The sequence below is a fragment of the Acanthochromis polyacanthus genome, chromosome 9 (genome assembly GCF_021347895.1).
Source record: "Acanthochromis polyacanthus isolate Apoly-LR-REF ecotype Palm Island chromosome 9, KAUST_Apoly_ChrSc, whole genome shotgun sequence".
In the NCBI taxonomy this organism is placed as follows: Eukaryota; Metazoa; Chordata; class Actinopteri; family Pomacentridae; genus Acanthochromis; species Acanthochromis polyacanthus.
The window spans coordinates 31,753,188-31,868,550 of NC_067121.1; the positions used below are offsets into that span (position 1 = coordinate 31,753,188).

The 115,363-nt window shown below is 40.9% G+C and overlaps 1 protein-coding gene across 3 annotated transcripts; it reads left to right on the forward strand.

The window, feature by feature from the left end:
- The first annotated feature begins 8,889 nt into the window (after positions 1-8,889).
- Positions 8,890-112,211, forward strand: LOC110950754 (low-density lipoprotein receptor-related protein 8-like). Of its 3 annotated transcripts, none has more exons than XM_022193514.2 (18): positions 8,890-9,082; positions 9,663-9,779; positions 41,385-41,507; positions 55,877-56,005; positions 70,675-71,064; positions 74,967-75,089; positions 77,095-77,217; positions 81,197-81,316; positions 81,819-81,944; positions 88,060-88,231; positions 91,010-91,237; positions 93,814-93,932; positions 94,629-94,768; positions 100,667-100,808; positions 101,549-101,701; positions 104,164-104,448; positions 105,270-105,338; positions 109,698-112,211. In XM_022193514.2, exons 1-18 carry the CDS (start codon positions 9,016-9,018, stop codon positions 110,036-110,038), a joined length of 2,967 nt encoding a protein of 988 aa, XP_022049206.1. In that variant the 5' UTR covers positions 8,890-9,015; the 3' UTR covers positions 110,039-112,211. The 3 variants fall into 3 exon arrangements, with proteins under 3 accessions (XP_022049206.1, XP_022049205.1, XP_022049207.1); XM_022193513.2 differs by having other exon boundaries at positions 8,891-9,082; positions 104,161-104,448; XM_022193515.2 differs by having other exon boundaries at positions 8,891-9,082; positions 104,161-104,448; positions 109,716-112,211.
- The last annotated feature ends 3,152 nt before the right edge of the window (positions 112,212-115,363 follow it).

A 115,363-nucleotide genomic window follows, 5' to 3' on the forward strand; every position in this document is an offset into this window, starting at 1 on the left:
TTTGAAGCTCCACTGATGTCATTAAATCACGGTACATGCTAAACATATCTAAAAGGTTTGATTTTGTATTTGTTGTTAACCAAAGAGTGAGCCATGGGAAGACAGAACAGGTCAAAATAAACAAATGAGAGAATGAATGGATGAATGCACATTTGTAACTCTAAAGGAAACATGACTTTCATTGTTCAAACTGCACCCTTGAGGGCATTGTTTATTACAGTGACGGGAATTTGTATTGAATTTTGAAGTAAATATCACCAGTCTGTCCCCGGTCAATATGATTCATCCACAAGCTGCCCTTTAATCCCATACAGTCATTAGAACAAAGCCATGAGGCAGGACATATCGATTTACGATAATTGCTCTTATTATTGATCACAGATGTAGATTTGATGCTCCGTCAAGTAGACATATTGCTGGTTGCTACTAGCAGTGCTCTTCCTTTTTTTTCTTTTTTTCTTTTTACTAATTCACAAGATACAGTTTGTATTTATCACTAAAAATACTGAAGAAAAAAAAGCTGCTGAAATTAGTCGGACATTAAGCAAAAATGCAAACATATTTTTAGCATTCATGGTGACAGGTTATTGTGTGTTTGGCATCTCTGTGAACAGCTGGTGGATGTTTATGTGTTTGTTAGCCTGGTGATGGAGGAGCCTGTCATTTGCCTGCTATTCTGGGAGTGACTCCAGAATGCAACAGGGAAAAAAAAAAAAAAAAGAACTGGATGTAGAAAACTGATGGACAAATGGATGAACAGATGTGTGAACAAATTACATATTGTAAATTCCTGAGCGTAAAATATACAGTGTGATGTTTTGTCAAATAATTGTAGCCTCTCTCACTGTTGCTTTAGCGAAGGAGGCTACAATTCTGGCATGATATGGGTTTATATATTGGTATCTGTGCATATTTTTGCTTTCAGTACCACTGTACAATCATGAAGTGTCCAAAAATAAGGACTATTCATAGAAATGATACCTTAAAATAGGCAGAAAACAGAAAAAAAAAACAGTTGAAAGATGGCAGTAAACAGCTATAAATATTGCCACATTGACAATAAAATATTGTAGGTATCTTTTATATTTCCTACTTTTGATTTATTTTCAGTTTCATAAATACAACTTGTACCACCTCTACAGCACGGATACGCTAATTGTGTGTGTTTCTTTGGAAAATGTGTGACGATGTTGTGGACATAGATGAACCTGCAGAGGGCAGCAGCCTCCAGGTTTGGACAGAAGCCTGCAGGGTGCCTGAGGGCAATAATGTATGGATACCAAACTGTACATGGGTTTGAATGTAGCAAGACACCAAGTACTGAGATTAATTATGAAATGATCATCCAAGGAAAAAAAATCTTGAGTTTAGGCAACCTGATAGTCGAGTGGTGAGGGTGCATACAAAATCAGTGCAAATGCTGTAAAAAGACGTTAAAAATGTCTCTCTAGGTGTTACTAAATGTAGTAGCATGACATCTAATCATACTTAAAATATTAAAAGTCAAAGCACTACATTTGCAAAAACTGCCCCCCGTGAATGTTCCACTATTATATTTTAAATTCCTGGCTTACTAATACATCCATATGACATTTTGTTTTGTCGTTTAATTGCTTAAACTGCAGCTTTTCCTCCAAATTTATAAAATGCATTTCTTTCTCACACTAAAATTTAGGAAGCAGCAAACAACTGATTAGCAGTTATATCCACAGATTTCCCAAAAAACAAGTAATGATACAGATAAAGCAAAGTCAGCATGTCCTCATGTAATGACTGACTCTGCAATATTGAGATCAGGGCTCTGTCGGGGTCACGCCATCTGCTGCAGGATTCCTTGTTCTTCTAGATGCTGAAAATACTTCTTTATGACTCTGGTTGTGTGTTAGAGGTTGAATGCTGCAGAACAAATGAGAGAGCAATCAGAGGTCTCCATAGCGGTGTTGTATAATGGATGGCAATAGTGCAAAAATAGTTTAAAGCATGTTTCATTCTGTGCATTTACTCCTGCAGATTTAGTGGAAGCTGTACTTTCTGTGTGGAGGAGGGATGAATTTCTAACAGCTTTAAAAAATGCTCACTGTTAGTGGAGTGGATAAGAGTAAGGGGTCTGTGTTAGGAGTGTTGGCCCTCGCAAACCTGCATCAGTATGCGATTGCTAGGCAGTTGTTGTCCAAGCTCTTCTTTTGTAAATGCTTTCTCATCCATATCCGACACTGTGGCAGCTGATTCCACTGACAGGTGCAACATCAGCCAGAGTGGATGAACTAATCTCGCAGTTGCAGACCACTGGGTTAGACAAACAGGGCCATCGCTGTCCCAGTTTCCCTTTAAAAGACCGGTGAAAGAAAACAAGGGACAGTGTGATTCTCTCATCTCTCTACAGCAGCTATTGAGGTGTTCTTGAGCAAGGTACTCAAATCTAATTGCTTCAGTGCTCAGAGGCCATCAGCCAATGCCTCGACTGTAACTGAACCGTGAAGCCTGTCAATGCCAGCTCCTGCAGCCGAGTGGATGTAGAGCAGAAAAAAACACGGCATGCACGCTCAGCAAATGCTCCCCGAAAGGTTAATTAAATACGAAAACTGGCCAGAATCACACTATTTCCTGAGATGCCGTTCACACGAGGAAGTGCGGATTCCTTAATGCTGTGACTGTATGGGAGGATGATGGGAGCCTCTCCTGAATGTTAAACTGATGTGGTACATCATCCCGACAGGCTGCTGTGAGAATTAAAAGGAAAGCGCTGCCAGTTCTGTCAACCGGTAACACACCAGGCGGAAACAGAAAAACTCTACCAATTCTGACATTTTCGAGGCTCCATACAAGATGCATCAAATTATGGTCTCTGAGATAGCAGTAAGAGCACCGATAATTCTGTAGACGGTCTGTCAGAGCACCAGAGTGACGAGTGACGTTAAATTTCAGACAATATTGGCCCTCAGAGGATAAATCTGTGAAATGTAGATTATCAGTTGACATTTCATCTGGTGCCTCCAGGAGGTCAAAGCAGTCAATTATCCAATAGCAAATCTTAACAGCTTCTTATCGCGGAAATTGATTTTGACTAGGATTTGATGGTTCCCAGATGACAAAAGCTAATGACTTTGTTGATCCTGTTTACTTTCCTCTCGTGTCAGGTGCAGGATGACATGCTGTTTCAAGTGACACTTTAACAACTGTTGGATGAACGACCTGTACAAGTGGTAGAGATGTTAAACTTCCACTTTGGATGAAAACAGTGGATGGAAGAAAAAGTAAGAAATAGTGATTCCTGCATTTTAAATTCAGATTTCCTCTCCATTCATTGATTTAGCACCTAAAAGCTCATCTATGCGAATCAAAATTATATAAATAGAAGTTTTTTTTCTGCTGAAAATAATCACAGCCTGCCTTAGAATGGTTTAAATGTAACTTGACACAATTGCTTCCTCTAAAACGTGCAGATCTATGAAGCCTCCACCACTTTCTCCATCCACTGGCTTGAGTACACCAGCTCACCTGAAAGCTAAATTCGCTGATGACATGTTTTCTAGCATATTATATCAAAAAACATTAAATGGACATACTAGCAAGGTAACAAAACTTGATTTTCACTGTTGAGTTTTGTGTTAAGCCAGCCTCGCATGCTAAACTAAGACCTCGAACACAGCAAACTTTCAGCGCTAAAAAGTTGCTTGTTAGCATAGAGTTTGAAGTTCTTTCTAGAGAAATAGAGATGCCATATGGTGAAGCAGCAAACCCATATTTCTCAATGTTAAAAGCAGCGGCCTGAATGTGATAGCACATGCTGCATTTATGTTTTTATTCAGTATATATGGGCGCGCTTTCTTCACAGTTCCTGAATGTCTTTATAGGATCAAGGTTTTAAACCTATGTAGATGGTAATTTTTTTGTCCTTCTTGTAAATACTACATGCGGTAGTGGCTTGTGCAGCAGCAGCATAAAAGGGGAAGGTCCTGGTTTTGTGAGACGTACAACACACAGAATGATGAAGAAGCAAGAATAGTGCTCAGAGTGCTGAGACCAGAGTATGAAAACCAGCGTGGGATGTGCTAAGATATGCAAAGTCTGCTCTCGAGTATTCGCATATTAGTGCTGATTGACAATCTCTCACTCTCCCTCAGATATGCCCTGACTCCTGCTTAATCCTCGGTGTGCTAAAAGCATTTTCATTTAGCCATGACTCACTCCTCACAGCAAATTGACTGTAAACTCAATTTAGTTGCTGCTTTCTCTGATCGGGTGAGAATCAGATTTGCAGCTAAACCACCAGTACGTTTCCTGCCCCACATCGATATCTATTGCTTTAATTTTTGCTTGAACCAGGCACTTTGGAATGAATGATAAGACACGCTCGACTATATGTGTTGTAATTATTACCTATAAAAGTGCAAACCTGCAGTGTGCTGGCTGTTTCTTTCAGTAGCTGGTTTGTGCATAATGAGTCTATATTGGATGACAGGGATCACGCACCCTAAGAAGATTGGAATTAAAAGCTTTATCTTTTGAAGAAACGTGGGATTTTTCTACAAAATTGGGGCGGTATGTTTGCTGAAATGCTGAAATGTTTTCCTGTTTGACTGGACACCGTGGTCACAGTTCAGGTCAGGCATCAGTTCATACTGCAAACACACTTATTTTCAGACTCTTCTCATAACACGTCTGAACACCTGTTCAACAAGTGCCGTGCTATTTCCTTTCGTTCTGCTCTCGCTGCCTCGTTCTTGCTGGATGGTTGCTGTGCAACCATGACAACAGGTCCCGAAAAGCAAGATTTTCTCCTCAGTGCCATGACTTCTGTTGACTGTGAATGCAAGTGTTCAAATACAGCATGTGTGTGCCAGGGACTCTTGGTGTATTTACCACATATTGAGGGTAGGGGGGATTAAGTTATCCTTCAGCTTATCTCCATTTAAAATGACTGATTATGCTGTCAGCAATGGTCGTGGCCTAGATTTGAAAGACAGCCTTGTTTGCTCTGGCTGGGAGCCACTAGACCTTGTAAATACTGTCCTGCTGATGCACTTTTATCTGCAGACGAGTATTACCTCATTGTGTTTAGAAAGAGTAATAACGCTGCAGTTTGGTTAATGAAAGAGGTACAGGGGGCCTTTTCCTGTTGCTGCTGCTGCCTTTGAGAAACTATATAGCCTGCAGTTCACCTCAGTGTTCGCATAATTTGCATATAGATGAGACTCATATCGCATTATTGCTTAGGGGGAGTATTAAAAGTGGGGTTGTTGAACAGAATACAGTACTGTATAAGACTCCTGCAGATGTTTAAACAGGTGGGTCCAGAACAGTGTTTTCTGTCTGTCTGGATCCACACTGTCACACATCTTACACCTCCCTGTGTTGTCCATTAGCTTGTTTGTTTCTTTCTATTGTCTACATGTGAAAGATTTAACAATGTGTTACATTTGTGGATCCAGCGCTGCATCCCAGTGAAAGTCCGTGAGCTGGTCACATTTTGAAGAATTTCCAAATTACCCCAGAAACGGGTCCAGAAACACCACAGTGGTACAAAATTGCTTGACCTCCTGATCCCCTCCTATCTGCTCCTGCTGGTCCCCAACACTGAGCCACGATTACCTGTCCGTCATGCTCTAAAATTGATTTCACTGGCTCAGCGGGTGCGACATGAACAACTCCCGTATTACTCACTCTCTCTTTGACTCACTCGCACACTCCCTTGATCAGTAGCAGTAGAACACTCAAAAAGCATCTGTGCTGTCTAGATAAACACATTGCACAGATGACATATACTGCACATGATGCATCAACATTTCTAACTCATTTCACTCAAACTGACATTTCAACCCGTCTGTCATTTTCCCTACTGTCAGCTGCATCTTTGGCCAGCAGCTTCATCAGAAGACAGCCACAATATTTTGATGGACTTCTTGATAAAAGGGGATGAAGGTGAAACACAATTGCACCTTTGCAATGGTATCTTACTGGATGTAATATAAATAAGCCTTTTCCATATAGTGACTATCATTTACTCTCCGCAGGCAACTACAAATCATCTGTTGTCAAGCTAACTGCAGTCACACACTGCACTGTTGGCTAGTTGGGGTTTGTTTTAAAATTTACCACCTGGTCATAATCAGCCAGCATTTACTGTAGGTATATATGTGATATTTATGACCAGTTGTAAAGTAATAATACTGATGTGTTCCTACTTGATTGAGAGTTCCTTTTTGACTCTCAAATGCAGCCTTTTTAAATTTTTGATCTGAATTTTTCTTTTCTTTTTTGTTCATTTTATGTTTCAAGAATTCTAAATAAAATGAAAAAAAAATCTAAATTCATATGGTGTAAAGTAACTCAGTGAAGTTACACAAATTCTGTACTTAAGAACAATTCTACATTTTAATGCTATGCTACTGTAGTATCTGACCAGATGTGCTGTTAGACATGTGATTCTCATGACTTGAGACAAGTGATGTTGGTGTTGCTAGGCATGTGCTATATGTCAGAATGGAGTGTATCTTCTTGTTGAAAGAACTCAGTGTTGTATTAGTAGTTCCTGTGTTTAGGGAATTATCCTATGGATTTCGCCACAGGGTTTAACAATGAGGTCCTTGTAATTTTGGTCTTCTAATACAAATCACATGTTGTGACAATGGTTCCACTTGTTTAAAACATATAAAAGTGACCTCCGTTTGCTGTTCGGGGAGATTCATTTGGCCGGATCCTCCCAGACAGTCTCTCTGTCTGATCAATGCTGTTCCTCCTTATAATAAACTTATTATTAAGCAAGTTAGTGTCACAGACTTTTCTCCTTCACCTGCACATCACGGACAACAGAGAGAAACCACGACACTACTTTCTGCTTCGACTTACTGTTTTTTATTTTTTTCATATTATTTTTCAGCTGAGCTTTAAAAATAACTTTATAAACCTACCGTGATATAATGAATGATATATAATGCAGTAAATTGCTATGTTAAAAATGAAACCATCCACCATTTAATGAGCAAAATCATCTCTGTTTAATTTGTGCTTAAATGTTACGTAATAATGATCCAATGGTACAACATCTAAAAGAAGAATCATGATAGAACCCAGTTTGATGTGCAATGAATACTTTTATGCTTTAAGTACGTGCTGATAATACTTCCATCCTTACTTACATAAGGTTTGGAATGCAGGACTTTTGCTTAGCAATATTTTAAAACTTGTGATATTGTTACTTTTACTCAAGTAAAAGATCTGAGCACTTCTTCCACACTGTAAAAAAAAAGTGAATAGAATGTCAAAACATAGAAAATACTGTTGAATCCATTAGTGTAGATGTTGTTGCAGATGTTTCTTTTTTGTTATTCATGGGCGTTGTGGCATTATGACAAATCTATGTCGAAAAAAGTAGCTGCAGAACCCAAAATCATCTGTGCAAGCTTTAGTCGGTAAGTATAACATTCTTGTTACAGTTGTGTCACTGCCACGATCTGGAAGAAAACACAAGCTGTAAGAGATAACTGGACAAGATGATCAAGAGTTAACCAAGAATCACCAGAAAGCAGGTTAGCAGTGAATTATAAGCTGCTGGAACACGGGGGTCGGTGTCCACAGTCAATGGGTTTTTACAATGCCAAAGGCTGAGAGGCTGCCATGCTAGAAGAAAGCATCTTTCTTCAGAAATAGCACCTTAAGGCTCCGCTGAGGTTTGCTGCTGATCACATGGACAAAGAAAATGCCTTCTAGAGGAATGTTGTGTGGTTCAGTGACACAAAAGGGAATCTATTTGGCCATAGTGACCAGAAACATGTTCAGAGTCGAGAAGGTGAGGGCTTTAACCCCAAGAACACTAATACTTTTAAGCATGGTGGTGGTAGTATCATGCTCTGGGGCTGTTTGGTGAAAGGGAACGGGAGCTTTGCACAATGTAAATAGAGCAATTAAGATTACCTCCACATTCTTCAGGAAAACCTAAAATCATCAGCCAGAAGGTTTGATCTGAGATGCAGTTGGGTGATTCAACAAGACAATGATCCCAAAGACACATCAGAAGTGTTAAAGAAATGATTAAATCAGACTACTTAAGCTTTAAAATGGACTTTAACCACACCAGGAACCTGTGGACTGCACTGAAGAAACAAATGTCTGTCAGAATGTCAACAGATTTGCACCAAACTGCACCATTTCTGTCAGGAGGAGTGTTCAAAGATACAACCAAAGGCTTGCCAGTAGCTTGTTGATGGCTACCAAAAGTGCCTAATTGAGGTGAAAATGGCCAAATAATGTAATATTGTGTATGTATATTTTTGAACCAGCAGATTTGTGTCATATCTCCAGAAGATTTATGCTTCATCTATGAAAGAACCAAAAAGCATGACTGCATTTCTGTCATACAAAAATGCAAAACCTACATTCTGCAAAGCAATTCCAAGCACCAGTTTCCACCACTTAATTGATGGTTGCAAAGTGAAAAACATAAACATAAATCTTTCAAATCACAAATGTCATTTTGATGCATTGGGTTGACATAGTAATGTTGGTAATTACACCAAAATCACATTGTGAGCAACCTAAACGAACATTTTTTTTTTTTTGCATTAACTGAATTAAAACTAAACTCAGGTTGTAGTAATTTAGCTGAACAAATCATTATTTGTCATTTTTATCCACTTTGAGTTTCAACATCAGGACAAATCTTTAAACAGACTTGTGTTGATGCTACCAATTGTTTGATTAATGTTAAATACAACTGACTCTAAAGGAAATATTAGTTCCCTTATTAACTCAAGATGGTTCATTGTTTTTGAAATGATTCCACTGGAAATTGGTATGATGCTTTTGTGGAATTCTATTCTATTCTACTCTACTCTATTCTATTCTATTCTATCCTACTCCCCGCCCCCGCTCTGTCGTCAGGCCGCGGGCAGCCAGTGGTTCTCGGGGAGGAGGATCCACGGTGGAGAGGCAGCAGCGGCGTCGCAGCGTTACAACAAGAGCGGCTTTCGGGCTTTGTTTTGTGGATGTGAATGAGCTCCATCACCTCCTCCAGCAATGTGGACGGATATAAGGACACTGCTACTTTTACATTTGTTCGTCCTCAGGCTTCACGTCTCGGAAGGTTGGTAGTATGTTTTTTTAATGATAGTAAAATAGAATTGGAACGTGTCCTGTTCGGCGCGTGTGTGCGTAAAATGCCAAGAGATCAGAGAAAAAAATGCTACTTTTATTTATTAGTAGTACATAAGAGTGGGATTTATTTCATTGTGCATGTGTGGGGGTTTGTTTTCTGGAAGGGATGGGGGGGAAAGCCTGTGCGCGTCTGTCATGTGTTCCCCGGCTGTGAGCGTCCATACTGCATCAGAGGTAGTAGCCGTAGTAGATCCACCGACTCAATCTTTGTCTTTTTCCACGGAGCAGAGTCCCACACATGCACACACAGAGGGCCTTCATCTGCCTCCGACTGTTAAATATCCCCGCAAAGTAGATCAGTGACTGAATGGAAAACACAAAACGATGACGCGCCCTGCATGCGCCTCAGCCAATTGACCTGAATGGAGGCTGAATATCAATTAGGCATTCATTTGCAAATGACAGTTGAACTACTAGCGCGTACTACTACTGAAATCCGTGTTGTTGCTCATCCATCTGGACTCTGATCTCCCCTTTCTTCTTCTTCTTCTTCCTCCTCCTCCTCGCAGCCACCGATGAGTGCGAGGATGGACAGTTTCAGTGCAACAACAAAAGGTGTATTCCCACCATCTGGAGGTGCGACGACGATGACGACTGCTCAGACAACAGCGATGAAGAGAACTGTCGTAAGTGTTGAAATCAGAGGAGAAAAAGCTGCGGATTAATGCGAATATCACATGTTAGAACAATGGAGCCAAATCCTTCATCAGAAAGTCAAAATAAATCCAGCCAGAGCAGTTTACAGTGATGAAATCTGCACTAAAGTACAAAAATATCCAAGTGCATTTCTGATCATCAATAGCCCAGTTGCTCCAAAAGTTTTGTTTTTTTTTAAATCATTGATCTCATCTGGCAAGTGCTTCCATCCGCTTTTCATTAGAGGTTAATACTCTGCTCAGGACTGGGATGTGTATTGAACCTTCTATCTTAATGAGCTGTATTTTCTCATCATGTTAAGACTTATGGAGCAGAAAATGCAGCCACGTCTCCTCTTTGTCCCCCTCATAATTTTCTATAGTCCCCCCCCATGTTCCATTAGCTTTTTATCTTTTTTTCCCCTCACTCATTGTTCAGAGCTGACTCTGGTTTGTAGAGAGACATAGAAGCTTACAGAGTAAAATCACGTTTTTAGTGAGGATGTATGCGTGTGCCTCAGGCCCAGAGAGAGAGAGAGAGAGAGAGAGAGAGAGAGTTGCAGGTGATTTCATCCCTTCTGCTTCTATATATAGAAAGCTCAACAAGCATGTTTTTTTCCCTTCTCCCCCCTAAAATGAGGGTTGATTGAGTGGAACCATTTTCCAATCATCACCAAATAAAAAGCTGTCCAGGTGAGAGACAGGCTGCCCGGTGCGTCGGTCCAGTGCACACCGGCTCCCTGACAGTTATCTTGGATGTGTTGTTCTGTGCGGAAATAATAGAATTCCAGTTTTTCCCTTTTTGACAGCGAGCCAGTGGCCTATATTTTCAAAGAATGCTCGCGCTGAAACCAGTGAAGTTGTGCCAAAGCTGAAGCTCTGCACCGTTTGCCGTGCAGCTATGTTCTTTTGTCTCTTGTCTGGGTTAATTGTGGCTCGGGAGGAATTCCTGCACCTCCCCACGCATGCAAACACACTCTATTTCTCCTCGTACCTGCCTCTGCTTTCCAAACTCCCACGCAGACTTGTTGTATACGACCTCTTTGCGGTTCATGTGCTGCTGGTTCGGAGGTGTTGCCATTTGTTGTCCTGTCTGTGAGGCCAGCAGGACATGTCCGCGGGCATGCGAACCAAAAGCAGGTCATTTGGAGCATCTTTTCTCCTAAAACATTCATGTGTCACTGCTTCACACACACACATTCACAAAACCCTGATGTTTGGAGGGAATCATTACTCTGTCAAGCTTTATTTCCTCTGTATTTCTTTCATGAATCAAACAGGAAACTGTTAGTGAGGTTTTATTACCCCCTGTGTGTTTTCCATCAGGCTGAGCTTCTGACACGTTTAGGGTTTGAGTGAAAACTCTCCTCCTGAAAGCCTTTTAAGCCAAAGCTACTGTCAAGCCACCATCTGATGATTATGACAGTCAAGAATCACTTGCCATTATATTAGAGAGTGACCTTCGTTCTGTGCCCATTTCCTTTTCCTTTGCGTGGCTTTGCTCTCTCTGCGTGGGCAGCCGTTTACAGAGGTCGGTTTATGTGAGCAGAGAGCGATCAGTTTCTGCACTGAGGATATCAGTTGTGGAACTTTGGCTCCGGCTTGCGCTATTTTTAATTAACGTGTTGCTATTGAAGGCAGTTTTCTCCTGTAAGCTCTTTCTCTATCTGAAGAGGGCTAAAAGACAGAATACAGCCAGTGTAGTGCAGCGAGGTGTTAACCTGTACGACAAACACTGCAGAGAGTGGCGAGGATTTAGCTTGTACATACAGCAAATCCTTTGCAGAAATGACACAGTTAGTTTCTTGTTGACTATGAAGTGGTCATGGTTGCATTTTTTTAAATTAAGTTTCTGAATGGCTGAGTGGAATCTCTTGCGCTCTCACTATATTATTTTACCACACAATGCCGAGCCACAGAATCCTGTGACAGAATGTGTGCAACAGACCATGGTTATGAAATATGCTGACAGGAATAAAACCTTTGCTGCAGCTCCTTATTTGTCATGCCGGTGTTGCTGCTGGTGAGCAGGTGTTAAACTCTTAAAACACAGATATTTCTCAGACCAGCATCCCCTGATCCTTCCCCACCCTGTTTGCATTAACCCCCATCCCCCACTGGTCCACCACCCCCCTATCAGACTACCGCTCCCATCTCTGCATCCACCCCACCATCCCCCATCCTCCAAAACTCAATTCCCCGCTGACCAGTCCCTCGCTGCATGCACCCATACATTCATACATGCATAATTGCACTCATAAGTATGCGTAGACGCAAGCGTGGGCCAGACTCGTGACAGCGTAAACCCATACATACATGCACAGAATCTATATCCATAAACTCTCTGTTTTTGCGACAGAGAAGCAGAAGCGACAGGAACCTGAGAGAAACTCTATATTTTTGTTTGCCGGTTGCGTAACTTTTCTGCTGAGGAAGAGCCGCAAATCCACCTTGGCTCTCGAGCTGACAGCAGAGGGAGGCAACAAAAGCTATCCTGCCTTGGAATATCTCAAAGTCAGATTTGTGCCAGCTCTGACATGGAGCCGTCGTTTAATCCTCTCCCTGATTATAGCGCCGTATCACCCAGTTTCCATCAAACTGTGTTGCCTTCAAAGTCCAGAGTGTCCGCTTGACTTTCTTCTCATCCTTGGATGTGATAATGATCTATTTCATCTGCGTTCATGAATTTAACATTTATACCTGCAGGGAGGTGTTTCACATCGCCACGTTAAGCTCAAAGTCTTCTTTTGTTTTGCTCTGTGATGCCGAGTCAGCACAAACCGAGCGCCTCCTCTCTTTGTGTTCCTTTACCCAAAAAATCCCCTCAACTCCTTCATACGCGAACTCACTTTGGGGACCGCTCCTCCGCATCTCCTGCAGTCATTTCTTTTATTTCTGTATTCCAAAAGCCTGTCACTGGATGCAGCCTCCCCCTGCTGCAGGGTTGACACCAAAGGTCTGCCAACACACAAAGATTTAGAAGTAGCAAGAAAGTATCCCAGCGGACTTGATTGATGCTTATTTTAAAGTTCCTCTGGACATTGATTAAACGCCTAAAAACTCATCTTTGTATATCAGAGTTACTTTTCTGGAAGTTTTCCCAAGAAAATAATCCCTTCCTGCATTAAAATGACTGAGATTTAACTCTACACTGTTGCTTCCTCTAAAAATTGAGTGCAGATCTGTGAAGTTCCTTTTAGCTCCCTGCAGCTGAAGCACACCAGCTCACCTATGACTTTGTGGAAACACTGTAAATTGTGGAACAAAATCACAAGTTGTTCAGTCGCATGTTTGAACAGGAAACCGATTCTGTAGAAGGATAATGACACAGAAGGCCCATCCTGCAAGCTAACATGATTGGTTCCTTAAGGTTTGTTCCATATGAAGCCTTGAAAGTCTGAATTTGCCTCTTTCAGACACTCATAAGGACGCTGCAGTTTCCAGGTGTAAATGCTCACCCATGGGGCTGGCTGTTTATTTTATGTGTGATGTCTTCTCGCATATAAAAACACTATATGGACATGCTATCTAGGCTGCCTGGATGGAGTCTTTAATGCTTTATTCAACAATGCTGAGACCTTAAATGGTTTTTACTGAGCTCACATTTTGAACACGCTGTTTAATTCTAGTGTGAATCCACTGTGCAATAAGTTGTCGTCTCTAAAACAAGGTCAGGAATTTTAAGTGTTCTCCACCTCCTTGCGCAGGTTCTACATTATTTGTGTAATCTGCTATTAGCTATGATAGTATGAATCTGTATAATCTATAGGGCTGCTCGCTGATACCTTAAGAAGGCTGCTGAAAGGCACCAGTGCCTCTTTCATCAATTCACAAGTGTCACAATGGCTCACGGGATTTAACTGCGAAATCCTGCCATTTTTGTCCCACTTTCAAATGCTTCAAGTACTTCTTTGGATTTAAACAACGTAGCTATTCAGTGTAATTCATCTGTTGCCTGTCCTCTGCCTTTATTTCTTTCTTTTTTTTTTTTTACAACCCTCTCCTGATTCAAGCAGAAAAACGGTTTGTTGTCACAAATCTCCTCCAGATCTCTTAATGCTCACTTACAGTCATGTCTTGTGTGACCTGCAGCTCTGCTTGAACATACCAGTTTGGAGCGGATTTATACCCTGCAATATCTCCGGTTCTCCTTTCTGCTCTTGCACAGCGGACACCCACGAAAAAATACGCAGAATCCTGAGTCCAGACTCGCTCAGCCTTGTGACTCTGTTTCTGTTGGCACAGATGGGCGGCTGGAGCAGACACATTTCCAGTCAGCTCCACTTTTTGAGTACTGCTGGCTCTGTTTTCAACACTCTGCCAAGTTGTTTTTCTCCTAGCTGTGTGGACACCACCCACCTAGACCGGCTGACAACAATATTTCATAAAGTCATGCCTGCTGATTTAAACAGGAGGATGCAATTTTTTTCTCTCCACCTGCTGAGACCTGCTTATAAATGCAGAAAAATAATACCATAATGCAGCATGCTGTGTGTCAGAGGTTTTGTGGGGGAAAAGGAAGAAATGTGCCTTTGAGTTTTCCTGTCTGTCTTGTTTGACAGCAGAGATGCTGTTGTCGGGTTGTTGATGATCTGGAACAACGAAGATAAGTTTGGATTAAAAGGAGTCAAGTTGACGTGATAGAAAGCGGGGAAGGAAATAATTTTGACCTGCAGGGTGAGTCACGGAGGTTGTTTGTGCTCCTATCAAATTCTCTGCTTAATCTCCACGGCTGTTGACAACTGTACACAGCATGGAAAGGATTACGCCTTTATCTCTCCACGCAATGAGGCATGTTTTCCAGTGGGTCTGTGGTCAATTTATGTTCTGTTCACTCACTTGCAGCTCACAGTCGCGATGGAGTATTAATTAGCGTAGCAAATTTTAATAGCTTTGATTAGGCAAACTTCATATTGCACACATTGAGGAATTTTTAAAGCTTCTACAATAATTGGGTAAACACAACTGACTTCTACCATATTATCTGCTCCTTTCATCTTTTCTCATTTGAGCAAAGAAACTGTGAATCAGTTTGTAATGAGAACATCAAGGAGATGTAAAAGTCAAACAATAATTTGAGTTCTCTCCGCGGTGGAAGGAAAAAAAAACTGCACCGATGCTATTGTGCACATTTTTAAAGAGGATAACAGGTGTAGAAGCAGCTTTTAACTCTGTGTGAGCTCTTTCTTTTCTCTGGTGTCTGTGAAGATGCACCAACAACATTCATGATGTTACTGACTGGAGCTAGTAGCAGTGCTTTAGTCTTTAAACTTTGATACGAGACGCTGATTCCAGGCGTTGGTTGGTTTGTTCTTTAAAATAATAATTCGGTATTCTTATATTTGTGTTCCACTGGGATAGCGGAGCTTGATACGGTTCAGTTACAAGGCACTTAGCATACCAAGGTGTCAAAAATCATATTAGAGAAACCTAACAAATCAAAGGGTTCACTTTGACAGCTCTTTGGTTACAGTGGGAAGAAATAATTTGCTTTTAACAGAAATCTCTGGTAGAATCAGGCTTAGGGAGGTGGACATCTGCTTCAACTGATTGGGATGAGAGTGAAAGAGAGAAATGACAGCAGAGAGAAATCAAACAACACCTAACAGACTAAACATTAGAAACAGAAACTTGAAGCTCTACAGCCAGAGGACAAAACACAGACTACAGAAGAAGACACAACATTCGTGACATGCTACAGTGACATAAAAAGATATGGAGAGCGTAAGAAGCTCAGTGCATCATGGGAGTCCTCCAGAAGACTAAACTATTTGCAGCATAACTAAGGAATGGTTCAGGGTCACCTGCACCAGGAGTAACTATCATTTGACAAAAAGAAAGCCTAATCTTGAAAGAATGCTAACTAGATTTAACTCAAACTAAAACGGGCTAGCATGGCTTGCTAATTGTAGCAGTCACTCCCACTAGATGTTAATTTTTGATCCTTTGTTGCTTCTTACTACTGAAGAGGACAGACGCTACTAGTGTCAGGAGTCTGTATTTGGTCTTTGAGTGATATGGATCCAGATGTGGTGATTGCCAAATGACTAGGTTGTTGAAACTGACCTAAAAATCGAGTTGAATAAGCGATGCATGATAATATTTGCACATTATTAGCATCACAATTAATTACTTTAAAATTCAATATCTGCATCCAGTTTGAAAATATCATAAAAATAAAGATTGCTTGTTTTACCTGTAAGTTGAGTAAGTTTTATAATTTTGCCTAGTGAATGTGCACATTAGAAAAGCACTGATTTTTATGTCTTCATCTGTGAGTAGACAAGGACAACTGGAGAAGGACCAATGTGGGGAATGAAACCAAGTAATCACATAAATTAAAACAAATACCAAGGACATCCAGCATTCTGATTTCTTGGCAGAAATGCTAAACATTTAAATCAGTCTGCAGTCTGACAGCAAGACACTGACTAGACATTTCCTCCCAGGGTGCTCTAACCGATCTGTCCATTTTCTGGCATGAGGTGCAGAAAACTTTGCTGATTTAGCCTTATCCACATGTGTGTGTGACTGTTTGTTTGCTCGCTGGTCTTACTGGCACAGTGCCCTGTGTCTGCATGTCTCAAAGCCTGCTTGCCCTAAGTGATCATTAAGAAGTCTGCAGCTCCAATTGAGCTATTATCTCAGATTAGTGCGTGCTGCTACACAAAGTTGCAGCGAGAGAGAGAGAGAGGATGAGACAGAGACAGAAAGAGAGAGAGAGAGGGGATTACTGTGGGGGTATAAAACATCACTCAGCCTCTTGCCCTCGACTGCCATGTGTTTATCCCCCACTCCACTTGACTTTTTAAAGCTCAGCACCTAAAAGCAACCAAAAAAAATAGTTCGCATCATTTTTTAAAGATTACACCTTCCAGAAATCTCCGCTCATTTTAGAGGATAAAAAGCAGATATTTCTCTGGGGGTGCTCTCAGCGGTGTGTCTTGCCTCATGAATACTGTTTCAGTTTAGCTGAACCATTGAAATACTGCAGAAGTATTGAAACAACAGTGGAAGCTATAGTCAGTGTGGCAATGACTTTCAGACAGAATAATCTGAATTTTATGATTTCAACACTGTTTTCTGGATTCATACTTTGATTGTTTTGGAATCTGTGACGACAATAATGTTTTCATCCCTCTCTCCAGTCATTGATTAAACCCCTAAAACTAATCTGAGTGTCAAAAAACATATTTAGAACGTTTTTTTTCATGAATATGACCAGTTATTGACTTAAAATGACTTGGATGTGACTCCACACTGTTGCTTTCTTTAGAATGCGCATATATGTGAAGTCGCTTCCCCTCTCTCCATCACTCTCTGCAGCTCGAGCACACCAGTTCCCCTATGACTCACTTGGGCACCGCACAATGACAGCTTGTAATATTGGACTAATTGAGCCATACATGTTGATTCTGTAGACTGATTCTGAAGAATAGTGATCCAGAAAGCCCCCACTACAAGCTGACGGGATTGTTTTAATTTAGGTTGAAGCATAAAACCCCAGAAGCCTGAATCCATGTTGCCGAGACAGAAATTTCACTAATGATGTGTCTTCTAGCATACAAAAAAATTCACCGCATGGACACATTAACAAGGTAAAACAAGTTGATTTTCACCGGATGGGCTCTTTTAAATGCAAGGTTTTGTGCCACGTGTCTCATGCTTAAGTGGATCAGTCGTATTTTCTTTACGTGCCCTTACCTTGCATATTTAGAGCTTTCTAGATTAATTGATGCTGCAAACACGGTGCTTAAAGCGCTGTAGTAAATGTCAAGTGAGAAATAGAGGTTAAAGACATCGAGGTGGGGGTGGACAGTTGGGACGCACTGTGTGCATCTAATGTTTTTTGCTTTTTTACTCATGAGCTAGTTTTAGAGACCACCATTCAGTTAACCTGAAAATGTAACAGATGAATTCATGCTGCTGCATATTGCTGTAGTTTTTGTTGACGTGATTCAGCAGCGGTGGAGAGATGAACCCATGCTGACCTGAAAATCGATCAGACGCCTGCTGGATGTTTGAGAGCATCTGCCTTCAGTATGAACCCAGGCCTCGGGGCCACAGGCATCCAGGCAGACAGCGGCTTTCATCCAGAGTCACTGTCAGAGTTAAAAAAGAAAAACTCAAATAAGCAGACCCACGAGGGAGGATGTTGGCACACATTGCAAGAACTGTGGCCCTGCGCAACTTGTGACTCATTTTGGTGAAAAATGCCACTTCATGTGACTCTACAGGCGTGCGTATGAATCTTTGCCGACACCTCCAGGGGGATGCTGGGCTCGGCTGAACAAGGCTGCAAGTCTCACTTTATTTTGATATATCTGTTTGTGGATGAGCACACACACTCATCACACAACTACAGAGGACGTTATGCGTCTCTGAAGTCAAGCCAGAGTAACAGAGAGCGGCGGCGACATGCGTGGCAGTGAATTGGAACGATGATGCAAATGGGTGTGACGCAGCGACCAAAGCCCTCGGCCTCTTTGGCTTTATCGATGATTCAGTGTGGCTGCATGAATTATAGGCGTCTCCTCTGCTCACACTGGTGACTTTCACCTCCTCTTGCCCAGCTACGTAGTGACTCATTCCATGGCCACCACCACAGTGTTAAAGCTTTGTGTGCAGGTTGTCACAGCCTGGAAATCATTCCACCTGCCGACATGTCTCCACCTTCAGTTCACCCGTCAGACGATTGTTCCTGGTAAGAAATCAACTGTGGCCAATAACTTAGTTTCACAGAGGTGTAAAGACACAGGGATCAAACAATGGTTCACCTCGTAACAGGCGAGTGTCCCGTCAAAGAGTCGAGCATTACAAAATTTGATGCTGCTTATTCATACCACGGTCAAAATCTCTCATCAGGTAAAGAGATGATTTGAAGACTTTCAAAGCAGCTTTAAGGGAACTTGAAGGGTAAAACTGTGAGTTAAAGGTCCCATATGGTGAAGCTCTGTTTTATTTAGTGGTTGTTAGAAACTTGGAGTTGTTCTCCAAGATCTTTAGACATTTACTTCTACCATTAAGCCAATAAGAATTCGACTCAGGTGCTACGTAGCATCTAACTAACCAATAGTTGTCCAGCTTAAACTATGATTGACAGCTTTGCACTGTCAATCACAGATGCAGTGTTTCCTTCCTGAAGTGGGCGGGAACAGCAGCAGCTCATTGGTTTTTCAGAACAAAACAGCATTTCAAAAATAACCCTGAAACCAGGAGTTGTGCAGTAATGGCCAAATGACCCATCTTTGCAATATTTTGAGCTGAAAAAGTGAAAGGACACTGTGCGGACATGTGAGACTTTGATTAATTTGCTCTTCAGAGGCACGGTACTAAGGGTTTAACTCAGTGATGTTTTGTAATTTCGTGTTATTTATTATTCTTCATTTAGTGATGCAAGAACTGCTTCCTTTTCTTGGCTGATGATTTTCTTGAGCAAGTAGTCAGTCATTTAGTTTGTAAAATGTCTCAGAGCTCTCATTTTGACAAAATAAAAGCCTAAAACCCAATGACATTTGATTTCCAACAGCCTGAAGAAGTGGAATTCGCTTCCCTTCCCCTCTCAGCGAATGATTTGTGATTAAATTTCAGCACAAATGCAGAATTTATGAGATAAATCTGAGTCAAATGGGCATTTAATGGTGTCAAATATTGCATTACACCTGAACAATGATGGCAAATACGAATCGGCCTTAAGCTAATTTGCTCAACAGGAGAGTTTTAAGCATGAGACGCCTTGAACACAGCCAGTCTGACAATATCAAATGGTTTCCCTACAAAACCAGACTTCCAATTAGCAGAAGGATGCCTTTACATGAGCTAATCGGCCGACTAGACTGCAGAATCATGATGACCCAGCGTAGATCTGTACAAAGGAAATGTGGCACTTTTTTAGTGGAGGAATGTAACATAGCAGCCTCTGACACAGTTTAGCAGGCGTGTGCAGAGAACAGCTTTTCTGCCGACTCATCTGAAGGCCTTTATTTGGCATCAGAGTGTTTTTTTTTTTTTTCACTTTCGCTCATGTAAAATCTGGGTTTTAAAACAGCAGCCCCAATTAGATTTTTTTTAGTTTTCTTTGAAATGCGCTGTCATATGTTGATGTTAGCGTACAAAATGGGTTGTGTTTGAACCACATGGAGTAAAAACGCTCTTAGCTGTCTTCTGTGAAAGTTTATTCCTGCTTAGTTCTGTTATGATTTAAATACGTGAATGTGCAGAAGCCCCCATCGACAAATGTTGTTGCTTGATTTTAAAGTTGAAATGACACCACTTTTACCATTGTTTTCATGTGTAATCACAGTGTCATGTGGAGCTTTTAATGCATGAAACAAAGCAGAACTCATGTCAGAAAAGGTCGGCCGTGCTACTTTTAATTTAGAAAGCTTATATTTAAATCATAGACTATAAGAATTTAATGCTTCTTCAAGATTCACACTGCCCGTGTGCGTTAACACCAAAGTTGTGCCTGAGTATTTCAGCCGAGGTTTTCTTGGAAGTGGCAGGAAATATAAGTAAATGTGGAAATGTGAGCTGGCAGATGGTTTGCCAGAGTTGTGCCCTACCTCGTGTGCTTTGGGGAGGCATATTGTGATCAAAGCTCAGCAGCTAAGCTCTGCCTGGAGATGGATGCGTTTTAAATGCATAGCCACCGGCCACCGACGTGCACACACAAACATGTAGACGCACACACTAAAAGACGCTCACTCCACGAACTCTGCTCTGTTTTATTGGTTTGTGCGTGTCTTATTGTGCATGGAAAATGATGTAATCCCTTGTGACACGGATCACCACAGATAGAGGAGCATGAGTGATGGTGAGAGGAGAAAAATAAGAGGAGAAAGAGAGGAAGGAGTGTAGCGGCGAGCAACAGAGGAGGATGTTGTTGCTGAGCTGAGTGGGAGGTGGGGGCAGGGAGGAAGAGTGCTGCAGTGTCATTGATTTTGGAGCGGTTGTTTCGCTGTGTTATTGTTGTGATGCAGATGAGATAAAGTGGAAATGATAAGACCGACAGCCAATTAGGAATCACCTGGAGTCTCTCCTTCGCAAAGGTCAAAGTTGAGGATCTGGCGAGCGCAATCATTTCATAGTGTTTGCTCTACAGTGTCACCATGAGAGTAGTGGAGAAAGATGCAGGATAAAGAGCCACAGACAGAGCAGCAAATTCACAAAAGTAAACAAGATAAACAACAGGAAAGCTCATTTTCGGGCCAAGGTACAGAACTGAAACCAGTGGCATCCCGTTTGGTTTGAGTGACAACAAGCAGAGCGTCTTTATGGAGGCTTCATGTCACGGCAGAACATCTGCTCGTCCTACCAGACAGGCTGCTGAGAACACCTGGCACACACACAGCTCTCCTGCTCTACTAACAATGCTGTTTGAAGCACATTTTCTGGGTCTAACTGACAATCAATGAGAGGCAAAGCAGGCTACCATTAAAAATAAAAAAAAGTATTGAGCCAAAATAAATGTTTTAAAGGAAAGAAAATAGTTTGTCAAAACAACCAGTTATACAACTTAATAGCATACAGCTGCATGCACACAAAAACCATAATTTGAAGCTTCAAAGGGCACAGAATTCTTCCAATGTATTGCAATTTATACATTTATTGCTTTAATTCACTTCCAACATTAAGGGGAGACTACAGGTGAATAGGGTCCATTTTTTTTATACCATCCACACAACTTCTTCGGCTAATTAACAATAAGACAAGATTTTTTTTTGCACTACAAGTTTTCTGAAATGTTATGTTTAAATATGCAAATAAGGTGTTCAATATTGCAACATGCGCTACTTTACTTTCGTTTCCACAACAGAGGTCTGAGAGTAGGATAAAGCCAGCATCATTTTTAAAAAATATTTTATAGACACATTAGAACAAAACTTTTTAAAGAAGATTTTGGGTATTTCTTTGATTCACTTCAGAAGTCAGAAAATGCTGTCAGCAGCCTGAAAAAAGGTCAATTTCTGCAGTTTTTTAGGAACGGTTCTTGCGTAAAGCAGTTTATGAATGATATATGAACTAACTCCTTTGTAAAAATCTTCAGAATATAGAGGGGCAAAAAATGAAAAATTTAGTGTTTTTGAACGTGTCAGTGCATCTTTTTTTTTTCTCCGAGTAAAAGAAGAAACTCTTTTTGGGGAACTGCTTTTAGAGATAAAGATATGTGTTATAAAGTTTCACCACACATTTATTGGACACTGTTGTTTTTGGGCAAATATCAACATGGAACTTTCCAAGTTGATTATCTACACCAAGGCAATATATATATCTTTATATATATTTTTTACATTACCAGTTAAATGTTAAGATAAGATAAGATAGACTTTATTAATCTCACAAAGGAGAAATTTAACATTACAGGGCTCTTAGAAACAAAAAACAGAGGAGTGCAAAAGTCACGAAATGTTGAAATATCTCATTAAATGTCTGTTAATTTCCATACATGTCTTATAGACGGAGTGTGGTAAAATGTAAAGCTAGATGTGTCAGGAGTGGTGCACTGTCAAAAGCAACAATATTGGTAGTTTAAAAGTGAAGAAAATGTAAAACCTCTTCTTCAAATAAGGCCAGTGTGTGTGATTTTTCCCACCAGGCAGAAATTCCATATCATGTGTTTTGCGCCACGTGACTGGTTAATGAATATTAAATGCAACACCTGTTCTCATTGCATCCTACAAAACTGATGAAGGCTCTCTGATTTGACTCGTGCTGGATTAATAAAGGCTTTTTATGTTTTAAATCAGGGAACCAATACTGACGACTTTCATTAATAAAAAAATGGGAAAGTCATTGTTTGTTTTTTTTTGTATATTATGGGTGTCTTCTTTTTCGTAGTTCTAATCTTTCCCATTTTGTTTCATTTCAATATTGCATTTAATGAATTGTATTTAATTTTTTTCCTTTTTTTGAATTGCACCATCATTGATGCTATGGCAATATTGTTAACTTAATTTTCTCCCAAATAAAGCAGCTTGATTTGTGAACTTTGAATTGTCTGAACATGGAAGACATGAAAGCAAATTTCAAAATTGCATTGAAAGACTGTTTTTTTTTGTTTGTTTGTTTTTTTGATGTTGATTTTAAACTCCTAAACGTTCTCTAAAATTTTATTTTTACTGATAGTGATCTACAAAGTTAAATGCCAAGAACTGTTACTTCTTTGTTTCCACATAGCAGAAATCTCCCTTTTACATGCAGGTACAGTACCGTGGCCTACTTTGAATCTCAACATCACATGTATTATTACAGGGTAGAAATGGGAGCAAAAAAAATGCCCCAGAAAAACTTTCATTAAATTGTCTCATGCAACATGAAGCTGCTGTTGCATTTTAAAGCTGAAACTTGTTTTACATTGGAGTGCATTGGAGAGATTGTCTCGTCCTTGATGCTAATTTGCAAGCGTGTTTTATGCTGGGGGCTTGTAAAAGTGGCTTTGTGGACTCAGAAGCTGTGCTAACTGTTTCAAGTGGCGTTGAAGACTCTTAAATACAGAAAGCACTGCCGGTGTTACACTGTCAAATCCATGTCACATGAATTTTAGAGTTAATGCCAGCGTGGTTGCTTGATTAGTCAACCGAGTACGGCGTGAAATCAGTTTTGTGTTGTGACCTTTTGGTCTTCAGGATTGTAGCCGCTGTAATATTTCTCAGCCCATTAAAGCTCAAGTAAGATTTTTATGAAAACGGCTAATGAATCACTTCACGTGTCTCCCATTACTTTAAATGAGGCCAACTGAAATGCTACATCTCCAGCGTGTAACAAATGTAGCGTGCTTTTAATGGAGCCATCTGAGCTCCACATGCATGAAAAAAACTGTAGTGAAGAGCATCGCTGCTGTGTCACCTTCAGCTTCCACAAAAACACTCACTTGAAAATGCTGTGTATGATGGTGTATGCAGAGTGGTGGATATATTGTCCTCCACTGCGAAATAGAGAAAGATCAGTGGTAGGAGACGGAGCTGCATGTTTTGACAGTGATGTGAGATAGTCGGATTCAAATATTAATTATTTACTCAGATTATTTTCAACTCCAAGTCATTTTCTATGCTTCATAGGAACCATCCAGACATCACACACCCTCCTGATCCTCAGGGCTTCATTCCTTTTGATATAATGTATTTAATTTAAAGCATCGCACGGCTTATACAATGTGCCCACCCCTGTACAGAAGCTGCATTGTGCTACTTTAATGTTGTGCTACTAGCATTCAGCAGCTCTGGTGGTTGCGAGGGAAGCCTTTAGTCACAGTCGGTGTAATCTGTTTCAGTGGTGGGTGGCTACTGGGTTCTTTGATCGGACAGCGGGCATTTGCTGAGCCCACACTTAAGAATATCGGCCCGCACAGAGCCCATCAATAGCCGTCTGCTACTTTGTTCCTCCTGTCTTGACTCCTGTGTGCTGTTTGTGTGCGAGAAGATGAAGAAAAAGTAGCAAAGTTTGAAGCTGTTAATGGGAAGAAGCAAAAGACCTACTCGCAGAAGTGGGCGAACGTGCATGTGAGCGTGCACTTTGTTTGCATGTGGCCGTCACATTCTGTTTAAACAGCAGCTCAGGCTGAAATCTGAATGTGTCTTAATTACGTTTTCTTGTTGCTAGGGGGAGATTTTCTAGAACAAGAAATTTGACCTCGGGCAGTATTACAGTTATGTTAATTTTTGCCTGCAGTGGGAAATGTAAAATCTGCTCTCGGTGTCGTGTCACAGCGATTTGAATGCCTTAGTCTTCAGGCCAGTGAGGGGCTCTCTCTGAAAATTTGGTCTGCAGCTGGTATTGTACTCCTTGCTATTGGAATCAAGTCTTTGCAAGGAGAAAAGGGAAGAAAGGACTGAAGGAGGAAAAAAAGGAGTGCTATGTGGCTCTTTCACTGTGCGGGGTAAAAGGCTAATCTTCCAATTCCCATTGCAGCCCCTCAGTTAGTAGACAGACGCTGTAATCCAGGGTGGCACACATTTCCATATACAGGAGTGACTGCACTGTAGGCTCTCCTAATGCATTTGGCTGCCATGATTGAGAGTGGCAAGGCACTTTTTAACATTTATCCTTAAATCCAAACCTATTGTACACTCAGGATGCGTAATAGTAAACTACTTGGAAGTAATGAGAGCAGACATATGCCTTTCTGAAGGCTTTTAAAGCTTAGAAACAGGAATGTAATGACATACATTGGACACAAGCACTTTGATGCATTAATTTATAAAGAGAGTCTTTTCAGAGACTCAGACGGCCATAACAAACAGCTTTTGACCCCATTTACATTGATGTCTTGTATGTAAAATCCAGACAATGAGATTTCTTTTAGCCTTACTTTTACTGTATGGAGCCTGCCTGACCACAGGTCCACTCAGTCCAACAGATCGTGGAAACGGACACACACAAAGCGGAATGAACAAATACGAGTGCAGAGTCACAACAGATAAAGTAAAGTACTCGAGCTGACTCCAACCAGTTGTAGTCATTCAGTGTATTTTATATTGTAGATGAGTGGTTGTGACTGGATTATTTATTGGTTTTCTTTCCCCTTTGTGGTTGTAAATGAAAGTGAGGGTAGGGTGGGAGGGTGCTTTATGGCTTTTTGTTATTTTTTTCTTCAGTTTTTAAGGAATGTTTTTATCATGTCTTGTTTTTGCACAGCCTCGTGAAATAGCCGCTTTGCATTGGCCTGCCCATTAGTATGACACATAAATGTGACACGTGACAACAGCAATCCTTCAGCCTTGAGGTGTGACCAGCATGCTGGAGATATTGGTGGTCTTATGACATTTTCCAGTTCTGAGACCTTTAAAGCAGAAACGGCCTTGGCATGAGATCTGACTACTTAACAGCTTAAGGACTAAAAGCACCAGCAAAAGCATACATTAGCAGTTCATTAACATAAAGAGCTAAGCCAGCTAGCTAACCATTATCTCAAAAAGAACACAAACACATTTGACTTGCATTAACAGACTGCTGGTGAGGCTAGTTTTGCTCGGATCATTCTATCATTGCACTAATGAGGGATTTGATTTACCCTGTACTTTACAGCCCCTGTCTGGCCTTTCATTAAACCCTGAAAACCTGAATTGACATATTTTTTTAATTTTTTTTCGTGAAAACAATCCTTTCTCTTTTAAAGTGGCATGGATGTAACCCTATAAGTTGGCTTCCCTTAGAATGTGCAGACCTTTGAAGTCCTTGCCTCTCTCTCCATTCTCTCCTCCACCAATCACTGAAGCACAAACATACCAGATCACCCACAACTTTGCTCAAACACTGAAAAACTTCTCTACTCTCTTTATCTAATAGCAGGTTGTAACATTGTAATAATTCAGCCACATATGTTGGAACTGGAAACCATTTCTGAAGAACAATATTGATACAGAAGTTCCCGCCCTGCAAGTTGACAGGATTGGTTCTTTCAATTTGTTGCACACGAAACCCCGGAAGTTCTTTGAGACCGTCATCGTTACACTATAGTTTCATTGTGGTGGTGCTTTGTCTGACTGTTGATTTCACTTATGTGTCCTCTAGCATATAAAAACACCAAATGGACATGTTATTAAGGTAAAAAAAACAAACCCTGATGTTCACCGGAGGGGGTCTTTAACGGCACATTACACCTTCTGTATGACGACGTTGAAATAACTGGAGCTGCTCTTATCACAGCGGGGTTTCTGTTAGTAGCTATTTCCACAGTTCACTGACTGACCTAGTTATACCTGGAAAATTACATATGAATGGTGGAGAGTCGGAAGGATTTCGCACCTTCTCAATGTCTGGCTAGAAGTGTCTCATTCTCGCCATGGTAGGGGTCTGTCTATAGGGATGGCACTGCTGTCAGGTCCATCTTCTGGTTGGATGCATCGCCATAAACGTCCATGCTCCAGAAGGACGAATCCTAATGACTTTTTTTCTTGCACCAACAAAAGCTTGACATTTGATATTGTTTTACTGGAATCTTTCGACAACTCATGGATGAATTGCCAAGAAATGTACTAATTATCAATGTTAGTATTGTCACTGTGAGCGAGTTATCATGCTGATCTTAGTATTTGATTTAATGTACCAGTGTGCCTAATTACAGCCTCACAGAGCTGGTTATAAAGTGCTCCAATCCCAGACTCTCTTTCAGAATGATCGACCCACCAGCTTGTACATTGTGGCGGACTTTATGGATCGTGTCAGTCAGGTTTTAACGGTGAGTGATGGCGCTTGGACCGGCAGTTATAATTACTTTTGACAGATGGGTAATGATTATTAAGAGCAGTGTCTCCCGTGTTTCAGCTGCATTGAAACTGAGACGAGATTGTTCAAGTAAAGGGGGGGAATCGCTTTGGGATTCTGTTCATTAATTCACATTTATGCCTTTGCTCCTTCATTTCTTATTTCTCACGTCACTTTAAAAGAGCGTTAAAATTGTTTTAAGGCTGGATAGCGGTGAAATGTAGAGAAAAATGTGTGTTCACCTGCTAAAATGCTGTAAACTCACAGTACTAATATTCTCTCCCGAGGTCTCCTGTGTACTTCTGGAAGGTTCTCTTCATTTGTAAGCTAACCTTGTTGTCCAGGCTTCGATTTAAGATTTACTTTTCAACCTCACAACCGAGCGTTTGTGATTTTTAAAGATGCTGACTTCCAAGATTGGAGATTTGGGCTCGACTTTGGCGGAAATTGAAACGCTATCCTTTTCTTCTCAGAGATACCTTTGAATATCTTTCATGTGAACCCCCTGCTGTGCCATTAGTAGCTGACAGCGAAAGAGTTTTTGCTGTACACCTGCAAGGTTAAGGTGTTGCGAGTGTGAAGCAAAGCATCGCCGAGGAAGATTTTGTGTGCGCAGCTGAGCTTTTCCGAATCGGTAAAGGTTAAAAACAGAAAATCTGATCAATGCAATCTGCTAGGAAAAGGTCTGGAGAGACTGCTGTGATTGTGGTGAGAAATATCAGACCTCATGACTCAATAACACGGCAAACAGAGCCAGAGGTTGCAACCTCTTCAAAATATTACGAGGATCTTGGTTCGAACTCCGGAGTGCAGACTGTGTCGTTTCAGGCGATGAGGAAGGAGCATCTGGCTGCTGTGTTGATTTGGAGTCATTTCCAACGAAGCGTGCAGGAGAGGCTCTGGAGGGAAGAGCAATGGTGAAGGTGTCAGCTGTTTGGATGAGGGACCCGTCCTCAAAGAGTGCATCTCCGTGTTTTCTCGACCACAGAGGCCTTATTACCAAAAACACTGGGGCAGGTGACAGACTGCACCAGCTTGTCTGTGATCATTTGGAAGCTGTCCAACTCTAGATGTGTGCTTCATTATATTTCTTTGACAATTTATCATGATCTGTGAAGTTTGCTTTCATAAGGCCTTTAATTCGTCTTGCAAAGATCAGTGATTTTGTGTGGGAACTGTCAGAGAATCGGCTCTTTATCAAAATTAAGCCTTCTACCTTTTATCTCACCACAAGAGCCCCATCTGTCTGCCTTATAGGATTATGTTTATTTAGAAGTTTTCTGCTTTTCTGCTCTTTTTCTGATAAAAGTAGGATTTGGGGGTTTCATTCAGTAACTCCAGCTGTGCAGAAGTGTATATGAACTGACCCTTGCCATGGATTTAGAAGCAGCAGGAGGGGCTAGTTCCTGTAAACACCTGCTGTTTAAACCTTGAACGCTTCCGCCGCTGTCTGCCGTAATTAGATTTTTTTGCCAGATAGTTTTATTTGACTCCAAGCACAGGTGTCTCAATGGAATGCACATTAATTGTGTGGGTCATTGTCATAGCTTTCTTGCAGGAAAATACAGTAATGCTGTGCTAGTTCAGGCAGGACATACAAGTCTCAGGAAAATCACGTTCCACACATGGAATAATGCAGTTTGTCTGAGCTTTACCCTGCAGTTCCTACCTGATGCTCTGCTGCAGACTGTTGCTTTTCATTCCCTCCATCACATCCTGTGTGGTGTCTGCCGGCGTTTCTCCTGCAGCGATGTCTTCTATGTTTCACTGCTGTGGCTGCTGGGCTCTGCTCTGACACTCCTGGGGTTTGATTGTGCTCCCCGCTGAATCATTAGCTGGCTTCTGGAATTCCTGCAGAGAATGTCCCAGAGAGCAGAGCCTGCACCGCCGTGGAGCTGGCAGAACCGTTTGTACAACAATTGTTTTAACTCCATAATTAGATGCAAAATTCCTGGCTGAATCTAGGTTAAGCTTTCCAGTAGAAGTGGTAGTTGCACAGCACTGGGTGACATTACAGCTGGGTTGCATCACTGCCGCCGCTGCTTTAGAAACACTAAATGTGAGCTGAAGAGGAGGTACAGTACATTCTGAAAAGGACTGTGTGTTGTCTGAAAATCCTGCTGTTGTCTGTCTTCACCTCCTTTATGTTCAGGTCTTGTATAGTCATAAGTTTTGTGTAAGTGGGTTATATTGGTTGCATGTTTACAAGCATGCTCTTTGTCGATGACCCTGATGTCGCTCACTGTTACGAATATCTTTCTACACACTGGCAGTTCAGGTTAACAAAAATATCAAAGTTAAATCAGTTTAGTGCGAATCACATGGAATTTCTCTGTGCTAGCTTTATGATTGGAGTCGGTGATTCTATCCAGTGCACTTTTTGTTATATTTAGTGTTCATACACTGAAAATACAGTACTTTCTCATAATTAAAATAATCTTTCTTGCTTAGCCTTACATTTCTAGCTTTACCTTTTTCTTTTTTGACTTTTTATTGTTTTAAAGAAGTCTATTTACATGTGTAAAGCAAATTAAACTTCATATATTAATTTCCTTTCTTAATAAATCAGAATTATTGTCATTTACAGTTACAGGTTTTTAATGTTTTGCATTTGACATGCAAATTACCACCTGTACAATATGGTGGATATGTTGTACTTTTTACTCCACTACTTGTGTCTGGCAGCTTTAGTTACCAGCTGCTCTTGGGATTACAGTTTTTCATACCCTTCCTGTCCTGTGAATATCACACATTTCCAAATTGGGTCATTTTCAGTGTTTGTGGTAAACTGGATTAGATTTTCCCATTTGGACATATAGGGAAGTTCACCTACTTCTTAGGCTACATAAAATGGAAATTGTCTCAAAGCTGAAAATGAGATTTTTTTTCTGAGCTCATAAAAAGTTGACTTTGTGTGGTTTTCCAGAGGTCAGCAGCACTATAAACATGTAAGATGTGATGCATTTCTGGAGATCAAATTACCAACAGTGTATAGAATAGTTAAAGTTAGCTCAGCCTTAAACAACCAGAGTAGTTAAATGCATCATGCACATTATTGCAACAGTAATGTTTATCCATAAATAATGGCAAGACATTGACAAAGAATATTTTAAAGCACAGTGAGTAATAAAGTCAGTTGTACTTATATACTTAAGTGCTTTTATTGTAGTATAGGACTTGAATACACCTTCCACTACTGACCGTTATCACTATATGTATTCCGTGCTGTGCCTGCACCATGTTTTCAGTAGAATTCCCTGTGTGCAGAAGCTTGATGGCACATTCAAAACCTGCGATCTGGAAATGATGGTATGGAAAAATCTGCTCCGACTGTAATGAAATTTTCCCAGCCGTTCATCTCCCCTCTTCACTCTTGACCAAACTTAATTTAAAGAGCGTTCGGCATGCCCGACCCCACATTACGCTGAGCCCTCTGTAGATTTGGCCTTCACTGTAGTTTGTGTAACCGTACACCGTGCTGCTGTGAAGTTGCCATGTTATAGGCTAAAAATGTTGACATATGGCTTTAGATAAACCATATTTTGCTGCTCTAAATCAGGAAACGCAGGAAGAAGTGAGCGGAGCAGAAGGTCAGCCACATGGAGAAGGAATCATGTGGAGAGAAACGAAGGCCGTGTGTGTATATAAAGCTGTGTGGTAAAGCTGATATTGAGAACAGTGGCAAGCTTTTCGCATATATACGTGTGTGATATGTCAGCAGCTTTTGATTTCAATGCTCTGCAGGAGGTTGTACTGTATTCTGAACATGAGTATCTCTGTGCTTGCCCTCATGCATGGTCCATATGAACCTGCAGAGCAACAAGAAGTCAACTGACATTTGCATAAAAATAGCTTGAACACGATAAATCAAGGTTTGTCCTGGATGTGTTGCTCTCGAACAGATGCTGGTACACTACCACCTGCAACTCCTTCTCTCTGATACTGCTCTGTCATACTTCAAGGCAAATCTATTGGGGTTTAGCTGAGCTGAACTTAAATGTTTTCAGTATAAATCACTTGCGGGCTTCCTTAAAGGAAACGAGGAGCTTTGTAAGCCGATGCTGTCTGGCCTCTTGCTTGGTCAGGAGGCGTTTGTGCCAATGTGACCTGACAGGGAACGAAAAAAATATGTCTTGTAAGAGGCTCGGGGCTATAATTAGCGCAGTATGTGTCTTTGACGAGTACACAAGGTCAGTGGAAATGCTGGGCGGTGAACAGCAGCCGGTAGCCTCCCCTCCTGCATGTCTTGTGATGCAGGTCTGATCAGGGGCTTTATGAGTATCAGAAATTACAGTGGTAATGGTAGTCTTTATCCTGATTGTTTCTCGCAATCAGAAAGGCTTTTTTTTTTCAATTTTGTTTTTACAAAGCATTTTCACCTGCTATCGCAATTGTCAAAGATGATTTCAGTGTTGCTGGTAAATTCTGACGTCGCTTTTCAGTTCATTTTCAGAATATGTTCTTTAATGAAAATGCTTTGCTGTAATTGTCAGTGCTACTAAGCCAACAATTGGAACAAGCTGTTGCCTAGTAACAGCCAGAGAAGCCCTTATGTGTCTGTATGTATATCTTCTTGTAATTTGTTCAAGGTCTCTTCTGTCAATTAAATCCTGAACTGTTCGCTTCTTTAGATTATCATACACCTCCGTGGTTCATTTTCTCCTGCTTTCCATTTCTTCGCACGTATAAAGAAAACCCATCAGATTTGTAGCTGCTGTTTTAACAGTTTATGTGGGAAAAAGGTGTATCAGATTATATATTAAAAAATAAAGCAAATCTTTCAGCCAATCAAACCCTGTGAAAGTAATTTTTATATTTACTCTGATCTGCGACACCATTAAAATCAAGATTGATTGTCTTGTTATAACAACACCTGTTAAGGGGTGTGATATATTAGGCTGCAAGTGAACAGTGAGTTTTGGAAGCAGGAAAATAGTTAAGGATGAGGAGCGGCGCCACTTTGAAAAGCAAGAAAATTGTGACAGCTGATTGTCTGAGGCAGTGTGTTTCCGAAGTAGCAGGATTTGTTGGGTGCTGGGTCGGGGTGCCCTTGTTGTTGGGTTACTTTGACACGTTCCACCTACCTGAACATTGTGAAGACAAGATCAACTTTATTAATCTCAGAAGAACCATTTACACCAGTCGCTAGAACAGGGCTCTCTTTCTGCAAGGTAATACTCCCTTCAACATCCCAAAAACATATTTAGAGCTTGATTGAGGAACACGACGAAGAGTTCATTGTGTTGGCTTTGGTCTCCAAAGTCCCCAGATCTAAGTTTGCAGTCCACACGTGCACCTCAGGGGAGGGTAAGCAATCCAATTTCAGAACTTTAACATTTCATTTGCTCCATTTGCAGAATAGGGCACAATATACAGCACAGAGAGATTTAATCTGTAGGTCCCACCGCTCTGTGGCTCTGTGTGTCTAGATCAATACTCTATCAGCAGCAGTTGAGTTAGAGCTCAGTCCAGTGGGGTTTTCTGCCTTCCTGTTGGTTCCAGTTTGTCACTGCTAACACCACAGGGCTGACTGACAGCAGACGATGCATACAGCGACTTACTCTGGTGATAGATAAGGACAGATAGAGGAATCAGCAGGAGAAATCATTTACTGCTCCCAGGGCTCTTTTTAATTCAACTGCACTGAGTTTTCTCTGCATGAAGATATACAATGTCATGGTTATATTAAATACCTTAATTAAAAGTAAAAAGTTTCTGCATGTGCATCTTCCTCTCTGGGGGAAGCCTCGACACTTTAAATTAGCCTAATCAAATTCTATAATCACTTTCAAAAAGAATTTAAAAACAGCATTGTTGATGTCACGCTGTATTTTGTATGCTGACATGATATCCCATTAATTTAGAAAAGGTTTAGTCATTTGCATGCTGGTTTAAGCCAACAGGATACATAATGTTTCCTGCTTCAACAACACTCCCCTACTTCACTCTGAGCTAATGAGGCCATTTGTCTTCTGATACTCAGGAGAATGTGCTTATCACTGCATTACCTATTAAGCAACTCGTGGCCTCCAAATTGAAAGAGCTGTCATTAATATCCTTCACGGTTTAAAAAAAAAACTTCTTCAAGGGGCTGGCACTGATGCGGTGTTTTTATGTGTGTGAATGTCAGCTGACCGGAGGCTGTGAGCGGCTCAGCTCTTCAGCATCACTGAATGATTGAGTGAGCTCAGTGCTTGACAGGGTGCATTCATGTGTTCATCCAGTAACCCCACACTTGCATAGAGACGCATTCACACAAAGCTTGCTTTTTGAAGCTTCAGAACTGATATTTTGCACCAATGTGTAAAACATTTTGAGTATTTGTGTTGACACTGCAAATGGTCTATATTCCTCCTTATGCCTCATTATGAAAAACAGCTCATCTGCTCTTATTAGAGGACATAAATGCCAGCGTCAAAATATTTTATGTTAACATTGATACGGTTGTCGACTTTTATTGTGTTAAATCTTTTATCCAGCTTCATCATCATTAGAAAATATTCATTCATTTTCTGAATTTTAGCCCTTTAAATGCCACTTTGCTACATAATGCCTCCACATTGTAAATTATTTAAAAAGTTGCCTAAAAATGTGACTTCTTGGTTGATTAATTACTTCAATTACATCTTATGAATTATGTACAACTAGATGAGTTTAAACTTAAGAACCAGATTTAGTCACCTTTTAATATATTTAATTGAATAAAATGTTTAATCACATGTAAGTAGTTAGACACAGAATTCATTTCCTTTAATATTCTTGCAATTTAAATAGCGTGTCTTCTGTTAACTTAGTGAATTTGCAGCAAGAGTCATTTTGAAGCACAGCATGTACGAAACTGCACCAAATGACAGTGAAAGAAACAATAGATCTTCACGACTAGGGACTGAATTCAACACCAGCCTTTGCCAGTTTCATCATTCTGTCCATTATTATGACAAGAAACAACCATGTCTTGTTTTTAAATGTCATCACGTCTGGTCTTTTCAAAAAAGAGGAAGTCTTTAGGGAGTTTTAACTCAAACTGCTCAACCTGGGAAGTCTAATAATAGACAAGTTTTTATTTTCTCATTACCTTCATTTAATGAGTTGAGTGAACTCTCAGCTCTTTATGCATTTAGCTCATTATTTCAAGTAGGGATTCTAATGATTTGTCAATAATTGATCAACTGATGTGAAACATTTAACAGAATAAAAATGTATTAAGCAATAAGGCAGGTGATGAAGGAGCTGCATGTCAGAGAAGGTATTGTGTGCTAGCTGTAGTGCCTTGTTGCACCACCAGGTGGAGATACTGTTAAGAGATGGAGGACTTGAATTTTTTTGCGCTCTGTTTACTACTGCAGTGCTTTAAGAAAGCAGTTGTTCACACTACAGATATTCTGTGTTGGCAAGCAGAGAGCATTGTAGGAGTTTACTAGCAAGGGGCCACCATGACAGACTTCTGTGGTGGTTAATCGTTTCCGGCAAAAGCTCACAAACTCTATTTGTAGCTTTGTTTTATTTATATTTTTTTAGCTGGGTGACCAAGGACACAAAATCACTGTTATGGGAAATGCCATTATCTGCTGATAAATAATAGCTCTATAAACATATAGAACTGTGTCCACTGTACTGCATTTGCTCTAACAGTTAATTGATTATTGATCTGTAATTCTGCCTACAATCGGTTGCATCACTTCTTTCAAGTCAGAGTGACTAACGTTATACAGATTCATGTCTGTGTTGGAAAGTCATCCTAAAATAAAAATAGGACATTTTTAGTGGCATTAAACACAAATGAACCTGAGATGTATTTATATTCAGTAAATTATAAAAGATGAATTGAGTTGTCTACATTTCTGTATGATGTTTTAATTAAAAGAATAACCACAGAAAAAGTTTTCTTATAATTGTCTGTCTTGGATGTGTCAGTGATGAGCGACAGCATTGATTTTGATGCATGTTCGATTTTCTTTAGAGTACCAAATTGTCCCCAGTGAGGATTATCAGTTTAGAATATGAGGTACTGAAAATCAACTAAACCAATATTTACAGAAAACTAAATATTTTTAGTCTTTCAAGCAGCTGTGTGATGCTATACTGAGGCACAGTGGTGCTTTTGGCTGAATACTGATGTTAAAATGACAACGCAAACGCGCCGATGTTTAGCCGGTATAATGTTCACCGTCTCAGTTTGGCTTTAAGGCTTGCTAACATTTGCCTCAGCTGCACTTTGTGTTTAGTACAAAGTGCACTGGGGCTGGTGGGAATGCTGTTAGTTTTGCAGGTAAGAGCTGTGAAGTGAGAATAGGTTTTTTTGGGCTCCTCTGGTTTCTGAGATCATTTCATGTCGGGGGAAAAAACAGTTCCAGTACAAAGTTGTGGACCGACTGGCAGATCAACCATGTCATTGCTATCTCTTGGGCCACGCTGCTATCTTGACTAAAAATGTTTAAAGCTGGTTAGACGCTCCTCAAGGCAGGATACGGCAGATTTCACTGCAATTTTTACACTTTCTTGCTGCTCAGGAAAATCATTTATCAGTCACATCAGCCATAACCAGCTTCCCTGTATCTGATTTTCATATAAACCAAACGCAAACAGCAAACCCAGACTTCATGTATGTGTGCCGAGCACATCCAGATGAATGGTGCTTAAGAAAGATGAAAAGGAGTAGAAGCGGGGAGATGTTGACAACATAGACCCCAGAGGAGAAGGCTCCAGGTGGGGTTGTTGGAGCATAGAGCTCCTTCCAACTGTACCTCCTCACGGAGCCACAACCTGGCTGGATGATCTCCCCTCTGCAGACGCTCATTCTGTCTGTGTCACTTCCCATTTGTAATGCTTACGATAGGTGACTAACACAACGCAGAATTGCTATTGTATTTGATTTTTTTCTGTCTCTCTGTAAAAGTCTGTTGTTGAGCAGTCCGGGCACAGTGTGTATAACCGTGTGTGTAGATGGTACACTGTAAAAAATTAACATTTATTTTTAGTGTTTTTTCACAGATTTTCGCTGTCACGTTGAATTGCAGTTAGTAACCAGTAAAATCACAGAAAAAAAACCCTATCAATTTACATCCATCCATCCATTCTCTATACACCGCTTTATCCTCACTAGGGTCGTGGGGGGTGCTGGAGCCTATCCCATCTGACTTGGGCGAATGCAGGGGACACCCTGGACAGGTCACCAGTCTGTCGCAGGGCTACATCAATTTACATGTTGACTGTAAAAAATCAGCCCAAAATTGTAAACGGCAAAAATCAATATTTTTCTGATAATTTGTTAATTTACAGTATGTCACTGTAAAATCACTCTTTCTACTCTAAGTCAGCAAAAAGGAAAAGATATTTTCTGTTAGTTGACAGAATATGAATATTAAGGATTAAAAAATGGTAAATCCTTTTTATTTTCCTGATTTTGTTTTGTTAAATTACATCTAGAAAAACACTTAAAATATTCATTCACATGTTGACTGTTAAACAAAAACGTCAATAATGTCTACATTAATAATCTATTAAAAAGTATAACTTTACCTGTAAAAAACACAAGTGGATAACTGTCCACATTAAAAAAATCCATATTTTTATGAATGGTAATGTGTTCTTTTGCAACATTTGACTGTAATATTAGATGCTCTACTATATTCAAAAAAGCAAAAAATATAATTCTATTGCTGTATGTATATTTATGGCTGTAAATTGAAAAATCATTTTTAACTTATTTTTTACAGATTTTCTCTGTGACATATTTAAACCACAGAAAAAATATTTTAGATAGATACTAATCCTGAGGGAAATTCAAGTTTGTTTAAAACAAACCAAAATTGTACACAATGTTGATATCAAATATCTGCATTTTTTAAATAGAGGAATTTGTGTGTGAAGATAAAAGTACAATTTTACGGTCTTTAAATCCACTGAAAATATAAATGTTATACATATTTGCAATTATTATTTTCTTAAATTTATGTAACATTACATTGTTCCACAATTTTTTTTAATGTATTTTCTGTGGTGCTTGCTCCCAGATTTGCGCTGTTTTTTTTAAGTGATTTTTTTCTTACAGTGCACGTCTCAGTGATTTACACTCAGTAAGTGCTCCCTGAGCTACCTACTGTACAGTAATATTGCCGTTTTTTATTCAGTATCACGCTTTCCATTAAGATTCCATAAAGCATTATTACTGTGGATGTCACTCCTCATCTTTCTTGGTATTACTCACGTCTGTTAATTCCTGCCTTTCCGTCTATCGGCACGCCTTCTTCTGATTCTCTTCTCTCTTTCCCCTTCAGCCCACCCTCACGCTCACCCCACCACCCCCGCGCCCATGAGCCTAACATTTTAAAACGTCTCCTAATTAAAACAGAAAGTCGTTCCAAGCAGATGGCATGAGCTGGCCTGGGTAATTATTGCCAAGTGAACCATGGCCCCTGTAGACCTTGACTGAAATGAGTAGCGAGCTCGGCCGGATCGGCTGAGAACTGAAGCTCCGTTTCTCAGAGAGAAAACTGCACGACGTGGGCACGTTTGACCTGCAGGGGCCGAGCACCGGATCAGCATGAGATTTTCAAAGACTTTGTCATGCGATCAAATAAAGTCTTAAGCACAGTCTTAACCGGCGTACTGCAACGCCTTCGGTTTCTCAGTTCTGCCCTCATCTCGCTTTTTGTTCACCTCATGGGAGTCGGATTAATTAACACATTATTAATACCCGAGCATGGATTTGGATGTGTATGAGTGAAAGGTTTGTTTGGGAAGTTAAAATGTTCTTCTCGGTCCTGAATATGAATTTTAATGTGCTGTACCTTCTTCAAGGATTTGGAGGGAAGATCTTATGAATCTAATTATTCTGTTGCAGGAGGTGTGATGCCTTTAAAGCTCGTATTACGCCTCTGGGTCTCTCTATGTGCTGCTCTCGCTGTCTTATGCTGCCAAAATATGGAAGTGATATGCATGTGTGTTGCAGGAAGCACAGAGTTCGCATTTTTTTTAAACGAAGTGAACACACAATAATGAGTTTATGCACTTGAGGGAGGTGCTGGTTAAAAGGATGTCACAATCCCCATTTGCCACGTAATCATCTGCCTTCACCTTTAACAAAAGCCCACATTCCTGCTCTCTAATGAGGACACAAGTGGCTGTTAAGCTCCACTCCGGTAAACCCATACGCTTGATTGAAGAAAAATAACCATCAAGCGTGTTTGTTATTATTTTTTTGAGGTGGTAAAGCTAAACGGAGGCCAGGGGCTTAGACAAATAGAGCAAAAAAAGAGAGAGCGACCTACGATTGCGAAACAAAGGGAGGAGAAGGGGAGTCGTGGTGAACAGGGACTGTTTGTCTCAGCAGTGTAATGAGGTCACTTCATAACGTCTTGCAGGAAACGAGAGAAAGAATGTTAATTTACAATATTTTTCGAAGCAAAACAAAGGTTGGCAATGAACACAATTGCAGCTGCTGTGTGCTTTCTGTATGAATGACCTCATTACACACTTTATAATTTCTTTGGATAATGAAAGCAAGCCAAGATGAACCGTTATTGGTTTGACATTGGGACTGATATTCGAGAACGAATGCAGTTAAATACGATTTAGAATGAGAGGGTAGGAGGCACTGGTTGATGTTTCATGGAAAGACCCACCATGTTATACATCTCACCTTATAAATAATCCATAATTAATAACCATTTATCAGTCGCTTCTCTCTGTACTTGTACTCTGGCTGTATCACACATGAATTTAGTCATAAATAATAAATGCATCAACAGAAGTTTCTGGAAAACGTCCATATTGGCGACAAGATTTGGCCGAAGCGAACACTCTAATATTTGCAAGCTTCTGCTGCAAGCAGCCCAGTGGTGCTGGCAGAAATCCACATCTCAAATCAATCAAGAGCACACCCATTTGCCTTTGTTTATTTCAAGCAGTGGTAACTCTTCAACACAAAAGCAAGTGTGCATTTCAGTGCCAACACAAAGGAATGCCATCTGTCACAAGAAGGAGTCTCCAATGGGAGTTTTGAACCGTTAGTACCCACCATCATGCTGACCAGTTAGTAAGAAATTACAGACATATGTTCAGGAGAAAAGTTCAGTCTTAACTCTACATTGTAACTAGTTTATACTTATGGTGATAGTAGCAGTGTTTTTGTTTTTGGTTAAAGAGCAGCTGAGGCCTGTTTCATAAAGCAGGTTTAACAAACTCTGAATTTAAACCAGAGTTGAGTTAACCCTGATAAAGCATGTGCACAAGGGGATAAAAAACCTGCATCACTGCAACACTGATTATGTGATTCACCAGGGGAACAGGAGAAACAAGGGCTCGAGGCATCAGATTTTGTCCCAGTGGAGTTAAAAATAGTCATGAATGCGTATGTAAAATATCAGTCCATATCCTGCTTTATACAGACGGCATAACAGGATCAGCAGCGGAAGAATGTGAACGCTCTAGAAAAATAGCTAATTAAGTCATTGCATGAGTATTTGTTTAAAAAATATAAAAGATTTACCTCCCTTGTCATATTTGGAAAAATTTGCAAGTCATGCTAGGCCACTTGGCTTCCACGTGTCTGATGATGTGCATCTAATATCCAGTAATTAGCTGCAGTAGCTGAAATGTGAAGCATCTTTCATTTGGAAGGCAAAGGCTACTATTTACCTGCATGTTAATGGTGTGGAAATAAAACAGATAATCTCCCTCATTTCCTGAAGGAGCTGTGATTGGAACACAAGTGCCATCAATGCAGCCGGTCACACCTGGGAACCTGATAATATATCTCATTACCTCATTAGTGCTTCCAGTCTCAATGCTTCAGAATTGATCAATTAATTATATGTTCGACATGCAATTAAGTGAAGTTCTTCTGTGATGAGTCTAGGAGGTCTTTGACTTTGGAGTAAATGTTTCATTCGTAATATTTCTGACAACACAGCAGATGATTGGCTTATAAATATGTTCAGCGTCTCCAGTATTGTATAGAAAAGTCTTTTCAGTGAAAAAGTGAAGTTTAGCACCAAGAAGTTGTCGTGAGGTGAGAGAACGTCCACAATATGATGCGCTGAGAATATTGTTCAGATAAATGATCGACTGTGCAAGAAAACAATCATGCTCAAACAGAAAAACACCAGAGAATTACATAGCATCCAAGTAGTGTCTGATAACTCCCTGTTGATGGAGGACGTCTGACATTTCCTCCAGTCTGCAGGAGGGGAAACTCGGCCTCAGTTGGAGAAAACCTGTCGGCACGCTACGATTTCTTCAGCTTTGCGTCAACTTATTGTGAGCTTTTATTAAAAATCCTTCTCAAACAGAGTCCTGATTTCATTTTGTCCTTTTGTTGAAATCATCCTCACATCTGTAGGAGTGAAATTCGGACATCAGGAAGAACTCTTTTCGCCAAATGAAGACGTCCCTGATCTTTAATGCCTTTAAAAACGAGGCCAAGAAAAGAAGTTGTACAAGCACAGCGAAGAAAAACTCTTGAAAAATCACTGATGCTGTCTCCCCTTACAGCCCCACAGCTAAGATTAAGCTCCCTGCACATCTCTAAACGCTATATCTAATTTGAAGCATCAGAGCCAAGATGGGGGCCAGCTTAGGAACAGTTGTGGCTGTATAACAACACCAGAGAGCTCGGCTGAGGGCTTTAAGCCGGTGATTTATTCGACTGTACAGCAGGTCCTGCCGGAGTAACGGGCTGAGGAAATTGAATGGCTCCGAGTTCTGCTGGTGTCTGGTTCTCGGAGCTGCCTGGCTGCTACAGGTGGATTCTTTTTTAGTGTGTATGTCTGGCTTTAAGCGCAGAAGAATGTTGAGATTTTTTGGGAAAGGCAGCTGCGATGAGCTCTGGGCTGTTGGTGAAAGTTTTCTTCTAATTGCTCGAGCAGGCATTTTTTTTCTTGACATGTTTTTGACTTTCCAATTCTCAGCACGCTTGACATGTTTATCAGCCCGTGGCCTCGCAGGCTTGTAACTTTCTGCAGTAAACACGTTTGGGAGGTAAAAGGTTTAACCTCGCTGAGCTCGCGGTGTTCTGCAATCAGCACCCATTTCACCGCTCTGTGATGGAAAACCTGAAGCAGAGATTAGACAGGTTTTTTTGTTTTTTTTTGGAGATCAGCAGATGTAAGAAGAGGGAGGCAGATTGGGGGAGAAAGGGGGAGGACAGCACAATGAATTAGAGTCAAGAAAGTAGAGAACGTGGGATAATTAGTGAAGGGTATCATGAAAGAGAGTGAGCACTTGAGAAGGCTGCAGAGGAATAAACGGAGAACTGATCTCTGATGATTGCAGGGATTCAGATAGTGTGGGCAGTTTATGACGGAGATGAATCTCTCATGCAGAATGACCGGTTTTTAACTTCCTGTCTTCACTCTGTTCCTCTCTGTCTGTGCTTCTCTCTCTGAGCAGCCAGGAAAACATGCGCTCCTGCAGAGTTTGCCTGTTTAAATGGACAGTGTGTCCCGGGACGCTGGCGATGCGACGGAGAACCAGAGTGTCCGGACGGCTCTGACGAAGCAGAGGAGACCTGCAGTAAGTGGAACTACTGAAAGAGACACTTTATGTCAGATTGAGCCTTATTTTTATAGTGGCAGCCATTGTTACTTGCTACTTGCATTATTACCCCAAAGTAATCTACACGATAATTGTGGGACTGTCACGGTAGGGAACATTTTGCATCCAGAGGTATTTGCGAAGGGCAGTGACTGATTGGACCAGAAAGGCTGCATAGGGCAGTGCTGCACGTGTTTTGCATGTCATCCCATATGCAGCAGAACTGTGTTTTGTTTTGTTTTTTGTTGTTTTTACTTTGTCTATAAAACTGAACAACGTATTGACTTACTGAGACATTTTCATGTCCTAAGGTTAATTTTTCCTTATCCCTTACCAGCATTTCCAGTTCTGAGTAACTTTACAGACAAATGTTGTCTGCACAGTCTTAAAGGAAAATGAACTTGACAGCTGTTAAGTCACATTTACAACACAGCTACCATGCATGGAGTATTGAAGTACAGCTTTCTTCTTCTTATCTTTGAAAACAAAGGCTGTATACATCTTGAAGTCAAACTGATCAGCCAAAGATTCCCTTTTCTTCCGAAGTTGAGCACGAAGTTGCTTTCTTGTTTGATTTCTTGGTGAAGTTGGGTCACCCATGGTTAGATTTTGATGGTAGTGTCTTCTCCTCTTATGCGGTATATTTTGACTACACTTTCTACTTCTGTATTTATGTGCTGTATAATAAGCTTTAAATATGTTGAAAAAATGTCATGTTTCAACCCAATCCTTGATGTTTTCCTAAACCTAACCACATAGTTTTGGTGCCTAAGCTTAAAAAAAACGATGAATAAAAATGAAACTTGAAAAATAAATGAATAAAGTCTGTCCTCCTTATGTGGACTTTTTGACTCTTTGCAAGTGGAGACCATTCCTAGTGTGTCACACTCGAAAACTCGAACACTTGAAAATGAAATTGAAAATGCAGTTTAGTTGTTTACGGATAGCTTTTTTTTTTTTTTACAAATTGGCTTATGTAAGTGGATGCTTTAAATTGCTAGAAGCTAAAAAAAATTATCTAAAGCACATTACTCAGAGGTAGCAACCAAAACTGAACATGCACAGTGCCAATTATTACCTCCGCCAAGGAGGTTATGTGACACCCGGCATTTGTGTGTCTGTCTGTCTGTCTGTCTGTCTGTTAGCAAGATAACTCAAAAACGCCTGGGCAGATTCACATGAAAGTTGGAGGGGATGTAGACTATGGTAAGAGGAAGAGCTGATTTAATTTTGGTGGCAGTCCAGAAAGGATCCTGGATTCTGGATCACTTTGAATTTTTTAGTATTTTAGTATGTGGTCCAAAATATGACAAAAACATCACAGGTTAGTATGTCGTCCAACAAATTGGAATAAGTTGTCCAGATAGCTCAACTGGTTAAGAAGGTGATTCGTAAACAGAACTGTGTCAGAGACGCAGGTTCGATTCCAGCTCATGATCCTTTACTGCATGGGTTTCCTGTTTTCCTCTCTATCCTTGGCGGAGGTCTGCACTCTCTGAGTGCTTTTCTAGTATTTCCTCTTTGCTTCTAGTATTTCCTCTTTGCTATAGATAAGTATAAGCGATGAGGAATGAAGAAGTCAGTGCACAACTTCCCACTTAAATATTATTAATCTTTTGTATTTTTTTCCAGGCAATTTTAGCTTCAACATGCATGACTGAGTGTTTTGGACTTTTTTAAAGTTGCGTCAACTGCGAAAATCACGAACAAAACCACAAAAATAAGAACCAGATCATGTGGAAATGGTATTTCTCTTTAGAGGTTTGCCTGAAAAATGTTGTTTTTTTTAGTCTGAAGTATCTAAAATGCCTCTGCTGACAAAAGACAAAAACAAAGAATCTCTGGCTGGGTAATTAGCATTTTTTGAGCTGCATTCGGACACACTGTCACACTCTCATGTCAGTCGTTTTCGACAAGGTTTAATTTGACTCTCCTAGAACCTGTATTCAGGTTGCTAATTCCCCTTGTTATCTCGGCTCCTGTGGCAGTTCAGCCGTCTCGCTTGCCTCCACTTGCCCACGCACTTCAATACTCAATGCTGTCTGATAGCGAGAGCAAGAAAGGCCTCGATTATCTCTCTGCCAAGCTGCTGGAGACGAATATCGCTGGCTGGCTCACTTTTACCCGGTGCCAGTCTCACCCTCCCACGCATGGGCCTGAAGGGGGTGAGGTGAGTCCCCTACAGAACCGAGCAGCGCCTCAAGTGTGGGAGGCTTCAACCAGTTATTAATTGTTTTCTTTTTTTATGCTAATTTTCTTTAACTCCCCTGGCTGCCTGAGTCTCTCTTGGGGTTCCACATATCAGATGGAGCTCAAAGCACCGCACTGGTAAATAATAATGTCTTAAGGAGAAGCAGAAAGTATCCACCCACCCGAGTGTAGCTCAGTATGCCTCAGTACTGGATACCATGAAACACACAGGGCCTCTTTTTCAGTTTTTAAATGTGGCAGAGAGCAGTGGGGTGGTATGGGTCTGAGGCTAGCTCCTGAAACGTGAGCATAATTTTCAAATTTTTATCTAAACAGTTCATTTATCATCAGAAGAATCTTGAATATATTAAACTGACTCTGGTGACCCATGAATATGTGACATTTTTAAAATTTTTGATAACATGTCAATCAGCTTAATTACTGTCGGAGAAGGTGTTTATGAACAGTTTTGGTTGTTTCCCATCAGATTTCTGTTTTTATATCTCCAAATCGATGATGTTTTGTCCGTCCTTATGTCTGTCTGTCCATTCCATTCTTGTGAACGTGATATCTCAGCAATGTCACGAAGTAATTTCTTCAGTTTGGGACCAACATTCACTTGGACTCGAGGATGAATTCATTATATTTTGGTGGACAAAGGTCACAAAAGTTATTTTGGACATAACTCTAGAATTATCATGCTAATTATGACAAAAATTTATATCATAAAGTGCTGAAGTGATGTCATTTTATATCTGGAAGGTCAACTTCACTGTGACGGAATATTTTGCAAAAACACATTTCTGTCTAATATTCAACACTAAACTCAGGAGCAGAAGGGAAGACTGTGACCATATTTCACATGTGGTGAATATTGGATGTCCACCTTGAAGCTGTGCTGATTGTAGCTCTTCTGAAAGATGTGTGTGAACCATCCACAGGGTAGAATCTGCAGCAACATTTACAGTTTGTGTAAAGACAACAAGTTTCTCACTGGAGATTATTCACTGGAATCGCACATTAGACTTCTGATAACTTGCATTTCATCATAAATCTCTTGACTAAAGACGGTGCATTATATGAGTTTGGACAGACTTGCATGTAAACTTCAATTTATCTGGTTGGTGGAGGAATAATTGTGGTTTTGTCTGTTGGTTAGTTTGAAGTTGATGGAGCTTAGTTGGGAGTAATGTTTGGCGAACGTTGAATCAGAATCTGAAGATGATGGTTTATTTATTAACTGTCAAAAAAAAACCCGTATGTAACCGCAGTCGTACAAACGTGCTCAAGAAGGTTAATCTCTTAATTAATAATATATAAAGACAAGATCCGTGAATATTTAACATTGTGACAAGAGATTTGAGGGCAAGTTTCCAAAAGTTTTTTACAGTTTGGGCTGTTCTCCCATTCATTAAAGTTTGATTGTTTGAGGTCAACTCCAACAGCTGATGAATGGCTTTTGGGTTTGCCAAAAGCAGGATTACAAGTCCTGATGATGTCTCACAAATTCATTATTTTACTAAATAAAAATATTAAAAAGTCTGACTCATGATGAACCACATTCGTTATATTCATTATTCTTTTATGAATAATGAAGCATTTGTGCTTCATTATTTACGAGAGCTTTGAGGAATGACTGTGATATGAATGCTTTGTCGCTGTGTTGGGATGTAACAGAGCAGGTTGGTGTTGTTTGATGATGATGATGATGATAATGATATTGTGATTGAGAGCGCGACTTTGATTCCACCCACCGCCGCCACGCTTTGCATCTTTAAACCCTCCTTTAAAGTTATTGTGGGAGGGCATTAAGATGCATCCAGCCAAACGGGAAATGAATCAAGAAAAAGCCGAATGAATCTTTCAGAGGACATTCATTCTAGTTTTGTTGCGTTTTATTGGCGGTGGATGTGTGGGTCGCTTCGATGAATAATGCAGCAGCCGAGCAAAGCTTCTAATGCCACTCGCAGAAAAGTTGAGCAAGAGGAGGGGAACATAAAGGGACCTCTGAAGGATAACAAGTTTATATTGGAAATCCAATTAAAGATAAATGAAGGAAGGATTCATCCCTTGGCTGCAGAATAAAGAGATGGAGATCTGGGTTGAGAAGAACGCCATTTATATGGAAATCCCTTATGCATTCACATGATGTTGCAATGTGACAAAAAAACATCTAAACACCCGCTGTGAAAAATGTTTCTTTCTCAGACTTTCTCTTCTAGAAGTAAAGAGCTACTCCAGGAGGCTACAGGTAGTCTTTACCCAGCAGCCCATGCAGCTCCTGATTATGCTTTTAGATGAGGAGTGTCAGATCGAGGCTGTGTCCTGAACAGAAGGATTGCTAATGAGATCCACTTCATCACAGCTGTCTTTCTGTTTGAGTGAATCCAGCTGTGCCATAATGAATCTGAAGAGAAAAGAGAGAGAAGAAAGACTCGAGGATGGACAATGTACAAATAATGTCTGCCGCATCTTAAACTACTGTAAAGCGACCCGCTCTGGAGTGGATCACTAATGATCCATCTCATTACCGTCGTCTGTTCCAGCCACTTGCTGTTATCACACAGCTATAATAAGAACTATGTATTCGTCAGCAAAACCTCTTGATGTACTTCATGTTTTTTAATTCGAGTGAAGGTGCAAAAAACAACAAACTGTGACGTTCTAGTTCAGCATTTCCATTCTCAAATGCCAGCATGTTGCTAAACAGCCCCAATCCTGCCAGCATTTTACTGTGAAACCAAAAGCTTCACATTTACCAGTTACTGAAGTGCTGTCTTTACAATGCACAGAAGATTTTCACAGGCTGCATCCGATGTTTAGCGTGACAGAGATATAAAACTTGCAATTATGTAAAGAGCAGAGACCAGTGACAGCATTACTGTTTTACACAAGCTAATTACATATAGCACAGCACACACCTTCATGCATCACGCTCTGGTTATTCTCCAGCCTGATGAGCAGCGACGTTCCCTCACATGCAGAAAACCTTGTTCTTGTTCCTCATTCAGATCCCCCTCCCAGCTCTCCTGTACTTTGTCTATTTCGGTTTCACATGTGCACAAACATACAGCGCACACACACACGGACACACACACGGCTAAGACATTTCCGAGTCCGTGCAGCAGACATCTGTGCCACAATCATTCTGGCTCACTGAGTGGATTCCCAATTACACGCTGGAGTAGCGTTACACTGCTGCATTAAGAATTCAAATTCGGGCCACACAGAGTGAGTTACTCGCGAGCGCTGAAAAATGAATGACTCTTTGGAGAAACATGTGAAGTGCCAGCGCTCATAGTTTTTGGATTAGATTAATGTGTAATCAAGGAGGAACTGGGCCACTGCAGCCAGCTGTGCAGCAGCTCCTCTGCTCCTTCTCCAACGCTGGGACACTTCCACATGCTCCTACTTGCCCCAGTCACTTTTAAGGAGTTGACAAGAGGAGAGGAGTGTTGGCTACTCGACGCTTTTCTGGCAAAATTGCTGAGTTCAGCTCCGTTCTGCGTGTCAGTTTGTCTCCTTTGCTTTTCAAATTCATTTCTAGGAGTTGACAGGCGTGAGGAGACTTCACAATGACTCCTCTTCCTTGAAAAATCTTTCATTATGTGAGGACACAACCTCACACTGGCGCACGTTTGAGAAATACGGTCGATTCAAACAGATGGAACTTTTTTTCCAACTCACTGCGCTGTGTCCTTAATTTGGTCTTCTAAGTGTTATGTAACTTCTAGTGGATTGTAGACATTTCGCTGAAGGAGGTTGTGTGGAAAACTTCCCTCTATAAACCTCTTTGTAGATATCGAGCGTCAAACCCTGCTGAGCCTTTCTGCAGGAGTCAATACTAAAGCCTTCCTTTTATATTGACTTTATAACGGAGAAGATTTTCTTTGTAGGATGTTTACATGGCACATATTGGATGCCACAGTTTACTTCTCTCTGTGTTAAATCCTTTGGATTTCCCTTTATGTGGAGATGTGGATTGTTATTTATAATGAAAGAATTATTTGCAGGTTAGTTTACTGCAGGGTGTTTGTTAAATCTGGGCTAGGCAGTAAGTTTTTGGTGTCACTGGGCAAAAACTCCATATAACCTTATGACATATAATTCAAGTGGTATGAGGTGTATCTCGACTTTTGCACATTTTACTGGCTCTGTTGTCTGTCGTTTGAAAATCTAGATCATTACAGGACAGTTTGGTCAATCATTTTTCAGATGAAGGACATTCCTATTGGTCGTTTAGTGCAGATTTGTCTGCACATCCCTTCAGATGGAGGAAAACTTGAGTCAGTGGTGGAAAACCCAGCAGGAAAAGTTGCTTTTCTGCTGCGCTACACTGCAAAGCAACCAACAAAGAGAACCTAAAAAGCAGCCTGACAATAAGTGAGTCAATATCAGTGTGAAGTGGAGTTACATTCTGAAAGTACTGCATCCTGTGCTCCCTGTTTTCCACCTGGATATGTGAGCTGCTACTTCAATTTCCTTTAATATCTAAATTTGTCATAGTGGTTGGTGAGGTTGTGTAGGTGGATTTACAATGAAAGCTGGTGATTGATGTTGCTAAAAGCTTAGCCTTCTTTAACAATTTACCCATGATGTACATGTTTGTAATTAAGTTTTTGTTACTTACAGGTATGAAGTGTGTGCATTTGCCTGCACTTAAGACAGAGAGGAGAGAGGTCAGAGGAAGCAGGAGGGCTGTGGTTTGAAATTCTGGTGCACATTTCTCCCTACCCCAGCTTTAGCATTGTCTTAGTACTACTAATAAGAGACAAACACCTAAATGAGCTACATCAGACTCTCATGCATAGTATACTGTTGAGCCTTCTGTCTAATTTTTAATTCTGTGACTAAAAGGCAGGTTTACATTCTTTTCCAAGTTGCTGTGTTCCACAATGTTGGAATTTTGAGGCTCATATTATAATTATCTGTATTGCACAGACCTTAGAGTTCATAAGAGGGAACAGGTGCGCTCACCTGTGCAAAGTTTTAGTGCTGTCTCATGAAAGCAACTGGTGTTTGCTTCCACAAACAAATCCAGGGTTCTGACACATTACAGCATGAAACCTGGCAATTGTTTTGCTGTTCCGTTAGTTGAACACAAGATTCAGAAAAAGGATTAAGGCATTTTGTTTCCTTTTTGTCCTTGGACACCAGCACTATTACAGGCAAAGATTTGACATAGATTTATTGGGCTAACGGATTTGTCACGGTTAGCCATGACAAAGATATGAGGAATATTTTGAGTCTTAAACAGCATTACTGCATCCAGCAAATACCATCGTCATTTTTCTACTGTTTCCTCATTTTATTATTGATTCTAAAATCATGAATAAATGCCCATTTCAGTTTTTTTAAAACGCAAAGTTCCTGTTTTTTTTGTTTGTAGTCCAAGGATATTTAGATCCAGTCTTCACATTTTGCAGTGAGGCAAAGTTTGGCATTGCATGAAAAGTTACGTCAGAAGTCAAAATAGTTGCAGATCTATTTTGATTAATGTCGATTGCAGCCTCAGATGACGGTAAAATCTACAGTGACGTCATTAGAAAGAAGTCAGAAGTCATAACTTCATAAGAACTATAAAGAAAATGGGCATGGTAGCTAACAGCAAGGAAATCCTACATTTAAATCCAGTAATTTTGCTATTCCAGACCAAGCTTGCTGCTTTGGTTTGGTTGGTTGAATTAATGTCTCTATGTGGTAGCCCTGTGATGGACTGCAAACTTGTTCTGCTGGGATTTGATACCAAAATACATGAAAAAAACATTTAAAATGAGCAAAACATTAGCGTCAGCTGATGAAGTAGCACTCGGTTAGCTCCTGCACCGCGCTTGCATTAAACAGAAGTACATGTCACAGTACATTATTTGCTAATGCACTTTGCTGAAAATAACAATTTCCCATCTTGTAGTCTGCGAGCAGGAATCGTGTTCTCGGCTGTAGCAGATCTATAATTCAAAGCGGGGGGACATGACCACGCTAACCCAGCTTAATGAAGCAGTGAATCTGAGAATGACTCATGTTATCAGAGCGTTTTGTGCCTTTTTAGGTGGAATTGAGGGGCGCTGAGTTATCTCCTTCACCATTAGAATTCTAACATTGATAGGCGCAGGTGCATAGACCCAAACCGGTGCGCAAACATAGCATTTCAGCTCTGACGGTTTTGAGTGGAAAGCCAGGGTTACTCAGAAATAGAATTTCGAAAAAGCGAATATGTACCCTTCAGGTTTTGAATGAGGTGTTTAATTGGAACATGTCACCAAGAGGGGACCAGCTCTGTGGAGAAATGTCACAAAAAGCTCAGCACTCAAGCGTGAATCTGCCAACAGCTGTCACCAACTGGTTGTAGGATGAATCATTGCTGTAGCATATCTATTATCAGTGTAAAGAAGCAAAACAGACATTATACAGCCTCCACGTTATTGCTTCCATGGCCTGCTGTGGTGTCATTTTACATTTGTTATAAAGCTCCAGTTTATTATATCAAATCATTTGAGCACATTTTTCAGCTCCGTGGTGCTGATTGGGCTTCACTTTATCACCGTATCGTACCACATGCCCACTGACAGCTGACAAATTGAGGAGTTTCCACACTTTGTCATTGAAAGCCAAGTTTAAGGTGAAAGGCTGTCAGCAAAAACAAGGTCAGCTGCGATGATCAAATGAAAAGTAAAAGCTATTACACCGCTGCACCGTTGAGGTGAGCACTGCCTCGGCTCTTGTAAAAAGTGATGAATTCTAAACAGATCTCTCGTCAAAGTGCCACAGTCCTGATGAATCCTCATTTTTCACCCTAATGGTAAACAACAGCCTGGGAGTCGGTTTGTCTGCGAGCGATTGGCTTCTATTAAGATTCCTCCTCTTCAAGCAAAAAACCATTAGATATGTCTTTATAAAATCTGAAGCGTCACTAATCAGTCGCTGTCACGGTGAGCACTGAGGTCCCACTACTTTGACGTCGGCTTTCTTTGTTTGGATTTGGGCGTAACACGAGCTGGCTTCATTAAAGAGTCATCAGTTAAACGGACGGGACAGCTCACCCGACGCTCGCTGGATTCATATTCTGCTCTTGACTGAGCTCTGCCTGTCTTTCCTCCTTCATCTCCTTCCACTTGGTATGGACGGCTTTGATTTAGCTTTAGGATAAGAATCTGAAAGGTCATGCGGCAGTTTGTCTCTCCATCCCTTCCCCCCTTTGATACAGTGTCTCGCTCTATGTGCGTCTCCCTTCTTCTTATGGATTCCTTTTTGCTGTTCCTCCACCACCCCTTTTCCTTTCATTTTCTCTGCCCGTGTCTTGTTTTCTGTCAGGTTCTGCATAGACCTTGAATTCATTCCGACAGCATGTTATTTCCTCTTCCAAAGATTACACCTACTCACTGCTTTCATCTTTTTCATGTTTTTTGTGTTTCCTGACTGACCAGACAGTCTGTCTTTTGGTTTTTTTTTTTTTTTTAGACATTACTCGGCTGTAATCACTCATCTTAGTTTGTCATTTCTTCAGATTTAAACGCTTTCACCCATCGGTTCCTGACAGAAAGACACAGCGAAGACATAATTGTCTCTGTTGCCTGCATGAAAAATTCAGCACTGACTCATGAAACATCAAAGACTGTCACACATCTTGGTTTGCTAGTTTTTTTTTTTTGCTTTGGTGAAACGCTCTCTAAACGTGTGTGCACCAGAGCTGGCAGGTGTTAGAGGCCAACTGCATGATTATTGCAGCCATCCTGCTGTTTTCTTCTCTTCACCAGTGTAACCACCGCATATTTTAGTTTGATGCACCTGTCAAGACTGTTGATTGACAAAGGAAGCTTGTGTTCATTCACTTCACATTGTAGTTTGTTCAGAAGTGCGCTACAGTTGCAGGTAAATGTCACTACCCAGCCAGTGTAAGACAAGGTTTTCTGAGATTGTTCGCCGCTGTAGAAACAGCCTCTGAGCACTGCAGTTTTTTTTTTTTCCTGTGGGGTCAGGGCCTGGCTGCATCAGCCTTTCCTCACTACTTATCCTCCCCAGGCACCAGCTGCCTCTCCAGCCTCCTCTCCTCTTCTGTCACCCCTCTAATGCTGCAGGGACTGTCGCTTAACAGGGCAGGAATGAAAGGCTAAAATTATGCCTTCATTCAAAGCTAGAATCTAATGAAGGCTACTTGTGGGTGGTTAGCATGTCTATGTGCCAGGCTGATATATCCCTTAGTATTAATTTGTCATGCATGTCAGTGTTAGTCGATAAGTAACAAGGAAACGCGGTACAGAAATTACAAAATAAGGGCATCACTCCACCCTTCCTCTCCGCTCCCTTTGCTGGCTCCTTATGCAGCTCACTCTTAATTCAATCTGTGCTTGTACAGGGCCTCTAAGCTATGACTAATGACCAGCCTGACATTCAAAGAGTGTTGCAGTTGTGCATCTTGATCAGTCCATTGTGTTTTAGCCTCACAGTGGTGGAATGAAAGCCACCACTAACTGCTCTGTTCCACACTGATGTCAGGACGGCGACAGTCACCGCCCACCTTTTTTGCTGCAGGCTGGAAAATCCACCTTTTTAGTCTGCAGCTCAACACCTTGCAATAACACTTTCACTTGAATTCCTGGGCAAAAGCTGTTCCACTTTTGATGATATATTGCTGTTGTTTCTTTCAAATGTGACTGTACTGTTGGAAGCTGCTGCAACACGAGCCGCAAGCGTAGCGTAATGCATCCTTAACTGTATGTTTTCCGCTCTGTCTCCTGCTTCAACTATTGCAAAATATCACAAAAGAACATCTTAGAAAAGGAAATGCCAAGATATGTTTTAGATAATTTCGCGGTAGTGTCATTATTGCATAGTTGGTCCACCAATTTCAACTTTAACGTGTCCTCTGTCTCGAATGAATGAGCTTAAGGGATCCTTAAAGAGTTTTCTTTCTGCTGTGAAAATGCGTTTCTCATTCTGTTTTATGAATATTTTGAGCTACAACAATGACACAAGAAATTAAATTCGATTTTTAGAGTATTGGCATTGGTATTTGGAGCAAAAATCTGTTAAATGTAAATTAGCATTGTTTTTCTTACTTGAAAGAAGTTTTTTTTTATCATATTAACATAAACAGCTGTGTTGCACTTTATGCTTATTACATAAATGATAATGGTACTGATACCATAAAACATTAATTTATACTGTAGTTAATTAAAACCAGACTGTAAAAATTTACATAAACACCATTTAGACCAAGGAGAGAAGCATCACAAATTAAATCCTCTGTGATTTAAAGATACGCTATAACTGTAATGGAAAATATACGGCGCCTCATTTAATAATTAAAATCATCTGCGCAGTGGATTTGCATGAGATGAAACAGAATTCAATTCAAACATAAATACAGTGTTTTAGCTAACGCGCTTCCCGTATGAACAGATGTACTTTATTTGGAAAGATGGCTTGGCAGACTCCCTTCCTGTCGGGTCCAATTACCCACAGTGCAATTTACACCTAACATTGATAGTGACAGCATCAGAGATTCTGCTATAACCTCATAAATGATTTTCATTATGCAGCTTGTTCTCACTCACCACACTACAAATGGTCCCGTTACGGCATTGTTTTTCATCTGTAACAATGCTGTCGTGGTTAGCAGATAACGCTGCTGAATACTAATCGAGATCTGTAGCTGTAAAGGAAATAAATATTCCCGCGGTATTGTAATGTTTTAATGCTGCTAAAAAGTGCTGAGATTGTAGTCTGTCTTATTTTTAAAAGATAGAAATAACAATTCGATGAAAAAATGTTTTCACACAGAGACTTGGATACAAAATCAGGACGTGATTTAAAGGCATTAGAGGAGATTTAATTTCCTACGACTTTGAACGTAGCATGCGCATGCGCACATACAACCTCTCCCTCACCCCCCTCTAGCCTCCCCCCTCTTAACATTTACGAAGAAACGCCCCCCTCCAGAAACTTGCGTAGCACTCGTGAAGTTGTCTTTTACGGCTGGGTCCCCCTGGATCTTTATCTGCCATTATGTAAAAAAGATGAGCAAAACAAGTCGCCAGCTAACTACGAAGCTATACCAAAGCAACACATACAGAAAACACGTAAGTCCAAGGCGTACGTAATCTACGTAAGTAGGCCTGAGCCGGAAGATTTTTGATTGACAGGAAAGGGAGCAAACCAAACGCCTCGGTCCGAGTGCATTGATTGGCTGATGTTTTTCAGGTCCTGCCATGTCCACAGTTATTTTTTTTTAATTTTTTATTCTTTTAGAGACCATACATACAAGTCCACTAAAGGTCAGTATATTCATTTTATGAGAATCAGACAAATTAAACAAAAAAAACATCCTCCATAATGCCTTTAATGTGTGAAAGGTGGTTAAGGTGGCTAAGGTGGCTAAGGCCAGTAGTTGACTATAATTATCTGAAAATAATGGATAAACAGTGGAGATAACCAGCTAATTTGCATAAATAATTTAAATATGTTGGAAACTGCAGGCTGTTTTAGGACATCTCGGACTTTTCTACATTTTTAAGGCTGCAAAGAAACACCCATGTTAAAAAGTACATACTCCAGGGTAAATACATCTGAGTGGCTCTGTTTGCTGTGTGCTGATTGGTTTAACTCGGAGACCATTTGTCTGCCCTCTCAATGCCATCATGCAGTAGCAGTCTTCTCCTCTCAAGCACCGCCATCAATACTGTAAAATTCACACTATAGGCTAACGTAACGACCCTCCATTGTTGTATTTCTTCCATGGCCATCGAGCTGAAGTTACGTTCAGTTACTGCTATTTGTCATGAAGCTGTTAGATTCTATACCACACTGGAAACAGAAAGTCTGAAAGGGCCGATCACGGGGCCATTCCTGTAAACCTGGCACCTATACTTAGCCGAGCTGAACACCTAGCAGTTTATGGACATTTTATTGCTCCCGCTACACTTTTACCCACTGTGGGATCATTTTTCACTGTAATATAAAATCCTTCACCTCTGTGGAATCAGTACAACTCTATCTAGAGACAAAGAGCACTCAAAAAAGTCATTTGGGCAATGGAACAAAGCTAAAATGCCATACATCATGCACATGCTAGATAGATGTAGAAAGATATTTCAACATGCTGAATGTATCTTCCAACAACTTGCTTGCTCCTCTATACTCTTTGTTCCGTTTGTTTTGTTGATCTGCTCTTTTGTAGTTCATCTGAATAGTCACTGAATTTTGTCGGTGATGGCTGAGTCAAGCACTTTTTTGTGGATTTTGTGCACACGTTTTAAATGAAACGCGTAGAATAAAGTGATTTAAATGAAATATCACAATTTTAAGCTTAGATTTATTTTATTTCTCAACAGAACTTCAGGTACTACATGATGAGTTCAAGGACTGTTGAAAAGGGAAGTTGAAAATCCAGTGATGCTTTATGGCTTTATAGGTGGTTTTTTTTTTGGAAAGCTAACAGCCTCTTTTAAGCCGGCGTTGTTGGGGTTTTTTTTGCGGTTCAAAGTATAGAATTAATGAATAAACGGCTTCTGTCACAAGTGATAGCAGTACAATTACAAACTTGACCAAAATAGCAAAAATCACAAGAAACATTATTGTGATAATATCCTTGTTGAAGTCATTTATGCTCTTAATTTGGATCATTTTAAATCTCTCATCAACACATGCTTAGTAGATGAATTTGTATTTGATTTCATCTGACCCACTTGTCAAAAAGGTTGTAAACTGTTGATCCCAAAGACAATGAAACGGTCACGGAGATAAACGATGCAGGTTGACCTCTTGAATTCATTCTGGAAGCCTTTAGGCTGCGCTGTAAGCAAAGATGTATAATTACCAACATGGTTCATATTAAAGGCACTGTAATCTGGATCAAACCGTCCCTGTGCCAACTGTAGCAGATTGGCAGGAAAAGGAAGCAGGGGCCCGGGTTGTTCTTTTGCTTTACAGCCAACTGGGCATTTGCCGTATTTCATGATCTTTCTGCACGTCTCTGTAGAGGCGGCCCAGACACTAAAATCAATTGGCCAGAATGGTGGAGCTTTGGATGAGTTTTAACGGCATCGTGGGGACGATAGAAATCAAGTCCAGCAGTGTCTTGTAGTTGTTTTTGTTTCTGCCTTTATTGGACCATAAAGCCGCTGTGGTAATCTCCCTATCGCTTTTATCTCTGCCCACAGGCAAACAGACGTGCCCTCCAGAGAAATTCGACTGTGGGGGATCCACCAACAAGTGTGTCTCGTTGTCATGGAGATGCGACGGGGAGAAAGATTGCGAGAACGGGGCGGACGAGGAGGACTGCGCCTCTGGTGAGTTTGTCAGCTGTCAGTTCTCGCGGCGTAATGAAATAAACACGACGGCCGGGCGTTTCTCCGTTTTAGTGCTGATTGCATTTCAAGAGGGCTTTTTAACATGAATGGATGGATGTGCAGAAGTGAATGACTTCACCATGCACACAATCAGCAGAATACAGAGAACTCAGATCACTCCTTTTTTTGTATTTTATAAGATTTTATCCTTTCTGATCTCATTTATCATCCACAGGCTTAAGACATTAAAGCACAGTAGGGAACACTCTATATAATTACATGGAGTTGAAGTGACTTTTCATTTTAAGCCGGCTGCACTGAACAACAAAGTCCCTTTTGATGTGGAATGATTTTTTTGGTGTGAAACATCAGATATTTGGAGCTTTGTGATGAGGTTTTGGAAGTTTCTGTCATTAGATTTGCAGCCTTTAGTGTTTCTACTGCAACCCTCCTCAGAACCATCAAAAATGACATCACCTCACACTCAGCCAATCAGAGGAACTGGAATAAGTGGCTGCCCCCACCCCTGCAGGGACTATCCTTGCCCTACTTCCGAAGAGCCATGAAGAATCGGCTTCTTCTTCTTCTCTCTCTTTCTCTCTCTCCCTTGCCTCTTCACGTCAAGAAAAATTGATTGAGGCAACTGAGCTGCAGGGGGTGTTGAGTTCAGACTTTGAAGATTGTGCAAAATGGCACGTGACAGTAAATACGCAGAGGGAGAAGGGGGGAAAAAAGAAAAAGCCATCTTCTTATTATCCTGTATTAATGATGCTACTTTTTTCCCCCCAGATTCTGCTCCACCTCAGTTGTTTGTGTGGGTGTTGAGGTTGTGTCTGACTGGCATCCATGTTTATTTGTAAGAGGGAAGGCAAAATGAATTGGGCATAAAATTACATATACATCAGAGAAATTGTGTTCTTGAATATATGGAGCTTTTACCTGATTGAAGTGCTTTTAATTTGTCCAGCAGTGATCAACCACCAAATGGCCTGTAAATGACTCCCAGCCTTGAAGTGGCCCCACACACTTACGCCAGAGCAAGCAGTAGTGATTCCATCGACTTTAGATCTAATGCCTTCTTAGCTTCGATGGCTTTTCACTGCACTGTCCATTGAGACCCAGTCTAGCCTGGGCTAATCCTTCTTTCATTCTAATGTCTGTATTGATGCGGCAGTCTTAAGCCTCTCAGCAGCGACACGAGGGCAGGCAGCAGGCCGCCCACCCAGGCGTCGGCCGAAATCCCCCTGGAGGTAAACGCCGCTCAGCGTGACCAGTTGAGAGCGGTGGACTCCAACACCAGCGGAGTTCTGAGCTAGATAGCATCGCAAATTAGGCCCATTAAGTGCTGCTCAGGCCAGTTTATCCAGAGATTGATTGGGCCCAATGCCAATCTGAGAGATGATGTCTAAATCAAGGGCAAGAGGCTTTTAAATGTTACCTCACCGCAGATCAGATCTGAGGATACCAGCCATCGATTCTTCAGTGTTAAGTCCGTGGCTCTGCTCCACTTTGGGCAATTTTGCAGTATGTGATTAATAGCAACACTAATTCAGAAAGTAGTTTGATGTTCATTCAGCTCGGGGGGATAAAGTGAGCCGAATCCATTCATCTTTGAAAGCAGAGGTTTGAATTGCATCAAGTTTTCTGACTTTGACAGTAAATAATGTGTAATCTTCTCTTCAATTCTATTTAAATGTCTCCATTGAGACTTTATTTATTCTTCCACCAGTGCTCCAAGGTCAGGCTTCCTCTCGGAGTTTCCTCTGCAAATTTCAGAATCACTAGTTTTGTTTTTTCATCAGCACCGCTGTATCCTGTTAATAGAGCGCTACTACATACAACCACCCACTCATGCTGCAACTCAGAGACTTATAAACAAACACAAAGTTTATTCTGAAGCTGGAATACAGACAGTAAACAGCACAGGAGCTGCTTGATGGGGCAATGAGTGAATGGGATACATAGCCAGTAATAGGAAAGTTTCAAATGAAAGATCACAAATTAAGTATTTAATTATGAAGAGTCAGTATAGAGCTATTTTACATGTTATTTAAATATTTCAATGTATTAGCCCCAAGTATTGCTATTATTTGGTTACATCCTCAGCTTACAACCTGCACTTCTATGACATGTAAGTCTTCATCTATCACGCAGCTTCTGCTATTAAAACTACGCAAGTTTGAGTTCTGTTTTGATGTAGTGCAGGCTTCCGAAAAATGAGGCCTATTTTCATAGAATAAATGAAAAGATGATGACAGACGAGGCATATGAGGAGAAGGAAGAAAACGGGGAATAAAAAAGTGCAAATGATTTAAGATTTTTTTTTTTTTTTTTTTACAAAGATGGAGGAAAAGAGACTTACATTCACAACCAACCAACCAAGGCGTCAGCTGATAGAGAGACATGAGAGGTACAAAGAAATGAGTGCAGTCGACAGCAGTGGTCTATTTGATTGAGTTTTGCTCATATCGCATCCAAACCAAAAACAGGAATCTGTTGTAGAGTGAGTGGCAGTCCATTGAAGAACTTGAATTATACAAAATATGATTGTTTTGCTGTTTAAGGGGTGTTAATGTGTATATTAGTTGGGGTTGTAAACACAGCAGTGAAGTGTCCTATTGAAGCTGTTCACTTATTTGTGAAGTTTAAGCTAATTCATTTGATTTTTAATGAGGAAACTTCTTTCAGTTTGGCCTGGGGTAAAGCAAGGTTTACGACCGCAGCCGTAATTTTACTGTAGCGGTAATTAGGCTTTCAGATGCCCAAACTGTGCCAAAATTAGAACTATGCATAGATGAAATGTGTACGCTGACTCTTAAAGAGCCCATTTCAAGCATATTTACAGGCTTTTAGTTTTGCTTGTGGGGGGTCTACTGAAATATGCATGCTTGTAATGTTACAAAACCTTTTTCTCATTCTGTACATTACTGCAGTATTGCTTATCATTTTCTGTCTCTTTTAGGACCCTCTCCTACAAAGACCTGTCTGCTCTGATTGGTCTGCTGCTCTGATTAAACTTGGCTGCATACCATAACCCAATATCTATGAGGACAAGTAGAGAGCAGAAGCAGCTTTATTGAGGAAATAGTGACCAAACTATCCATAAGGCAGGTGTTGTGCAGATGTGTTGCATATTTATATAAATAAGTGACAGAACAAGAGCCTGAACGTTGAATGATGCATTTCAGACGGGTAAGGAGCAGCATTTTCTCCCCTTCTAAGTTTCAAGAGCTTTTACGTGCACAAAAAGCAGCTATCTTACACACTAAAGAGAAGACAATATGGGCTCTTTAAGTGCCGCTGACTGAAGGCTTTAGATCTTTAGCATGAAGTGAAGCTGGGGAGACGTTGTGGAAATTACCAATTGGTCTGAGAATGACTCAGTGTCTCTGCTCACTGCGTGTTCGTTGTTGGCAAGGAGGCAACCAGAGAATCGACTTCAAAGCGGCATTAAGTCTGCTGTATGCACAGGTTTACATGAGTGAATGAAGACTTGTGAAATGAAGAAGCAGCACTTGTACAAGATAGAGAATAAAGCTTTTAATTAACAGCGTATGTTTCAGTTGCATTTTAATCCTGCAAATGTAGTTCCAAATCACCTTTGGTTACAGCTGTAGTATTCCAAAATATGAAAGCATCCAAACTTGAAGGGGCTCACCAAGTGCTAACAGGAAACTAAAAGGCTACTACAGCATCCAGTAAAACTTTTGCAGTAGAATCAGCTTAGTTCATACAAAATGTCTCAGTGGCTCCATCACCTTTTCTGGTAGAACAGCTCCAGACATGCTGTTTAGACAGTCTCATCACTAAAAAGCCTTTTACTGAAGGTCGGGATCTACATTGTCTCTTTTGTGTAACTTTATATAACTGATGTTGGCCAGTTTCTATAACTTTCTGAAAAACACCATCTGATATTCAGACCCGCTTAAAGAAAGAAGCCAACATTGATCTAGAACAGAACTTATTTTTCAATTCTTAATGCAGATTTTCTCACACTTTTACTGTGAGCAACTGAGTACAAAGTCATAATGTCTTCTAAAAAAATATGTAGTTATTGAAATATTCAAAAGACTGAATTTAAGTTTTCTGTGACCTTTTCACCCCACTTCTCTGTGTAGCTGTTCCAAGCATCTATTATCATGTTTGTCTTCTGGTGTCAATGAACAGTTCACATAACCGGACCTTTAGCCTCTCACAGTTGCACAGTAAAGTAAACTAAGACATGCACCTAACTTAGTTTCTATTTGCACTTGGTTGCTATTAAATTATTGAGTTGACATGGACTGACAGGTGAATCATTTATTGGACACTGTTGGTGACCCTCCATCCTGCAGGCCTGTCAGTATCCACTGAGGGAAAATCAAAGCAATGTTTATTCCAGTGATTGACGTGAAGTTATGTTCCACTTCACTGAGCCCTGTGGCTTTATTTACGCTCCCCGATTGTCAGAAATGTCCGCCTAGTAATAGGTGGTTGTTGGCACCGTATACCATAAAGAGCTGTATCTCATAATAAATAATGACGGATGGCTTAGAAAAGATAGGACGTGTCTGAGGTGTCCCGAACTACAGCGTGATGAGAGAAATAGCTGCTGTCAAACAGAGTGTCAAGTTTTACTCGGTTTAAGATTTAAACTCACTTTTACTTTCTGGGTGTCACCAGTCAGCCGCCACATTAAAACCAGCTGCTCCATAATGTGTCAGACTGCTTTGAATCATCAAAGCGGTTCTGAAGTTTTGGAGCATCTGATTTGTTGATTTTCATCCACTGTTTAAGTTGCAAACATTGTTTTGATTAGGTGTGTTGACGTAATAATGCTCGTATTTGCATCAATTTAACATTGTGTGTAATTTAAACTGGCTTGATAACTTCATTTTTCTAGCCTAGCCGCACCAGACAACCCACGGCAACGGATTTAATTCTCTGCCAGGGTGGGTCTAGTTACCCTCCAGAAGGCTGGATTCTCCTAAAACTGGCCGGACCAATCACCATGAAGTGTAGAGTCAGAAGGCGGGCGTAACTAGGTGACGACAGAGGCGCGACGATTCTGACAGAAACAACCAGCGCACAATAAACAGTTATCTTTCGACTCGGCTTTGGCCACAGCCCTTAAAGATTTGAAGCTAAAATTCAACTTGAAAGATAAACAAAGGACGGCACTGAAGTGTTTCATTGAGAAGAAAGACGTATTTGGACTTATGCCGACGGGATATGGCAAATCCTTAATATACCAGTTGGCTCCGCTGGTTGGGAAGCTAATGGGACTTAGCCACAATCTGCCGGCGCTCTAGGAACTCCGTCAGCCTATTTGTTGCACTGATTGGTTGTATACCTACCCAATTGCTGCAGAGTGATTTGAAAGACAACCTTTTAGCCCGCCTTCCTCCCTGTTGAGCGGCCCTAGACCCTTGTGCCTTCAGAAACATGGGTCTAGCGCGGCTAGGCTATCATTTTTCACTACATTTATGTCATTATTTCAAATGCTTAAAAACATAACTCGTGTTTGTACCAACAATTATTAAGCAAAGGGTGATAAAAACCTACCACTGATTGCAAATGAGAGGCTAAATCCTCTAATGCAGCATAGTTTCTTGCTTGAACATTATTTCCTTAGACGATGTCAGAACTCGGAGACTAATGAAGACTGTCTGATTTTGTTGATCTACAATTTCATTTAGCTGACACTTTTATCCAAAGCGACCTACATCTGAGAGTTGTTGCTGTTGTTGAACCCAAGCATTTGTTTTTAGAGTGTAAATGCTCAAACCAGCCTAAAAAGATGACCAACAGGGACAACATTTGGTTGAACATTCATTGAACCATCAGATTTAAAAATGAGCATCCTTTTTCTTGCCGTTTATTTTTCTTGTCTATTTTATTTTTATGCTGTCGTGAGCAATCTCATGCTTCATCCTGCTTACAGTGAGCAACACACTTTGCACTTCCTCTTCTATTTGCTCAACTTGGTGTGCAAAATTTGCACACCCAAAACTGACAGAGCTGGAACCTTCTCAGTTAGCTCCAGCGCTCTCTGCTATTAGTGGGAATTCATAGCCGGCTGCAGACTGCAAAAAGTAAATCTTGCAGAGGCATCCTGCTAATTGAGTCATCCACATGCTGAATTATGTATTAAGTAGAATCTAGCCCTCACCAGAGAAAGCTTTCCCTGATCAACATTACATTAAGCAGCGGCTCCAGAGAGGCTCTACAAGAAAGTTGAACTGTGTCCTCAACCCTCAGCGATGTGGAGATTAATGTGCACTTACTCACAGGGCATTTTCTTTTGAGCACATGTGTCTACTGGGATCTCCCACGAGGCACAGTCTGGATTGAGCATTTGTGTGTGTTTGCTGTTGCACTTAATGTCAAGTTAAGTTGACTGTCTGCTGCGTGCATACGATATTTCAGCGAGGGTGTATTTTTGCTTCTTTGCTTTATTCATATTTAACACTGTTGGGTAGTTACGAGACAAACAATTACGTCCTGCATTCCTCCCACCTGTCTCGGTGTCCCTGTGATGAAACTGAACTGGCACGTACCAGAGATAAATGTTTACAAAAGGCCATTTTACAGGTCTAAAGTGCTTTCACTGACAAAAATTTCTCCCTAATTTCATTCTGCTAATCAAATTCTAGACAGGTTTTCTATTCAGCTAAATGTGGGGTGTTTTGTCTCATCTCGGCTCTCGTTCTGTGTCTGCTTTGTCCTCACCTCTTGGCCCTCGGTTAGCTCACCTTTTCAGGCAGTAATGATATCAGGGACTCCTGGTTGTTAGTGTAGATGAGAGAGTTGTCACATCTGTGTTACGACTGTGTTTGCTCTGTAAATTGTGTGGCATCAGTGAGAGGGCAGCCACTTAGCCGTTTCCCCCGGTGAGGTGCTGTGGCCTGTCTGAACCGACCGGCAGTGTGAGTCTGTTTTACCTCCATAGAGTTGCCTTTGCTGGATGTTGTGCTAGTGTGTGCGTTGGCGTGTGTTTGGATGACCTTGCTGCAGTGGACCTCAGTTGGCTGAGCAGAGCAGACAGGTCTGAACTGTCCCTTAGGTTTAAATTTATGAATAGCTATGAGACTCGCCGAGGCGATGCTAAGCTGCACCGACAGCGTCTGACATGCTCAGAGGTATTTGTACACGGACAAATAAAAAATTTGTTTTTGTATGCTTATAAACAACCTGGATGTCTTTTTTCCCCCTCTTTTTCCTCTTTCCCTCTTCCCACACTAAAATAATTTCTCTACCTTTCACACTTGATTGTGTCCTCCTTCATGCATTCAGGCTCTTCACAGAAACACACTCATCAGCTGTAATGCTAATGTGAGCACAGCGACCAGTCATCTCTTGCCTCTGCATCCTGGCCACTGGTTGCCGCGGGCAACAATCTCCCATCATCAAAGCTGCCACAAAAAGTGGGTTACGCTGCCAGCCTCTGACTACCGCAGTGGGAGTCATAGCAAAGGTTCTGCACTAAAGGAGTTTAAAAAGAAAGGTGTAGCATGTGGCAAGATTTTATTGTTCACGCTGTTGTATACTTTCTATGTATTTATGTTAAATGCAGTATAGGTAGAAAAGGACTATAGGACTCTTTCATTATAGATAATTAAATTAAATTTTGAAATAAAATGAAGGAACTGAAAATTCTATTCTATCAGCAGTTTAAGCCCAAATTGCTTATTATAACTGATTAAACAACAGTCAGAAATTCTGTTTACAGCACTGCTGTAATGTCTTTACTACACTATTTGAGTGTAATAATGCTGTGAAAAACTTTAAAATATACCTATTATTAAAAATTATAGCTGGCTATAGGGGTCTTTCCTCTAACAGAACAGCAAATAATATTCCTAAAACAGCAGCCCCTGGGGCTTATTCAATTGTCATTAGAATGGCATTTTTATATAATTCAATTGTAAAAACCCAAATCATAATCTGTCTAAAAACACAAGTTTTGTGTGGATATTATCTAAAGTTTTATAAACGGAATAGAAGTTTTTTTCCTGTAATTTCATAAGAGGAAAAATCTGTGAAATAATATTAACAATTTGAAATTGTGTGGTCAAAACATGTTGACTAATGTTAAATTTTTACAGCGTGATTTGCTGTAGCTCCTCTACATTCCAAGAAGTGTAAAATCTACAGATATTTACGGTTTGCAGAGGATAATTATTACTGATTTGAACATCCTCTGACTTTTCATCAAGTGTCTGTGTGAGCCAGATTTTAAAATATATATATCTCTCTTTAATTTTGCAGTGAAATCTCACAGCTATGGAATTGGTTGTCAAACCATTAGGTACCTGCAATCATGTCTCCCAGAGCCTAAACTCCAATTAATTTGGTCATCCCTTTTTCTTTCCATATAATCCCATCAGCAGGTCAACACTTCACTTCAGTTTATCTTTGTTTTAAGACCAAATCCTCGGACCACTGAAGACATTCCACTCAGCTGTACTGTGTGTTTAGTGCTTCTTGGCAAATACTACCCGGCAGTCAAACTACTTAAAGATGGTGAATGCAGTAAATATTAACATCATCCTGCTGACGTAAGTGTTTGCTTTAGAGGACATTTTACCTGCTGCAGCTGCTCTGTGGCTGCATTTTAACGATGAAGGCTTAATTTAAAAAGCTTGTTCATTTCTAGCAAATACCCTCCTTCATGCAAAAGTAATTTCCCCGCCTCTGTTCGAGCAGCTGTACCAAGTTGTGTAAATAAATAGATAATAAATATGACTAAAAAACCCACGGGGTGAAATTCTGGGTCCCTCTGTGACTTATTTATCACTTCAAACCCAGTGAATCGTAAAACATTATCGGCAGCTGGTCTGTGTGCTCCAAGTTGCTCAAAAGTCTTGAAATTCATTTACTCAGTTCTCCCACTGGAGAACAAAGTCTCTCTGTAACCAGGCCACTCATGTACGTTACTAATGGGCTTCCCCATGTGTAATAATGCATATGTTGATTGAATCTCCTGAATTATTTAGTGCCAAATTAGTATAGAGTGTGGGTAGCAGGGACAGTAGTTACGGAACTCTTCAGTCAGATGCAGCTTGTCTAATATTAATGAATGTAAACCCTTTCGCTGAACTCCATCCACAACACTTGTTTTCATTTCAGCTGCTTTCCCCTTGCCTCTCTGGCAATCACGATGGTACCAGTGAATTAATTAAACACTGATGTTTACACAGGGAAAAAACAGCGATTGTAACATATGGTGTAATTACACAGGATAGTAAATAGAAGACTATCTTGCATCTGGTGTTTACGAGCTAAGATATATTCACCCAGTTATCCTTGACATACGGTGCTCATGATGTTCAATATTTCACACTCTACACTGTAAAAGATCAACCTTTTTCTGCTTTTTTTTAAAAAACACTTTGCTGTTATTTTACAGATTTTATTTCCTGTTTTGTTAAATTAGAGATAACTAGTAAAATCACAGAAAAAATGTTTACTGTAAAGCAAACAAACAAAAAACAAAACGGGTCAAAAGAGTAAAAAATGTCACATAAAAAAAATCTGTATTTTTATGAATAGAAATGAATTCTTTTACAATGTCTAATCATAAATAACATGGTTTAATTGGATTTAAATCAGCAAAAAATGTTACAGATATTTGTTATTATTGTGTTTTAACCATTATTATTACTGTTTTGACAGATTTTGAATTTTGCAACTTTCCGCTTTATAACTATTTTATCCTTTTTTGCATATTTTTTAAACAGTGTTCTATGATATTGCATTTGCCTTTTTTTTCTGGTATAACCCTGTGAGATGCAAATATAGAAAAAAAATGTTAAAACTAAAAAATATAAATAATAATAATCATGTATGTAAACCCAAATATAAAAGAAAATGAGCATAAATAAATTATATATATAAATGCTCACATATTTAATAGAAAGTAATATTTAAAAAAGTAGCACTGATGTATTTTGCCAACAGCGGGTTTTATGGAGTTAAACTAAGTTTGATTCTATTTGCTTGTAGTGTTTAGCAGCCCACAGACTATTAGTAGGTTAAATAGTAGTTAAATGCTGATTCCTTTTATATCTATTCGGTAACATTCCAACCGGTTCATTCTGTAGCTATTTAAATTCAGACCCCTGCTCTGATCTAAGTATCAGTAGTAGTTAGAAGTGATGTCTAAGGTTGATACTGCGGGTCAGTGACGATATGCTGCAGCTTCACAATTTGCTGATTCTGTGTAAAATGTTGCATCTTCTCCTGTAACCGTCCGTCGTAACAGCCAAAGGCAGCGGTGTTGAAGCCCATCTCCCTGTGGTTCGTGTAAATATCAAATTCTTCTTCTCCCCATGCCGGCCTCTGTGCAGCTACGGGCTCACAGCGGGAAGCCCAGCTCTCCTCACAGGCTTTAAGCTAGACATGACTAGATGGAGAAAAAGCTGGAACAGGAAGGGGCAGAGAGAAAAGGATTTATAAAGGCCTTGATGTTAGCTTTGTAAAAAAAAAGGAGAAGCACAGAAGAAACCATTATCTCCTGCACAGAAATAGTTATATTTGTGGAACAATAAAAAAGTAATTTCGAGGCATAAGGTAAAAATTTGGTCAAGACCAGGCTGACTTTTTGAGTAACTTACAACAAAACATGATGCCATAGCAACGGGGAATTTAAATCTGCTCTTACTGCTCTTTTATTGTAGCACGTGATAAAATAGTCCCAAGTAGACTTAGCTAAAGTTTATTTGCCTATTAATTCTAACATTATTCCTATAATTTAAATTGTGAAGCTCCAGCACCTGAGACAATTTGTCGTATCATTTATGCATGAATATAATAGTTGCTTATCTTCTAGTAGCACAAAGTTAGCCATCCCTGCTAACACCTAACTAGTCTAGTAGAGCAGAGTAGCAAGGCCTCTTTTAAATCACATCTTTACGGATGTATTTAATGTGACAGTGAAGGTCTTTTTATGCCTTAAACTGCATTTAACTTAACATTTTTGCAAATAAAAAAAAGACAGGTGACAGATTCATTACAACAAAAATAAATGAACACTTGAACCCTATAATGAGGAGATCTGGTGGTTCTGTGATTCTGTGGTTGGACTTTTGCTGTCATGATTAGGCTGCAACTGTCCGCTTAGAGAACAGAGTCACTGAAAATCAATACAAAGTTGCTCTGTGTGATCACAATCTTGTCATTAACAAACATTTTAATCCTGATGAGTGCTCTTCTCCAGGATGGCAATGCTCCTGTCCATAGGGGGTCACCGAATGGTTCAATGATGTGGATCACACGCTGTGGTCTTCAGCAACAACATCACATGAACACCTTTGGGAGATTTTTGGCTGACACACAAAATGATGAATATTTTTGGTAAAGAATGGTGGCGACCCCTTATACAAGGGCTAAAGTCCCCAACGCAGCGGTCATGGGTTTGAATCCAGTCCATGGCCATTTACTGCATGTAGTTCCCCAACTCTTCTACCCATGTTTCCTGTCTCTCTCTCCACTGTCTTCTATGATAAAGGCCAAAAATACAACATTAATAAAACGAATGTTGGTTTTTCCTACAGCAGATTTCCAGAAATGTGGAGAATCAGGGAAGATAGGAGCTCTTCTGGTTCTCATGGTGGCTGAACACTTTATCATGAGACTTCATGCTGGTTTTTCCTTTAATTTGTCACAGGTCTGTTTCTGTCACACAAATGACATCTTTACAGTGCAGAGCATCATTTTAGATTCACTCTTCTGCGCTATATATGTAGATCAGCTACAGCATGAAGACCTAGCATTGTGTAGATCCTTTTTGTGTCACCAGGACAGCTCCGGCACCAGAACATTAGCAGTGTATCCTTTGGTCTTCTGGGTCTTATGGGTTGTTTGGTGGGACCTCTGTGGATCAGGTTTATTTCAGATCTAGGCAGACTGTATTTGTTCTGGATGTTCGATTAGATTAGGATTTGGGGAGTTTGTTTTGGGCATTTTTTCATGTTTCTCAATCTGTTTCTGTGCAGTTTTTACAGTGTGGTTGGGTACATTGTCCTGTTTGTAGAGTGCTGTTGCCATGTCAAGGTGTTCTTGTTCTGCAACAACGTTCAGATGTGTGGTATATGTCAAAGTAATACACTTTTATATCCACATCATTGCCAGGACTTAAGGCTTCCCAGCAGAACATTACACTGTAATTCTCTCCCTCTCTCTGTGGTTTTTCTGTTGTGGCATTCATAGTTAATATGCACAGCTTTCAGGCTTTGTTGAGTAGAATAGCATATTGTAGTAATGTGACCTTTTGACTTTACAGCAATGAGGGAATGCCCTGACTCTGTTATTTTGACGTTTAACTGACCATTTTTATAACATCACACACAGAGCCTCAAGGCTTTGGAAAGAGGTTATATGAAACGAAAGACTTTCTTCTACAGCAGTCTGACAATGATCAACCGCTAATGCATTTCTAATTGGATCACATGGCAGTCTAGTCATGTTTGTTATATTAATCACTGACTGGTCAGAATGTGTTGGTATTTGTGTTTTATGATGTGCATAACAATAAGACATCCTGAGAATACATAATTTCTTCATCTAAGGCACAGTGCTGAGTGTAGACCGTTTTGTTTACTGACACTAACACTCAGATTCAATCTTCTTTTTTATGACATAAGCTTATTATTGTGCAACAGGCTAGCTATTCTAAATTATTTTAGCATTAAAACCTACATTGCAGTAGTTGAGTGAAAATAATTCCAAACCAAAAGAGTGGAAATCTGATGTAGTGTTTCTTTATGTAAGACAGATCTCTTGCTTTCTTCTTGTTGCTGACAGAAAGAAGAGACTCAGAGCACACACACCAGGAAGAGAACGATGTTTTGAAAAAGTACCATGATAGAGATCCATCACAGGGAGCAGAAGGATGGCAAAGGGAACTCTATTATCTTTCGCTCTGTAGTAGAGAAGGCCTCTCATCATCTTCTCTGAGATAACTACGTCTCCAGCTCTCCTTTTGTCTCCGTTACCACTATTGACTTCTAGCCTATCTGAGAAACTCTATTTCTGTCTCTGAGCTCGTCTGTTTGAAATTAATTTGAGCAAATAAGCCTCTGGTTTTTCTTCCCTTCATCTACCTACAGCTGGAGTCAGTCCTGAAACTTTTATTCTGTTCACAGTGAACAAAAATGGAACCTCTGATGTACAATTTTCTGTCTCTGAAATTGTTAAATTCAGTTTGGATTTAGGGGCTGCACAGTGCTGTTGTGGTTAGCACTTTCGTCTTGCAGCAAGAAGATCCCCAGTTCAAATCCCGGCCTGGGATCTTTCTGCATGGAGTTTGCATGTTCTCCCTGTGCATGCGTGGGTTTCCTCCGGGTACTCCGGCTTCCTCCCACAGTCCAAAAATATGCTGAGGTTAATTGATAACTCTAAATTGTCTGTAGGTGTGAATGTGAGTGTGATTGTTTGTCTGTATATGTAGCCCTGAAACAGACTGGTGACCTGTCCAGGGTGTCCCCTGCCTTCGCCCGAGTCAGCTGAGATAGGCTCCAGCACCCCCCGCGACCCTGGTGAGGATAAAGCGGTGTATAGAGAATGGATGGATAGAGTTTGGATTTATTTTGGGTTGTGACAATACAACTGCTCACTTTAAAGCAAATGTTATGTAAATATCCCCAGTGAGGGATCATTAAAGTTTAGCCTATCTTATCTTAAAACATATTCGTTAAATGTCACTTTTTTAGCAGTTTTTTTAAACTTAATATATATACACATTCATGAACAACAGTTTACATCCACTTATAAAGACCATGTATATCATGTCACTAATGAGTTTCCAGTGATTCCTATATCTCTCAATTTTCTATGATGGAATGGTTGGCGCACATGTGTCTTTGTCACAAAAAATACTCTTGGATTTTGGTTCCTTCATAAATGTAATGAAGGTCCTCTGGCAAAATGACAATCTTCTGGGTTAAAAATATACATACAGCCATGCTAACATTTGATTTCGTGTTCCTTGGTCATTTTCACCTCAGTTGTTCGGCATTTGTTTGCCGTCTACAAGCTTCTGGCAAACTTCTGGTTGTATCTTTGACCGTTCCTCTTGACAGATTTGGTGCAGTCAAACTAAATTAGGTTACTTTCTGACACTGCCTTGTTTCTTTAGCACTGTCCACAGGTTCTCAGTGGGGTTTAAGCAGGACTTTAAGAAAGCCAGACTACAACCTCAATTTCATCTTGATTCAGTCATTTATTTACTGCTTGTGATGGGTGTTTGGGGTCATTGTCTTGTTGGAACACCCAGTTGCATCCAAGACCAAACCTTCGGGCTGATGATTTTTGGTTTTCTTGAAGAATGTGGGGGTAATCTCCCTTCTTCTGTGTTCCATTTACTTTGTGTAACGTATCAGTTCAACTGACAGCAAAACAACCCAAGAGCATAATACTGCCGCCTCCATGCTTGATGGTAGGTCTCACTTTCTCTGGTCCAAACAGAGCTTTTCCACCGATGGTCTTTTCTTTGTCAATGTGATCAGCAACAGAGTTAAGGTGTCGTTTCTGAAGAAAAGGCCTTTTTCTTCAATAGCAGCCTCTCAGCCCACGATGTAAAACATGCTTGACTGAGTTTCCTGCTTTATTGTGAAGGCAGATCAAGCAGTCCCCGCTTTGTCCTTGAAACTTATGTCTGACTTTCGTTCTCTCTGCTTGTCCTCTAGATGCCAAAGCCTGCCCCAGTGGAGAGTTCATGTGTGCCAACCGCAAGTGCTTAGCCACCGTCTACGTGTGTGACGGTGATGATGACTGTGGAGACGGCAGCGATGAGCTCAAATGTTCATCCCCTCTAACCTGTGGACCAAACCACCTCCGCTGCAACACCTCCGAGTGTGTGCCGCTCATGTGGAGCTGCGACGGAGACCCCGACTGCTCCGACAGTTCGGACGAGGGGCCTGAACGCTGTGGCGGTGATGGGGTCCCGTACCTGCTTAACCGCCGAGCCAACTGCACCGCGGGGGAGTTTCGCTGTGCCAACGGGGAGTGTGTGCGGCTGACGTGGAAGTGCGACGGAGATCCAGACTGCAAGGACAAGTCTGATGAGTCTGACTGCCGTGAGTTTCTTTTTCTGTCTCTATTCATTGCATCTCTTTGTCTGTCTTCCCATTATATACTGTACTCCCCCATGCAGTTTTTTTTTTCTCTTTATAATGGCAGAGCAGCCTATATAGGTTCTCTGTTTTTTTTTATTAACTATTTCTAGTCAATAGACTGTCGTCTTCAGCTTATATGATTACAACAACAAAATGCCCCATCTGTAAGACCTTCTGCACATATGGGTTATTTAACAGAGTTTTCATACAATAGAGTATTCTAAATAATATGTAACCATGGTCGATGAGTTTATAGTGTTCTAGGTTCATTCAACTTATTGAACGGTTGGATGAAGAATTCATGGTCAGTGTTTTACCTGCAGTGACTGGTGCAGGCTTGAGTACCTGCACAGACTCTACAGAATGTGCAGCTGTAGACAGGGACATTAGCTGAACATATTTTAGTTACCTAAAACAAGCCCAGCTAAAAAAAAATCAATATCAATGTAAGCATAGACAGCAAAGACGGTCTTCTACAAAGTGAAACTGCACACGTCATCTCCGTTAATGTCTCCAAAGCCTCCAGACTCTGAACTACTAACTTTTACTCGTAGAACCAGAGTTTATGCCCAAACTAATTTGTTAAAAGTCTCACAATGACATGAGCAAACTAACTAATAGGCAGCAGTAAACCAGCCTATGTTGTGTGAGTTAAAATTTTTGTTTTTGCAAATGGGATGTGGTTCCTTTGAAGAGACCAATATATTAGCTTCATTTTCCTGTCAGCACAGTAAAGCAGTAAAAAGGAAAAAAAAACCCTTCTCAATATAGTTTTCACACAAACTGTTATTGAATTTTTTAGGTGGGAGTTTTTTAGGTCGCTTAAGTGTGTGTTACTGCTGATCCCATTCACAGTAATTCACTGTTTAGCTGATATTTCTGTCTGTGCTTCCAAACTGGGGGCGTTCTGACCGTGGTCTACTCTAAGTACCGAAAGTGGATGAGGACCTGATGCGTTCTCATTTAAAAATGAAATGCTTTTAAGCAGGTCGGTTTGCATACAAACATGTTCTCTATTATTGATGCTCTCTGTTGTCCCTGCAATGCATAAAGAAACATCATCAAACTGCAGAAAGTGGTAAAGCATTTTGAAAAGGCCCTGTTTAAATACAAAATAAATGCAGGATTTAGAACTTCGAAAGAACAAACATTTATGTTTTTCTTTATGAAGTCGAATTGTCTTCCAAAAGTATAGTTTGATTGAGTTCCTGCGGAGCCCTCTTTTGCTGATACAGTAGTAAAGTACATAGTTTTGTTGCATACTAAAAGCAAAGCTTGACAGTACACCACACAGTAAATCCGTTCGTAAGTGTAATGACACAACATGTCTCCAGTTTCTGGACATGTCTTGTTCCTGTCACATTTTTACTCACTGTAGGCTTAATATTCACTGCAATGTAAAGTCCTGCATCTCTATTAAAATGGCACAGCCATGACTAGAAATAGAGAGAACTCAAAAATAGAACAGATATATAGTTCTTTGATTATTTGTTTTACAAAAAGTTTTTAAAAATTTCGAAAAATACTGAAATCAGCCAAAGTGTCCACAGGTGTTACCAATAATTAATCCACACACTGTATTTTGCTGCTTGCATTTTCATTTTTTTTTTCATACATTGGTTTATTTGCTTTGTGTAAACACTGCCTGCAGTTCAGCCCAGTTTCACTAAAAAGTCCCTGGATCTTTGTCAGGTGGCAGTTAGTGACAGCTGAGTTACAAATAACTTCACAGTTGAGCTGAGGAAGGCAGAATTTTTAGTTTTTAACTGAATCTGATTAGATCAAATTGTTTATTTTTGGGAAATTTTAGGATGGAACACATAGAATAAAGGGATTTTGTTGATATACATGTGTATATCCCCTTTTTAAGCTTTGCTTTGGTAAAATCTTGTGACAAAACCATACATCTCAGATGAGTACCTAGAAACAGTTGTAAAGTGGAAAATCTCACAATTCCTTTTGTTTTTACAGTTTCCTCCTACAAGATATGGTGTGATTTTGGCATATATTATCAACATGTCTTTCACACCCACCACTGTCACTGGGGCGTCAATTAAACTAACTCAATACACACTTTGTCAACATTTTTTATTCAATTAATATCTTCTCATAGTTTGCTGTGTGTATTTGTGCACAATTCTAGTTCTGTAAATGGAAAACAAGCAAACTGCTTGGACTGATCCACTAAACTTTAACTCTAACTATAGCTACTCTTCCACTGTGTCTGGTGCACATTCAGGCTTGTGCACGGGAGACCGTACACAAGCAGGACAGTAAAGCTAAAAAGCTAAATATCAACAGCCTTTCCCCAGTATCAGACTCCTCCTCATAGAACTGTGGTTACATTTAAATTTCTCTTTCCTTGCAGCTGCATGTTAAAGTCTCATGTTTGTTCACTCCCAGAGGTCATGTTATGTTTGCACTGGGGTTGAATTTATATTCTTTGAGTCTGCAGCACCGTGAATATTTCAATCAGCAGGATGCAGTTTTCCACTTTCTATTACACCTGTTGTGCAGCTTCAGACAAATCAACTTATTCATAAGTAACTACACTCGAGGTCAGCTTTAGTTTGCATTGTTGTAGCACAGACGGTATGTGAAGGTATCTGTTTTGAAACCGAAAATCTCAACAAAATATTTCCTTCTGAGGTGTTACTTTGTCATTTAGCACATTTCCTCTCTCCTGGGAGATGGAATAGTGTTTTTTTCTTTTTTCCGTAAATATGTCGAGTAAAAAATGTGTTTCTCCAGATAAACACCGCGTGGAGATGGGGCCTTGTGATAAAACAGCTTTTCCCATTAGCTGGTCATGGATGGGGGAGCCCTGAAGCTCTTGTCTCTCTAAAACAGAGTGTGAAGCCCAGATAGTCCCACTATTCATTATCAAGATGTACACAGCACACATCAAACACACCTCTCGCAGTGTGTGGTGTCATATAAGCAGCACTTACAGGAGATTGATGTTTTGTTAGTCAGCTGGATCCCTGCATTAAGGTGGAGGGCTGCAGGCAGTTAAGGGCACAACCTCATCTTTGTCCACAAGTTACCATACTTCTTATGTCTCCTCTGCCTCCAATGCCTTTGTTAAATGTCTATATGGGGATTGCTTTGCCATAAAAATTGAATTTTCTGCCGAGTCTTCAGCTGAAGACAAATGCTGCTGCTGTTATTCTTTAATAGGTTTTAGAATCTGCTTTTTGCTGTGTCTTCTTATGAACATACAACCCGTCCGTGTATTTGTATGCAGCTTATTGGCCAATCAGATCTCCAGATTGATCTCTAAGATACACAGAAGCACCGTACAGAGAATAAATGTATGTGAACGCATGTGTGTGTTCAGGCTACAGTCTCCATTACATTCCCTCTGTCGCGCTCGTCTTGTGATAACACTAAATCATGCCCCCCTCAGTCATATATATTGCTTTTTAGTGTGGTTTAGAGGGGAGTTATATGAGCATACTGGGTGGTGTTGATGAAAAGCTTGTCTGTGCCTGGGATATTAATGAAATTTGCTGTGGCTTTCATGCAGCCTCCATCTTTGTGTTACTATATTGAAAGTCATTCATCACACGCCCTCAGGTTGACTGTCTCTGTCCTCAGCAGCACCTAGCACAGCCTGGGAATTAAAGCAAGTGCAGCATAGGTTATTGCTCGGCATTTCTTTCTGATTTCATGCGCGTTTCTACAAACAATTTTTCAAAGGAATTTTCGTGGGCATTTCCTGCCGTTAACGGAGAGTGGAAAACGGATGGATTAAGATGTAACGAAAGGTGCCGGGTTGCATTTTGACCCCAGGTTGTTGTTTCTTCTGAAGCGATTAAAAGGGATTTAAAAGTCAAATTTTGTCTGTGTTGCTTTTGCAGCTCTGTTGACTTGCCGTCCTGATGAGTTCCAGTGCGGGGACGGTTCCTGCATCCACGGCACCAAGCAGTGCAACAAGATCCACGACTGTCCGGACCACAGCGACGAATCCGGCTGCGTCAACGGTGCGTCTGCATGTCTGGCTGCCACAATCTGTCCCCCTGCCTGCCTAATCACTGGTTATTCTGAGGTTTGCAGTATCCAGTGAGGACATTTGAACTGCAGGAGTTGTGATATTTGTCTCGTATTGTACAAATGCAGCTATTTTAAGCTAAAAGTAGCATTGTTGATATTACAGTACAAGCCACAACACCTTCCTTCTCTGCGTCTGCTACTATAAATGCTTTTCGGCTTGAAGTTGGAGTTTAAATGACAATAACATCAGATTGGAAGTGAAAACTGATGGATAGCAAGCATTACACCTTAGAGCTGCATTCCCCAAGCGGTTTCTGGGCCTCGCTTTTTGCTCCCGTCACATTTCCTCGCTGTGGGCTCATTTTTCACTGCAATAAAAAGTCCTGCACGCCTATGGTACCACCTCAACCATGGCTAGACATAGAGAGAACTCAGAAATGTCTTATTTTGTGCAGTATGACACAGAACCGTGCATCTTAAAGAACAAAACAACAACTACGATTTATTTATTCATAAAAAAGAAATACTAGAAACTTTAAGTTGTTTTCTTGGTCAGGAGGGCATGAGCCATTTTCATTTGGGTTTGTCACATTAGGCTTTCTTTCCTCCAAAATAAATGGGGAGCGGATGAGCTTAACGTCATTATTTCATTTGTTTTTGCCCTTTTAAATATTTAAGATGCCACACATTGTACCTTGATGTGCATGTCTTAAAGTTGCAGAAGTTTTAGGGAAAGCTCAGAAAAACTTTCCTCCTCCAGAAGATGGATGAAAGAGCAGCCTTGTAATATAAAATGCCGCCCATATATCACTCTGGCTGGAATATAAAGAGCAACACAGAGAAGGGAAATATCAGGAACACATATTACTGAATAGGGAGAGGGCTTACAGATTTCATTCCTGAGTTACCCGCCGACACCTGTGGGTAGTGATGATATCGAAAAATGCTGGTTATTGTAATGCATCAGCAAACAGCCCTTAAGCCGGACTGCAACCGGTGTATCGTTTACAGCACAGAGGAAGTGACTTGTGCTTCTTTAAATAAGAAGTCAAGTCGAAAACATAATCGCACCGCAGTGTGACTTCACATTGTGCACAGTGAGAATGTTTTCCACATGACGGCATGGCGCGGTGGAAGGAGCCGGCCACCTTGCTGAGGAGGTGAAAGTGTGCAGCCTGTAGCCCGCAGCTCTTTGTCTAACAGCTCACTGCTCCATTACCCCCTTCAATATTTAAAGCTCAGCCTTTGTCATGAAATGCAGAAAATGGCTGTTGTCTTGTTTTGATGAACGATCGTGGCTCGTGACAAAGAATTTAATATTAATACGGCAGTGATACGGCATAAACAGAGCCCCGAGGCTGATATCACTTGCGTAAAATAATGCTGGATTACGGGCTGCATAGTTTCCTTTGAATTGCTTAAAATGGCAATTTGAATCCACTAACGGTGAAAATTACCATACAGACGCAATTCCAGGAACTAAAAGCATTGACTTTCTCGTGCTGGATTTGTTCACCATTACAAAAAAACAAAACAAAACATGAGGATTATTCTTTAAAGAAACTTCTGTGGGATTTCTTTGGACATAAACTGAAAAATGATTGAGTGAAATGTTATGTTGTGTAGATCCAGTCCAGTGCTTTCTGTGTAAGTCAGTTTCATGACTTCTTCCTCATCTGGCTGTGATGCATAATTTACCAGCGGAGTGAAAAATTATTTTCCAGGAAATTGAGTCCTGGCACTGTGAAACTGGACTGAAATTAAAGTTCGGATTTTATTACATTAGGCTTTTAATGTGGGCCGATATGAATATCTGAGCGGGGAGTCGCTTGTTTCATGCGAGCCTTCAGTCAGTTTGGTAAACCACTGGAGATATTCAATTGGACTTCACACACTTGTTGATGCACAAGGTCGGGAATCAGTTTGCAGTAGCTTATGCAAACAGATGAAAGTGATAGTGTCTGTGCTGATCCGTCTTCTGCTTCACTGCTGCAGCCACCAAATGTGAAGGACCCCTGAAGTTCCTGTGCAAGAACGGAGAGTGTATCGACAGCTCCAAGGTGTGCGACTCTGTCAAAGACTGCAAGGACCGATCAGATGAGCCCAAGAAAGAGTGCGGTAAGATGAGTCACTCTGCACACCGTCTCCTGTCGCCTGTTAGGAAAAAGCTCTTTCACCCACGGAGGAGAAAAGCTTATATATTGCACTTTGGTCTGCTTATAGGTGAAAGCTTTTTCTTCATTTAGCAGTTGTATGAAATGTGGCAAAGCTCAGCTGTGGAATCTGTCCCTGTGCACCGAGAGAACCTTTACGTATCCATCGTAAATGGATTCAAGCAGTTTGATGCAGCAACATAATTGTGTTTGCCGAAACAAAATGCGACTACCTCCCTCCTATTACCTTGCATTTCAAAGGATTGCGGAGGCACGGTTGAATTAGCAGCAGCCTCCGTTGATCAGAACAAGAGCCTGCGTGTACTAATTATCATCAAACAGGAGGAAAAAGTCTTCTCTCTGCTCTCTGGTAATCTCACCGCTCTCTATCTCTCTTGCTGTCTCCACTCGTACATTAAATGGGCGTGTGAGATTAAAAAGACAAAAGCCAGCGTTTCTTTATTAGGTTGAAGCTGGAGAGAAAGTGAGAAGCACTCTGAAGGAGTAGCTTTTCCTCAGCGAACTTGAAATTGAGAGGGGAAAGTGACAGCTGGCAGACTAGACTGACCTCAGAAATTATACCAAACAGGTATTCCAGAGAGTGATTCTCCCTCCATTTTCCCCTCCCTCTCTCCTTCAACTCAGGTCTTGTTCTCAGCTCATTAATAGTGTGTCCACACGTACCTCACTCATCGCTCTGCTCCCTCAACCGTTCACTCCCAAGATGTCGCCCCCCCCCCCAAAAAAAGAAACACACACACATATGCAGCAACACTCATACGGTGTGATTGCATTTGCCGCATCAGCCTTACATCAGGGAGAACGAAGACGACGCTTTTCCTCTCCGCGCTCAAGCAAATGTTTTTCCTGTCTCATTACAAATAATGACTTATTACGACAGCGCTGACCCGTTACTCACCTCAGCGTTCATTTCTTAGCGTTGCGCCATCGCTCTCATTCAGACAAATGGCTGAAAATATGTTACCATGGTGAGAGAGACGGAGGCTGGAGGAGCGGAGCGGAGACGTCACGTTTGTTTTCCGGTGGTAAAAAAGAGGAAGTGACCTCGAAATGTCGGCTGTCCTTGGAAGCTGTTAGGAAAAGCTGTTCACACGGAGAGGCCTCTCCCGGGGCGTCTTTGTTACTCGGCCTGGTCCCCCTCTCAAAGAAACGGGGGATGAGTGAGACCTGAAATACAGCTGCATCTCGGGTCTTTTTCCTCCGTCTGCAAGTTCATTCTGAAGTGACAGAAAGGGAGTAATTGGAGCGACTGTGAGCGGCAGATTGCTGTCACCCATCCAGCTGAATTAGACATGGGAATTTATTGCTGGCTGTTGCAGAGCCCGAAGTCTGCTGGCGCTCGCACAAAGCACAGATGAAGAACTTCCCCGCAAAATTTACTTTCAGTCTTTGGAGGTTTAACTTCATCCTTTTCTGTTTTTGTTGCAACAAAGAATATTGACCTGTAGCTGTGCAAAAATGCGCCTCAGTGCTGCACAGATGTGTCGAGCTGGATCCCTGCAATCTGTGTGTTGCTGACTGCATTGTGTTGGATAGTCGCCTACAACTGCACTTCCCAAAGCTTTCTTTAAGCTGTATTACTGTAAATCAAGGAGAGTTGGTGTGCCAGCTTATTATTTTGATTTTCCGGCCAGCAAATTTTGCATTTTGTGTCACTCTTACTGCTGTTTTCACATCAATTTTAATACTTTCAGCAGCTGTTTTCAGCAAAAACAGTAATGAAAGAGTAGAGCAGGGGGGTCAAACATGCAGCCCTACTTTGTAAAAATTACAGAGAAGACATCTGTAAAACTATAAATTTAAGATAATTTCTAGATCATGACAAGTTGTTTTGATCATAAAATGAAACACTAGATTGCCCATTATTTTGTAATTTTGTGTCACATTTTTGTAATATTTTGTCTTGTTTTTGTTGTTTTTTGTCTTTTCTGTCTGACTTTTGTCGTTTGTCTTATGTTTTTGTTGTTTTGTGTTTCCTTTTTGTCTCGCTTGTGTTTTTTTTTGTCATTTTGCATTTTGCTTTATTTGTTTTGTGTATAATTTTTGTCATTTTGTGTTTTTTTGTTTCGCTTGTGTTTGTCTATTTCTTTTGGTCATGTTGTTTCTCACTGTTGTCAGTTTTTGTCTTGTTTGTCATTTATGTAATCCTTTGTCTCGTTTTTGTCGTTTGCTCATTGTTTTGTCACTTTATCTTTTTCTCTTTTTTGTTTTTTGTAATTTATCTCATTTTTTTGTCATTTTCTGTCTAATTTTTGTAATATTTTGTCTTGTTTTCATTTTTTGTCTTTTTTTGTCTGACTTTTGTCATTTTAATCAGAAAGTAAAGTATTGTTCAGTTCCAGAGACCTGCCACTAAATCTTTTGTTCCTTTGTATATCCAATGTGATCTATAAATTGTAATGTGTAAATGATAAACTGAGGCATAATATTGTTGAAACTGGATTTATTTTGCATAAGAAAGTTCAGGTTGTTCACAATGTTTTGAAAAAAGATAATTCCTTAAATGTCGACTTTTTCAGAACACAATTTTTTGCACTAAAACAAAGGAAGATTTTGGAGTTGTCGTTATTTTTGGGTTATTATACTCTGATTTTACTGGTGCGGACCACTTGAGATCAAATTGGGCTGAATGTTTCCCCTGAAATAAGATGAGTTTGATGCCCCTGGAGTAGAGAATCAGGAATCAGGACTTGCAGATGGACTTATGTGAAGCTAAAGAGAGCAGACCAAAAGCAGAGTTTAGCGGGACAGAAATATGATTCCAAATAATCAATGCCAAAGTTCTAAGTGCGCAGATGTTTGCTGTCAATAGCTGATGATATAAACTTCACTGATTATTAAAAAATGTGTAATACTGCACTGGGTAGCTTACTGTTGACATAATTAAACCGTCTCATATTGGGGAGTGCAGTTTCTCATGCAATTTAATATTTTTTTCCCCTTATCACCTATTCCCAGTTGTCCATTGTGCAGCCTTTCTTCACTGTTTGTGTGAAAAGCAAAGCCCGCATGCAGCTGAATTAAAGATTTTTCCTCTACTGATCTTAGCTTTTACTCAGTTATCTTGCCCTTTATGATTCATTGAGACAACGAGCTGTTTTTTTCAAACTAAATGTGGACAGAAAAGTGTGTTAAAACCTTTACAAATAATTCATGCGTGTTTCTAACAAATGCCATTGTTGCAACAGTGAAACGGTACAAAAGCTGCCGCTGTATGCACCAGATCACGACGGTAGTTTACCCCCAGCTATATTGAAAAAGGAGGAAATTGAAAAACTGAGCCGACAGTTTCAGCAACTATCTTTTTTAGTATCAAGTAACACATTCTGTAAAGGCAAATTATGCTGCACGATCAAATCCAGCTACCTCTTCCTTCTTGATCGTGTGCCATCCTTGTGCCAGCTGCTTTGACCTAGTTTTCAAAGAGAGTGTGTTGTGGTTTTCTCTTTCATGCTTCTGTCATTTTTAGGTTCACTCTGCCTCGATTCAAGCCTGTTTAATTTCCACGTTCTCCCTCCCTCCTTATGGAGCGTCTCAGAATCCCAGTTCACAGCATCAATGCCTCCACACACATACTGTATTTCATATCCCCGCAGATGGACCTGATTCTGGGGTTATGAGCTTTACAGTATGTTTCTTTGATTCCATTCTCTGCTTTGGAGAACATCTGATAAGGATTCACAAAAGGATGGGAATAAAAGTGGAGATAAAATTCAGATGAAGAGGAGGATTTTCTCCACCTTTGTGCCGAACGTGTTTCTACTGCAAAATATCACAAGCCGTTAGGTTAGAGGGTAAAAGCAGAGCAGAGCAGAAAAGGTCCTTCTCTAAATCAGATGTTGACCCACTGGGTGACCAAAACATCCCCGTCGCTTCTATGAGTGGCTGCCTTTGACCGCTGGGCTCTTGTGTTTGTTTTCCAGGGCTGAATGAGTGTATGATCAATAATGGCGGCTGCTCCCACGTCTGCATGGACCGACCGATCGGCTTCGAGTGCCAGTGCCCCACCGGTTACCAGCTGCTGGACAAAAAGACTTGCGGAGGTAAATAAAGAAGCATTTCAGATAGAAAGATGTTTGGAGAAGCAGACTGGCTGATGATCTGACGGGTATAAACTGATGTGTTGCTTTGGGAAGCTCTCTAGCTCCGTCTTTGTGCCACTCCCAGAGGGAAGCTCGTGCCGTCATGCTGCTCTCACACATGCACAGTGTGTCCTTCACACCCTTCCCCGTCATTTTTGCACCAACACTTCCCCATCACACCCGAGGAAAAAGCAGGTCAGGAGGAGTCGACAGGGACACACCCAGTCTCCCTGTGGACTTGATGTTTCTCCATCTCTTCCAGTCAAAAATGTGCTTCCCTACTCTCCTATTACAGCTGTCATTTCTCTGAGAAGCGTTGCTACATTTGCATTTTAGGAATTTAGTCTGCCGTCTTATCTGTCACAACTCATGAGGGGTGAATTAGTCACTCGCCGTCGCCGTCTGGCTGTCTCTCTTTGTCTCTCGGCTGATTGATAACCGCTCTTCACTCTCCTCCCTGCAGACATTGACGAGTGTGAGAACCCCGACGCCTGTAGCCAGAGCTGCATAAACTACAAGGGAGACTTTAAGTGTGAATGCTACGAAGGATATGAGATGGACCCTGTCACTAAGACCTGCAAGGCAGAGGGTGAGTTATAGTGATCGCAGATGCACAATGTAAATTTAGTGTGGCAGAGAAAATGAGATTTAAATCAAATGAGACACTGATTGGTCAAAATCTGGTCGGAGATTCTGAAGTATTTTTTTGATTATGCTTCATGTTCCTCCAACATATGTTATTCACGTAGGTTATAACCTATTTGGTTGATGGTAGACTCTTTCACCACCATATTGCACCACCTAGTTTTTGCACTAATGTCTCCTCATAATCGCAAGCATCTTTCTGCTGTTCTGCCCTTATCGTTACTCTGCAGATGTTTGCGCAGTCGACACAAATGCTAAAACACACAAAACATGCAAACATAACCGAGGCCCCCACTTTGTTTCTCCTCCGAGTCCCATCAGACGGTTTTGTGAGTGACAGCTGGTTGTGTTTAGCCAGGCTGAACACTTATAATTAGGTGTAGCAAGTCTTCAGGGGCACCTGGCTAAGTCATGGTGGAGGCTAATTACATCGGTTTAATTCGGCCTCCCGTTAGGCTCGTTGATGACGGTTGTCAGACTAGTGGAGAACAGAGTGAACTGCTAAGAGGCCGGTTAATTTTCTTTGACCTCCAACTATAGCCGGGAGCTATTAGCAAGAGGATTACACACAGAGGCCATTGTATATGTTTTCACCCCATTTCCCCCTAAATTTTCATTTTCTAATTGGCAGGAAACTGTGAGTCAAATGAAATGTGTTGATTTGGTCCCCGTGGCTGTCGAATGCTGCGATTTAATTTTCCTCAATTAAACTGAGCTCGTATCAAAGCTCAGCATTTGCATGTGTGTGTTTGCATTTGTGTCCGCCTCCCTCTTCGCCTCTAGTCTACACTTGTGTGCTTCCTCGTGCATGGCTGCGCATGTTTGCTATCAGTAGATCATGGCCAAGAGAGAACTGTGTGTCTGGCTGCGTGTCAGCAGCAGAATCGCAGTGATTGCTGCAGTTCGGCATCGTGGTTTTCGAGGCAATGAAAACTACTGCTGCCGTGACAGGCCATAAAAACCAGCAGGGGAGCATTTTCCCCTTTAGAGGGGTTGGAAATGTTGTCATTGTAATGGCCACTCTTTGAGAGCAGCGCTGTCATCATTCAGAGTTGGAAGCTGGAAGCGAAAGGGTAGAAAGAGGCAGCGTGCAGGAGGACGATACTACAATGAGGCTACGACACTGACTGTCAAAAGGGAAACTGTGGCAAGCGAGCTGTTAATGAGAGAATCTCATATCTGCCTCCAGAGATAACTGGCTGCTGCTGCGGTCCTATTAACATACAGTGTCACAAAGTGATAGGCTCAGTATAGATATTACCAGACAAAGGTGGGCTGTAGTTGGAGACAGATAAAAGCCTCCCTGCAGGGACAAAATGTTACTGTACCCCACTTGACTTTTCCTGCCAGAATTAAAAAGGAAATAGACATAAAGATATAACATAAATGCTTCTTAGAGCCCTGTTGGATATAATTCGGATTAACATGCATCCTGGGTGACCTTATCAAAAGCAGTCTAAAAATAGGTGTGAATGTGCCCAAAAGAAAACAAGGACACAGTGTGTGATAATAGCCTGACAAAAAACACCAAACAGTCTGTGGCAGAGATCGAGGCGGGAAACTGTCAATGACTTTGTAATGCTTGTGTAGTTTTAATCAGTATGCAAATATCCACTGCAGTCATCTCCAGTAACATTCATGACTCCAGGATCATCAGTCAGCCTGTCAGTTCACCACTTTGGTCCAGACTGAAAAAACTCAACTGCATGAGCTGTCTTTGCACCACCAGCAAGTTAACATATATGGATTTGTGAAATGCATCAACAACTATTGGATGAACTACCATAAAGTCACTAATATTGATTGGCACTTTTTTGTATAACGATTTGGTTCATGGCTGCAGGAAGCCAGCGAAAGACGTCTTCATGCTTTTATTTTGTAGCAGACTTGATTACTGGCATGCTCCATTTTCTTGCCTCATAAAGAAATCTTTAAACAACCTTCAGATGATTCAGAATGCACCAACAAGCCTTCTCACCAAAACGTAATGAGAGCACATTATTGTGGTTGTAATTGGCTCCCTGTTCATTTTAGGATTCATTTTAAGAGTTTGTTGTTGGAAAAGCTCCTGAATATTTATCCGATATGTTGGATAGGTAAGTTCCTTTAATTGAAAATGCCTTCCATAGGAAATTAAACATCTTATATAGTAGACAGCTTCCAAAGAAACCGTAAAACTTCTATTTTCAGGCTTGTGTTCTTGTACTTTTTATGTAGTTTACTCATATTAGGCCTGTGAGTTCCTTTTTCTATCAGTTTTTGTATTTTATGTTAAATTTAATCACTTTAACATACAGATTAGAACTGTACACACAGAAAGAACTGTAAATTTCTCCTGCTGATTGAAATGCACTTTACAAATTAAGTTATATTATTGTTATAGATTTTATGTTTCGGATGCTGAGATGATAAAGATGATGAATATGTCAAACATATGTTTAGCTTCAGCATGTTAGCATGTTGAAGTCCAGCGCCACAGAGCTGCTAACATGGCTATAGACATCGTGTTGTGGCATGTAGGGGTCAGTTTCCCCGCTGATAAAATCAAACAGGAGTGGGAATGGAAATCTAATCATTAGTGATCACACTGGATGCATTCTGCCAGATGAGACCTTCATTTCTCTCCTGTCCACATGCTGCACACTGCAGATATATTTGGTCATAATCAGGGTTGCCAAGTTTCAGCAAGAGGAAGTAGTTCAGTATAATATTACTCATTTATTTAATTGATTATCTAATAGTAATCTAATTTAACTGTAATGTGGGTGAAGTGGCCTTAATAGAAAATATGTTATGGTGTATTTAAAGGGGAAAAGGTCACCAATAAGGTCCTGTAAAATGCTAGCCTAGCCGCGCTAGACCCAGGTCTGAAGACACAAGGCTCTAGGAACTGTCGACAGGGACGGAGGCGGGCTAAAAGGTTGTCTTTCAAATCACTCTGCAGCAATTGGGTAGGTATACAACCAATCAGCGCAACGAATCAGTGTTGCCAACTTAGCGACTTTCTCGCTAAATCTAGCGACTTTTCAAAGCTCCTAGCGAATTTTTTTGGTCAAAAGCGACTAGCGACAAATCTAGCGACTTTTTCTGCCGTTTTGGAGACTCTGATAGGAAAACTCAGCTCATTCTGCAGTTACTGTCCTCAACAAGCAGCAGGTGCTGCTGTGAGCTTCTCCCCCTCCCAGAGCACAGGCTGTCAGTCCAGTAACCCCACAGCAGTCCCAGTGAGGGGAGGGGGAGACCCACATCACTCCGCGGCCAGACGACAGATGAATTGCGCATGCGCAAAGTCACTACAGATCCCATCCAGACTTACGGAGCCATATAAACGAAAATGTTTCTTCACTGTCATGCTAAAATAAACCACAGCATTTAGCCTCTAATACAAAAACATATTTTGGGTGTTTTATACTCACTTTTTGGTCTCTTCGACAACGTTATTCCTCTCTCCTACAACGTTGATTACAATTACATGCAAACTGGGAAATATGCAAATTAGGCGATGACGTCATTTAGCGACTTCTAGCGACATTTAGGACAGCCAACAGCGAATTTCCTTGCTGAGGAGTTAGCAACAGTGCAATGAATAGGCAGACGTAGTTCCTAGAGCGCTGGAAATCAGAGGATGCGGGAGTTCGATGAAGCCTTATTTATACAGTCAATGGGTGAAGCTCAAGTATATTACAGACATGTTAACAGAAAGATTATTCAGAGTCGGTGCTAATGGAGCTCAACGACTGTTGTTGTTTTTGTTGTCAACCCTGGCAGAGAATTAAATTCGTTGCCGTGGGCTGTCTAGCGTGGCTAGGCTAGTTGTTTCCGTCAGAATCGTTGCGCCTCTGTCGTCACTTAGTTACGCCTGGCTTCTGACTCTACACTGCATGGTGATTCGTCGGCCAGTTTTAGGAGCATTCAACCTCGAGGCTTACCGAGGGTAACTAGACCCACCCTGGCAGAGAATTAAATTCGTTGCCGTGGGTTGTCTAGCGTGGCTAGGCTAGTAAAATGCTACAATCAGCCCATATCTTCTGTGACACCAGCTGTTGTTTGCTTTATTTAATGTTCCCTACAAGCTAATGATAAATTATGTACCTACAGTACAGCAGTTATTGTTTCCTAAAATGTGGTTCTATTGTTACTAGGCAACCTGCTGCTCAGTTTTGCTGGTTGCTTTAATGATTGGAGAGGCTGTATGTAAGTAGGAGAAGCATTCACATGCACAATAATGCACTGCTGCGAATATCCTGCTGTGACTTTCTGAAAGGGACAAATCACCGTAATTAAACACTCAACATGACAGAAAAACATATTTTTTCAAGTGTAAATAGATCAGACCTTTGCTAACAGTGAAATAAAAACATTCCTGTAGCTGTGGTGGAGCTGAGGACTCCACCTGAGGACGTCCGCTGTGGAACAGACGATCAGACTGTGACTCTGTCTGAGGTGAACAAAAGCACACGCTGCCATTTGCCATTAGATTCTGATCAACTGTCTCCACGTCAGGGATAATTCATTGGCTAATTATAACTAATTAATGAGGTTACTGCTGTTGTGCCACATGCGCAAACGAGCACAACTCCGCCGATTAACATTTTGTCAAAACCTGGATTACATTTATTTATAATGAGCCTAATCAATCTGGCCTGTTCCGGAGTCTGTCTGCATTGCGGTAAAGTCGTATTTTTATGGACATTTTGGTGTGTAATAGGCAAAGGGAATGAGACGAGACTCCAAATGAATGAATTTTGTGTGCTTACCTCCAATAACTAAAGGCATGTTGATTATGGAACATTTTTTCTGCTTAAATCTGGAAATTTCAGTGCTGAGAAAACCTGTTTAAGGTGTCTTTTTTCATGAAGAAGAGGCTTTGTGATATTTAGAATGAGAACATAAGCCTGACAAAGGGTGTCTCATCAAAAGAACAAGAGTGTTAAACTTTGTTGCAGCTGCAGAGGGAACTCACTAACTGATCGTTATTGTTCTCTATTAGCTTTCTAAGACAGGCCAAGGAACCTGTGTGTTGTTTATCTTCCCATTGTGGAAATTACTTGTCTTTTAAGTGCGAGTGTGAATGCTCGCTTGTGTCTGTTTAGTCTGATTGCCTGTATAAAAGTTGACAGCTTGCTGTTTAAAGAGCTGCAGCGGGTGTAAAGGCACCTCTGATCTATATATGCAAAGAGAAGATAATAAGGAATGCACAACTTAATGATGCATTCAGACTCTCTGATCAATACACCAATTATTCAGCTGTTTTTAACGAAGGATTATTGTCCCCGCACTCTTATTAGAGGAGGATATTGAGCCACATCATGCAAGCTTTGTTGTGTTATTTATCTGTGTGAAAAAGTTGATATTTAGGTATTGACTTGTTTGCTACAAATGTGCACATTAAGATCCACTGCTTTCTGACACAGTGGTGAAGCCTCAGCGTTCCTACAGTAGAGGAATGCCTAAATCAGTCCCTGACATTCAACGTTTCCCATCAGAGTCAACACGTCTAGCACGCTAACATCTAAATGCCGTGCTGAAAAACTAACCTCTCAGGCTCACTGGCATCTTCTTTTTCATGTGATTCCCTCATTTTGTCAATTTTTTATTTCATATTTCACAAAAGAGTAGAGAGAGTGGTTATTTCTTCAGGTCTAGGCCAAGTGTTTTTCATAATATTCTGAGAAATTGATCCCACAGGGTAAAGGTTAAATTACTTTAATACACCGCACTTGCTACTTAATTTGAAGCGTATTAATGCCGCTGTGTACAGATGATCTGGGAGACTGTGAGTAGTTTTCTAATAAGGCACACCAGTTTGAACCCTTCTTCTCGCCCACGATCAAACTGTCAAAGCTGATTCCTCTGTGCATTAATGAAGCGAATCCCAACTCCAGTGTGTTCCTCCCACTAACAATGTTTTCATCCTTCTTAAGCCCCATTTATAAATTGCCGTGCACCACAAAAATTTTGCTTTGTACTCTGCTCATTCATATTTTGACCCTGACTTCACAGTTGTGCCCATTCCTCAAAAGCAGCAGCATCTTTAATATTCTTTTCCTTGCACGCAGGGAAAAGCCCTTATTTACTGTTCACCAACCGGCACGAGATCCGTCGCATCGACCTGGTGAAGAGGGATTACAGCCAGGTGGTGTCGACGCAGAAGAACGCTGTGGCTCTGGACCTGGACGTGGCCAACAACCGCGTTTTCTGGTGTGATCGGTTTCACCGCAAAATCTACAGGTAAAGAAAAAACAGAAACCTGAGCTCAGCGTAGATTACATTTCAGAAACTTTGTAATAGAACAGAAACTCGATCTTGTCTTGATTTTCTTTTTGGATGCATTTTTATGCATTCAATGTTCTTCACAAAAGGTCAGAAGGTATTTACAGTGGTCCATCGCCATATCACGGTTCACTTTTAAACTGCATTTGGCATCATGGATTTTTTGCTATATTGTGGGATTTTGAGATGTGTGTATATATATATATATATATATATATATATATATATATATATAAATATTAATGTGTTGAGCTGCGTTTAAAATGACATTGAAAAAGGAGATCTGCCTATTATGCACTCTGGAACTGGGCTGATACCTTTATTTTGACACACAGAAAGCAGCATCATTGAAAATGTGACAGGAAGTCATCAAACACGCCACACTCATGGTCCTGACAACAAGAACACTTAACCAAACTAACTAGACTGTCTAAACCACAAAAACACAATAAAACACTAATAACACTGTAACACTAACATAAACCACAATAATGGCATTTAAACCCCCAACACCCTGAACTCCCATGGTGCATTGCAGCACAACAGTTCAGTCACAGCGACCGGCTCTGCGATCGCTACATTGTTTTAATCGTTTTTGCGGTAAAATAAGCATTTTCTAGACTAAAACATTGAAAACGATATAAAAAAATAAGAAGAAAACACATTAATCACTTGCTTTCTTCTGCTTTTATTAGCGCAGGGCTACAGTTCTTGGCATATTACCACCAAAAACCTTCAGTTGGGAGCAGACTGATGTGTGTTTTAGACTCAATAACAATTATTGGCAATCAAAGACACCAATAATCAATATTTGGAGCACATTTGAATTTCAAATGAAAATGTTGGTGTCGCACAGCTGCACAAACTCCAACACAAAACACTGTTGAAATCCCTTTGTTTATATTTGCAACATACATTCTTCAATGTTAATACACCGTTACTCCTGATGTGTAAGCAGTCAGACAGTGCTGTAGGAGGTATGCTGTAAAAGAATACAGGATTGTGACTACAGATAGAGTAAAAGCAGCACATTTAAAGATGAAAAATGCTCAAAATCAGACACAGATTTCATCCCAGCCTAACATCAGTCATCCTCTACTTTGGATCAGTGGAACAGAGTGAAAGCAGATGAGTGTAGCATGCCATTCACTGCTACTGTGTGCATTAGCACCTTTATGTACACGTAGTAAAAAACAGGGACTCACTCATAACACATTGCTATATAGTGCTGCCATTGAACTTTAATTTAGAGCACAGGTCCAAGTCTAGATTGGAAACTGATGCCTTGTAGAGAAATAGAGTGTTTATTTGATTTGGACAACATATCACACCTAAGAGTGGCCTCCCCAGTCAAGCATGAGTGGACTACTACTGCGTTTGGCATTTGTGTTGCATTTCAACATCTCTAAATCTGCTTAAACAGTTCTTCCACAAGGCTTCTTTTAATGCTCAAATGTCTGAAATGCAAATGTGCCCCGAAAAACCCCACCTGCACATAAACCTGGACAACTTTAGTACAAATGTTTTAGTCGTCTATGTGCACGTTGCAGTTTTCAGTATGAATAAGCGTCATTTCTTCACAGTCCTTGCTTTGTGCATCACTACGGATATACATTTGAAGTGTGTTTATGTGTGTATATATCTAAAGATGCACAAACATAACGGACATGTTTCCAAAGCTGCACCACTGGAACATGCAGGAGCTACTTACCAGCCACCTGTGTTCTTCAAAGTTCTAATTTTGTGCACATCACTGCCTTCACGAGCTTTTCCAGTCATTTGATTTGACAAATCTTGTTTCTTTCTTTTGATGCTTTTAACATTTAATCAACTCAGCCGATGGTTCGGGGCTTCTATTATTTTAGATTAATTCCACCCTTCCTATTGTTATCCCGATGACGTTTTCCTCCCCAGAGTCTATTCTAATTGGAGCACCGTGTTCTCTTTAGAAAATGAATGTTAAGAGGGAAAAAAAAAATCTCTGGGGAACCTGAAATTGAAATTCCTGTTCGGGAGCACCGCTGCCTTGCCCTCGCCTCACACCTCTGCTGGGGTCAAGTCATTAGTGAGCGGGGCGAACCCTGAGCGAGGGCCTTGTCTATTCTGATAAGTGGTCCACAGAAGAAGGACACTAACCCCCGGATGAACCTGCCCAAGGCTATCCCTATCACACCAAACCCCATTCTGTGCTCTGCAGTGGCTCCACAGCACGGCGGAGAATTCCACTCATCAGAATTCATCAGACGTAAAGTGGAGGAGATCAGCTTGTCTTGCTGATTGTCCTGCATGTGCTCATTTATTCACCTATTTCCACTCACACGGTTTATCTAATTAAAGTGCTTTCTTTAGACAAACACTCAAGCTCTTTAATTATATTATCATTTATTCATTTATTGTTCTTGCTAGTTTTCCACTGGCTGATGTGGTAGCAGTTACTTTTCTATAGTAGGTGTCCAGTCTGTGCTAATCTACTTTTTCAAAGCAATCTGTAAAATTCTTTGGCTCCCAAAGCAATCGCTGAAAATCAATATTTCAAAATGATAAATCTCTTGATATGGTGCCATGTAATGTGAAGGATGGTGCATACAGACTCATTATCACAAAATAGGGTCCACCAGGCAGTCAACATCCCTCCACTTCCCATCAATTTTACAATACCGGCTGGTTTTGCTGGAGGTGATTCTTTATATATTCTCATCCCCTCAAAATACCGCCTCCCATATCTTCCCTCGGCAGCGCCTTCATCCACGAGGCCAGCGATCCCTCCCAGCAGGTGCCGCTGGTGGATTCATCCCTGCAGACCCCCGTGGGCCTCGCTCTGGACTGGCTCCAACACAACCTGTACTGGACCGACTCCGGAGACAAATCCATCTCCGTGGCCTCGGTGGACGGCACCAAGAGACGCGTCCTCATCAACACTGACCTGAGCGAACCCCGAGCCATCGCGCTGGACCCCCACCACGGGTAAGAAGATGTGTGTTTGTTTTTGCTGGCACAAAATCCAATTGATAACCTCCTGTTATGTAATCCCCAACATTAAAGATCTGAATGTTAGAATCAGTAATAATCATCAGTAATTGGTTATCTCTTCTGACAGAGAAACCACTGACTTGCACTTCTAATTTTACAGAACATGCTAGTTATGGATCCACATGCTGTGATTTCACATATTTCACAGCATGTCAGCATAAAACGGTGTCAAACTCAGTTTATATCCTTCAGTATATTTCTGCACTGATCCTTTTTTTTCCTTGAAGATGATCTCAGATAAAGATTTGTTAAGTGATTTCAGGCTGAAATCCAGAAATTGAATATTAATAATCCTCTTCTGGGACCACATCATATAAATGAACGTACAGTAAGAGAAGTCATTTTGTTGTCTGTTGGAATCCAGCGTAACGAGCTTGTGACCCATTTAGCACCCTGACTCAATAGTTTTTTTGGAAATTCTGTCCTAGATGATCGTTCCTAATCTGAGGAGCTGTCTGAAATCGTGCCAGCGTGTGATTGTGTAGCTTTTGTATTCTGGTGATCCAAACCCGGATGAGAACAAACACGCGCCAGAAATAAACTAAAATGAACCGACTGATAGCCTAAACTGACTCGTATGCACACAGATTTTCTGCATATTACAGACCCAATCATAGCAGCACCGCAGGAACATAAAGCACACCCGGAATGCTTACTGTGACGCCAAATAGCAGCTCTGTCTTTGCGGGAAAAGTCGCTTGATGTCAGTAATAAACATTTACATAGAAATGACTAGATTGTTGTGTGTTTTGCTGCTTTGACTGCTGACTGTTATTGCTCAATAACCATCCAAACTATGCTGAACTTGTACCCATAACAGCTTTTTGAACTTGGTGGTTTAAGCCTGCCACAAATCACCGCTACGGGGTCCAACTTGGGATTTACTGATGATGTAAATGATCACAGAGAGACAGTTAAATCTAATGTACAACTACTAATCGTGATGTAATGATCTGTTCATCTTTGAACACAAGGGGGAAGGACCTAATAGATGTATTTTAAAGCTGTAATCACATCACATAGTGCAATAAATATGTCAGAGAGGTCAGTGATTCAATTAAAAAGCTCAGTCTGGACAATCTTTGATCATTCTTACAACACACTGTATGTAATATGATCTAAGGTAGATACGTGAGCCACCATGTCAGAAACTGTAGCTGCTCCGGTCTCGGTAACAACGCACCGATCCCGGAAAACATAACAATCCATGCGGAAGGTGACTGGGCCATAACCGCGAGGTGCTGGGAACATTTGTGTGACAGATGAGGCTATTACTGCTGCTCTTGTGACTTGTGTTGTGGTTTTGTGGTGCTGAACGGACAGCTCCCGTATGCACTTGACACAGATCTCTTGCTGAAATTTCCTACAGTATTCGTTCTTTCAAGAATTGCTCCTTTTCTCTGTGCCCTTCAAAGCAGCAGTCCCACAAATTTTACAGCAAGTTTTTTTTCCCCCAGACATCAAATCACAGACGATATTGCTTTAGCTATAGTGTAAAGTGTTCTGGAAAAACCTGTTTCTGACATCTCCTTGTCATATTCTTGCACTCTTAAGTATGACTGTACAACAATAGGTATGTTGATTGGAGAGTTTCTAGCAGTATTGTTTTTTTTTTCCCTTCTCTTTTCATGTGCATTTGTCTACTGCAAAAATTCTGGTTATGAGGGATACTGAAGAATGCTGATTGTGGCAATATGTTGGTAAAGCATCCCACGTATGTCTAATCAAAGTACTGGACGCAGTGATTTTAGTGCAACATACCAGGAATTAGTCAGCTCCACAATGTTACCAGACTAGTACCAGCGCACACTGAAAAAAAGAGAATTTTTGGACCCACTTAAAGGAACTGCTTTCATTATTAATGCACAATTGAAATAGATTTATCCAAATTCAGTTCAGAAGTGATATTACTGCTACAGGTTTAAGATAAATGTACTTGAGTAATTTGATTCCTCTCAAATGAACAGTTTGTGTTGAGTTGCAGCAGAGAAATTTAGGGTAGACTTCACAGGCACAGCGTTAAAGGGGTAGTAAACCTCATTTTTGCACTTTAAATCGTCAAAATCCTGTTTCAAATTGGTAGAATCCACAGGGTAAACTGCCATTACTTAAGAAAGACAAAAGAGATGTTTTTAAAACAGCATTTTCATCGTCTTAATTTACAGCTCAAATACACTTTTTACAGTGCAGTACAGTGTGCCTAGTGTTTCCTTTTCTTCCCTGTCACCCCAACCAGATGACCACCCTCCATGAAATTGACTCTGCTTGAGGTTTCTTCCGTTAAAAGGACATTTTTTTCCTCCCCACTTTTGCCAAATGCTTAATCAAAAGGAAATGTTGGGCTTCTCTGATATTGTCTTGACATTACCATGCGAGTGCCTGAAATGACCCCAGTATAAATAAAATTTAAATGAACTGAGTACAACACTTGTGCACCGATGATGGTATTGTTTTTATGTTTCTTGTTGAAGCTCCAACTCCATAATAATACAACGCCTTCTTTGTTCCAGCTTCATGTACTGGTCAGACTGGGGCACACGAGCCAAGATAGAAAAGGCCGGTATGAATGGAGTGGACCGACAGGTGCTGGTGGCTGATAACATTGAATGGCCCAACGGCATCACTCTAGGTGAGGAAAACAGCTGCTTTTATTCGGTTCTTGCCATGAAATTATATATGCGCTCACCGGCAACTTCATTAGGCTTTTCTGGGATCTGAGGGAATGCAGTGCAGCAGCTCAAAGCCATTTATTACTGAGGTGATGATGTGTGGTGACGTATTGGGCTTTGTTACATTTGAAAGTCTTTCTAGTGTTTTGTCCATTTCATGATTCATGAGTTTGTAAAATGTAAAGCAGTACAGTAAAACGTCAATATAAAGTGGCAGCATCAGATTTCACAGATGTACCTGTGGCTGATGAATTTATATTGATATTATATATTACCGTACACAGTGCCTTCTAGTAGACTTTTACATGGCATTTTTTTGGGATAAATGTGTCTAAATGACAGTGCTGAAAAGGACCTAATGCACTCAATCCGCACTTTGTAGGTAAAGGTCAAAAGTAATAGAAATAGTGTGGGAAATGTTTAACGGTAGTGGCAAGAAAGAGACTGACAAAATTATCACGGTTGCTTTGAAGTCTTTCAGAAGTTAAAGATCGACACAGTAAAACTTGCAGCGGTGTAATGGTGAGAATCTGACATTTTATAAAGTAATCAATATCAACTAAAGGGATTTGCTGGTCAGAGTGCGCGAGTGCTTACCGTGAAGACAATCAATTTCAGCTCGGCTCGGCTGAGTCCTGTCTGTGTGCGCTCCTCAGACGTAGCCAACAGGCGCCTGTACTGGGTGGATTCGAAGCTGCACCACATCGCCAGCGTGGATTTGAACGGAGCTCACCGCCGAACGCACATATCGTCTGCAGAGAGGCTGGGACACCCCTACGCTCTGGCTGTTTTTGAGGTTTGTGTTCTGTGGCTCCATAGATTTATCTCATTCCCACATATTGTAACATCCAGCAATCGATTTCAGGGATTTGGAGCAGCTGTCTATGGTTTCATCCAGCCTCCCACATCTCATCATATCTACATCTCTCTCATTAGCCTCGCAGGGTCCAGCAGAGTGACTGGGAGTTTGAGTGTAATGACTGTTGAATTCAATTTATTGCACGCTCAGTTGGTGGATGTCCTTATGTATGCTCTGTTTGTTTTCCCTTGAGGGATCGACTGGCTGAGCATACTAAACAGAAACGGCTGTAAGGACTGGAGAACAGTCGAAAGAAACGCATACGCTCCTGCTTTTGGTCATCAGCCAGCTTCCAAGTGTTTCTGTGTTATGTCAGGCCCTTCAGAGAGCCTAAATTTGGTTTGGTGCCAAGCTGTCCTGCAAATCTGCTGCCGTGTGGTTTCGAAAATGATTATGTTTGTCCCTGTGTGAGAGCCTGCTTCTGCTTGCAAACTCTGGTATCCCAGTTGTCACTGCAGCTCAGGAGCCAGCCAGTTCAAAATCACCCCAGTGGTCTATTCCTCAGTGGGACACCTCTGTAGGGAAAATGTTCTCAGTGGGACCAGAGAGAGAGAGTTCAGGCCAGATTTACAAGCATGGATTTTTAAAAAATACCCATTCAGATTTGAAATGCATATTGTTTCAAGTTGTCGTTTGAGCCAGGACACCAACAGTGAATTCAAACACATTCAAAAAGAGCAAAAATGTTGTAGCTCTACATCTGTCATTTAATCAAATGATCAAAAGAGCAGACCTGGATCCTTTACTTCAGTAAAAATAGCAATACTGCTGTGTAAAAGTAATTATACTGACAACACATGTTACTCAGTCATTATCTAATAAATGTACTCAGTAGTACGTAGTAGTCATACAGGTCTGCAATAAATTAGAAGCTTCTGGAACACAGGTGTTAGTGTCCACAGTCAAGCATGTTTTACATTGACATGAGCTGAGAGGCTGCCATGCTAAAAGGACATCCTTACTCTTGAAACGACTGAAGTTTAATCCTTTTGTTTGGAGGAGAGAAGATGACACCTTTAATCCCAAGAACATCAAACCTGCAGTCAAGCATGGTGGTGGCAGTATTATGCTCTGGGGCATTTTTGGTGCCATGGGAACATTGGAATACTCAAGAAGAGGGATTACCTTCACATTCTTCAGAAGAACATAAAACCTTGTGCCAGAAATTTGTGCCACACAGTTGGGTGTTCCAACAAGACAGTGATCCCAAACACACATCCAAGTGTTAAGGAAACGACTAAACCAGGATAGAATTCGGGTCTTAGACTCCCCAAAGTCCTGACTTAAACCCCATTGAGAACCTGGGGACTGTGTTGAAGAAACAAATCTGTGTCAGAAAGCCTAAAAATGTACTTCAACTGGAGTAATTGAATCTGATCTCTGTATTAAGGGTGAAGCTCGGTTTCTGCTATAGACACAAGTTATGTTTCTCCCTCAGAGTTTGGAAGCTTCTGATGTCAGCTACTTTTTTGACTTGATTATGGTGATGTTGTGTCTATGTGTGCTTCAACCAGCTCCCTCCTTGACTCTGGTCTACCACTGTGCTCTGAGGTTTATCACTGGCTGTAGCTGCCTCACCCGCCACTGCGAAATGTACGCTAAAGCTGGCATGCCTTCCTTGAATGTAAAGCGATACACACACTGGATGACTCTGGTTTGTAAGGCTCTTCTTGGCTTGGGTCCTACTTATTTATGCACTTTTCTTTGGACAACTGGAAGCCGTTGTGCCCAGTGATCAAATGGCATTTTATATCTCTGTTCCTTGTGTTCGAACTGAAACGGGGAAAAAGCTTTCAGTTACTCTGCCCCCTCTGCTTGGACTGCCCTCCAATCTGAACTGAAATTGTCAGAATTTGTTTCATTGGAAGCCTTCCACTCTATCTCAGGAAATTGACAACGGAAATCCTTCAAACAGTGCCTGTATTCTCAAGTAACTCTTGTACTTTGTGGATGAAATTGCTTGTATTTAATGCTTTAATATTTGTTGTTATTGCTATCTGTTTTAGTTTTCTATCATGCTTGCTGCTGCCTCTCTTAACCAGGTCAGCCTTGTGCAAGAGGTCTCGATCTCAGTGGCTCTTTTATCTGGTTAAATAAAGGTTAGAGAAAAAGAAGTATTTCTGTCAAGAGGAGTGATCAAAGATGCAACCAGAAACTTATGAACGGTAACGAAAAGCGAATACGGTAATTGAAGTGAAAATGGCCAAGGAACATTTGCTGTTTATATTTTTGACCCAGCAGATTTAGTCACATTTCCAGTGTATAATCCCATTAAATTCGATCAAAATTAGGAGTCATTGGAGTAATTGGAAGCCAAAGACTGCCATGACACACATGATCTTTACGAGTGTATGTAACTTTTGTTTGCAACTGTAAATACACATTTTCACAATATTTCACAATCCCTCATCAACGTTTGAACCTTTAAAAATGAAAATTCCAATACTTGCCCAAAGCACAACCTTGAAGATTTTTTCTTGCTCTCTGTGCTGTTAGTCCACTGTGAGCCAGCGCTGTAGTGTAAGTCAGAGAAATGAGGATAAATGCCCTCTGGTGTAATACGTAATCGATCCGGGACTCCTCTGATCTCTGTCCTGTTGTGACTACAAGGTGACCTTCTTGTTCAGCATGTTGGACATCCACCAGCACCAGTGTTATTGAGTGGTTCTTGCTGTCTCGTACATCACATTACCATCTCTTTCTGACTCGGTGACTGACTCAACACAAACACAGACACACATGCACACGCGTGAGGCGAGACTTACTGTCCTGGCGCTCACTGGAGATTAGACGGTAGTTTCTAAGGCAACCGCAAAAAATGTCTATTCCTGTCTAAATTTGCCCTTTTTTTAAACTATTGACTGAGTAAGGAAACAAAAAATCAATTAATAAATGCCAAACATTACTATTTCCTCTGAGCTGCTTTATTTTGACTCAAATAACTTGTTTTAATCACATAAGGCCTAATTCTGCAATGAACTGAGATGATGCCAGACCCTTGAAACCTTTAGAAATCCAAAAATTAAATGATTTGTTTTCTGGAAAGAAGCGTAATTATTTGCTACATTCCTGCTGTTTACTGTTGCACTGCTGCTGCAACTGAACAAAAGCCTCTTATTCACAATTAAGCTCATATGCATTTACTTGATGCATTCATCCTGTCATAATAAATGCATTAAAAGCCAAATTAACTCGCCCTCTCATCAGCAAAAGATAATGACTTCGACTGTGTGTGTCAACAGATATTTCTAAGTTCATGTTTCTCTTCTTGCCCCAGTTATCTTTTTTATTCATTCCCTGAAATAAATTAGATTCGAGTCCCGTAAGCCAAGTATCGACAACATTCAACCCTCCGTCAGCTTGGCTCGTCTTTCTCTGCTCTCTTCATCTTTCTGTCTCATTGTTTCCATTCAGTCATCTAAACACGTGTTGTAATTCTGTGGCTCATCTGTTTCATTCACCCGTTTTCTGTCACCCACAGCTGAACACATTTTCTGCACTGTCTCTTTTTAAAACTAAAATAAAATGAATTTCAGTCCATTGTTTACACGCACAATGATGCTTTGAGCTGATGAAGAGGAGTTTTATTGTTAACTATGCTCACCATGTTGAAGAGCTTTAAACCTGCAGTTTGTCTAACATCAACTCCAGCACAGCTTTGGCGTTCAGGGCCTCAGCTGGAATCATGGAATGCAGCAGGTCAGAATGAGGACTCTTTTTTTTTTTTTTTTTGGCCAACACTGCTGTGTCCCAGCTCCCTTTTCTGGTCCATAGTCATTTTTGAACTTTTTAAGCTTGGTGAGGAGTTAGTAGATGCTCTGCTCGTATCCAGCTGCAGCCTAACCTTGCCAGCAAGTTGATTTCTCGCGATATTTGTGAGTTCACAAATCTCTCAAGAAACCATCTTGCTCCGCTCCCGCATTCACTGTTCGTACAGAGCCAAGTTGGCACGGGCCAATCACGCAGCAGTATTCGTGTGTGGGGCGGGATATCCGGGTGTGAAGACGACACCAAGCGCCAGTAGATCAAAACAAACACGGCAACGGAGGACAACGATCGTGTAGATGCTGCTATTAAGTCAGTTTTAGCTGAATCTCCTATCGCTTCTTTGAAGGAAGAACAACGAGAGGCGCTTTGCGCATTTCTGGATGGTAAAGATGTTTGTGCTTTTTTACCTACGGGTTTTGGTAAGAGTTTAATCTACCAATTGGCTCTGCTCGTTGTGAAGATCCCGCGATTGGCTAAAAACAAACCTGTCAGAGGCGGGACATACTGTTGCATTGTCCAATCCGTGCCTCTTTCCTCCGAACGGATTTACATGGAGCGGTCCCAGATTGATATTGTGGAGTACTATCAAGTACTACACAATTATTAATCTGGCTATTGCCAGGTTAGCTGCAGCCATCTCCCACTGGACCTTTTTGAACACCGGCTCTGAGAGGCTCCCTCTAACTTCAACTGAATTTCACTTGAAGATCGCAGTGCCAGGAAGCACTGGGTCTCCTCCTCAGAGCACTGCTGCTTGGATCTGGTGTCCATCTTTGCTGGTTTTCAAAACACTAACACTAACACGACTACTACTACTAATCGCTAAGTTGTTTAAAAATGTCGATTCTGTTGTTGATCGTTGGTCACGTAACCCCACCTCCAGCCCGTGACATACTCGGTTCTTAACTCCAGCCCAGCATGAGTTGGTGCCTGAAAAGCACCAGTTTTTGGAGCCTGGAGTCCGTGCTTAGTTGGTGGAAACACAAAAAACTGGTGCTAAGTCAAGCACTGGCTCCGAACTAGAACTGGAACCAGCTTGGTTAAAAAAGGGCCAGAGCGAAGTTCAAATTAAGTGAAGGCAGTGTTTAAGGGCCATTTTTCAAACGACCAATATTGCGTGACTCCTCTGGTTGCAAGATAAGTCTGATTAGGAAAAAAGCTCATGAGAGAATGACCCTACTTCTCACTTAAATCATTAGCTCCGTGAACATTTTCCTCATGAATCTATGGTCTTAATCACTGGTGTCAAATCTTCTTCAATGCAGCATGATGTTCATTTTGTAAATTATTGTCCAAAGTAGAGAAAAATAGATGATGAATCAGAGTATTTTTTTAATGTGATCAACAAGTCGCCGCTGTATATGCAGTGTAGTGTCTTCAAGTTCTCATTCAGATCCATCCCTCACTTGTTCTGTCTAGTTCCGAAGGACCAAGATGGCAACGGCTTCAAAACAATGATCTTCAAACCAATGAGTGATGTGATGAAGGTGATATCCGGCTTTTACATGCAGCTTGTGGTTAAAACCACAAATGTCAAGTTGATACAAGAGAAAAAGTCAGCGGATAACCAAAGTGGGAATGATAAATGTCAAAGAATGAAAGCTTTATGCCAGTCTATCAACTTTATGCCAAGATATCTCAGTGAAAGAGTGAAAACCCCACGTTAGAGAGAGGGAAGGTGGGGAGTTGGCTGTATCTGTATGCATAAACCAGACAAACAATATGAAATATTTACTTAATGGCACCAGAAAGTCTGTACCTAATTTAACATTGAGATTTCAGCAAGAACCAAAATGAACCAGCTGAACTCATTCTAGCCGTATTATCATTACTGAAGTCGAATAAAATGATTTTTTTTTTTAAAAGTTGCATTCAAAGTTTGACAAGCATCGTAAGTTTGCGGTTTCAAACTGTGTCCATGTTGTTAAATATTGCTGTCAATATTAGATTGGATAAGATTGTGTCCGTTAGACCATCAGAGCTGCTGTTGGGTTCAAGCCCTCCTTGACCCTGATGAACTTGCTCTACTTTTGATTTACATTCTGATGTTTTCCTTCTTGGTCTCAGGATCGCATTTACTGGACAGACAGAGACAGGGCGGCAGTCTTCATGGCCAACAGGCTGACCGGTCAGGACATCCATGCTCTGGCTGAGAACCTCAACGACCCCCATGACATCGTGGTCTTCCACCAGCTCCGACAGCCGCAAGGTGTGCTTACAGAATTAGTTTAAATCTGCATGTGTACGTCAGTGAGTCATAACACCAGCTTCCTCCCATCGCTGAGACTGTGTGAACTGAGCTGCACCTCTGTGACCAAGATCCTTCAGCGTGTCCGTGTCAACATGAATAAATGATGCTGAGACTTGTGACTGTGCGGGAGTCATCAAAGCTCTGGGAGCAGCAGTACATTCACACATCTGTCAAAGACCTGCCTCCTACCAGGCTCTCTGCGACGGGACAAGCCAGTTAATCATAAATGTGTGTTTCCTTTCTTGTTCGTCAGATTCTATATCTATCTCCGTCTGTTTTTATTCCTGCCATCCAATGCATATTCCATGCTTATTTATATTTTATCTTTCCTTGTATTTCCTCGCTGTCTTTCCAATTTGATCTTCATCCATTCTCGTCTCTCTCCTGCTTTGCTGGGAAACACGACTCTGGGATGAACTCGGCGAAGTTGTACCTAGCAGAGCAGCACAGAAACTGCTTAATATTTACAGCAAGTTTCTGCATGTTGCCAGATTTTATTCTTAGTATTCTTGTAGAGTTTGCTTACACAAAGTAATGAGCTTTGTTTAAAGGGAATTCAGCAGTGCTCACAGCGGGGAACCATAAAGAACGGCAACTGCTTCTGTGTCTCTGTGCGATCTGCTTACATTGAATTAATAATAATCTTGTTTATATAACCATAACTGTGTAATTCTCAGAGGCTATTTATTTCTCTCCAGGCCCTGACAGCTGTAATCTGGGCAGCGTGGCCAATGGAGGATGTGAGTACTTGTGTCTTAAGGCTCCACAGATCACCGAACACTCGCCTAAATACACCTGCGCCTGCCCTGACGGACAGGACCTGGGGCCCGATATGAGGGGCTGCGTGCCAGGTGAGGCCGATAATGAGCTGTAATTGAGAGTATTTAATGATCAATAACTGCTCGAGGGATTTGTCGGGCTCAGTGCTTAGTGGGTAGATAATCAGATTCTGCCTCACATAAGCAGGGCTGCTGCCTGCAGGACAGTTGACAGTAAAAACAACAGTGGAAAAAACAAGAGAGAGAATGCTCATTAAAAAAAATCAAGCAAAGAATATTGCAATTGTGTTAATGAAATCAACTAGATTCAGGGTTATTTTATTGGAAAATCATGCTTAAAAATGTATGACTTGGTAATGTTTATTTGTCTTCTAAAAGTGTATTATTACCAGTTCAGTAAAAACTAGCATATTATTCAAGTTTAATCAGGAAACGCAGATTAAAATAATGCATGTAAAACATTTGTTGTTGTTGGTATTTCGGATTTTATTTAAATACACTGGGGTGCAAACTGTGCAGCCTGAAACTCCTTTTATTCTGAAGTTAGTGTGTTTTGCTGCAGAGGCGAAAGAATGTATGCAATGAATGAACAAATAAATATTTTATTTGGAGTGGGTGATAATCAATAATGAATTATTAAGTGCACTCTTTCCGAGCAATGTGGTAAATGGAACTGTAATTAAAAAAGATAGTTGCTAAGCAACACATGCAAAGGGTGGATACAGTAACATGCACTACTGTATCGCAATGTGACCCAACATCTGTGGTACAGATGTGCAGCTCTGTGTGGCTTAGGATGTATCACACTGTTTGAATAGGATCATTTGTGCATAATTAAACACAAGAGGGTTTTGAATCAGATAACGATATAAAAAATTTAAAAATGTAAAAAAAATTAATAAGCTTTATAAACTCTTTCCTGCTTGCATTAAAGGGAAAACAAAATTGGCACTGAGTTTATATCAAAAACGGACTAACAGCAACAGATAAACAAAAAATAGGAGAAACGAACCGAAGAGGGAAAGAATAAAATTCATGAATCGAGCGCCGTTTTAAGCGTGAAACCTGCTAACGGACACGACGACTGAACTCTCCTCCCTTTAGTCCTGTTTCCTCCAAGTGGTTTTGGGAGAGAAACGCGAAGAGAATAGGGGCTTTAAAAAGTCCTGGTTGTGTCTTTTCCTGATTATTTTCAGCTTATTTACAAAAGAACAAATGGAAAACGCTTAGTATTGAATGAAGATATTTGTTAACTCATTGATTTTTTTTTAATGTTTTTTTTTTCCTGAAAGATTTAGGAAATCTTTCTTGCCATCAGCAGTCAGGGTATTCAATTCAAAATTAAATGGATAAGAACCCTGACAATTGAATTTCCCTTTGGGGATGAATAAAGTGATTCTATTCTGTTTTATTATGAATGGAACAACAGAACACATTTTGGACAATAACTGTGCAATTGCAGTATGAGCTCATATACTTAAAGGCCCAGAAAACATTTTTCTTTTAGCTTCTAATTAGGTACACATGACAAATTAGTTTGTTTGCGCTGCATTTAAATCACAAAATGATGGCGACTATAGAGAGCCTGCCCTCTTTAAGTCAGCTAGGAATTAAAACACCAACACAATCCTGCAGAATATTATTTTTTATGCTTTAGCTACTAATAAATGCTATTATTGGTTTTATTTTATGATATTTTTTAACTTCAAACTTTGTATATTTATTCAGGAATATTTAGGGTTGTAGATATTACATAGTCAAACGATTTGATTTATGTAGCAGAGTTAAACATAATAAAATGTGACCAAAGTGATGCACAACAACTGTCAAATATAATGAATGATTAAAAAGCAGAAAAAATGTAACTATTTGAACAAACGTTATCAAAGTCTTTGTATGATATATAACAAGGGTGCTCATTAGGAGTTTACAACCAATTAAAATTGAATTTAAACTGTAAAAGCCAACAAATAAAAATATGTTTTCATATATAATAGGCATCTCCATACATATATATATATAGTATATTCATGTATATATGGGGTTGTACCCCTGATTTAATCCGAGACATTTCTTATTTAGCATCTACAAACAACCAATGCCGTTTTCTGAGATAAGTGTTGTAGATTAGCTGTAATACCTGGTGGTTCCTACGATAGGAGCCTCACTGTTTAACTAGTAAAGGAGCACAATGATAAAGACTTCCATGACCTCAGTCAGAAGAAGAGTGTTAAATTAGTCTTGAATAACTGGATAAATAAAGTCAGCATTTCTAAATTTAAGTTGAACATTTCATACCCACTTTTTTGCCTTTTTCCATGGAATAACAGAAGTTAGGTATAAAATGATCTCATTTCTAATCCGTTACCGACTTCTGTGGTCAGGCTCGATCCCAATCTTTGGATCCTCCCTAAAGTATACTATAGTTTACATACATGGTATTTGAAACCACACTTTCACAGGCTTTAACACATCTACAATAATCCAGTTCCTTTAGCTAAAAGTCTGATTTGGTCTAACTTTCCTCATAGCAGCTCCGAGAAACGACATGGCAGCAACATCCTCACCTCCTGGATTCACACCAGGCTCCAGAGCGATTGACGCTGAGGACTTTCCTGTCCCCTCAGTGGGAGTATCACAGGCGGATGCTGTCCCCCACTTGGCCACAGCTCCCTCTGGATCCCCCGAGCCCCTCACACCCCTCAGCACACTCAAGACTGTATCCTCTCAGGAGTCAAAGGCTCTGGGCTCCCACTCCACCGCTACAGCCATGGTCATCTCCACCACGCCTGCAGGGGACAGCAGCGTCTCTCAGCACTGTAAGTGGATTCTGAATTGAGAAAATGCTATAAGTAAATGCCATTTAGAGCTTTGAGGAACAGTGTTTCAAGATTTATCATTTCAATAGCTTCAGCCCTGTGTGATTTACACGTCATTGGTCCTCTGTATAAAGTGCAGAGTGTCACAATTGGGTTTTACTTGGAGATCCGCAGTGCTCATGATGAAGCGCCGCTTTCACCTGAGAGGCCTCATCTCCTGCCAAGTACCACATCCTATGGTTCTCCTCGCACTCATAATGTAGCTATCAGCCTCACCCTCACCGTAATGATGACATTAAAGTGAGGTATCTACAAGCCCCAACAACCACAGTCAACCGGCTTTAGTAGGAGTGATGGATTGTACCTCGTCACCTTGAAAATGTCGTCATTCCCTCCATAAATTGTGCTGCGTGTGGGCAGGAGTGTGTTGGATGTGTGCGATAGAGGTGTACACAAACAAGTGTGTTGGTGAGTATGTTGTATGCAAATGAGCTAAGAAGTGACACTGGAGCCTAATGGAGCCTGGATAGATGGAGTGCAGAAGGTCAGGGGTGCTGTGAAGGTCACAGTGTGGCAAATACCAAGTAACACATCATTTTTCCCTCCCACTTTCAATTTCATCTTCTTCCGTTCCATCTGTCTTTGCAAAATGCTCACGGCCGTGCACGCATGATCACGCCGTCTCTGTTTTATCTCCCCTCTCCTCCACCGACTCACCCTTCCTGACTTCCCTGCTTATCTCTAATTCTCTTTCTCACATTTTTTCCCCTATGCACACTTTCTTGCTCCTCTTTTCTCACTCGTTTCTTGTCTCTGTGCAGCTGGAGGCGAGCATTTCCTTCTGGGCGAGAACCTGACAGTGGCCGTTTTGGGAGTGGTCATCCCCATCGGTAAGCTTCCTGCAGCTTCCTTGTCTCTATTTGTCTGTCCACAATGAAGGGCTGCAGGGTGGCGTATCACCGCTGTCTATCTGCTGCCTATAGCCTCCGTTTGTTGTCCATTCCCACTGACCCTGCCGTGACAGGATGAGAGAAGCCTTCCCCACAGGTCCACCTTCGCTGAGGTTTCTCAGGAATCATTTTCTGTGCGTCTGACATTGCTGCCACGCTGCATTATTCACTTCACATCGTGTTGTTGTGTTGGGTTCTGCTACAGCAAGAACTCCTTGTCAGCAGAGCTTTTTAGCCTACTGGAGTGCATCAGGATTGATTGGTTAATGTAAATTTAAAAAAAAAGACGCCAATCTTTCCATGCACAGTACTTAGAGCAGTCACTGTGGTGGCAGAGTCTGTTTAATTTCAGAAAAAAAGATCCTTGATTTTAGACAAAAGTAAACAAAATCAGCATCTAATTTTTAGTCAGCGTATCAATTTTCGGACATTGGCTCCATGAATTTGGCTGAAACATAATAATCATTCAGTGTGTTCATGTATTTTAGACACACAAGATGTTGTCTCAAAATAATGAGGTTAAACCTGAATGCCAGAGACAGAAAGTGAGCGCCTCAACTACACTGGAAAAAATGTAAGAAAATGCAATATTCTGGTACTTGAGGTGCCAAATTATAATATACAGTAAAAAAAAAGAATCTACCCTTCTCCTATAAATATAGTAAAATGTAGAATTAAAGTACATTTTCTAGCCTTAGTTAGGGGCTCGGGGCTGCAGCATGCAGCCCGAGCCACTATTGTTCTCCTGTTGGCGTTTATTATTCTTCACGTTTCCGCCATTTTTCGATTCGCTTCTCGTCCTAGGCCTTTGAGAAAACCAAAGCAAATTATACATCAAAACGTGCGGCTTCATCGGGAATAGTGTGCTATGACTTTTCTAAGACATTCGTCATTTTATCGCAGAATTATTCGCAAAAAACTGCGAAAAAAGTCCCATAGGAAATGAATGGGGACTGAAAAAAAATGGCCTTGAAAAATCCACTGTTTTCCAAACGCCACTGCTTCGCCATACATTCACCTAGAAACTTCATTTAACCATCAAAACGCAGTGATTTTTCTTGTCTCCGCAGGAATGGAGTTTATGTCAGGCTGAGATTTACAGTTTTTGATCAGTGAGTCCTCAAAAAAGTGAAAATTCTCAAAATCTGCTCTGGTTAGAGTGCGGCATGTCAGTTGGTAGAGTGGAGGAGAGGTGAAAAATTCGCCTGAAAATTTCACGATCGCATCGCCCTCACGACCAAACGATAAAAGTTAGGGGAATGAAATTCGGTCAGATTGTAGACAAATTTCCTGGGATTCAAATGAATCCAAGTTTGAAGACCTAGCTCTTTCTGAAGTGAAATGGTTGGCAGCAGTTTAGACCAAAGTCACACCGTTCTCTCCATAAGAACCAATGTAAACTGAATCATCTGCCTCATGGAGGGACAGTGTTTTTTAAATCGCTGTAACTCGGTCATTTCTCACAATATTTGAAAAATAATTACATTTATGGAAAGCCACAGCCTTCCTCTCGCTCACGGTCATTTCGGTTTTCAGCTAGCATTCACGGTTAGCCCACAATTAGCGCCAGAACGAGACGTTGCGCGCTGCTGCTGAGAAGCACTTTTCTGCTGTCTGTGGCAGGCACCGTTGCTATGGGGGCCCATAGCAACCGCCCTTACACACGCGCAGGCATGCTCCCACGCACACACACAGACTCATTGGAGTGCCACACCCACCTTCACAGCCAATACCTCCACAGGAGCTGCATTTCAGCCTGAAAATCAGTTCAACCTCCCAGCTTCACACAGCCTTTAGAGCAGGGGTGTCAAACTCAGTTCCAACACACCTGATTCAAATGATCGGGCTCGTTATCAGGCTTCTGCTGTGCTTGATGATGAGCTGATTATTTGAATCAGGTGTGTTGGAAGAGGGAAACATCTAAAACATAGAGGATAGTGAACCTCCAGGAACAGAGTTTGACACCCCTGCTTTAGAGTCACTCCAATCCAAATTTTGACCAGGTCAGATGTTCTTGTCTCTGCCGTTCAAAATAAAAGCAGGACAAAATTTCTAAATAAAAGCCTGCGACGGAATGGAAACGCCAGTGAAACCTCTCAGCTTCACTCAGCCTTTTGAGTAATTCCAATCCAAATATTGACCAGGTGAGATCTTCCTGTCTTTGCCTTTTAAAATAAAAGCACAGCACAATTTCAAAATAAAAGCCTGCAACAGACCAAAAAATGCCAGTTAAAACTCTCAGCTTCACACAGCCTTTAGAGTAACTCCAATCCAAATTTTGACCAGGTGAGATCTTCCCGTCTTTGCCTTTCAAAATAAAAGCACAGCAAAATTTCAAAATAAAAGCCTGTGAAAGACTGGAAATGCCAGTTAAACCTCTCAGCTTCACACAGCCTTTAGAGTAACTCCAATTAATATGTTGACCAGGTGAGATCTTCTTGTCTCTGCCTTTCAAAATAAAAGCACAGCACCATTTCAAAATAAAAGCCTGTGACGGACCAAAAAATACCCCTCTCCTGCCCAGCTCCGGACATGCACCCATCCCGAGCCCCTCCCACGATTTCCGCGAGCGGGAATTGTCTAGTTTTTCATGAGTTCATTTCATGAGTTCATTTCAAGAGTTCATTAGGTTTATTTTTGGGCTTTTTGGTATTTAACAATGAACATTTACATGTGTAAAAACAATAAAATATCTCTATATATGTAATTCCCTTTATAGTCAGATAGATTGCCATTATGATAAATAATATACACAGTAGTAAAAACTCTATTTTAGATATTATGATTGCAGATATTGTACACAGATTAAAACACATTTATACAACTTTTTTGTTGCGAAAATCTTAACAGTTTGTGTAAAAATACAGAACCAATAATTGTTTTTAATAATTATCAGCAGTTATGTTTAATTTTAGAGCAGTATTTCCATTGTTAGACTTAACTGTAATAGCTTCATTTATCAAATAAAAAGGAAATAGCTGTGAAATCAAGATAAATTTACAAATACATTTTTTAAGAAATTTAAATTTCATGGTTATTCGGCATTTCAATGATGATTTACATTAGACATGTAAATTCTGCTTTTTTGTAATTTTGTATGTATGATTAAAAAAATACAGAAAAAACTTGCAACATAAAACATCAAATTTCAGTGAAATCACGGATTTTTTTACAGTGTAGTTGATGAAGTATGTAAACACAGCATTGTTCTTTTTACAGTGTAACTGCTATTTTAAGAATGATCATGAAAAATGTATAATCGGACCTGAATTTGACTGCACGGCTTACTATGTTTGTTCACGTTTTTATTGTAACACAAGAAAAAGCTTTTAAGATGAAGACTTGTGTGTTTAGCCAATGCAACATTATCTCAGTTACAGGGGTTGCCAGAGCGTAAAATTCCCCAAATTCAACAACCAGAAGGACAGAGCTGCTCTTTTTGAATCCAAACTCCAAGAGCATGCGTGCTTCATCTGCTGGGAAATACTTGTAGATGTCAACATCAAGCAGATCTGTTTTGAAATCTAACCCTGAATGTAATTTGGTAATGACGCACTGTTTGGTATTCCAAGTGTTCCTCAGATGCTCCTGGGTGTAGTTTGCTAGTAAGTCCAACATTCTGCAGAGCGCTTATTAGAGCAGTTAAACCCAATGTTTAATCCATGCAGTACACTATTGAGTACAAATCCCCTTTTTGAAGAGTGGCTGAGTAAAGTAAAGAATATTTTCTCTTAAGTAAACCAGCTGCTGTCCTGCTTTGAACCACTGGTTCTGAAAAAATAGAACGGCTGCAGAAAAAACAAGCACCAAATGATAATATTGAAGGAAATGATCCCTGCCACCGTGAGTCATCCAATTAGTTCAGATGGCCTGTTTTCATTATATTCTTAATCAGGTGAACATGCAGTGCACGGGGAAAAGATGCCAGTAGAGGCTTTTTGATGTAATTCGATGAAACAATATTAAATTACAATGATTATTCAAGGACAGATTTGCTGAGATGAGTTGCCGAGAGACTGTGCAGTGATGGGCTAGTTCTGATAAGCACAGTTTAAAACTAACCTGGGCACTAATGGTGCTTCACGCAGCTGATTTACAGTCTGGGTTGGTTGGCGTATGACCTCACTTTGACCCCAGCCAGCGAGCCGCCCACACACAACCTGCCCTCTCTGTTACCCTGCATGCCTGTTGTGCTCCTCTCTGTGCCTGTCATCTCATGCCATGGACTCGTTCTGCCTCGTTAACGCTCCCCCCCCCCCCTTCCCCATGTCCCCGCCGCTGTGTGTTAAACGCATGCAGTTCCTATCGTTGCCACAGTGGTGTTCGGCCTGGTCTGCGCCGGAGCGTACCTGGTGTGGCGCAACTGGCGGCGCAACTCCACCAAGAGCATGAACTTCGACAACCCCGTCTACCGCAAGACCACCGGCGAGGGCGAGGAGGACGAGATCCACATCGGCCGGACCGACGCCATGAGCCACCACGCGCACCACCACCCCTACCCCCAGGGCGTCGGCATGGGAGTCGTCGGGGCAGGAGGGGGCAACTGCCCGCAGTTCATCGCCCTGCCTCTGGGGGGCAGCATGCCGGACCCGGGGACTCACTGGTACACGGAGCAGCCAATGCTCTCGACCGCAAAGTGACCCAGCAAAGGCGACTTCCTCTGGAGAAGACGGCCGCTCAGGCACACGCGCACACAGTGAGGTCAGAGGTGACTTTGGAGCGAGTTTTCTGAAGGGACGAACAACATATCATCGAGTGTTACATGCAGCCATTCACAGCCATGTCCTGTGCCAGTTTCCATCTTAAAAACAGCAGCATTAACACGACAAATTCTTTAAAAAATAAACCGTTTCATACCTTTTCCTGTGCTGGAGATGGATCTATCTTTTATCTCTGGCAAATGCTGAGAATTACTTACAGAATTATTAACGTGTGCTAATGTGCTCCTGACCTTCACCTAAGCTGGAAGATGGAGTTAGACCGGTTCCTCTTATGAGTCTTTTGCATTGATAACGGAGTGAGGTGTGTGCTGTGTGTCTTATATTTTGTGATGGGGCTAGTGAGAGACTGTGTTTTGTCCTTGATGTGTTAATTTAGGGTTTTATGTTATTCCTGGTGGGCCAGCGGAGCTCTGGGGACGCTGTTGAGGAAGGAGGCGCTCTGAAAGTGGGACAGCCCCGTGCGTTGATGGGACAATCTGTACAGATTCATGTTAGAATCAATCACAAATGTCATTACTGGAGTTGTCTTATGGAGTCAACATAATTGTGGATGGATATCTTTATTTTTTATTACATATTGAGCGTTCTCTCTGATTCGGAGGCTTTCAGGGTGGAGTTGATGCAAGAGGTTGTGTTTTTTTTTTTTTTTTGTTCGACCGTCAACACCCTGGAGTTTGAGGAAAGTGCAGCAGGGTGGAAGGAAAAATGTAGTCATACAGTGTTTCGTTAGAGAGGATGTGAGGTCAAAGAGATGCGGGTTCATTACTGTGGCTTGTTTGGAAGTTAAATGAAAAGCAATAGACTGCAGCTTTTATGCAGCTGCAGTGCCGCCGTTTGAGGTTGACAAAACTCTAGAGTGTTAATAATTTAATTTGATCACCTGCTTTTGACTGTGACAAATGCGCACATAAATACACAAGGGGGGGGGGGGGGGGGGGTGCAGTGATGGCAAAATCCCCACTGTTCTCCCGAGGATGGCGACAACATGCACTACTTGCCCTCCGAAAAACACAAACGGCATGCATAATTGCTCACCGAGTGACAATGCAGCCATTCATTGTCACAGGCATGAGACACACGAGTAAACACACGTCGCACGCACACACTGGATTCCTGCCGTCCTCCTCCTGAGAGGCCCGATATGCGAGCAGACAGTTTGGGTTGGTGCCACGTGGGAGGGAGGGTGCGTGATGAGAACGATCCGTCATGTGGTCAGAGGAGGTTGAGACCAACTTGTCCCGTCAGTTCACACGTTTCATGCTGGTTTGGCCCCATCGTTTCCTCTATTACCCCATTATTACAAGTCTAGGTGTGTGTGAGTGTGTGTTCATTAATATGCATGTGTGCTAATGTTCATCCCACAGCCATATTTGAACTGTTTTGTATGCTCTTTGTTGCACAACCCTCTTAGAATGCCTTCTGTATTGTGTATTGCATGGAAGAAAACAGTGTATGAAGTTGAGCGGAAGCGCGAGTACATATGTGTGTGTGTTTGTGTGTGTGTGTGTGTAAGAGAGTGTCTGACACTGGAAAAGCTTTGAGGGTGCTTTTTGATTCATTGGTTTGTACATATGTTTTCATAAAGTTTTGATAATGTATTATATAATTATGTAAAAGACGAGCTGTACATAAGATTTTAGATAAAGTGTTGACAGGTATATTAATTTATTTGTATAAAGGAGAGCACTGCATTCCCTGATTGTAACAAATCGGAATTATCCACCAAAGTGGTTTGTGTTGTTTCTTGCTGTGCATCATTTAGCATCCTTTTTGTGTGCTAACTCTCTTTCTTTGGTATCCCACATCATACATGGAGATCCTTCCCCTCCAAAAAAATCTCCCACATCTTTGTTTCCCGACCTTGGTGTTTAATAAGATGATTGATTTTTGTTTATTTGTGCCTTTTTGTTTACGTTTTCTCATTTTGCTCTAGTGTTTTTTGTTGTTTTTTCATGAAACAGACGGGGATCAGCACTGTACATGCAATGATGGACTGTATTAAGACCAAACTGGTTCCACTTTTTGATTTTCTGTAATGGATTACTTTTGAATATCTCTATATATTGATATATAAAATCTGACTGAAAACTTCCTCAGTCTGTGCCGTTTCATTTCCTTTGGCAGAATGCGGAGGGTATTTCAAAAAAATTGTGGCGTCACCAGAAAACGATGCAAGAGAAAGATTTTTCTTGCATTATTTGTCAACATAGTGAGACGATGTTCAAGTTTGATTATCCCTTTATGAAAAGAGGTCAGAGATGCTCATCAACAGCATGTATGGCCTTTTCATCGCTCTGAAAATTGCATCCACACAGTTTGGGGAACAGATAGACTTCGGATGGTGCAGGTTGGGTCAGAAAAGGTGCATGAGGCAACAGTTCAAAGCTACTTTTGGCTGCTTCTGCCACTTTGGACAGATGCATTGTCCCGGAGCAACAGCAACCAACTTGAAGGCCCTTTTTTCTTTGATTTCTTCAAACATTTGAGTTTATGTGGACAGAGACATAAGGCTTGATAGGATACAGTTATGCAGCAAAATAGGAGTTATGCCACTTTTCCAGGTGAGGCTGAGAACTTTTTGAAGTAACCTTGTATGTGTGAGTGATCGTAAACCTAGTACAAGTTTGTCATTTTATTTGTGGGTTCTATAAGAATGTGTTTACATGCTTTAATGTTATTTTTCCCCATGCTATGCATTACTGCACCGTCTTTTCTCACTCTTTCACTCTGTTTTAGCTCCTGTATGGTAACGTTGGTTGAGCACCATAACTCAGCTCCTGTGAGTAAATGCAGAGAACAACGGCAACAGCAGAACCAACAGGAGTTACGCCACTCTAGTAAGCAAATAATGGTGCACTGTAAGGAAGCTGCTCTTTGTTTGTTTGAATGTGTGCCAAACTAGCTGCTTGGCATGCGTTATGCACATATATTAAAGTGTTCAGGCAGGTAAGGAGCAGTGTTTTCTGTGAGGGATAATCCTTTGGTCTAGACTTTGAGCTTTGTAAGTTTGCAAACCTTTTACATGCAGAAAAAAAGCTACATAGCGCACTAAAGAAAAGGGAAAAATCCAAAAGCATAATACGCTCTTAGGCTTTTTAAAGCAAGACAGTTTGTCTGAACTGTTTCCATTTCTCTTGAACGGGTCACTTTAAAGCTGCACTAGCAGATATTATATACACAACGGGTCAAATGGTTGTGTGTAATGTGAAAGGTTTTGCTCATAATGATACCACAGAGAATGATTCACTGACCTTGTAAGTCCCCTCAGCTCTATGAAACTTTAAAGCCTGCTTTGGCTCATTTGGCCCTTCTGGCTCAAATTCATTATTTGACTCAGTCTCACTTGGCCTTTTCCAGATGCTGCAGGCAGATGTTATCAGAGAAGACACTTTGATAATCTGAATGCGTGCACCCCGCTGAGAAACAAATGGCAGGCAAAGCAGGGAACTAGCCAGTAGATATTTATAGGTGTTTAGCAGCAAAGACCCTGATACTTCCTTTGGGTTGTGGTCAAAGACAAAAAAAATGAAAAACGACGTCTTGTCCACTTTTTTGGCTGGTGATGGCAAACATCAGGTCAAGGAAAGATGCGACAGAGAAAGACATTGCTGAGAGCATTCGACCGCGCTTGCATAAGGAAAAACATCAACCGACAGTAAATATTGTTGACGTTGGTCTGCCATTGATGATGTGTCTCTTTGAAGGTTGCCTGAAGGAATTGTGGAATATCACTGTCTCCTTTTGTTCGCTACACAATGGTCCAATGCATCTCAAGGAGATGGGAAAGGAAACAATGAAGCACCTTTTGCTTGCCATTTATAGATTTTTGTCATGGCTGCCACTTGGCTACTTGAGGTCATTTCACTCACAGAAAAGACTATTCAGCCATAACCATGGAGTTAGTCAAGATCAGAAGCTGAGAGAGTGCGTGAATGATCTGAAAGAGATGACTACGAACTCCAAAGCTGCCTGTGTGCCGCGAGTTGCAACCAACTACATGTAGTAAGTCAAATTATTGACTTTTAGTTTGCTTCAGGAAGTACTCAAAGTTCTTGACTTTTCTCCAGTTTTTGGTGTTGGCTCACAGTTGCCAAGTTAGAATATGTTGTGAGAAACATTTGCCGGAAATCTCTTATTTACAAAAGCGTTACGACCCTGAATACAGTACTTTGTTGGCAGCAGCTGGAGCTTTGATTCTTCTTGGGGCCTCTAGTCTCTATAAGCTTTGCAAACCTGGATTTTGGCAGGTTATCCCAGTCTTCTTGGCAGATCCTGTCAGGCTAAATATATCACAGTAAAGTGAGGGGAAAAAAATACTTTTAGAAGCGCCTGCAACTACTGAATTCAGCATTGAAAACATAATAATCTTTAGACAATCTGACTGAGAAGATGCAGAAAGAAGCAAGAAAAAGCAAAGATGTATGGCGTTTTCTTACTGTTTTTCCTTCTCAGTGATGGAAAAATGTACAGACGTATCCGTTTTCCATTAGCACATGCTTGTATTACCCACTATAGATTACTGGTTGTACCTGCCCAAGTAAAATACTGCAAAACCTCTGCGTGTATCCCCCACGCTGATGTGTTTTGCATTCAGCCACCGGCAAAGTGATTCATCAGCAGACAGAAAAACAGTAGTAGATAAATCCAGTCCATTATCATTATTAAACCGGAGCGGGGCAAAAGCCTTCAAACTCAGTCTCCTTGTCGTACCACAGCCCATTAGGATATTATGTAATAAGTATTTTTTATTAGTCTGCTGGTGCCTGCAGCAGACAAAAGAGGTGACACGGATGTTCACTGCTGCACAAATAGGCTGACATGAACACCTTTGTTCATCGTGGCATGAAGGCCTGTTTGGGTGGGGGATGGCTCGTTTACACCGTTTACACCTACACATCTGTGGAACATGCACATGCTGCTTCTATATGTGGTTACATTTTGTTTCACATGTGGGTCATCTGTTCAAAGCATTGTGCTTAATTTGCTGTACTCGCTTCATTATTGTGTTGCGGTGCTTTATCCAAGTCACTTGAGTAATAGAAACGGTGCCTATATGTGTGTGATCCCTATATCCATCTATCTGAGGATGTTTATTTGCTCAGGGTCATCACAGCAGGACGGTCAGTCAGCTCGGCATGAAGAAATCGAATGTGGTGGCTTTGCTCTCTCTGACAAAAATTCAGCATCTTCCCTTCATGTCTGCGCTCAATCCTTTTTGTCTTATCTCACAAACGTAATCTTAAA

Excerpts from the sequence above, each read along its gene's own strand:
- LOC110950754 (XM_022193513.2), top strand. The coding sequence starts at position 9,016 with ATGTGGACGGATATAAGGACACTGCTACTTTTACATTTGTTCGTCCTC. Across the intron at positions 9,083-9,662 it reads CAGGCTTCACGTCTCGGAAG|CCACCGATGAGTGCGAGGAT; the intron begins GTTGGTAGTATG and ends TCCTCCTCGCAG. Across the intron at positions 71,065-74,966 it reads GTCTGATGAGTCTGACTGCC|CTCTGTTGACTTGCCGTCCT; the intron begins GTGAGTTTCTTT and ends TTGCTTTTGCAG.